The sequence below is a fragment of the Ornithodoros turicata genome, chromosome 4 (assembly GCF_037126465.1).
Source record: "Ornithodoros turicata isolate Travis chromosome 4, ASM3712646v1, whole genome shotgun sequence".
NCBI lineage: Eukaryota > Metazoa > Arthropoda > Arachnida > Ixodida > Argasidae > Ornithodoros > Ornithodoros turicata.
In genome coordinates this window covers 41,274,342-41,418,520 of record NC_088204.1, presented here as the reverse complement: position 1 = coordinate 41,418,520, position 144,179 = coordinate 41,274,342, and the positions used below count along the sequence as shown (strand labels likewise).

General features: G+C 45.7%; 3 protein-coding genes and 1 long non-coding RNA gene across 9 annotated transcripts; 3 read left to right on the top strand and 1 right to left on the bottom strand.

Moving 5' to 3' along the window:
- The first annotated feature begins 17,669 nt into the window (after nt 1–17,669).
- On the top strand, nt 17,670–19,077 carry LOC135393046 (uncharacterized). Its single transcript, XM_064623629.1, has 4 exons — nt 17,670–17,718; nt 17,797–17,954; nt 18,015–18,158; nt 18,703–19,077. Exons 2-4 carry the CDS (start codon nt 17,931–17,933, stop codon nt 18,952–18,954), a joined length of 420 nt encoding a protein of 139 aa, XP_064479699.1. The 5' UTR covers nt 17,670–17,718; nt 17,797–17,930; the 3' UTR covers nt 18,955–19,077.
- Nucleotides 19,078–58,729: 39,652 nt separating this feature from the next.
- On the top strand, nt 58,730–134,126 carry LOC135391454 (antizyme inhibitor 2-like). 2 transcript variants are annotated; one of them, XM_064621711.1, is made up of 11 exons: nt 58,730–58,865; nt 80,586–80,690; nt 112,870–113,027; nt 115,344–115,443; nt 118,878–119,101; nt 120,807–120,967; nt 127,179–127,344; nt 127,470–127,620; nt 128,410–128,513; nt 131,077–131,285; nt 133,511–134,126. In XM_064621711.1, the coding sequence occupies exons 3-11, from the start codon at nt 112,956–112,958 to the stop codon at nt 133,563–133,565; spliced, it is 1,242 nt and encodes a 413-aa protein (XP_064477781.1). In that variant the 5' UTR covers nt 58,730–58,865; nt 80,586–80,690; nt 112,870–112,955; the 3' UTR covers nt 133,566–134,126. The 2 variants fall into 2 exon arrangements, with proteins under 2 accessions (XP_064477781.1, XP_064477782.1); XM_064621712.1 differs by lacking the exons at nt 58,730–58,865; nt 80,586–80,690 and adding an exon at nt 98,167–98,260.
- On the bottom strand, nt 97,389–97,780 carry LOC135393045 (uncharacterized). Its single transcript, XR_010422402.1, has 3 exons — nt 97,706–97,780; nt 97,494–97,628; nt 97,389–97,421 (listed from the first exon to the last, which is right to left on the bottom strand). It is a non-coding gene; the product is annotated as an uncharacterized LOC135393045 (long non-coding RNA).
- Nucleotides 134,127–134,218: 92 nt separating the features above from the next.
- LOC135391453 (uncharacterized) lies at nt 134,219–142,364 on the top strand. 5 transcript variants are annotated; one of them, XM_064621709.1, is made up of 14 exons: nt 134,219–134,859; nt 134,917–135,037; nt 137,298–137,495; nt 137,575–137,790; nt 137,920–138,015; nt 138,117–138,206; nt 138,266–138,373; nt 138,460–138,546; nt 138,639–138,743; nt 138,808–138,951; nt 139,134–139,211; nt 139,293–139,510; nt 140,377–140,536; nt 141,188–142,364. In XM_064621709.1, exons 2-14 carry the CDS (start codon nt 134,941–134,943, stop codon nt 141,337–141,339), a joined length of 1,749 nt encoding a protein of 582 aa, XP_064477779.1. In that variant the 5' UTR covers nt 134,219–134,859; nt 134,917–134,940; the 3' UTR covers nt 141,340–142,364. The 5 variants fall into 5 exon arrangements, with proteins under 5 accessions (XP_064477779.1, XP_064477780.1, XP_064477776.1 ...); XM_064621706.1 differs by lacking the exon at nt 134,219–134,859 and adding an exon at nt 137,195–137,271 and having other exon boundaries at nt 134,950–137,134; nt 137,365–137,495; XM_064621710.1 differs by lacking the exon at nt 134,917–135,037.
- The last annotated feature ends 1,815 nt before the right edge of the window (nt 142,365–144,179 follow it).

Sequence of the window (144,179 nt, the reverse complement as noted above, 5' to 3'; positions counted from 1 at the left end):
TACCGTCGGTACTCTGAGCGGGGGGGTAGCTGTGATGACTGCCGCCGACGAAGCCGGTCAGCTGGCGCCGCCCACGCAGCGCGCCTGAGCGCGAGGCCGTGAAGAATAAATCATTCCTTCGCTTTTGGGCTCGCTGGTCGGACGTGTCTCTTCTACCTATAGCTGGGATAACTTCCCACTGATGAATGAAGATGAAAGATGGAGGTCACTGAAAAGGTTAGCCAGCTGTTGGACTCGAACCCACATCTTCTGGATTACCGGTCCAGGGCTCTACCAATTGAGCTAAGCTAAGACTTTTTTTTCACAACTTTTTATTGAGCCGTGTAGCCACTAACACAAAACACAATTCAATACAGAATGCACATATAAGAATGGTTGCTAACACACCTCCCCAGCGACTTCCAAGGGCGCGTCATCCGAAGGGACAAACCAACAACTCTCTCACTCATTCACCTTTCACTCTTACATTTCAGTGACTTCCGTCCTTCATCATTAATTTCTTAGGCACTTTGAGGCTTTGTATGTATTTGTCCTTTCTATGTGTTCCAGCCTCAGAACATCAATTTCTCATGCTCAAGCACATGAATATTCTACCTGCTACAGCAGTAGAGATGCTATATTTGAGGGTGAGGTCACCTAACAGTAGACCCTTCCTCAACCTCATTAATGTTAGCAGTATCTGATCTGTGATTGACAAACTAAATGACACTTCTGCCAGTGGCGAAATCGCATGAATCAAGGCGTCAAGAGTCTGTTTGGTTAGGCCAGTACAGAGTTTAAATTTGTTTACGGGTACAGTATCAAACACAGTGAAACTGGTTGGTGTTGATTTGCTGTCACTCTTTTTTTTCTTCTCACATCCGTGGTTGAAAGTCTTGCATAATGGTGGTCTGATTCTTCTGCCTCCCACTGGACGCTCTTATCACAAGTGGTAGAAAAAATTCTGGTAGCATTTGTAATATGGCCCTCGGCAACGGTTTGTCCTGTCGTCTCTTCCACTTCTTGAGGTGGCTCTCAAGAGAACATAAGGCTGTGATTGACTGTGGTGAACCCTTCACTGCGGGCAGATCTATTCAACAGATGGTGATGCACTGTCGCACTCTCCTCTGGCTGCTCTGTTGAACTTTCTCTGGCTGAGGTGTACGTGTCCTTCGCCCTTGTGGCTTTCCGGCGACCCTTCTGCTTTGGTGCCTGCATAAAAACACAAATATACCAGCCCTTGTGCAATATCACAGCAACGATGACATTTGGTGAGAATTTTAACAGTTAAAGATCAAACAGTGCTTCTTTTTCTGAGGGTGTCTCAGTCAGGCCTCCACAGCTCCCCGCCTTCACGGCTCTAAAAAAAAAAAAGGAAAGAAAAAGAAAAACCACGTCAAAACCACGTGTTATTACTGCGTCAGGCATCATCGCTAGTTCCAATCGACCGAAGGGGATTGCGCGCACCGCGATTGGTTGGCAAAATTTCGAAATAGCATTCTTTCGCGGGCACAGTTTGTCGGCACAGTTCCCTTAGAAGTCGGCCGAGGACGCACATTCCCCCTGAGCTTTAGTCGTGACGTTGCTCACCTCTGTGAGGCCGACAACAGCAAGCCCTTTCACCATCCACCACCGCCACCACCTTTCGCGGGTAGCCCGTCTGGCGGGCAGTTACGAGAAGGGAAGAGTGGCAGATGGCAGCGTCTCGGCGATGTCGGTTGTCAGCACCGTTGAAAGAGAAGTGTGTTCGTGGATTTCTTCCTGTATGAAAGTGACTCCCCGTATTTTGTGATATTTCCCGACACTAGTATCCCACGAACAATCTCTCCAGTTGAGAACTACAATATAGTGGTGTCTGAGGTGTGCCTGAGGAACACTTTTGAGCGCCGTCGCATTTTCAAATGCAGTGACAACGGATACAGGATTCGATGTCGGTGTGACATTTCCCGTTTCGTCGTAACCTTTGATGCAGAGCAATAAACGAAAGGAGATGCTCACTCCGGAACCGCATGTACTCATGTATGTCGCTCGCTTCTAGGAGTAGGCCGTGTGGTGTGTCTTTTGCAAGTCCGAACTTGGTTTGATTACAGTCTGTCAACGAACGCAACGCTTTGGTCTTTGTACGCCTGGTAAATATTTGTAGGAGACTCTTTAGTCAATACGATGCACCAAATAAACGTGTTTTACTCGATATTCGTTGATTTGAAATATGGAATAACGAGCGTCAAGCATGAAAATCAGTAGAAGTCGATGGTAGCCAGGACCGGCCGAAAGGCGAGCTAAACTGAGAGACTCCTGATTGGCCGAATGGTAGGCATCACCGCGCTTGTTCGTTGGTTGCACGCCCAGTGTTGCATGAATCATCTCAAACTACGGGCTCTACGTTGAGCTGTGGGGACCTGTCTCGGTCACCTTGCCATGTCGCCCTGTGCACATTACTGCATTGTGCCTCACAAGGCAAACCACTGCTATCGAGATCCACAAGTTTGTGCACAAGTGGCCTATATTACCCACGAGATTAGCTCGGTACCAGTACATCATAACAGGGCTGGGTATGATTTACCTTCTGTTGGTCTGCCATCCACAATGTGAACTGAACACACTTATATATATATATATAAAGAAGGGGGAAAAGCCATTGAAAAAAATAAGTAAATGATGCTAGACGTGTTTGAAATTCAAACTTACAGATTAAAATGGCTTCTATGGCTGCACGTAGAGAAACAGATACTCATTGAACGATGCGACAGCACCAGAGGACACGTGTTTCGCCGTGTTTGCGGCTTGTCGGCCCTGGGTAGCTGCGCATCGTTCGGGATTGGCAAACCAGGGGTCACTCAGCGAGCGATATACACCTGGGAGGGTGACTGAGCACTCTTCAATGCCACAGTGCAAGCCAATGAATTATAAAGAAGGGGGAAAAAGCCATTGAAAAAAATAAGTAAATGATGCTAGACGTGTTTGAAATTCAAACTTACAGATTAAATGGCTTCTATGGCTGCACGTAGAGAAACAGATACTCATTGAACGATGCGACAGCACCAGAGGACACGTGTTTCGCCGTGTTTGCGGCTCGTCGGCCCTGGGTAGCTGCGCATCGTTCGGGATTGGCAAACCAGGGGTCACTCACCGAGCGATATACACCTGGGAGGGTGACTGATCACTCTTCAATGCCACAGTGCAAGCCAGTGAATTATAAAGAAGGGGGGAAAAGCCATTGAAAAAAATAAGTAAATGATGCTAGACGTGTTTGAAATTCAAACTTACAGATTAAAATGGCTTCTATGGCTGCACGTAGAGAAACAGATACTCATTGAACGATGCGACAGCACCAGAGGACACGTGTTTCGCCGTGTTTGCGGCTTGTCGGCCCTGGGTAGCTGCGCATCGTTCGGGATTGGCAAACCAGGGGTCACTCAGCGAGCGATATACACCTGGGAGGGTGACTGAGCACTCTTCAATGCCACAGTGCAAGCCAATGAATTATAAAGAAGGGGGAAAAAGCCATTGAAAAAAATAAGTAAATGATGCTAGACGTGTTTGAAATTCAAACTTACAGATTAAAATGGCTTCTATGGCTGCACGTAGAGAAACAGATACTCATTGAACGATGCGACAGCACCAGAGGACACGTGTTTCGCCGTGTTTGCGGCTCGTCGGCCCTGGGTAGCTGCGCATCGTTCGGGATTGGCAAACCAGGGGTCACTCACCGAGCGATATACACCTGGGAGGGTGACTGAGCACTCTTCAATGCCACAGTGCAAGCCAGTGAATTATAAAGAAGGGGGGAAAAGCCATTGAAAAAAATAAGTAAATGATGCTAGACGTGTTTGAAATTCAAACTTACAGATTAAAATGGCTTCTATGGCTGCACGTAGAGAAACAGATACTCATTGAACGATGCGACAGCACCAGAGGACACGTGTTTCGCCGTGTTTGCGGCTTGTCGGCCCTGGGTAGCTGCGCATCGTTCGGGATTGGCAAACCAGGGGTCACTCAGCGAGCGATATACACCTGGGAGGGTGACTGAGCACTCTTCAATGCCACAGTGCAAGCCAATGAATTATAAAGAAGGGGGAAAAAGCCATTGAAAAAAATAAGTGAAGAAGTCGACTGGGAGTGCACGGTCAAACTGTAAACTAAACATATATATATATATATATATATATATATATATATAAAGGGAAAATAGCCGAAGCTCTGTAGCTGCGCGTTGAGCATATGTTTACAGTTTGACCGTGCACTCCCAGCCGAAAACAGCTGTTTCGTCCTATTTGGGACTCATCAGCCCGGCGTAGGGAAGGCGTATCAGTAGGGAAGGCGCATCAGTAGGCGCCCTACGCCGGGCTGATGAGTCCCAAATAGGACGAAACAGCTGTACTCGACTGGGAGTGCACGGTCAAACTGTAAACATAAATAAATATATATATATATATATATACAATACAGGCGAAACCACGTATATATTAGCGCGATCTAGTGCATCCGCATTTATGTGTCCGTATCAGGACTGTTATTAAGCTGCATGATAATAAATCTAGCTTCTTTGTTTGACGCAGTGTGGCGTACGTTTGGTCGCTGATAATAACTATAAAAACATTATTGCGGTACTCACCCTTGCCGATGACTTGGGATCGAAATCCTTTCGCTGCAGGTTTCCCAACCATTGCTTGCGAATCTCTTCTCTGGCAGGTCCACATGGAAACGTGTGTAGGGATAATGGACGCAAGCATGGGTAAAGATGAGTGTGGTGCGGGTATCCGCGCAAGTTGTTCTTCGCGGGTACACATTTACGTGTCGCCGCGGGTTGAGGGCAAGGTGCGGGTAGACCTGCACTGCTTCCGCCGATTACGCGGGTATACCCGCAATACCCCCAGGCACAAAACCAGCCTGTGGCCTCGGTGGCTCAGTCGGTAGCATGTTCGCCTTCTGATCCCGAGATCGCGGGTTCGAACCCAGCCGAAGGCGCAAACAACTTGGTGGCAGGGTACAAGTTGCTTAGACACGCCGTCTTCCACGTTGACGTTAAATATGGGGTGCCGTGTGGTGAGCTTACATCGCACGTTAAAGAACCCTCAGGTGGGCAAAAGCAATGCACAGACCGACCGCTGTGGCGTCGCTCATGATCTCAGTTTTCTCGCGACGTAAACCCCCAATTATCAAAGCCATGCCGTCGGCTTTTGGTGTACGACACGAGTTTCCGCGAACATTGTGCCCAACATATCTTCCAAGACGTTCCATGTCCAGTCCTACCGTGGGGTGCGAGATAATGACAGCTTCGTCATTTACAGGCAACCACGTTCTATGCTTACTCTTTGAGAGAGAGAAAGAAAGAGGGAGGGCGACAGTCCAGCTGATTATGAGACCCGGATAGTGCGATTCGGGATGGTTGATAGTGTGGGCAATAAAGAATGGGTAGGGTATCGTCCGTGGCGATGAAACTCCAAAATTCATCATCTCAAAATAAAGTCGATGAGTAGTATAGCAGTTATGAGAGTTAGGTCCTAGCAAAGGCCCCCCAGGCCCCTAGCAACGGCCATGCGCGTCTGCGTCGACTTCTTTCGCTATTTTTTCCCGCGCGCGGCCGGCGGCGCATGGGCGGAGGGTTGTCCGTGCTCTTACCGGTGGGCGGCGCGTGGCCGGAGGGCTGCGCGTGCGCTTACCCTTCCACATTTTTCAGCCTAGGCCGACTTCTTTCGCCATTTTTCCGCCTGGGCCGACTTCACTCGCAAATTTTTTCACGCTACAACAGGTGTGCAGTTGGCGGTTTACATGCAAGAATAGACATGCAAAGGATAGCCATACACAAAAATACAAGCGAAAATATATTTACTAAAGCCAATGCTGTAATGCCAATCCGTGAATGGGAAAATCTAGCCGCAAAACTTGAAGCAGAAGAAACACAATACAATACACGTAATAAAGAATATACTTATTGCAGGTAAGCTTTGAAGAGGTATCACACATCAAACACAATATTTTTTATTAATGATAATCATCATGCACACAAGTTTTCAATTATGCAGAATTAAAATGGAGTAGCACATTTAATCAAAGCAGTTATTCTTAATCATTGCAATAATGGAGCTTTAATTACAAGTTCTGATAGATGTACGTAATTTCAGGCACAATAGCTCAGTTGAATATTCCAACATGACACAAATTTAATTAATCAGATTCTTATGAAGTGATCGGTGACCGGCACGTTGCCGGAGGACCGTGCATTCATTTACCATGGCGTATTTTTCGACCTGGGCCGAGTTCTCTCGCAATTTTTCCGCCTGGGTCGACTTCGTTCGCAATTTTTTTAGGTGGTGCGTGAGTGGTTTACATGCAAGTAGGGACATGCACGCTGTCATCCCAGCCAGACAATGATACCGTCACACCTGTGTGGACTTCTTTGGCAATCTTTCCGCCTGGGCCGACTTCATTCACATTTTTTTTCGCTACAACAGCCGTGTGGTAGGCGGTTTACATGCAAGTAGGGACATGCAGTCTGGCAACCTTACCAAGCGACGGTGCCGTCACACCTGGGCCGACTTCATTCACATTTTTTCCGACATTGCCGACTTCATTCAAAATTTTTTCGCTACAACAGCTGCGCCGTGGGCGGTTTACATGCAAGTATAGACATGCAGGCTACCATCACACCTGGGCCAACTTCACAAGCATTTTTTTTCCTTACAACAGCCGCGCAGTGGGCGGTTTACGTGCAAGTATAGACATGTAATGGACCATCATACACAAAAGTACAAGATGAAGTATATTTATTAAAGCCAGTATAGTGGCAGGAATTACGTTGTGGCTCTGTCTGAAGGAGAAAAACCCAGCCAAGAAACATGAAACAGTAGAAACACAATACGATCCACATGATAAATAATATACTTACTTATTACAGGTATGATGCAATAGCATTGAAGAGGTATCACACATCAAACACAATATTTTGTATTAACGGTCATACATGCAAGTTTTCAATGAATCAGAATTAAAATTCATTGAGAAGCACAGTGATCACGTCTTTGCGGTTGGGGCTCTGCACAGAGCACTGCAGGTCATCCTCAGTGTAGTACTTTAGAGCCTCGGAAACATGCTCAGGCTTGAGCTTCTTCCCCTCATATGGATCAGGAACTGCCCTAACACAGCCCTTCCTTTTTAGGCTTCGCGACTTATCAATCATGTACTTCGTGGCTTCCGGTATGAGCCTGATGATGTCCCGCCTTGAAAGTGTATCAGGGATTAAAGTATACAGCCTGCACTACTCAAGGTGTGATATGCTTGCTGCGAGGGGTTTCTTGAGCTTGTCTGCCCACTCCCTGTTTCCTTCAGTGTTGCTCACATTCGTCGATGGCCCTGCACTGCCATAGATAGCACCGAGCTTGTCACCAACAGCCTCTGCGATTTCACGTTGTTTCCTTTCAGCATGGGACTTCCTCAGTCGAGGTCTCACGGCTGCTCTGGGCCTCAAAGGTGAAACGTCAATACTCCAATGCTTTCGTTCACCTGCTCTAGGACGTCGTCTTGAAAAATGATCGAACGATCTGACAAATCACTGCCCGCATCATTTGCCCTCGCCGAAATGAGCTCAGCGAAGTGCCGGAAGCAGTGTGTGCACAAATAGTCTCCATCATTCACACGAGCGCTCGAACTGAGAACTTTCCTCACGCGGACGCGTCCAAACTATGCACAGTTCTGCCGTACTTGCCGTGCGCTGCAACTCGTCTTTTTGTGCTTCCTGTGGTAGTCCGCGCAGAACACCCGGTGTAAGGTATGGGCTCTCTTCATGACTGCTGTGTGCAGCTAATTTGCGAAGCATTACGAGAAGGCGCGGAGTTCCAGCGTAACTGAATGCCACGACGCACAAGCTGCAGAGGGCTGTGATAATGCTACGGGTGCCTGAATGACGTTGTTCTGCCTTCGAGATGCCAGAAAGCCAGGAAAGGGTCGCTTTTGAAAGCCCCATACGACTTTTTTCTACCCAATGATCCAGCAAATTTCGTTATCAGCTCAGCGAGGCAAACCACATCTGCCCGAGCTGCTCTCATGACTGCACAGCTGGACAGGTAGGGGTAGTTCTAAGGTCGCTGGCAGTGCTTTGCCCTTCTCTGATCCACAAAAAAAAATTGCTGTTTTTTTTTTTTGGGGGGGGGAGGGGACGTGGAACAATCTCTGTAAGCAATATGAATGACGTACTGAGTGGGCGGATACCTGAAACGGACGTCTAAAGTTGACAGTTTCGCTGAACCATGGTTAAGATATTCGCCCCTGAGAGCTTTGTCGTCTAACAACCTGTTACATTCTTGATACGAGTAGAAAGAGGTTGTAATAACGAACATTATGATACGACATTGACTGTGTATTTCGAGCACAATATGGAAGCTAAGTTTAATATTCCAATATGACATAAATTTAATTAATCAATTTCTATTGAAGTGAACAGCGCAGACATAAGGCAATAATTCGAATCAACACGATCAACACATAGCATTAATATAGAACCAATCATCCAACATGTAGGGAAATAACAGCTACACCATATCAAAACGAGAAACAATTACCACATTTAATCAAAGAAGATATTCGTAATCAATATGATCATAAACAAAATTATAAGTTGTGTTATAAAAAGTCTAATATTCCTATACGTGAGAACCATCAGCGCAATAGCGGGAAGTTCTGATAGTTGTATGTAATTAACTGTAAACAGCGACCCTGAGAAAACCAGAGACCCTGGAAGACTATGGGACACGAACACAAGAGGAAATAAAATCTATACCACTACAAAGAAGATATTCTTAATCAAAACAACAGAGTAATCTATCATTCAGAAAATCAGAAGAAAAAATCAAACTCATCAGAAAATAGACATGTTAAAAATGAACTTTACCACATAGCACGCTCCTAGCCAACAAACAGAACTAATGATATATGCCCTGATTTGTTGAAGACGGGTGCCAATAGATGTATGGAAGACCACGGAACACGATCGACAAAGAATGACACGAACACACGAGGAAATAAAATCTATACCATTACAAAGAAGATATTCCTAATGAAAACAACAGAGTGATCTATCATTCAGAAAATCAGAAGAAAAAATCAAACTCATCAGAAAATAGACATGTTAAAAATGAACTTCACCACGTAGCACGCTCCTAGCCAGCAACCAGATCTAATGATATCTGCCCTGGGGGCTTAATCGCTTCATCGTCGTTACGGTCGTTACGAGCTAACGAGTGGCGGGAAATTCAAAAAGGTGGGCACGTGACACATTGCGCGTGACGTGTACCACGTCCTTCACGTATCGCGCGAAGAGCGCCGTGTACGTGTTTTATCACGTGCCCACCTTTTTAAATTTCCCGCCCGCCATTTTGAATTTCCCGCCACTCGTTAGCTTGTAACGACCGTAACGACGATGAAGCGATTAAGCCCCCTGATTTGTTGAAGACGGGTGCCGATAGATGTATGGAAGACCACAGAACACGAACGACAAGAGGAAATAAAATCTATCCCTATCGAAAATGTGTCTAAGAGACCTCTCAAAATTTCCTGAGAGGTCTGAGATGACCTTTCAAGAAATCTTGAAAGGTCTAGTAGGACCCTTTAGCACTTCTGAAGGGTCTGAGAGGACCTTTCAAGAAATCTTGAAACGTCTGGTAGGACCTTTCAGGCAAGACAGAGGGGTCTGAGAGGACCTTTTAGAGGAAATCTGGATGACGTTGTAGAATCACTTATGTAGCCCTGAGGGGTTTGGGGGGACCTCTCAGACAGCTATGCGGCAGTGTGTCGTGCAACACCTCCCAAAGCAAGTTGATACATGTTTTCCGAGCCGCAGGACATGCTACCTCGTCCGCTTTGGAAAATAGTTTGCAAGATTTCACATGTTTGTGCATTATTCCTCCAAGGAACACGTGCCCTGATAACCTAGTATTGCTGTCCCCCCTTGAAGCTATTGTTCTTGCAATCCATGCATTATTGCACTGCACCTAAGTGGAAGCGTTCCGGCGAGTCGCCAGCAGTCCGTTTTGAAACGTTGAAGTGTGAGGACGTCGGCAAGGATCTCAATTAATTAGCGTTTTGTCTTCGGGATTCTAACTGTTTTTGAGGTATGTAGACCATGTGTCAAATATGCTTTTGTGAGTGACGGGCATTGTGTTCACTTGACGCTTTTACCACTGTTCGCAGACACGCATTATGAGCACCGATATAGGAAGATTACAAAACCACATTAGGTTACCAACGGCGCTTTGTGCCAAACGGTATGTTATATATTTCGATGCCTGCGCACTGACTTACAATGACATTTTGAAATTGTATTTCTTAGATGAATCTCGTACGAAACGAGAGGTGGTGAGAACCCAAGGAGGTGAGAACGCAATCTCGCCAGTTGAAATACTGTTTGAATTTTGTTCAAAATTTCAACTGTTTGTTGAATACACATTTGAAATAACTGTTAGATAATCTGATAGCAGTGTGCATGCCTTGAGTGTATCTGTACAATCGAAGGAATTCAATATATGTGGAGTTTTCTGACATGTATTTGTCTGTATCTATCTCTGGTGTATCATAGCACTGTATGATTGTACCGCTCCGACGACGGGTGCACCGTATAGACGGCGAAATTGAATATTGATGTTCCAATGTCAGATCTGGGCATTAGCTTCTGAGAGGTCTTCTCAGCCTGAGAGGTCAGCCTGAGAGGACCCCTCAGTCCCATAACACATTAGAGCTGAGGGGACTTTTCACTAGGGATACCACTACAGAGAAGATATTCTTAATCAATATGATGACAGTCAAATTACATGTTGTATCATAAAAAGTCTAATATTCCTCTACGTGAGAACCATCATTGCAATAGCGTGAATATCTGTCATAACATTTCGAGCGCAATAGGAAATCTCAATTTCAAATTCCAACATTACTCAACTTTTAATTAATCCATTTCTTATTAAGTGAACAGCATAGACGTAAGGAAATAACGAGAAACAACACAATCAACAGCTACGATTAATAGAGAGCCAAACCTGCGCACCATGCAACACATAGAGAAATAATAGCTAATCAATCTATCAAAAGGCGAAATAGCACAGACTTAACGCTGAAGAACAGAGGAACACGCGGCGACACGTAAACAACAACAGAGGAAAATAATCTATCATTCATCATTCATTCATTCATCATATCATTCATCATAAAATCGACCAATATACAATTTCCATTCTAACAAACACTACGAACCTTGATGGAGGTATCCAAGACGTAGAAAATATGCACTGTTTTCATGTCGGTTTTCACTCTTTTCCTCAAAGCCGGGAGACTTTATGTCTCTATGTATGTGACCATAGCACCGCGCATGCTTTATCACTCAAAGGGTTAGGGGCTATATTACTTCGTCCAGCAAACGGGGCGCTCTAGAGGTCAGATAATAGAGTTCAAAGGCGATATATTTTACTGTGCAGCGCAAATAGATGTCGATATCACTCGCGGGGATCACTATCTTTTCGCATCCTTTCCTTGAAACGGAAATCTTTCGTCAAAGTGGTTGTCAAGTCGACTAAGTTTGTAGAGATGCGATATTGTTATTGAACATGTAGAGAAAGTCCAAATTATTAATTGGTAGCAACGATACTCAATCGAAAACGAGAAACAAATTTAATTACATCAATTTTTGTAATATCTTGCAACAGACATTTCTAATGAACCACACAGAAATATGAAATGTGAAATGCAACTCAGAGTTATGAGGCATTACCATCTTAGAGGTACTTACTTATGTCAATCGAGTGAACAATTGAAACAAATACAAGACAATAATTATTTCAGGCAGTAAGTTCACAACTCATAGATTATCAGTCGAGTGACCTTTCCTTTCTTTTTCTTAATAAACATATCCCCCCCCAGTCGAGTGAATACTTGAAACAAAATCAAAACAATAATTCTCACAACAGGTGGAGATTATAGCATTCTAAACCAGATAATAAAATTTTAATCAATAAAATAAACATAGATATGCTTTTAATTAAGTGTAGACGTGCACTTGAAAACAGAAGAGATAATTGCTCTACATTGAAAAGATGGACAGATTTTGTACTCGATACCATAAGTCATGGGAAGATGTGATAAAAAACTGCTTCGAAAAGGAGGAGCCGCGAAACGATTTCATTATCGCTGCATTTCACTACGTCCTAGACATGGTCGTATTCGGAGATATGGTACAAACTACAGAACTACAAAAAAAAAAAACAAGGAGAAATTCAATTTCTCCTTGTCTTTTTTTTCTTACAAGCAAACAAGCAAGCAAACTACAGAACTGAAGGTGCAAGAATTTATATGCCGAATCTACAATACTTATAAAAATATCTGCACATCAACGTCGGAAGGGCCACTAGGATTGATGGCGGTGTTTTTGATGTTTGCTAGCGAAGAATTGAAATACACTAGACCAGATGTAATTGTAATCATTGCAATGGGCATTGCGTTCATCAAGAAAGCAGTCGGATCAAATTATCATATACAAGCTGTCTATATCACACGATTCATTACGGATTTGTTGAAATTACACATATCTGAGATCGGAAGTACATAAAATCTTATCACATGATATGTTCCACTACCACGGCAACGCAGCTATTTTATTCTACCAGTCAGTGATGTCGAATGAACAGACGTTCAATATTGTTGTGCAAGGTCTGATGTATCATCACTTATTGAAACTCAACAAACATATCAATTGCGATGGACCACCGGACGATTTTCATCTAATGCTCTCTTGTACGTCATTCAAGAGTCTTCATACAAAGAAAGGAAACATCAATAAGAGACTGTGCAAGTTCATCGCGACAAAGTGCAAGTTGTTGAAGGAATACAAACAGGGCGACAACATATCGCCTGCGTTAATCAATGCTTGATTCAAGCTCCCAATAATCAGAATCAACTATTTAATGTCTTCGGAATTCACCAATGAAGACAACAAACGAAAACTTCAGAGTTTGAAATAGAACTGTAATTTATTGAAATAAACAAGTGTATAACTGAAACAATAAATGTAATCTTTGTCATCATTACAATGAATTCTACGCATCACATTGAAAAACACTGCATTTAGCATGGCTAGGCTGAGAACAGTGATCGCTAAGGAAACGAATATTTCACAATGTGTGTAAGAATTCTGATATGGAATCAGAGCTGACCACCAAATAGGTTTTACTCGACTACACTCTGTACAAGTTCAACACCCAAAGGATAGAATTGCCGGAGAAGGATCGGTCATTGAAATTCAGAGGCATGATACACCAGTCTATGATTACAAAAAAGCTAATCTTTTGTGAAAACTTATCATAGTTCACGAATTAAATTCTACAGTGCATGTATATTTCTCAATCAGTTGCACTATCCCAGACGAAGTAAAAGAAGAAAAGGCGTCTTTGACAAGCAACCCGATTGGAGTGCGGAATAAACAAATTAATATTTTCGTCAACACAGTTTCCCATTTGTATGACTGGATAGGAAAAATGAGCCGTCCAAGATAGGGCAAAACGGAAAATAAGGCAAGATAACTGATTGCGGCGGGATAAGTCAAAGCATTCGCGACACAGTGTCATCGACTTTTACAATCGCATTTGGGATTCAGTGCCTGCAAGATAATACGAAGCCTTCGCGAAAAGCGAATCTATTATCAAATGCCGCGATGCAAATGGCGGATTTTACAAGCATGATGTGCAGGCGAAGTCTACATTTCTAATCACGTAATCTTCCTAACACACGGCACACAAACATATATGAAATAATTTCCAAGTGGCAATCAGATTTTGGGGAAAACGAATCACACAATCGCCATCAGAAATGATTAACCAGTATACAATGAAGATGAATGTTATGCATAAACACAATGGAAGATATGTTATATTAATTATAATAAGCAGATCAGCGCAGGTCACACATAAACGTAGATCCAATTCACAAAATATACTCGAGATTTCCCGTAGCCGTACAGAAAAACTATCACATTATTTTAGTGTCATAGCATCCGGGCGCTACAAATGGAAAGGCCATACTTTAATTTTATTAGTCTTTAGCTCATAACGTTGTAAAACGCAAATTCCACACTAAAGATCATTTTCTTTTTTAATTTTCAAAGTCAAAACTGCACGCTATTTCTTGCATTTTTTTAAAGATGTAGGTAAAAAGTTGTGTATATACTCACACATACTATACCAGATATTTGATTGTGGCTTAAATGCTAAAAATTTATCGATTCACATTTAGGAGAAGTGCCGACTACCACACATCAGTAAGAGTTCAATTAAAATTTGAACATGTGTTGCGATTTATGATCAGTGTTGTAGAATGTGTAATTTCACAATACGCAAGCTTTAGCTCAATCACTTTGATGAGCACTCTTTCACGATGACAGAGAATTTATTCGAATGGATTGATATTTTCTTGTGATCATTGTGATGCGTAGAATTCATTATAATGATGACAAAGATTACATTTATTGTTTCAGTTTTACACTTGTTTATTTCAATAAATTTCAGTTCTATTTCAAACTCTGAAGTTTTCGTTTGTTGACTTCATTGATGAATTCCGAAGACATTAAATAGTTTATTCTGATTATTGGGCGCTTGAATCCAGCATTGATTAACGCAGGCGATATGTTGTCGCCGTGTTTGTATTGCTTCAACAACTTGCAATTTGTCGCGATGAACTTGCACAGTCTCTTATTGATGTTTCCTTTCTTTGTATGAAGACTCTTGAATGGCGTACAAGAGAGTATTAGATGAAAATCGTCCGGTGGTCCACCGCAATGTTTGTTGAGTTTCAATAAGTGATGATACATCAGACCTTGCACAAGAATATTGAACTTCTGTTCATTCGACATCACTGACTGGTAGAACAAAATAATTGCGTTGCGTGGTAGTGGAACATATTGTCACGAAGCGAAATGGGTCGGCGAGTCGTTGAATAAACAGCGAACGGTTTGTTAGACTACTTGGTAGCAAAACACAAGAGTGATAGCTCTCTGAACACAACTGAGTCCAAAGAATGAATGCTCCAGCGTGGAGCGCACAAGCATTTAAGCGTCGCGCCGAAACGTCTAGAAACAGCACGTGCGTTTGCCAGAGAGCAGGCGATGTGTCTGGAAGCTTCTTGCTTCTTCTTCAGCGTGCGCCGGGATGAGATGTACCGTTTCGTGCCTGCCCTGGAAATTTCGCGATGATGATTCGTGGCATTGCCCCCTCCGTAGACGGGGCATCGTCTCGATGCCGTTTCTTCTTCTTCTTCTTCTCTTTTTTTTTCATGTTGTTTCCTTCCAGCCAGTCTTCAGCGCTACCTGCTGTAGTACGGCTTGAGTCGAACGACGTGAACTATTTCAGTCCTCGGGGGTCTTCGAGAGGGAACGCTGCCCTCAGGCACCACTTCGTAATCCAGGTCTCCAATGCGTCGAAGTACTTTGTAGGGACCGAAGTACCGCTTCAGTAGCTTCTCGCTCAGGCCTCGTCGTCGATTCGGCGTCCAAACCCATACCAAGTCGCCTGGACTGAAGCGTACGTCTCGTCGGCGCAAATTGTATCTTCTTTCATCGACGCGTTGTTGTTGACCAATCCGTAGTCTGGCCAGCTGGCGGGCTTCTTCTGCTCGCTGTGTGAAGTCCAGAGCGTCGTTTTCCACATCACTGGGTTCGTGGGGCAGCATCGCGTCTAGCATAGTCGATGCGTCATGGCCGTGTGCAAGGCGGAACGGTGTGAATCCCGTTGTTTCCTGGACGGCCGTGTTATAGGCGAACGTGACGTAAGGCAGTATTTCGTCCCATGTCTTGTGCTCGACGTCGACATACATCGAAATCATGTCGGCAAGGGTTTTGTTTAGGCGTTCGGTGAGCCCGTTCGTCTGCGGATGGAACGCCGTTGTCCTCCGGTGAGCGCTGTGGCTGAGTCGAAGGATTTCTTGTGTTAGCCTGCTTGTAAATGCTGTTCCCCTATCGGTGATTAAGGCGGTTGGAGCTCCGTGCCGTAGTACGATGTTCTCGATGAAGAACTTCGCCACTTCTGTTGCTGTGCCCTGTGGAAGTGCCTTAGTCTCAGCATAGCGTGTCAGGTAGTCGGTGGCGACGATTATCCAACGATTTCCGGAAGACGAACGTGGGAAGGGCCCGAGTAGATCCATCCCAATCTGCTCGAACGGCGCCGACGGCGGTGCGATTGGCTGAAGGTACCCAGAAGGTCGTACTGGCGGCGTTTTTCGTCGTTGGCATTCCCGGCACGTCCTTACGTAGTGGTGTACGGTCTTGGCCAGTTTTGGCCAGTAGTACTTTTCCCTTATATGGGCCAGTGTCCGGCTGTATCCCAAATGACCTGATGACGGTTCGTCGTGGCAGGATTCAAGAATCTCGGTGCGCATGTCCCCAGGCACAACGAGAAGCCACGTAGCGCCTTGTGGTGCGTGGTTTTCTTTGTAGAGAACACCATTACGTAGGGAAAAACTTGGGAGTGATCTTCTGAAGATGGGGGGAACATTGTCGGCGCGGCCGTGCAGATAGTCGACGAGTGTCTTCAATTCGGGGTCGTTATACTGCTTGGTAGACATGGTAGTCGCGCTCATTAGACCGAGGAAGGCGTCGTCGTCCTCGAGGCCGTTGTCCTGTCGCTGGAGTGGTGCTCGGGACAGGCAGTCGGCGTCGTTGTGTTTTCTTCCTGACTTGTAAGTGACGGTTACGTCATACTCCTGTAATCGGAGGCTCCATCTCGCTAGGCGTCCTGAGGGTCCCTTAAACCAGCCAGCCAGCACAGAGAATGGTGGTCTGTTACCACCTTGAACGGCCGTCCGTACAGGTAGGGGCGCAACTTTGTGATGGCCCATATGAGTGCAAGGCACTATTTTTCGGTCGTCGAATAGTTCTTCTCTGCCTTGGTTAGCGTTCTGCTTGCGTAAGCGATGACACGTTCGACGCCGTCGTGAGTTGAACGAGCACGGCTCCCAGACCATCGTTGCTTGCGTCGGTGTGTATGTCTGTTTCGGCGTTTGGATCGAAGTGGGCAAGCAGGGGTGCGGTCTGTAGACGCGTCTTCAATTCATCAAACGCCTGTTGCTGGGCTTCACTCCAGATAAACGTAGATCCGTCCTTCGTGAGGGCATCCAGGGGTGACGCAATTCTTGAAAAGTTCGGAATGAACCGTCGGTAGTAGGCGCAAAGGCCAAGAAAGCTTCGAACGTCTTTCACGTTAGAAGGAACACGGTAATTTGCGATGGCCGCCGTCTTCTCGGGGTCGGGGCGTACGCCGTGGCTGCTCACGAGATGACCGAGAAATCTGAGTTCCTCGTAGCCGAATCGACACTTCTGAGGCTTCAACGCCAGCCCTGCAGTTCTGATAGCCTCGAGGACTTGCTTTAGCCGTTCAACATGTTCTTCGAATGTTCTTGCGAAGACGACAACATCGTCGAGGTACACCAGGCAGGTTTACCACTTCAACCCGGCGAGAACTGTATCCATAACACGCTGGAACGTCGCTGGTGCTGTGCAAAGGCCGAAAGGCATAACCTTGAATTCGTAAAGTCCATCCGGAGTGACGAAGGCAGTCTTCTCACGGCCCCGTTCGTCGACTTCAATTTGCCAGTACCCCGTCTTGAGGTCCATGGAAGAGAAAAATTTTGCGTTTTGAAGGCGATCGAGCTGACCAGCTGACCACGGTTTAGTACTGCTTTTCCAACCATTTTCAGGGAAGTGGACACAGATAGTCGGTGAGTGATGACACCTGATAATGGTTTTACACATTTGAGCCACAAGGGATCACACCCCCTTTCTAATCATTATTACAGGAGTCTTTGCATCATCAGGAAATGTGAAGGAAAATATCCTATCGAAGATCATTATTGATGCTATCCTACAGTGTGAGCAGGCAGGCCTGAAGGTTGACTATCTCTGTTGTGACGGGGCAGCCTGGAATCGGAGCATGTGGAAACGATTCGGCATTAAGGTACGTTTGCGTGATACTCTAGCGCGGCTCTGGAATTAACCTGGTGTTAATTCCTCGCAGGCTACATCCAGCGACATCAAGTGCTGCGCTCCTCACCCCGTCGACTTGAACAGGTTCCTTTATTTTGTGTCGGATTTCCCACACCTGCTCAAGTGTCTGCGAAACATGCTGCTCAAGTGTGGTTTTGATACACCACATGGAAGGGTATGCTCTTTTCTGTCTCCACAAAAGCTTAGGGTTCTCCCGACCATTATTACTTTGTCGCCATATGGAGTGAAGCATTGTTTTCATTCTCTGTTTTGGGCGCTTGGGTCTTGCACACAGGTAATTAAAGAGCACATCCAGGCTGCCTGGAAGGCCGATTCCAACGTTCTGACACTGAGGGCAATGCCTCATGTTTCACACTCAGTGCTATTCCCAAATGCATTTGAAAAGATGCGGGTAAACTTGGCTTTTCGCTTGTTCAGCGAAGAGGTGCTGCGGGGCCTTGCTCTGTACAGGCAAACTATTGAAAAACAGTATGGCAGCTGTGAAGCCACAGAGAACTTTATCAAGCGCGTTAACAGACTCATCAAGGTCATGACGTCAAGGTGCAGTAGTGATGCTCTGAGGTAAATTCCCATTGCAAATGAGATGTCCCAAGAAGGCTTGGCATTCAGGATCTTTTTCTTTATTATTATTGTCAACTTGCTTTCACTGCCATAGGAGCAATATACTAATAACCCTCTTTGTTTTCTTGTTTTCTTAGATTCCGCTCTTCGGAGGCAGCTTACATAGAGGAGTTCCTGAGCTTCTTGAACGTCTGGGAGCAACATGCAAAAAGTGGCGGGTTCCTGAGCAAGAGTACTGCGGAAGGACTGAGAGTCACCCTCAAGAGCACTACAAGCCTTCTGGAATACTTATCATCTCATGGCTATCGCTATCTGATGACCGCAAGACTCAGCCAGGACAGTTTGGAACGTGTTTTTGGCATAATCAGACAGACATTTGGACCGAATGATCATCCAACACCAACACAGTTTTTAGTAGCAACAAACTGTTTCAGTTTTTATAACTTGGCAAAATCTCCTGTTGGATGTGCAGTTTCAGAGGGGATTGTGTCATCCCTTCTAAGCACCGCAGAAGGAGCTTCATCAACTGGAGAGCTGGATGCTCTCATGGATGCCGGAGACTTGGACTGTGTGCAACAAAGGATGGACTCTGACCACATGTCCTGTGTTCAACAGAAGAGTGACTCGCGCTTGATATACTATGTTGCAGGGTATACAGCAAGGAAATCTCTTGCCACTCTTAACTGTGCGGAATGTTCCGCTTCTTGTTTGAGGGATTCTCCTGTAAGGGACCCCCTCCATCCTTCCAGCTTTACGCAAGCCATTGACCGTGGAGGCCTTTTATATGTTACGGAAAGGTTTTACAAACTCATCGAGTATCTCGAAGGGGCTTTCACTAATGTCTTTAGTTTGCATGAGCTAAACTCCGAGAGTGTACTGGATGTGCTCAATTGTATAAGGGGGCACATTCCAGCAGTGGGATGCGAGATTCATCAAGTGTCGCTAACTCAGAAAATAACGAAGTTCTATATCATAACGAGGCTGCACTTCTATGCAAAAGGTGTAAATCAAACGCGGAAGGAAAAGAGGGCAAGGCTGAGGTTATCTAAACAAAGCCGCCTTTTATAAGCTATCTTCTTTGTGCCCAGTGCTTTGCAATGTTCACTTGTAGTTGCTCTTCATGGATTTTAGTTTGTGAAGGTACACTTCCCGAGATTCATGTACATACGTTAGCATTCTTGCTCAGCTGTGATGCTTTTTTTATGGGTTTGCCTGACGAAGTGGAAGCGTTTTCAGAATAAAAGTACCTGTAGTATGACAATGTCTTTCTAGTGAATTTTTGGTGGCTAAAGACCTAAAATGCCATCTAATATAGCTTGACGACAAACTGAAAAGAAAAGGAACACCCGCGCTTTGAAACTGTGAGCAATGAAACTAACGTGATATCCTAATATGATTAATTTCAGTCAGTGGGAGTACATAATTCACGAAACAGACTATGCCATTTAAAATGGGATGTACAAACGCATTATAGTCCGTGTTCTCGTTTTATTCCAAACCCCACCCTGGTTTTCATGTACAGCGAAGCTGCTGCGAACTGGCATCGCTACTCCGTGCAGCGCCATCTGTCGGTTTCTTCCGGGGATAGCTCGCGCCGGCGCCCGCGAACGTCACACCAGGTACATATTCTAGCCACCATAGATACACTGAGCGGTGCCACTCCCCTTTGCACCGACTCAGCGAAACTTTTTCCTTTTTTTCGGAAGTCCAACTGTGCTCTAGCTGCCTTATAGCTCACATTTTGTTCTGTTTTTATTTTCAAGATTTCCTTTTCGTCCTGGAATTTTGGGCAACTTCTTGAGTAGGCAGGATGATTGCCGTGGCAGTTAATACAACAAAAACTGTTTTTGCAAGATTCTGGTGTGTGTTCCTTCCCGTCGCCGGCACACTTTGGGCAGACTAGGTGCCCACGACACACTTGCGAATGGTGCCCAAAACGCTGGCACTTGAAACATCTGCGCGGGTTGGGTATGTAGTGGCGCACAGGGCAGTTTACATAGCCTGCTTTCAACTCGGAGGGAAGACTGTGAAGTTGGAATGAAAGAACAAGATGTCTGGTGGGGATCTCTTTGTTGTCCCTACGAATAACAATCCGCTTTGCGCTCACGACACCCTGATCTCTCAAACCCTCTTCGATCTCCGATTCGGAGCACAAAAGTAGCTCATCACAGGAGATTACCCCCTTTACTGTATTCAAAGTGCGGTGTGCTGTCACTGAGATCGGGATCTCACCAACCAGCCTCATCGACAACAAACCCGAACTCTGCTGACTGGTCTCAACCTCGATCTGGATCTCTCCACTTCTCAACTTTTTGGCCTTGTATGTTTTTCCAATCACGTGTTCAAGAGATTTAGCGACAATGAAGGCGGATACCTTATCAAGTTACTTTGTTTCATCATCAGACTTCATTATCAGGATTTTTGGATACCATGGTTCTTTGTTTGTCTCAAAGAGATGCATGGCTTGAACCTCGTTGCGGCCCCTCTTTCGAGGCCGATCATGTCTTAAGGGGGGGAATTGATTGGAATCCATAAAAGATGGTTGTACATTCGGTGCAGATGGTGTGCCAGCCACCATCGACCCCAACAAGGGAACATGCTACGCATGCTAGCACTTGCCACTGCACGATACCCAAGTGCAGTTTCTAGGAGATAGAAAGAACTGCCCAAGGTTGACCCTAGCCGCCAAAGAAGGTGAAGGGAAGAAATGGAGAGCGAGAAGGAGAGAAAAGAGAAGGTGATGAAAAGAGAGATGGCAACTAGCTGAATAATCCTGGCCGGGCCTTCCAGGACCACCCGACTATGGGAAGCAGGGGCCAAAGCGGTGTGTTGTTTTCCCGGAGGGGCCCCGAAGGGTCCACGCACAGCTATACGGGGGGGTCTCCCTCCTGCGGCGACCCAACCGTTGGTGCAGGAGGGGGCTACTGCGGCTGCTGCCGGGCGATGGGGGCGCCAAGTTCCCGACGCCGGGCCCCGAACACCAAAACTACACCAGGCACATGTAGGTATCCCGAATGCGTGACACAGCAGCCACGAACACATCATTCACTTCCACTTACTATTTCGCGCGACCAACGTGACCACCCACGACGTAAACAATAAACGCGATAACACAGACGGCCTTGCAGATGGCGCGGTGGATCGTAGCCCGTAGCGGCGAAGTAGCTAAATGCTTTATTAACGTAGAAACTATGGAAGTGAGCGTCATTTTTAAAATGCCGTTTAGATGTAAGATCCTGTGCGTCAACTTTGTTCTCTATAAAATTAGCTCTCACGTGGTAAGGACTGACCAATCCCTGGGAACCCTGGACCGGAAACCGCCGCAACCCAAGTTTCTCTTTTTCGCCGTTTGTTGGCAGCACCGTCCATGTTCCGGCAATCTTCAAAATATTTGTACGTAAAAAATATGCCGAATTGGGAAGTAATGCTTTCTGTGTCTTATCAAACAATGATGTTGTGCACGACAGTGGGCAAAAATATGGGGGTTATTTTTCACTTTTCGGTCCCTTTAATAAATATATTTTCACTTGTACTTTTGTGTATGGCTATCCTTTGCATGTAAACAGCCTACTGCACACCTGTTGTAGCTGGAAAAAAATTATGATTGAAGTCGGGACAGATTGAAAAATGACGAAAGAAGTCGATCGAGGCTGAAAAATGTGAGCTGATAAGCGCGCACGCAGCCCTCCGGCCACGCGCCATCCACCGGTAAGCGCCTCCACACGAGCGCCGCACGCCGGGTGCGAAAAAAAATACGCGACCCAAGTCGGTCAAGGCTCAAAAATGTCGAAAGAAGTCGGCCCAGGTTGAAAAATGTGAGAGGGTAAGCGCGCACGCAGCCCTCCTCCCGCCGATAAGCACGTGGTCAACCCTCCACACACGCGCCGCGCGGGGAAAAATACGCGCAGGGCTCAGGGCAAGGGTGCCGTAGTTTCTCATCCCCTACCATACGACAGGGCCAATTACTACTGATACGTTGTCGCCGTATATGTATTTCTTCAGCAACTTGCACTTTGTTGCGACGAACTTGCACAATCTCTTATTGATGTTCCCTTTCTTTGTATGAAGATTCTTGAATGGCGTACAAGAGAGTATTAGATGAAAATCGTCCAGTGGTCCACCGCAATTGATATGTTCGTTGAGTTTCAACAAGTGATGATACATTAGACCTTGTACGACAATATTGAACTTCTGCTCATTCGACATCGTTGCAAGAACTGGTAGAAGAAATTAATTGTGTAGACGTTGTAGTGGAAAGTAATTTTTAAGGTAACCTTGTTATAATTTTCAGTAATCTGTTACTAGTAATCGATTACTTTTTCAGTAAAGTAGCTGCTGGCCTCCGACTCAGAAGCCTACAGTGTTGAAAAATAATAACAATAATACAAATAAAGGCTCAGCCAACATTCCGAAAACGGACGTCCCCATAATAGCATTCCACACATGTACCACTCTTATACCGCGACGTACAGGAGCAACAGTAAAATCGGTGACTGTATTGATAAATTGTGCAAGCTTAACATAACAACAGCAACAAAACGAAGCGGATGTTTCGATGTTGCTTTAAATGTGTACATAAATATGTAATAAACCCGTGTATGCGTTTTGTATGTTGCATTCAAAAGTAGTTGTGAATTTCACTTATCAAGTATGTTGGTGTCCCATTAGAATTTGCAACAAGAGCTGCATGGTTGCATTCACTGTAGGCTTGTTGGCTTTGCTATGGCCCACAATTTAAAAGTAACGGGAAAAGTAACGCGTTACATTTTTAATCGGTAACGTATTACATTTTCGATGAAGTAATTTGTAACGGTAAAGAATTACTTTTCGCGCAGTAGTAACAGTAATTGTAATCAATAACTTTTTTGGAGTAACGTGTACAACTCTGATCTTGAATTGGGTGTGTGTGTGTGGGGGGGGGGCGAGTTTATGGCCTTCAACTACATTGTGTGCCATGACCACAGGAGAATTCCCCTACTCCCTGCGGGCGTAACCTTGACGAAAGTGTAGTGGAACTTTAGGTTAGCGGCTTCCCTCTCGCACTTTATTGTTTGGATCTACTAGTGGCCCCTGAATGAAAAACACTGGTTTCTGTGGTGTATTCGCGGTGGTCGCTTCTGTATGCTGTTGACCCAACACTATTATTTGAAATGCCAGGCGGTTTCCCTCGCCTCTTTACCTCTCTCGTACGTCGTTTACGACTTAGCGTCGCATTCACCCCTGCACTCCGGTATAGGCTGGGCCACAGCAACACGGCGCTGTGTACAACTTGTGGTGTCCCAGCAGCAATCCGACACATTTTAGAAGACTGCAGCCAGTACGTATGCGAGCGACGGGCCTTTAAATGTCAACATGAAATGCTCGATCAGAGGCCATTTAACATCTGCAAAGTTCTCGGCCCATGGAGTAACCCTGGACATCAGTGCCGTGCACTTGGCGCTTTTCTTTCCTTTCTGAGGGCCACCGGCCTCCTTCACGAACTGTAGGGATTTCCTTCCCTCGTCATCCTCTCATATGAACCTCTTTGGAATGGGGTAGGGTCCTGCACTCAACGCAGGGAAACATCCCACATCATCATCATCCATTCATCTATGTTGTTGTTGTTGTTGTCGCGGGTAAGGCCTCATATCCTCCAAATGCTCATTTCCACCGACGTCCCAAATCAACCAAAAGCTTGTTTCACCCGAAAAAAATGTTTGGAGGTTCGGGGCTTTCGGTTGATCTGGGCCCGCGGGTGGCAGTGACCCATATCCCCAATTACCGAGAGAGGAGGAAGGGTGAGCGGTTCTTGGGTGTGCGGGAATCCAATGTAGGGTGATTCTACGTGAGATCAGGCAGGTTGGTCCCGACGACCTCTCGGACTTTTTTATACGCAATATATGCTGAAGCCTAGTTTATGGAAAGCATTCCAGGCCAATAATAAATTGAAAATTATTTGGGGAGTTTGCGTGAAAATAATTACGTGAAACGGCAATTTTGCGCAGTGGTATTTTCATCAACTTTTGAACGTTGTATCTCGGGGGCCATGAGGTGCAGAGGGAAATATTTTTGTCAGAGAATATATAGGCTGTCGTTAGTTGGCCGCCTACTTTCTACGGTCGCGGCTATGACAGATAATTTCCTAAAAATTATCAGTCACCCCATCTGCAGATTTTCTTGCTTTTTAGGAGCCTCAGTGCTCGTCTCTGTGCTATCGATACATAGTCAATGTCGTATCATAATGTTCGTTATTACAACCTCTTCTACTCGTATCAAGAATGTAACAGGTTGTTAGACGACAAAGCTCTCAGGGGCGAATATCTTAACCATGGTTCAGCGAAACTGTCAACTTTAGACGTCCGTTTCAGGTATCCGCCCACTCAGTACGTCATTCATATTGCTTACAGAGATTGTTCCACGTCCCCCCCCCAAAAAAAAAAACATCAATTTTTTTTTGTGGATCAGAGAAGGGCAAAGCACTGCCAGCGACCTTAGAACTACCCCTACCTGTCCAGCTGTGCAGCCATGAGAGCAGCTCGGGCAGATGTGGTTTGCCTCGCTGAGCTGATAACGAAATTTGCTGGATCATTGGGTAGAAAAAAGTCGTATGGGGCTTTGAAACGCGACCCTTTCCTGGCTTTCTGGCATCTCGAAGGCAGAACAACGTCATTCAGGCACCCGTAGCATTATCACAGCCCTCTGCAGCGTGGCATTCAGTTACGCTGGAACTCCGCGCCTTCTCTTAATGCTTCGCAAATTAGCTGCACACAGCAGTCATGAAGAGAGCCCATACCTTACACCGGGTGTTCTGCGCGGACTACCACAGGAAGCACAAAAAAACGAGTTGCAGCGCACGGCAAGTACGGCAGAACTGTGCATAGTTTGGACGCGTCCGCGTGAGGAAAGTTCTCAGTTCGAGCGCTCGTGTGAATGATGGAGACTATTTGTGCACACACTGCTTCCGGCACTTCGCTGAGCTCATTTCGGCGAGGGCAAATGATGCGGGCAGTGATTTGTCAGATCGTTCGGTCATTTTTCAAGACGACGTCCTAGAGCAGGTGAACGAAAGCATTGGAGTATTGACGTTTCACCTTTGAGGCCCAGAGCAGCCGTGAGACCTCGACTGAGGAAGTCCCATGCTGGAAGGAAACAACGTGAAATCGCAGAGGCTGTTGGTGACAAGCTCGGTGCTATCTATGGCAGTGCAGGGCCATCGACGAATGTGAGCGACACTGAAGGAAACAGGGAGTGGGCAGACAAGCTCAGGAAACCCCTCGCAGCAAGCACATCACACCATGAGTGGTGCAGGCTTATACTTTAATCCCTGATACACTTTCAAGGCGGGACAGTCATCAGCCTCATACCGAAAGCCACGAAGTACATGATTGATAAATCGCGAAGGCTAAAAAGGAAGGGCTGTGTTAGGGCAGTTCCTGATCCATATGAGGGGAAGAAGCTCAAGCCTGAGCATGTTTCCGAGGCTCTAAAGTACTACACTGAGGATGACCTGCAGTGCTCTGTGCAGAGCCCCAACCGCAAAGACGTGATCACTGTGCTTCTCAATGACAAGAAACATCTAGTGGCAAAACGGTGCATGGTCGGTCAGAGGGGCCTTCCCGATGTTGAAGGAAACTCACCCTGATGCCACGATTGGTATCTCAAAATTCTACGCGCTGCGGCTAAAGTGGGTATTGATCCTCACCACGAAGTGTGCGTTTGCATCTACTGGGCGAACTTTCGGCTTTGTGTGGCAGCAACGGAAAGCAACAGCTTGAGAGAAAAAGCGGGCAGTGACAGCCTTGAAGCACTGGGTCTGTGCCTCAACCCACAACAATCTTGTTTCCTTCAATCATGCAAAGAATGTCCAGGCGTTGACGCTATTACACTTGATGAGCTCAACATTCCAGAAGACGATGACATCACGGCTGCGATTTGGGAAGGAGGATGTCTCATACGAAAAGTGCTGGGGCCTTCACTCTTCTTAATTGAAATAAGAAAGTGGACAGCCATGCATATAACTCACAACTTCATCAGAACTGTGCAAAGTAGAGCCATCCACAATATTAAGAGCCACCTGCCCGAGAAGACTGTTGTGCTCCACTTCGATTTCACGGAGAACTGGACGGTTGTTCGTCCCGATGAAGTACAATCGTACCACTGGTCCAAAAAACAAGTTTCAATTTTCACATGTGTGATGACCTCAGCAGGACACGCACCACAGTGTATAGCTGTGGTCAGCGATGACTTAAGCCACGACTCTGCACACGCACTGTATGCAGCGAAAGCTGTGGAAGAGTGGCTCGACGAGAACCGTCCAATCTCAGCCAATATAATTTATGTGTCCGACAGGGCAGCTGCCCATTTCACGAACCCCTACCGCTTGTACGAGCTTTCCCATTCCAATTACTTGGCCACCACACGGGTGTTAACTGCAACGGGGCGTGGTAAGAGCGGTTGTGATGGCGTGGGGGGAGTTGTGAAGCACCACGCCACACTATACAATTTGCGAGCGATAGCTCGCGACACAATAAGAAACGCTTCACAGCTTGTTTCTTGTCTTTCCCCAAAGCTTTCAAATATCCACCTCATCCACCGACATCCAGCCGACATCACCTCAGAGTTCCGGGTGACAAAAGGAAATGAATGGACAACTGTCCGCGCCTTTCCAGGGATACAGTCGTCACATGTGTGGGAATCCAGACGGAACAAGGACGGTAACTGTGAAATCTTGGTCGCCAGGACGGCCGATAGTGTGCGCAAGAAGGTAGTGAAGCAGCCTTAAGTACCTGCTTTTCCACGCACGTCAGTGTTGGGCATCGTCTGCATTTTCGTTTAACTACCAGGTGTGTTTCAAGCTCAATAAATTGTTCTGGAAACTGTTTACCTTCCCATGTGCAACAACTATACAGGGTGTCCCACCGAAAAAGGGCCAGGGGCTAAAGAAAAAACAGAGTGCTCTACACAAATGGAACCAACTGTACGTGCTTGGCAGTTGTGTGGTCTATCCAAAAATATTTTTTTCATCGCCCCTTGTCAATTAATTAGCGGTAATTAATGTTCTAACTTTTTAATTATCGGTTTTATCTCTCAGATGTCAATGTGGAAGTTGTAGTACATGTCGAAAAAGACAGAACTGAAGTGGTTCGAGGTCGCTATTGCTTGTGGTTTCGTTTTTTCCCGGGTTTCAGATGCCGGGCGGACCGTAGATCGCTGCCCACAATCCGGCACACGCGCGCGACTATTCCAGCGCCCTCCGGCATACAATGACCTTGAGGTTAGCGCTTGGAGACCATCCTTGGGCCACGTCACACAAGAGGAAGATATTTCACCTGTTTCACGGCACATTTGTCAGAGTGCACTGCAATCGTCGCGCGCGGGCGCCGAATTATGGGGAGCGCTCTGTGGTGCGCGCGGTTTGTGAAACCAATTTTTAAACCCGGGAAAAAACGAAACCACAAGCCATAGCAACCTCGAACCACTTCAGTTGCGTCTTTTTCGACATATACTACAACTTCCTCATTGACATCTGAGAGCTAAAACCGATAATTAAAAAGTTAGAAAATTAATTAGCGCTAATTAATTGACAAGGGGCGATGAAAAAAATATTTTTGGATAGACCACACGACTGCCAAGCACGTACAGTTTGTTCCATTTGTGTAGAGCACTCCGGTTTTTCTTTAGCCCCTGGCCCTTTTTCGGTGGGACACCCTGTATAAGCATGTGCAAGCCACATCATGTTATACTCAGCCACATAAAGAGACCCTGCAGTGAATACGAAAGATTACCCCATGCTACAAAGTGATAAGCCGCATCTGCATGCGCTGTCCCTATGGGCATACAACTGGTGAGGAAGGGGTGATTCTAAGGTTGCTGGCTGTGCTTTGCTCTTCCCTGATCCACAAAAAAATTGATGTTTTTTCGGGACACGTGGAAGCAGTCTGAACAGCAGTATGAACAACGTACTGGGTGGGCGGATACCTGAAACTGACGTCCAAAGTTGACAGTTTCGCCAAATCATGGTTAAGCAATTCGCCCCTGAGAGCTTTATCGTCGAAGAACCTGTTGCATTCTTGATACGAGTAGAAAGAGGTTGTAATGACGAACATTATGATACCACATTCACTATGTATCGGTAACATAGAGACGAGCACTGAGGCGTCTAAAAAGCAGGAAAATCTGCAGATGGAGTGACTTTGAGAATTTTTAGGAAAGCATCTATCACAGCTGCGACCGTAGAAAGTACGCAGCCAACTAACCACAGCCTATATATTCTGTGACAAAAATATTTTCCCCCTGCGCCTCATGGCCCCAGAGATACAACGTCCAAAAGTTGATGGAAATACCACTGCGCAAAATTGCCGTATAACGACGCAAACTCCCCAAATAATTTTCACTTTTTTTTTGTCCTGGAAAGCTTTACATAAGCTAGGCTTCAACATATATTGCGTATAAAAAAATCCGGGAGGTCGTCGGGACAAACCTGCCTGATCTCACATGGAATCACCCTGTACTTCCTGCAACTGACTCAGAAGTGAAGTTTGCCAAGGAAAGGTATTATAGATGTCGATCGCGTTCAATAAGTGATCCGATCCGAATAGAGAGATATTTTCTATATGAGTGACTGGAGTCCAGGCACTGTGTAGGTCATGATAGTGAAAAACGAATAGTAACAAAGCGCCCACGGCACAGGTCCCGAAAAAGGTTACAAAAAGGACCTCCTCCTTTACTTTTCTTTAGTGCTTTCTGTTAATACAGTTCGGACGTTCAGAAAACACTCTATTAACCGTCTGAAACAACCCCTAGAAAAAGCTTGCAAGCCGTAAGAATGCATGAAACCAACATATCGTCCGAAGTGTCAATCTCCTCAGAAGGCGCTTGAGGTTTGTGTGTTTTCCGCCGTCCCGCTACATGTTCCAACCACAGGACATACCATTCCCACTATGTTCTTTTTCCGTGCCTCATGACGCGGACCTCGATGAGCTTCCGAAGATAGTGCCTCTCCCGTGAGCGAAGTGCATACGAAAAAATTCATTTTCGAAATATCTCTCTGTTCAGATCGCTTCTTGAACGCGATCTCATATGTACACACCGAGTGTCGTGTCATTTCTACCCACCCAAGATCAAGCTTCTTTAATATAGATTCCGTGCATTGGCTCTCATTTTTATGTCAGTTATACCTGTTACATCTCGTTGCTTCTTCTTCTTCTTCGTCTAACTGGATAGGGTCTGGAGCTATGTGGTCTCCCTGGTGGGCACCTGCGGCTCCATTTCTTTTGAGCTTCAGCGTAGTGTGATCTCGCGGAGATCCAGATGCTAGATCTCTAAGGAGAATTATTAAGCATGGAAACAAAAGAAGCTGTAGATGTCAGCGGACCGCATACATCACGTTACAGAACATTTCGAGCACCAGATGAGCAGCACCCAGGGACCCACGTGACGGCTAGGGTCACGTCTCACTTGACCCTCTTTCGTGAGGTGCAGGAAGCAAACCTCGAGGCAGACTTAAGTGGAACGCGACTTCGACCGCCGAATCGGGAGAAGAGCCACCCTAGCGGCGCTTAGGAGAAATACAGGGAAATAATGTTTCGACTGTCCTACTCATGGCGAATTCGGGTGGTCATTTTATGGCAGCCCTGCCTAGCGCTCGGAAATTGCTAGGTCGGCTCCCGAGCTGGATCACGTGACGTTGCCACCCGAATATGAGTGCCAGGGATCTAGCGGTTTTAGGATCAGGATCAGGCTCGCCTCATCCCTTTTGAATGAGCTGGGCAGAGTTCGTACACTTGGATCAAGCTAGGGGCATCGCAGTCGCCCGTCTTCGGGTTCCGTCTTCTGCTAAACTACGTGAACTTTGACGTGCAGGCCAATGAGGGCACACGTCACCGTTGCAGTGCGGATTTGACAGCACCGGATATAGGTGGGCAACCCGCTGCTCGATCGTTTCGAGACCGCTCGAAAAAAGTGCTATAGCTGGCAAATTCTGGGCGCTCGGAAAGCGCCACGCGAACATGCGAGATTGCTTTGTTTCGACCAAGCGAACATGACTGTTCGGGATCTGGAAAAAAAGTTGCCACGAAATGACCACCCGAATTCGCCATTATGCTGCGAGGGTGTCCGCCATGGCAAGAGTTGTGAACTCGGCATTACCATCAACTGTGGTTATCATCGCGACGTTTGTTCGGGTTTGAGGCGATTATGTAAAGGTGTATATGCTGACCGATATCACGCGGATGCGATGCTGTTATCTTATTAATACACAAAGGTGGACACCAAATCCAATGAATTTGCCCCTAGACTCCGTGCATCCTTATTTGTTCCATCACAAATTTGAAAATGCCCCACTGAGCGAACGCGACCACCTTCGCGTGTATCAGTGAGGTAAAGGGATCGCATCCGTGCGATATCAGCCGGCATACACCTTCACATAATCGCCGCAAACACAAACGAACATCGCAATGATAACCGCAGCTGAGGGTGATGCTGAGTCAATAGCTCATGGCAAGGCGGACACTGCAGCAGTAACAGTGGGACAGTCGAAACACTGTTTTTCCTTTATTTCTCGTAAGAGCCGCTATATAGGGTTGCTCTCTCCCCGACTTTAGCTCTGCCAGTTGAAGTGGCGTTCCAGTAAACTCTGCTTCGAGCTGTACATTGGATTCCCGCACACTTAGGAACTGCTCGTCCTTCCTGCTTTCCCTGTTAAACGGGAGAAGCGTGTCCTTTCAAGTGTCCCGCTTTCGGTGGTTCTGGTCGCTCGGATGAAAAGATCATTTGGGGGATATGTGTCACTGCCACCCGCGCGCCCAGATCAACCGAAAGCCCAGGAGCTCCGAATATTTTTTCGGAGGAAATGAGCTTTTGGTTGATTTGGAACGTCGGTGGAAATGGGCGTTTGGACGATATGAGCTGCTACCGTATTCGCGTTGCTTGTTTAAAAAATGTGTGTCTGAATCAATTAATGCTTTGACTTTGTTTCAGATGATCACTCGATTGATATTAATAAAAATATTCTATGAGTTGGGAAGGTATTTTTCAGTTGTGTCTGTTAATTTCCTGTGTAGAAAACTTTTACATTAATATGCATTTCAGATGTGTAAGTTTGTTTGTGGCTTCTGCGTGTAGAAATTACTGTTGCAAAGTTATCATAAAAAATGCTGTAATTAAATTTGTTTCTCGTTTTTGAATAAGTATTGTTTCTAACATTGAATAAACTTGACTTTCTCTCTTTGTTTCAGATGTTCAGTCCATTGATATTTTGTGAGTTGGGAATTATGTATGCATGATAGTTGTGTCTGCTGATTTCTCGATTGATTAACAATAATCTGAAATACCTTAAATTTGCAACGTTTCTCGTTTCGATTGAGTCTTGTTTCCGCTGATGATAGCATAATATTTCTCGCTTGCTTAGACAATGTTTGTCTAAAACCAATTTGCAGTGATATTGATGTCTGTTCTTAGATTTTTTTGTTTGTTTGCTACTGTTTGTTTTGACAAAATTCTTATTGTGTTCTTGAGAATCGAATAATGCTAACACCTATTTGCAATAGTTGATCAATAAAAAATTTCGCCTCTCTGCAAACTTGACCAGTCCTAACAATATTCCCCTTGGGAGGAAAGAATGTGAAAGAGAGAGTGAGAGTCCCCCACCCCATAGATTGCCGAAGGACGTGCGGTTTCTTCGCTTCGGGCTGCATAGAGAGAGGGAGTGTGTGTGTGACCCCCATCAGGCTCAAGTAGCAAAGATAGGTTAGGCCCCATATCCTTCAAATGCCCATTTCCACCGACGTCCCAAATCAACCAAAAGCTCATTTCATCCAAAAAACTGTTCCAAGGTTCTAGGCTTTCGGTTGATCTAGGCACGCGGGTGGCAGTGACCCATATCCCCCAAATGCTCTTTTCATCCAAGCGCCCAGAACCACCGAAAGCGGGATACTTGAAAGGACACGATTCTCTGTTTGTCAGGGAGAGGGAAGGGTGAGCGGTTCTTGGGTGTGCGGGAATCCAATCCTGCAACTGACTCAGAAGTAAAGTTTGCCAAGGAAAGGTATTATTGATGTGCATCGCGTTCAAGAAGTCATCCGATCCGAATAGAGATATATTTTCCATGTGAGTGACTGGGGTACAGCCACTGTGTAGGTCATCATAGTGGAAAGCGAATAGTAACAAAGCGCCCAGGGCACAGGTCTCAAAAAAGGTTACACTAGAGGACCTCCTCCTTTACTTTTCTTTTATGCTTCCTGTTAATACAGTTCAGACGTTCAGAAAACACGCTATTACCCGCTGAAACAACCCCTAGAAAGAGCTTGCAAACAGTACGAATGCATGTAACCAACATATCGTCTGAACTGTCTCCTCAGAAGGCGCATACCAACGTGAAGGATCGTGCATACCAATAAAATTCATTTTCGGAATATCTCTCTGTTCAGTTCTTGAACGCGATCTCATTTGTACACACCGGTGTCGTGTCGTCTCTATCCAACCAAGCTCAAGCTTCTTTAATATAGATTTCGTGCATCAGCTCTCATTTTTATATCAGTCATATATGTTACATCTCTAAGGGGAATTCTTAGTAAGCAGGGGAACAAAGGAAGGTGTGCCAGTGAACGGGTCTCATCATCACGCTGCAGAACATTTCGAGCACCGGATGAGCAGCAGCCACGGACCCACGGGACCCTCTCTAGTGAGTTGCAGGAAGTACAGTTCGAAGCAGAGTTTACTGGAACGCCACTTCGACCACCGAATCGGGAAGAGAGACACCCTAGCGGCGCTTAGGAGAAATAAAAGGAAATGATGTTTCCACTGTCCTACTTATGTCGAATTCGGGTGGTCATTATATGACAACAATGCCTAGCGCTCGGAAATTGCTAGGTCGGCTCCGGAGCTGGATCACGTGACAGTTGCTACCCGAATATGAGTGCCAGGGATCTAGCGGTTTTAGGATCAGGATCAGGCTCGCCTCATCCCTTTTGAATGAGCTGGGCAGAGTTCGTACACTTGGCTCAAGCTAGGGGCATCACAGTCGTCCGTCTTCTGGTTCCGTCGTCTGCTAAACTACGTGAACTTTGACGTGCGGGCCAATGAGGGCACTCGTCACCGTTGTAGTGCGGATTTGACAGCACCGGATATAGGTGGTCAACCCGCTGCTCGATCGTTTCGAGACCGAACGAAAAAAGTGCTAGTTGGCAAATTCCAGGCGCTCGGAAAGTGCCACACGAACATGAAAGATTGCTTGACTGCTCGGGATCTGGAAAAAAAAAAAAGTTGCCACGAAATGACCACCCAAATTCGCCATTATGCTGCGAGGATGTCCGCCTTGGCAAGAGTTGTTGACTCGGCATTACCCTCAACGGTGGTTATCACCGCGACGTTTGTTTGTGTTTGAGGCGATTATGTAAAGGTGTATGCTGGCCGATATCACGCGAATGTGATGCGTTATCTCATTGAAGCACGCAAAGGTGTACAGCAACTCCAATAATTTTTCAACTGGACTCCGTGCATCCCCATTTGTTTTATCACAAATCTGAAAATGCCCCACTGAGCGAACGCGACCACCTTCGCGTGTATCAATGAGGTAAAGGGATCGCATCCGTGCGATATCAGCCGGCATACACCTTCACATAATCGCTGCAAACACAAACGAACATCGCAATGATAACCACAGCTAAGGGCAATGCCGAGTCAACAGCCCATGGCAAGGCGGACACCCCCACAGCAACAGTGGGACAGTCAAAACACTATTTGCCTTTATTCCTCGTATGAGCCGCTAGGGTTGCTCTCTCCCCGACTTTAGCTCTGCCAGTTGAAGTGGCGTTCCAGTAAACTCTGCTTCGAGCTGTACATTGGATTCCCGCACACTTAGGAACTGCTCGTCCTTCCTCCTTTCCCTGTTAAATGGGGGAGCGTGTCCTTTGAAGTATACCGCTTTCGGTGGGCCTGGGTGCTCGAATGAAAAGAGCATTTTGGGGATATGGGTCACTGCCACCCGCGTGCGAGATCAACCGAAATCCCAGAACCTCCGAATATTTTTTCGGAGGAAAAAAGTCGGCGCAGACGCGCCTGGCCGTTGCTAGGGGCCTGGGAGGCCGTTGCTAGGAACTAACTCTCATAGCTGCTATACTACTTTGATGTTATTGTCACTCTTTGGCTAAGCGACGTACGGCAGTTCGCTCGACAACGTAAGCAAGTTTGGGACGAGACGTGGAAACATGGCATTGTCGGATGAATTCAAGATCCCGAAGCTCAGGCCAGAAAACCACCATATGGGTGAATTAGGGCCAGGGCAGCAGAAAGGCTGTTGGGAAGCTGTGGATCCAGGAAACGTCAGAATCGAAATGACGGATGACGACAGGAAGGCCAATAACGAGGCCCTCACGTTTCTGTTCTTGATAGTGGAGGACACCTATCTGGACGACAGCGAAGCCTGTGCGTCTGCATCTGTTTGGCTTTGATTCATTGCGAACATTTGGCCCAAAATACTTTCCAAGACGTTCCATATCCAGACCTTCCGTGGTGTGTGAGATGATGACAGCTTTGTCATTTACTGGCCCCGCGTTCGATGCTTACTCTTTGAGAGAGGGAGAGAAGGAGGTCACCATTTTTACAAAAATTAGTCACTGGAATATTTTCAGTCGCATTTCTGTCGTTGTTTCTCACTGCCTCTCTGCCGTCCAGGGTACGCAGTTTGTGCGAGAAGGAAGAGCAAATGAGTTCCTCGAACCTATTCGCTGAGCGAATGTCATGCCATTCTGCGTACTCGTCTCGCACTGAACAAATGACATTTATACGAATATCATTCTTTGGGAATGACATTCAGTTTCCCCCGTGTGACAGGGGTAAAGAGACCCCTAGAGTATGGTTCGGGAAAGTTGGTAGTGTGGGTAATGAAGAATGGGCTAGAGTATCATTCCTTTCGATGAAACTCACCATTCATCATCTCAAAATAAAGTTGTCGTTGTCACTCGTTGACTATGTTTGCCATCACTATTGTTACTACGCTTCGCGTTAGTAAGCTGGGAACCATGTCAACTGTCACCACAGCGTCTGACAGTTGGGAAAAGTGGCTGGCTAATGGACAGTGACCCTAGCATCAATAAAGCATTTCGTGCTGTGACGATCATGTGGCATAACTGAACCAGGCGTACGCATTGGGCTGCGGGTACTCGTGGGGATGTGCGGGTGCGAATGCGGGTTGCACCAATGACATTGCTGCGGATGCGGGTGCAAATGCGGGTCATGCTCTCGCGGGAGCGGTGCGGTTGCGGGTACGAATTTTTATACCCGCACTCATCTCTAAGCATGGGCAACCCATAAGTCGATTTGGTTCATGTTCCTTGCAAACAGATTCATTCCAAAGTCTAATGAGTCCATCACAATTGTTGCAGCCCACAACAGCACAAGTTTCCGGCTCGGAAAAAAAGACTCGCTCGAACTGATTGCCATAATCACAGCTGAGACGCGGACGCCCCACAGTACATGCGTCAATCGCTCAGTCAGCCGGGGTGAAGGCCACAAATGGCGGGCGCTTGCGTGGTGCCCTCTCTCGGCAGCAATGTGTACCGCCTCGGCAGCTCTGTACCAATCGCTCTTCCCATTGGGATGAATACTGGTGGCCGCCGTCCTTAATGAGTATTACTGACGATAACGTAACATTCCATATAACTAGTGATCAGTTAAACATCTGAGTACCGTATCAACGTTCGAAAGATCAAGGAAGAATTTGCTTCCGCGTGCGATATGCAAAGTTGTTCACGTGAGGAGTGCTGGCCGATGCGATATATTTTCCATACCGGTTCCGGAGCGTGAGAAAATGAACGCACAACGAACACGAAAATGAAGGAAAACACACACGAGAAAATGAAGGAACTCTGCAAACGGCAGTCCACAGGTGCACAGTTCCTGTTCACTACCACGGGGTGGCAGCACTAATGGCGGCGCCCATTGCGTGAATCGCGTTTTTATGTATACTGAAATACAATTTGTTGAGGCACGTTCGTTAAGTATAGTGGGGCGGAAAACGTTTGAAACGGTAACGGGAATGCGTTTTTGCAATTAACACGTACGCCTGCAACGAGTCAAAGATACCAGCTAAATTCCTAACATACTTCCCTGTCAAATACTGCATTTTTAACTCAAGTTATCGTCCATAATGCGATTACTTGCTGAGGGGAGCTGCGAAAAAACATAATGTTCCTTTCATGAATTAAAACCAGGGATTTGATTTGATTTGATTGTGAGTTTAATGGCGCAGCGACAACATTAAAACCAGGGAAGGGCAACGGACGTATTTTCGTTACCGTTTGCATTGTCGTTACTACTATATTTTCGTTTCCGTTATCCGTTTCTGATACCAGCTTTTCAATTTCGTTTCCGTTACTGTTTCCGGTAATGGAACGGCTGTTATAGAGCTGCGGGAGGACAGCCCGTCCGGCTCTCCCAGTAAAAAAAATGAATGGGCCCAGTTGGAAAATTCCGAATTGGTACCAACTGGTCGTGCTGAATTGGTTCCAGTTGTGTTTTCGGCTACCCATTGGTCTCATCCAATTGGATCCAATTGGCACCCCCATTGCAATTGACTGGCATACCAACATTTACCAATTGAAAACATACTGGCCTCCCAGCTCGATCCAATGGGTTCTAGCCAACCGAACCGTTTGGACCAGATGGTGCCAACTGGCCTCCCACTCGATCCAATGGGTTCATGCCAACCGAACCATTTGGACCAGTTTGCACCAACTGGCCTCCCAGGTCGATACAATGGGTTCCAGGTAACCAAACCATTTGCAGCAATTGGCACCAACTGGTCTCCTAGATCAATCAAGTGGGTTTTAGGCAGCCTTTTGGATGCAACGATTTGAAAGCTATTTGTGTCCTAATGGGGAATAACTGGCAACTCGTGATTTACCGACTGGTGCCTTCCTGGTCATCAAAATAAACCCAAATGGTAAGCTTATTGGGTAAACCCAACTCGAAACAAGTATTTATCGAATATGAGCCGACTGACAAAAAAGTGACTATGCAACTAACTGCTGTCCACACTTCGTTGTTGCCTCGACGAAGGAATAGTACAATGCACAAGCACACCGCTAGGAGATGGTGAAAAATAGATGTGAATTTATTATACTGCCTTTTTTGACTAGAGTTAATGACTGTATAGTAGCATATCGATGGAGAGCTGAACTGTGCCACCGGACATATCAATAGAGTGCTTCAGTGTCCCTTGAAGGCCTGAAACATATTCGGCAATTAGAGCTTGGGTCCATGATTGGTTGTCGAGCTGCCAACAAAGCATACTCTGCTGCTGTTACCCTCATATTCGGTAGTATTTACCTTTTTGTAGAGTATCACCTATTCCACTGGAGTGCTTCAGTGACCCTTGAAGCCCTGAAAGTATATACAAGCATGAACAGGACTCGCATATGTTCACTTGTACATCTGTAACATAGCTGTAGTCCTGTGCTGCCTTCATGTTCAGTAGTATCTACCTCCTGTAGGAAACGTTTTAGGCACTCTCATGTGCAAAGACTCTGTATGAAATCTAAATAGATTTGAGAGGAAAGTAAAGTTATTTCCACATTGTAAAATCATCAGTGTGGCCCGATGGTCATCTGTGGAACGTCTAAAATCCCAAGCGCTGGGCAAAAGACAGAAATAAGGACACGACGATTAATAAAACGCACGCACAAACACTCTGCCTGAATATGTGCCGTACCGGAACCTCGAAGCGTACACGCAAATGTATTTTCTGTTTGACTTTAGCGGAATAGTCAAATGTCACGTGCGGTGTGTCATTTTCATTTATGACACGCGACACAAACCGAAATCACACTCGGATGTCGGAACGCTTCGACTGGGTCGGATTTAGAAGTTATAACGACGAAATGACTGAAGCGAACATACCTCTATGAGTCCGGATCGCTGTGCGGTGGTAGCCGCAGCTGACGTCCGGGTCTGTCCTGTGGGTATAACCGTATAACGTCGACGACGGCGTGGATACTAAAGTTTACGAGCACGCGGTTAGTATTCAGGGGTAGTCATTTATCACGAACGCACTGAATTACGCGGCTGAGATGTCACCGCGTCTCTCGTGGCCGTTGGTCGCTCGCGGATTCAAAAATGCCAGTAGCAGCCCTGCAGCCAGCCGCTTTACACCACAGTTTCGTAAATGGCAGCGACCATGGCATATGAACAAGATCAAAATAAATTGCTTTTGCTGATATACGTCTAATTAACTATTTCGGTATTTTCAAGTACATTGTGTCTGCACTAGGTCAAGAATTGGTATCACGAAATGAACAAAAAAGGATGGCTGCAATATATCGGCTGGATATCACTTAGAACATGGCGGCCTTGGCGGCCGTTTTTTTTCTCTTCGGATGGTTGATTTTAATTGATGACGATGATCTGGGTGTTTTGTGATGCACAAACTAGTTTGTTTAATTATATTTTTTGAATCACCATCCCCGCGTATCGGCAACATGTATGGAACGTTTACGTGATGACAGTTTAAAATTTGAAAAATAATTGGGAGTGCCAGTTGGATTTCCAGTTCGCAATGGTGGTGTGTCCAATCTCGCAGGGGCCGAGAAGCCGCGTGAGGTCAGCCTCCATCTCGTGACCATGCGTGTAAAACCCTACCTACCGCCGACGCCATAATGTTACAACTGCCAGAGGCATGGAGACGTGGCAGCGTGCTGCACTCGAGAGAGGATTTGTGCAAACTGTGGAACGTACCACGACTCCTCCGATTGCACCCAGAACGTCCCCAGTATGTCAACTGCCAAGGCCAGCAACGACGATCGACTGCCCCAAACGTAAGCAGCAGAGGCGCATTGCCAGAGAACGCTCGCGCTCCAACAGCAGCTACCGGGAGGCCAAGGCCAAGATCTACAACGAAGAACGCCGCAGGCGCCGTATACGACGGAAGAGACGGCAGCGGGCAGGCTCTAGGCCCGCTGACCAGGCCCTAGCTGGAAGGTCACCTGTATGGAATGTGGGTGACTTTCCTCCTCTGCCTCATTTGGCCTCTCAAGACGCCCCCCAGACAGCACCGATCCCCAGCACCATGCCCACCCCAATAACGCCGTCTGAAGCCGGAAGCAGTCAGGCAACTTATAAGCCGAAGGTCCGCCGAGAGCCTCCGGCCCAAACAACGACCCACGACTCCGTCGATATGCAGATAGTGGTGGTTAAGCTGCTCTTTGCAGCTCTGAGGGCCATCATCACTGTATGCCCCGAATGCAAAGCACTCCCGGAAGTCCGATCGATCTTGCACTTAGGAAACTAACTGCTCCCACTCCTGTGTACCCGGCACGCTTCCTGAGCTGGAATCAACCTTGAGACATTCATCACTAGATACCTCCCCAGGCGCTGATCAGATCGCATACAAGGCCCTACGTAATCTTCCCTTGCGCGGACGCCACCTGCTTCTGCAAATCTACAATGATTCGTGGCGCACAGGGACGGTGCCTCCGGAGTAGAAATCCGCAATGGTTGTCCCTATCCTAACACCCAGGAAATCACCTCATGATATTGACTCCTTGAGGCCGATTGCCCTCACCAGCTGTTGTCGAAGACGATGGAGCGCATGATTCACTCACGGCTAAGCAGGTTTTTTGAAACCATGAGGTACTTTCCGGAGGTCATGGCGGAATTCCGGAAGGGCAGGTCATCCGTCGATAGCGTGATAGACATCGTCACCAGTGTCCAGCAAGCGCGGTCTGAGGGGCGGCTCACAGCAGCAGTTTCCCTAGACGTCATGAAAGCATACGACAGCGTTTTTAAAATATATATATAACACTTTTTCTAAGATGAAATCAATTGCAATATAGCATATGCTAAAGGGCACTCCCTAGCAGGGCATTAGCAAAGTCCAAAGGCAATGTCTCAATTAACTTTCGTTAATTAACTTTGTAATTATGAAAGCTACAAAGTTGTCCCAATGAGAACATCTGTTCCTTTCGGTCACCTGATATCGTAGCCGTTTTCAGAACAAAAATCCGTTCGATAGATCGCCCGCGAAAAATTCGTGAAGGAACGCCATTTTTTTCTTTATTTTGTTCATTGCGCTTCTTTGAAGACGCGTCTTTCTTTCACCCCCAATGTGCGAGGGAGAAAGAGCACACTATCGCCTCTCGCGTCCTGGAAAAAGATTAAAAGGAAACAGAAAATGCAACCCAAGATAAGGCCAGTTCCGATAGAGTCACCCGATACATTTGTTTTTGTTTTGTTTCCGCAAGTTAAAGCTCATCTTCGACGCATGAGGCGGCATGCTCCTTCCCCCTCTCCCGTGGGGATGAAGGAAATACGCGTCTTCTAAGAAGCGCAATGAACAAAATAAAGAAAAAAATGGCGTTCCTTCACGAATTTTTTGCGGGCGATCTATCGAACGGATTTTTGTTCTGAAAACGGCTACGATATCAGGTGACCGAAAGGAACAGATGTTCTCATTTGGGACAACTTTGTAGCTTTTATAATTAAAAAGTTAATTAATGAAAGTTAATTAAGACATTGCCTTTGGACTTTGCTAATGCCCTGCTAGGGAGTGCCCTTCAGTATATGCTATATTGCAATTGATTTCATCTTGGAAAAAGTGTTATATATATTTTTTAAACATCTGTTCACACTTAGCGTGGACACCCTGTATATTAAAGGTGTTCGCTTATTAGCTTAAAGGGACTATGAAATTTCCCGAACCCCTATACTTTTTTTCGCTGGAAACTGTTCTTCCCGCAGAGAAACTAATATGCCACAAATTTTTCCGGACGAGATCGCTCCACTCTGCGAGGAGCGCGCGCTGGAAATGTCTCTTCCGCGTTCCTCCTCTCCTGCGCATATTTCCCTGTCGATGGTGTAACCAGTGTAACTGTACGGACCGCACCTCGGTTCCCCGTTACGTCACCGGTGTTGCACAATGGCAAGTAATGCCGCGAGCTCGTGCTGTGGCTGCCGCCACTGCCGCCGCCCAATCGCACATACAAGGTCACAAGGTCTCTGGTCGCGTCTGAGGGTTGAAGTTGAAGCATTACGTTTTCTTGGTTGGAGGCGTTCGGATAACACGCTATAATGAACAGCTTTTTGCATGTGAATCGTTTGCTACAGTTGAACTGGCAAGTATGACATGTGAGCTGTACTTTGTTCATCGAATGTATTCGTCGTCTGATCTGCGGCCGTTCACAACAAGGAACTCACGCACCTCCGTGGCTTTGAAAGTTTTGCTGACGAGTTACGTGGGCCTCTAGCGATTCACCGCAACATGTATTGGTTGTATCGCCGTCACCAATGGAAAGTGTCTGGTGGTTGCGTGGCGTTGCAGTTATATTTACGTCAGTTGCAGTTATGTTTACATGTTAGCAATCTGACAACAAAGGAAGTGCGTTGTGAAGTGAGACTGTGATATTTGGAAGATGTCCCCTTTGTTGCTCGATTTGTTTGCACGAATCATCGTAAAAGACTGGGTGACCTAATGGTCTAATGTTTTGTTTTACTTTGTTTCAACTCATTACATTTACATGATTACTGTTATTATTCAAAGGAGCTTCGCGCCTTTAGGCGATTTTGATTTACTCCGCATTTATTGTTCTACAGGTGGCAGATTATGTTTCATGCAAGAATTTATTTACGTCACGTATTCTGTATTCAATGTTGAACACGTCGTAAATCTGAACATTTAGCGTTGCCAACCACCATGCCTGCAAAAACTCAGCTGTAGCGTATTCTGTAAGAGTATTCTGAAATCGTATTGACTTCTGATAAGTGTTTGTCGTTTAACAAATTTATTGCTCAACCAGGTTTTCAATACTGTGTAATACGTCCATAAGCCTAAGACTCGGGGACACAATCTCACGACACCAGTTCGCCTGCTTTGTTGCTCTCTTTTATTATTGTGTTACGTAAGCTTGAAGTCACAAGTTGTGTAACTGGAAAAAAGCAAAAAACCACAGTACTGACGTAGCGTGCCCAATATTTTGCAATTAGAAAAACGACAAGTAATTGGTACTATTTCAAGTTAACTGCATGTTGGTCTTCTGGCGGAAATCTGCTTTCTTTGTGAAAGAACTGTTCCATTTGCCACCGGGACAGAGTCCTCGCTATGCAGGCTCTCCAAAGGTGCGGGCGCACTTGTATGTGCGTCAAGGACGAGGACATCAGGGGCAAACACCTGAAATGTCGACATTTAGCTTAAATAGTACAATAACTAAGACCTAACATCTACACATACACATTATATGCTATGCATGCATACTTTTTATTTTTCATAGAACACAGGATATGTTCTATTTTACACTGTCACACAGCTCATCTAACATCTGTATTGGCACCAGTGTTACCAGCAAATAAGGGCTGAAGTAGCTGCACGGCCTTGCAGGATGCCCAGAGCAAGTTGAGTTCGTTAAACACAGCAGTACACCACTGGTATGATAATGGTTGGTAGGGTTATTTTTTGGTAATGTGAAACAAAGCGCGGAGAGGTGTAGCAGGAACAAAATCTCATGAGGACATAGTGTATCAAAGGTAGGTTCCTTTTATTTAGAGGTGACCTGCAGAGCACTTGCTGGAGTTGTCCTGGCATGTTACCCTGGTGAAAGACTTCAGCTGCCATGCACATGGGCCGCACTGATTTGAGAAAAGAAAATAACACAGTACACAACTGCAGTTCCGGTGAATGCAAATGATGTAATCTAACTGAGCAATGATTATAAGATAAGAAGTGTAAACAAGAAGACGTCCCCCTCAATACCACATTTGTGCATAGATATGATAAAGCAAACTGTAGATCAAATAACAAAAAAAAGGTTAAAAGAAAACTTGTGAACAATATACAGAGCCCGAATGGTAGACAAGACACTGCATTAAAGAGGAATCTGGAAAGAGGGTGCACAGCATTTGTCTGCTCTGAATAGTGGGTTACAATGATCATGCTGTCTCATCTAAGTGGTTTCAAGCTCCTGTAGCAGCACTAGCTGCACCACCATCGCCTTGGCCACATGACCCTTTTTCTGCCCTGCCACCTCGCGCTCGCGAGATGCGAGCTAGTTACTTCTTCTTCCTCTCGAGCGACCGGCCAGAACAGTCAATAAAATAGTCTGGTCCGACTTGACGCCTTTTGTCTCCTGGCCTCAGTCAACACGCGACAACTGGTGACCCGGACGTGATGGCCACTGGACCCCCTTCTGCTACTGGCCCTCTCCCAGGACCAGCAGGCCACTTTCCGCCAGTCCAGCAAGTCCCAGGACCACAGCAACAGAACCTTGCGGTGCCCGCTATTGCGGCGCCCCTGTTGCCCCCACTTCAAGTTTCCGCCGTCGCTCTCAAGCTGCCGACGTTTTGGGCCGCCGATCCCGTCGTATGCTTCGGCCAAGCCGAGGCGCAATTCGCCCTTCGTCGCATCAGTGACCAACTGACGAAGTTCTACCACGTCGTTGCCGCACTTTCCTCTACTGATGCTTCCGAGGTGCGCGACTTGGTTGCCTCCCCACCGACACAGTCACCATATGACGTGCTCAAGACTGAATTAATTCGCCGGACGTCTATGTGGGAGCAAAACCGATTCCAGCTCCTGCTGACCCCAGAACAACTCGGAGATCGCGCGCCTTCTGAGCTCTTACGGCGTATGCGCCAACTGCTCGGTGACCGTCCCGACAGCGCCGTTATCTACGATTCCCTGCTCCGCCAACTTTTCCTCCAGCGGTTGCCGGCCAATATCTGCATGGTTTTAGCCGCCGCTGGCGCCATGAGTCTGAACGACCTGGCCAACCTTGCCGACAAGGTCATGGAAATGGCACCACCGCAGATCGCAGCTGTTGCCTCGCACCCCCCTTTTCCGCCTACGGCTACTTGTTCCAGCTCGCCGCAGGCAGTGGACCTTTCGCAGCTCGTGGAACAGATCTCCAACCTGCAGCTGGAGGTTGCAGCCCTCCGCCGCTGCAGTCCTTCTCCGTCTTCACGCCGATCCCGCTTCGCGCATCGACGTTCCCCATCTCCAGCTGGAATTTGCTGGTATCATCGCCGTTTCCGCACCAAGGCTCGCAACTGCACACCACCATGCACCTTCCAGGGAAACCCCCGAGCCAGTCACTAGATATGGCGGCTGGTGACTCTGGCGCTCATCCTTCCCGCCTCTTCTTTGTTCTTGACAACAATTCCGGACTAAAGTTTCTTGTTGACACCGGCGCTGACGTCAGTGTGCTGCCGTCCTCTCTTTTTCGTTCACCACGCAAGCCAACGTCCCGCACCCTGCAAGCTGTTAATTCCACGCCGATTGCGACGTACGGAGAGCATTCCCTCACTCTCGACTTGGGCCTCCGCCGCTCCTTCGCATGGGTTTTCCTTGTGGCTGACTTGGAGTACCCTATTCTGGGAGCAGACTTTCTGAGCCATTTCGGTCTCATGGTGAACATAAAAAAAACGCTTGCTCTGGGATGCAGAAACCCGGTTTTGCGTAAACGGCATCCCCTGTCGCCATTCAGTGTGCAGTCGCGTCGCCCGCTTCAAGGCTGGAAACTGTCCATACTCCACCATCCTGCAGGAGTTCCCATCCCTTTTAAAGCCATGTAACACCGAGCGGCCCGTGATGTACACAGTGACTCACCACGTTGTCACTACAGGTCCTCCCGTGCATGCCCGTCCTCGTCGCCTGGCCCCCGAGCGCCTCGCCATTGCGAAAAAGGAATTCCAACACATGCTCCAGCTTGGAATCGTACTGCCTTCTTCCAGCAGTTGGTCATCAGCCTTGCACATGGTACCGAAGAAGACCGGAGATTGGAGGCCGTGCGGCGACTACAGAGCCCTTATAAGGTTACTGTGCCAGATCGCTATCCCATCCCGCATGTTCACGATTTCGCCTCCAATCTCCACGGCATGACCATGTTCTCCAAGGTCGATTTGGTAAAAGCTTACCATCACATTCCAGTAGAACCCTCCGACGTTTCCAAGACTGCCATCGTTACACCATTCGGCATGTTCGAATATCTCGGGATGCCCTTTGGTCTGCGAAACGCCGCCCAGACCTTCCAACGTTTTATGGATCAAGTGCTGCGCGGCCTTCCCTTTGCGTTTGCCTACATAGATGACATCCTCGTTGCCAGCGGGTCCCCCGAGGAGCACGAAGACCACCTTCGCGCGCTTTTCCAGCCTCACCTTCGCTGATGGGCTTCCGCTTCAGAATTTTCCACCTTCGTAGCCATCCCTTCATCAGCCCCGAGCTTGAAAGCTGTACACATGTTTTTGTTCGCCGGGATGCCGTTCGTAAGCCTCTTCAGCCTCATTTCAACGGCCCCTTTCAAGTTCTCCACCGATACGCCAAGTTCTACCGTGTACGCAAGGACAACATTTCCATCGATAGGCTGCAGCCCGACTTTTTTTTTTCCGACTCTTCGAACGAGAATGACGCACAGCATGACGATCGAGCAGCCCCCTCAGCCGCATCTCGATCTTTCCCACTGCGCCCAGCTTCAAGCAAGCACGTATCGTGGGATCTGCACCGCACTGTCCAGCCTGCAGCTTCAGCATCATCTTTCTCCAGGGGAGGGAGGATGATGTAGCAGCACTAGCTGCACCACCATCGCCTTGGCCACATGACCCTTTTTCTGCCCTGCCCACTGATCTCGATTGTAAAAGGCCTTTATACATAGAGATCAGTGGCCCTGCCACCTCGCGCTCGCGAAATGCGAGCTAGTTACTTCTTCTTCCTCTCGAGCGACCGGCCAGAACGGTCAATAAAATAGTCTGGTCCGACTTGACGCCTTTTGTCTCCTGGCCTCACTCAATACGCGACACTCCGCTGAGGAAGTCACCTGTGAATATGAAAACAGGTCAGTGAAGAGAAAAGAACGGATACGTATGTTCAACATATCACATAAATATTCTGTTGAAATATGGTTTCTAAGATCATGCTAAACGAAGTGTACTTTTATCAACAGTGCACCACATGAGTTTAGAGACTAGATTCGGTAACTTCTACTTTCTTTTTACTCTCTCTGTGCCGTAAGCGGCGGCAAGGTTCAGAGTCACGCAGATGAGAATTAACCCATTCACACAATCCTGAAATCTATGACAGTATTTGAACCACACGGGCTGAGATACCTTTGTGAGCTCCAATGACGAAAAATACTCACACCTTTGCGCCGTTTAGGTGGATGTTCTTTCCCAGGTGTGGACAGGTATTGTGATGGTGCTACACCTTGATTCAGACGACACTAAGCTCGTTATCCAGTACTTTGAAGAGGTTCAGCGTACGCTTCGTAAATTGGATCATGCAAATGTCCGCTACAAACACGAGCAGTTAGTCCATGGCACCGCATCGTCTTTCCATTCCGGCGGTCCGATTGCTTCGTGGCGTCAAAAGCTGTCCGTCTCGTCACTGATAAGCATGAAACATTGGATACCAGGCGAATATTGACGAATATTGGGGCAACCAACTATCCAACATCGTCTCGGCATGTCGACGAAAACCACAGGATGCGACGATCGCGCGAAAGCTGCCTTCATGGAGATTTCCACTCCCGATGAACGCATACGCCGGATCGTACGGCGCATGCTCCTGGCGGGATTCCTCGGCTCGGCAACAGGTCACGATGACGTGTTGCTGAGCCGGCCGTGGTCGCGTCAAGTTGCCCGCTGTGTCTCCGCTCGGCAGCTCGCCACGGCGCGGCGCCAGCTGTCCTCCCTTCGCCGCTCCGTTTAAATTAGCTCCCGAGAAATCCGTTCGCGCGACGAAGGTAAAATTTCGGTTCTAGACTCAGAAAAATGTCCTCTTTCGAACGAAACCAAGAAAAAATCGTTTCATAGTCCCTTTAAAGCTCAGCTCCGCCGATTTTCGACTGCGACAGAATGGAGCCATGCTTGGGCTGTGCGTTCGTTTCCGCACAGGGAGCATACATGTGAAAAATTTTCACCCATTTGTTTGTAGTTTTTAAGAAAACAATTTTTTAGATTTCCCTGGCACGGCGGTCCTGTGGTCGGCAAACCCTGACCAATCCCGGCTTCGTCCTGGCTTAGCCGCGCTCGTGGCTTGGCTAACGCCAAATCGTCGATGCGATGGCGGAGATCCATGGGCGAAGGTGAATGTTTTCGGTGTGTTCCGTGATAATTGCTGTCGTTAATAGCCTCAAAGATAGTTTTGCCGGTCTTCTTTAACAAGCCTTACAGGATGGCCTCGTTGTGCAACGACGGCCGTCGTGAGCGGACATTCTGTGCCCGCACTGTGCTTCATGCTACCAACAAGACCTAACACCTAACGTGTGACGTACTCGTACGCATTCTCAATAGCTTTGGCAGCGCACTATGCGCGGACTTGCTGCGCGTGCAGAAAGCACCACCAAAGCTATTGAGAACGAGAATGAGTACGTGCTCGAAGACGAAGTATTTCTTATAAGAAACGTGTTAAAACGGTGCGGTGGTCCCCGATAGCTCGTGACAGCTATTTCAGCACGATACAGCGGCCATGACGGAGTGTAAACACAAACTGGTTGCAAGGCAGAGCTGGCTAGGTGTGACTATCCAATCCGCGCAGTTCCAAGTATGACGTCACAAGTGGAACCGCCGCCCGGTAGTTTTTCTCAAATTTCTCACGAAGGAGTATGGAAATTTGGAAAGCAATGTGCGTTTATGAATGAAGTTGGGACCACGGTTCTGAATATCACAACGTCTTCATACTGTCGGAACAGCAGCGGAGCTGCACTTTAACATGATGTTATGTTATCAAAGTGACCGTTACAGGCGAGAGTATACATCAAATTACTAAACAAGAAATCACCGCAAGACTGGAACTTCAAACCCGGCATAATTCCTTAGTAATATTTGTCCGGCAAATGCGTTCCACAAGATATACATGAAAGATGTAGCGTCTAAGAACTCTTGGAAATATCTACTCTAGTTCTGTATCGCTGAACGGCTTTCGGATTACTTATGCACGTGGCGAGCGGGGGCAAACTTTAACAATGTATTTAAACAAGTACAATTTCGGTTTAGATACTTTACGCCTGTATGTGAGAGGTGTGTGATATTTCGTACCAGGTTACGCCGTATGAATTCAAAGGCAGATATCGATGTACAGCTGCATTGGAAGTTTCACAGCAAAGAGAGCCACACACGTAGAAAGTCTACACCACTAACACCCAAATTCGTCGGGCTGTGATATCCACACAAGTATGTGAGGCAGCCACGCGAAACGCCACGTGCTTTCGCGAACCAATGGGAATAACCGAGGCTTTCGCTCCTCTCGCGTGAAGCGTGATGCGGAAGTTTATTCCGAACTTATTCTAATGCACCTGTCACACGGGCCAATTTAGTGTTCTTTTCGTGGAGTGCACTCCAACCAAGCGAATGTTACTTTCACTATACGTGGTTGCTACACGGCTTAACAGTCACTTACAGGGAGACTTCGCAAGAATTCGAAAAAAAAAAAAAATAGGTGAGCATCATACAGGACATGAACCACCCCCTCGATACCGTCGATACCGGATGCAACTTTCGCATTCATTTTGCGCGAGTAATCAATTCGTAAATGATAACAATAGCAAACCGAAATGCGAAGAGCACAAAACAGAGCTCCCTACTACGGCGTTTCGTCCGGAGGAGGATACCGTGACGTCATCCAGCATTGTCGTCTGCTTCCAAGCGTGCATTCTTCGTCCCTTGCCGGATGCCGGATGATGTTACAGTGGGCAGCGCCGTGTATGCCAAAGGGAGTCTGGCCATTAGGAGGAGCCTAAAAAGAGGCTCGACCTGTCAATCAAACTTAGGCGCATTTCATTGGTTACCGTTTTTCATGGGGGCTGCCATGACACGAAATTTTCTCCAAGATGGAGGATGGTGCTTGGAACGGCGAAGCGGAGATTTCGTGACAAAGAATTTTCACGTGCTACTTTAATTTCATACTGTGAGTATATATCCTCATGTACGCATCTGCAAAATCAGCTTCAACTTTCGCTCCGCCATCATTATTTACGTGAAAATGGGATGTTTCGTTGCTAACGTTAGGCCTACTGAAGATCGTGATACCAGGGAAATGGCAAGAAGGACGACCCTTATACGTAGGATTTTGCAATATATAATTGCAATTTATTTATACGTACATCTTTGCTCCTTTTTGATTCGATCTACTTACATTACGTGATATAAAACTTCATACCGGCTGTCGTCTGCTACGAAGAAGCGGTTGTACTGCTATCCTGGCCAATCACTTCTGCCAGCAACCATTTGTGCAATTCTGAGCCTTCCCAACATGACTCTCTCCGTGCAAATGGCGTTGATAAATGTGGGCGCAAAGTCCGTTGTTTTGGTCTGTCACCGGTGGTATCCGCTTCAATCCGAATCAGTCGAGTTTCTCCAAAATGGTAGCGCCCAGTAAATAAGGGTGAGGTATAAGTACTGGATGGATGTAATAATAGACAACTGTATTTCGACCTGTGATTGGCTAGATACCTCAAAAAGTGGGTGGAGCCTCAGGTATAGGCAGGTCGCATTAATGGCCAGACTTCCTTTGGCATACACGGCACTGACAGTGGGTTGCTTTCAGCGCCCTCTCGCTTCACAGAGGCGAAGTGCTCGCTTAGTAATAAATTCGTTTGAGTAAGATGTGCGCAGTTTTGGACCGAGATATTTCGTACACATGTTCCTGACATCCCAAAGATTACTGATATACCACAACCTTTGTGGTGATTTTGTTGCGGAGTCCCACTTTAAGCGATGATGGCAATTAAGATAGATATCTTTTTTTTTATTATTCTACCCAAGATACATCTCAACTGTGAAGAATAGAAATGGAGGAGCCAGAGGGAAACACCCAGTTGAAGGCTCCTCCTTGAAATGTGCGTTCATCACAACAAGAGCACAAATCATAAATCATAATATTATGATACATGAAAATAATACAGTTCAGGAAACAAAACAACAACAACAACAACAAAATGGTGCGCTGTACATGACAGGAAACACAAGGATCTGGAACTGTTAATTAATAATACATTTTTTGCCTGTTTTCTAAAACATGAATAAGATTTTTTTTTTATTTCAGGCGGCAACAGGTTCCAATCACATACCCACGAAACAAAAACGATAGCCTGCCGTAATTTGTACTGATCCTTGGTAGATTCAACATTCCACTTGCTCCTGCCCTAGTACGCGAGCTTTAATTCAAATTGCAAATATTTATCTTAGGCAAAGTTAGATTAAGTTTTAAAATGCGATAAGTCAAACCTAGAACTCCAGACGTTACTATGTCCTGTACACTGAGAATATCAGTATCACGACATGAAACATGGAATAAATAGGGCAAACCAAAGATAATCCTGATGGCACGGTTTCGTAAGACTTCCAGGACACATAAGTAGATGGGTAGAAATCCAGCGAACCGGTAGAGATGTGGGAAGGGAGTTGCCTCAGGACAGAAGCCGCCGATATTTTGAACAGAGACTGTTCTTCTTCTGGGCACCGTCCTCATCATTGGCATGGTATTTAAAGGGTTAGGTGTGACGTGTTTAAAGGTCACACGTTTAAACACGTCACGTCTAACCCTTTAAATACCATGACAATAATGAGGACGGTGCCCAGAAGAAGAACAGTCTCTGTTCGAAATATCGGCGGCTTCTGTCCTGAGGCAACTCCCTTCCTACAGGACACGTAAGTGGGTTTTATAAGTGATACCCCACACAGTAGAGCAATATGAGAAATGGGAATGTATGAAAGCGTAATATAAATTAAGTAATATGGATGTTGGAAAACAATGACGGGATTTCACAAGGACACTAATGCCATATGAAACCCTCTGAGCAATATGTTTGATGTGCGACACGAAACATAAGTTTTTGTCAATTACAACACCTAAAAATATGGTTTCTTGGCAAAACTGCAATGAAGAACCTAATAGCTATAGTGATGTGGATGTAACTATATTCCGATTGGGAGAGTGAAAGATCATTGCCACTGTTTTACTGGCATTTAACTGTAATTTATTGCAACGGCACCAATAGTCCAATTTGTTATGTCAACTTGCATTTTTACTAATAGGTCAGAAATATCCTTGCCAGTTAATAGTAGGGTCGTGTCGTCAGCATACAAAGTGTGTGCGCATAAAGATCGTTGAATATCGTTGAATCGTAAAAATAATAGCGGACCCAAAATATACCCTTGGGACACTCCCATATTAAAAGTTGCTGGTAACGAGAAGATATCCTGGTATCTAGATCGATCCGCAAGGTAACTTCTAATTAAGTTAAACGCAGGGCCAACAATTCCGTAAGTATCTAATTTTGTAGTAGAATTTTGTGGTAAACACAGTTGAACGCATTGGAAAAGTCAACGAACAAGGAAAGAGCGATGCATCCTTGGTCAATCGATTGTTTTATACATTCAGTAAATGAGAGAAGAGCAATCTCCGTAGAATGCCCACTCCAAAAACCGAACTGGCTGGGGCACAAAATGTTAAAAATCTCAATGTAGCTCATTAAACGCCTATGTAATCATATTTCAATTATTTTACTTACAGCAGGAAGAATAGATATCGGCCTATAGATATTAATAGCTGAAGAATTGCCCTTTTTGTATACCGGCACAATGATAGCACGCTTAAGTGATCCGGGAAATTACCCACATTTGAACGCAAGATTTGGAGCCAGCGCATTGCTAAAGAAATCACTAAAAGCACCAGCAATATCAGAGGGGCTTTGCAAAACAGCGTTATTGTAAGTGATGTTATCAGTGCGTCTGTTAACGATGTCCCTGTTGAGAAATTTTTATACAAACTTCCATTTATCCTTTACACTTGCGCAGGACGACAATTGCGCTTCATAGTAACAATGTTTAGCATGATGAAGTGTCCGGGACAAGTGCTTAGAATAAAGCCGATATCTTTATGCAAGTGCAACATTAAAGGGCTGTCTGTTTAGTTTCCTCCTAAGATTATGTTTCTTTTTAATGCATTTCAAAATGCTAAGGGCAATCCAAGGAGAAATAGGGCTGACATATTTGTTTCGTGAGATGGGTATTACAGAGCTTGAACCAATGGCCGCACTAATGTTCTCAGAAAACATATCATACGCTTGGTTAACAGATGTGGAATTTAGGACTGGAGTCCAGTCCAAAAGACCTATACTCTGAACAAAATTATTGGCGTCAAAAGATACAGATCTAATGTGTTTCTCAGAATGGCTAAAAAATTGAGATTTAGTACAGCGCTAACGGGAAAGTGGTCCGAGATATCAACCTGGATGACCTCAGCATTAGATAAATTGCAGTTCCTTAACCAAATATGATCTAGCAACGTTGGTGGCTCAGACGTTACAAGAGTGCGTGTTTTTATTGGACAACCAAAACCATAACTTGCAAGACAGGTCGTAAAGGACAATGAAGGCAAACAATACTTATCAAGAATATTACTGTTAAAGTTGGGTAATTCCATTTGAAATCGACCAAGGTCCGCCGATGACATTTTTTGATTTGAGTGGAAAAAATATATGTTGGAGACGACCTTAAGTGAAAACGAAAGTAGGTTCCCGGAGCTTCGTAAAACTATTGAGAAAAGAGAAACATTATCAGGAAGGTATTATGGCGCACACCTAAAAAATTTACCACACTTTAACCTTATCAAAAAAGCTAAAAATCTAATCTAAATCTTCTTGTTAGACTTATCTATCGCCCCCCGCCCTTTGGTTCAGTTTATGAATTTTTGTCTACTATTGAACAGGTAATGCATCGTATCAGCTGTGAAAATAAATCTCTGGTCCTTACTGGCAACTGGGTAATTCCATTTTAAATCGACCAAGGTCCGCCGATGATATTTCTTGATTTGAGTGAAAAAAATATATGTTGGAGACGCCCTTAAGTGAAGACGAAAGTAGGTTCCCGGAGCTTCGTACGATCAACCAGTCCACAGATGGAGAGGGGGTAAGGTGGCGCCGTCTTCGCGACGTGATTTTTTCTCGCGACTTTGCAGCCTTACTGATGCCATTTCATTCGCGTCACAGCCCTCATAGTTAGCACGCATAAAGTCTGGGCGCTCTAGTATACCTATACGGAGTGAAAACGGTGTCACTTTAAAGGGACGCTGAAGAAAAAATGCCAAAATCAGCAGATATAACAAAAATTGCACATTTTTTAGCCCTCATAGCTCCTCAACGGCAGGTCAGATATCTGTAAATGAAGTATGCTTTTAATGCGCAATCTCCATCTATCGTTCAATATATAGAAAACTGTTCTAACCCGTTTCGTTGCCGAAAGAGATGTCAGTAAAGTTGGGTGAGAGCAGAAAATTGCCGATGTTTGGTATGGCATACCTCAGCCTCTGCAATACCTATTCCAATAATTTTGCGGTTACTGAAAGGTCAACGTATCCCCTAAACCCAGATTCAAAAAAATGTTGCACTATTTTAGTAGGGTGAACGCGGCGCATTTTTGTCTGTGCCCAGGTCTCGCCGTTGCGGCCTTGCACTCCGACTCCACTCTCGAATGGCACGCCGTCGCGCCTTTCCCATTTCAAAAAGCCTTCGGTCTCCCTGATGTTGCATTGATTCCCGCCTCTGGCACTTATTTGTGGACATGTCCACGTCGGCATTCTTATTTACGTGCAACCCTTTTATATGCCGTTGCGAGACCAACAGACGGCGTCTGTCCATTATGCCGCAGCGACTGAGAGTGGAAATACTGACTCGCGATGTGTAACTGAGTATAGCATCAACTTTTGAAACAGTTTTGTCAATACTGCACAAGGTGTGAATTTTTTAAAATTAAATTCTGTGCTGAGAAGCGCTACCAGCAGCTGATTGCTGGAGGTGTTGTCTTTACTACAGCCGCAAAACGAAGTAACAAAAAACTGTCCGTAAGTAACCGCAAAAATATTGGAATAAGTATTCCAGAGGCTGAAGAATGCCATACCAAACATCGGCAATTTTCTGCTCTCACCTAACTTTACTGACATCTCTTTCGGCAACGAAACGGGTTAGAGCAGTTTTCTATATATTGAACGATAGATGAAAGATTGCGCATTAAAAGCATACTTCATTCACAGATATCTGACCTGCCGTTGAGGAGCTATGAAGGCTAAAAATGTGCAATTTTTGTTATATCTGCTGATTTTGGCATTTTTTCTTCAGCGTCCCTTTAAAGTGACGCCGTTTTCATTCCTATAGGTATACTAGAGTGCCCAGACTTTACGCGTGCTAGCGATGAGGGCTGTGACGCGAATGAAATGGCACCAGTAAGGCTGCGAAGTCGCGAGAAAAAAATCACGTCGCGAAGACGGCGCCACCTTACCCCCATTCCATCTGTGGACTGGTTGATCGTACGAAGCTCCGGGAACCTACTTTCGTCTTCACTTAAGGGCGTCTCCAACATATATTTTTTTCACTCAAATCAAGAAATATCATCGGAGGACCTACGTCGATTTAAAATGGAATTACCCAGTTGCCAGTAAGGACCACAGATTTATTTTCACAGCTGATACGATGCATTACCTGTTCAATAGTAGACAAAAATTCATAAACTGGACCAAAGGGGGGGGATAGATAAGTCTAACAACAAGATTTACATTAGATTTTTAGCTTTTTAGATAATATTAAAGTGCGGTAAATTTTTTAGGTGTGCGACATAATACCTTCCTGATAATGTTTTTTTCTTTTCTCAATAGTTTTAACATGTACCACAAAGCCTGCCGTCGTGGCTACGCTCTCGGTTCGCCGAAGAGAAGTGAAGTGGGTTTGGGGAAGTAGCTATATCCTTCATATATCCAGAGTGTTTTTTCTGCAAAGTGTCGCTAAAGATGCCGTGTGACAGCACGCGAATGACGCCAAGTGCGAGTGTCACTCGTTGAAAGTTACACTAAATTAGTGCGTGCGACGGGTGTATAAATCGCAGACTACGACATTACAATTCTATTTACCCTCAAAACTGTGACATGTAGTACATTGTGCGGATGTGCAGTGAGTCACTTCTAGCAATATACCACAACCGTGTATGGTCGGAGTTGTCCGCAAACTGAGGTCACTCGTATTGTGTTGTGGAGCCCTCACCGCTAGCTATGTGTCATGGAGCTGCTACTTTTAACACAGGGTTGGGTCCACATGACATTGCAACCACGTACGCTTAGGTGTTTGATCGTTGTGGTTGAGTGACGGCTGTTTCCTGTCCGCTGCAATAGAGGGACCATGGTCTGCTACAGCAAGCATCTTTGAGTATAAGCAGGAGAAAGAAAACGCTAGCGTGGTGTTCAGATGTGTATAATGCGCCCAGGTGGAAAAGCTCGTCTGTGCGTCAAGGAAGTCAACGTCCAATTTGAAAAAGCACATCAAGGAATGTTTACTAACTTCTCGTTCCGGGCAAGCATAGTTCTTTTTGTAACAAACCTGTAGAGCTTTTTAGTGGTAGGCATGCTTTGTGCTTTATTTGCTGTAAGGGAAGAGAAAAAGATACGCGGGATATCGACCGAAGCGGCTGTTAGTAAATCTGTAAAGATGTTTTTTTTTTCCAAATTATAGCCAGACACATAACACAACAGACCTACGCGTCACCTCCATTGCACGTCGATTTATTATTTTTTATGCTTACTTGCGTAGCATACATGTCCAAACGTCTCGTTTGAAGTACGTCACCAAACATGCTGTTCCTTCCATTCCTAAAAAGTAGAACATGGAGTATCGCGTTACTTTTTACGGGTAACGATAGGGGTATTCCGCTAATTTTAGAAACGTGTAACGATATTGGGATTTCGTTACTTTTTGCTCAGATATACACTCTTAAACCCGTACCTTTTATTCTAACTTTTAGAAACATGTAACTTCTATATAGACGTAGATTCCGAGATTTCTTACAGGTTACACCACTGTAACGTATATTTAGAGGTTAAAAGCGACCAAAGTCATGTCTTTACAACACGAATAGAAGTTACATCTCGGAAAAAACAAAAACATCTTGTTGTAACTTATAAATGTACCCTCTACTCCGGCACTGTAACTTCTAAGCGAAATCTCCAACGATAATTTCTTTGTTAGTTTCTTATCGTTTGTTTTCCTTCTGTTTTGCAGCATAATGCCGCGTTTCAGCCGCCCATTCGAGACGACAGTTGCGAATCTACGCTGTTATTTTTTATCTGTTTCAGCGTCATCTATACGTCGACTGCATGTTATCAATGCTGTATGCACACAGATTATAAGTTCGCAGTCTGGAATACTGTTAGTATGTTTCTTCCTAAAGGGTGAAAAACCATTGTCAATGCCGCAACCACCAAGATTTCCGATTTCGCTGCGTAGCCGAGCCTGGTCTAGGTCTGTCCACACTGAGAGCGGTTTCCTTGAAACGCTTAACGCTCGTCGTCCGTCCGTTAACAAGTGTAATCTGTTTTAATCAGTGGTTTTCCTCGCGTTTATCATAGTATCGTCAGGAACAACGGAAAAGCTAGATGTCGCTAGCAAACAAGGATATTTTCGGTGTTCTCAGGGGAAACTGTAGTGAGTGCGAAGACTGCAAAGAATATATAACCCAAAACGAACGTCATCCACCGCAGCCCTAATTCACACACTTCATACACTCGGTAAGTGTACATTTTGTGCTAGGTACGTGCGTTATTTTGATAGCAAGAGCTCTTAGCGCATGTTTGTTGTGATTATGGCAAGCGTTTTGCGGTCCTGCATATGAACGCCACTTACGCTTGCTACTTTTCTGCTCTTACTTGGTCGCCAGGTCAATACACCGGCGTGCATTTTGCGAGCTGCGGATATATGCATCGAGATATATAATTCGCAGCTTCCTACTTGTTGTATTCTTACGATATCCTAAGACTCAATCGCGGAGTGAACGCCTTCCCGCATTTATGCTGCTCTCTCAGCGTACCTTGTGCTTTGTACGGATTTGAATGGTTCCGTAAATATTACTTTCATTGCCCAAACTTTTGTTCCCAGGATCCCACATGCAGGTTCACATACCGTCACCAGCGCAAAATGCAGTACCTCACAAGCTCGTCCCAGAGCGCCTCCAACGCTGATAACGCAGTAATGTAGTGTCTCCTGCGTTACTGTACTCTCATACTCCTCAAGGTTGTGTGCGTTTTATGTAATACTGTATTGCCCTTTGCGCTCGCCTCTGCAACACGAATGTGGAATAAATTTTTTTCTGCTGCAATTCTCCATTTCGTTGGGTCTGTTCAGCTTAGCAAATATAGGTCAGTTGTTTTGACTCGCTGGCTTCCTCGCACTTTTATGCATTGCTTCTCACTTAGAAGATAGTTCTTTTTTCCACATACCTTTGGTAAAGCGATCATGGTTTCTCCTCACATCAGAATCGCACTTGTGCACAATGTGTCACCTCTAGATAGACTTCTGTTTTTGTAATATACATATGTGCAAGATCGTATTTTGGTACCTTGGTGTGTTCTGTAAATGTCTGTCCATATCCCACGCACAGGGTGTTTGTTTTTATTCGCATCATAGCAGCGCTCATTTGACAGGTGGGTTGTGTTAATTTTCGCAAATTAACCCATCCGTAGTTACAAACATTTCCGACATTTCCTGACGCATGTGTTTGTAACTACGGATCGATTAATTAGCAAAAATTCACATAACCCACCTGCCAAATGAGCGCTACTTTGTTGCGAATAAAAATGAACATCCTGTATAAAAAGCCGCACGTTGGCGTAACCTTTACGGGCAGGTGCTGGATTGAAGGCCGTAACCTCTAATTAGTGGGTGTCTTTGTAACTTTTATAAAAGGTACTGCTCAGAGGGTACTTGGTAACTTCTGAAATAGAGGGTAAAATATTGCGAATTTTTACCCTTTACTAAAGGGTACCGAGTTAAGAGCGTAGCGCGTGCCGGTATTACGCTGCCTTTTTCGGGTAGCGGGTACAACACTGCTCTTGTGCTACGTATGCAGCAGACAGCCCGAGCGGTATGTTGTCTGACGAAATCCAGATTGTGTTAGAAGCGTTCACTAACTGGTCAGCTCCGGTTCTGTAACCACCCCTTTGTCTCCCTTCATTGTGTTTGGAAAGGAAGTACATATGTACTAAGCTCCTCGCATCCGACTACGTACTTGTTTGTGGATCCCGTGGTATACATCTTACTAGTTCGTTGGTCCCTGAGGTCTGATAGAAAGTAGCTCAAAGTACAACAGCCCTCCTCACGGCTCGAAGGGCATTCCTCGCAATCCGGGAGACTGGCGCGTGCTTCCAATCAGATAACCATATCCTGTAGAGTACCAGGCATTGTCCCGGTGTCGATCTTGACTCATTCTGCCTTTTTGACACAGCACTTTTTGTGGCCAGCGCAGTTGTAACAGTGCGACAGCTGTGATAAACTTACCTGCTCCTAGTCCTCAAAGATCACCAGGAAATGCTCAAGTAAGTATATCGTCGTGCAGTGCATACAAGAAAAAAAAAAGAACGCGTATTAACTGAGAACTGTTGCAATTACGCAACAGGTGCAATCGTAAGTTATATACCCCTGTTACACAGGCTAATTTAGTGTCATTTTCGTGAAGTGCATTCCTCCAAAGTGAATGTCACTCTCACTACGTGCTGCCTACACGGCTGAAGTAAGTGTCACTGGATGCTAACGAGAGTAATAACATATTTTTCGGTCAGCCGAAGAGAAGTGAAGTGAGTTTGGGGAACTCATTCAATTGTTTGCGCACTTTCTGCCGAACGTCACTAAAAGATGCCGTGCGACAGCGCAAGCATGACACTTGCACATACACTTGTAAATAAGTCCCCCTGACAGGAGTATTAACCTTCACAGACGCAATCGTTTCGATGCAACTATACCTCTCGTTTCAAGCAAGTAGAATTAACACACACAAGAAAATATGGATTTTAATGTAACGTGTCGGTTTTTAATGTAACGGTTTCAGGAACTATAATCCGAGTTTTGGCATCAAATACGGCCGAAGGACATAAAACTTTAACTGCGGACGTTGTTTTGCACGAGACCAATGTCGTCGTGGGACTGTATCTTGTTAGTTCTAGCTGCGGGTTCTTTACATACGTGACTGGCGGGAAACAGAATTCAATGATTGTAGTGCGCTGAGATTGCAGTGCCTGCTACAGAACCCATCAGATGAAAAAAATAATAGATACGATAATAATAATAATAATAATAATAATAATAATAATAATAATAATAATAATAATAATAATAATAATAATAATAACTAGTTCTCGGCGTCACTTAGGAGGAGGTGGCTGAGGTGAATCAATGAACTAATTTTACTATTCAACGTAGTCATGTAAAACAAAAAATAGGAAGTTTGGTCCTTCAAATAACGGGTCCCGTGCACGACATCAATGACGTCATCTTTGCTGGAAAACAGTGCGCCAGAGAGTTCTTTGGAGGGCGTCGTCAGGCGAGCATCGTGAACGTTTCACCACAGAAAAGCTCCAGTAGTAGAGGGCAGCCATCGGCAGAGAAGCATGGTATGGGGGGCGCATTGCCTTGATCGAACAGGGCCCCCTACCAGAGCGTACTGCGTTGTTCGGCATTGGTGACACCGTTGAACGTCCGCTAGTCTTGAAGCGTGCCCTAAGGTTGTCACCTGCACTCTTAAAAATGAACTTCACCGCATAGCACGCTCCTAGCCAACCATCACCTCGAATGATATCGTTATCTGCCCTGATTTGTTGAAAACGGAAGGCGTACGCCTTTTCTGTGACAATTATGAACAGCATAAGTGTCACAGAAAAGGCGTACGCCTCCCGTTTCCAACAAATCAGGACAGATAACGGTATCATCCGAGGTGATGGTTGGCTAGTTGCGTGCTATGCGGTGAAGGTCATTTTTAAGAGTGTGTCTGGATTTCACCCGAAGTGTTCGGGAATTCAAGGCTTGAGGACTATCTAGCTTCTAACAATCTTCGGTCACATGTTGGCAGTGCCACATAAGGCTGTTAATGAGACGCAACTCTATTAACCCCCCCCCCCCGAATTTTCTGTAATGGCCCCGTGATTTTGTTTCTGAGAAAAGTACTGTTCGGCGCCATTCCATATGCCGCCACGGTACCATCCATAGAAACCTTGGTCGTTTTCAGCGATTTTAAAAGCGACCTAGCCGCGTTTCGCCTGGTGAACAAAACGAGCCCCTGTTATACAGGACGTCGTCATAGCGTAAGCCACGTCACTTAACAAAGGTCACCAAGCTCCTACTACACCAAGCGGCTACTCTGGATACAGCGCCTCGTCGGCATACGCCGAACGAATTAGCTGACCCCGTCTGCGCTCTAGGAACAGGGGGGGGGGGGGGTCGAAGTAGCTTGCCGTTGTTGGCCGCACCCAAGTGAGCATCGTCACGACTACAGCCAAAAAGAAAAAAATGTGGGGAGAAGAGAGTTGACGATTTCAAAGTGAGGCATAGGCAGGATGAACGATTGTGATGGGGCAGAGGTGCACTGTGGATGAGAGGTACACTAGAGTGGTCTCTTCGCGAGACCAGTTTCTTGAAGAAAACGCACAAGGTGCGAGATTTTGTAAGTCGTTCTGCATAAGAACGTTCAGGTAAGAGAGCATCCGTCAGTATGCCGGGCCTAGAGTGGGAAAGGTCAGTTTCCCGCATAGTATGGTATGCGCGGCATTCTGTCAGGATATGTTCGATAGTTTCCGGATGAGGACAGTGACCGCAACTGGGATCATCCCTGGAGCCGGTCTTGAACATTTGCGAGTTCGTGAACGCAGATCCGGTGCGTAACCGATGGAGCATTGTCTGCATGAATCGGGGAAGGTCTTTCGTGGGAAGAGAGGGTCGATGATTTTGCATGATGTCCTGTATGCCACACTCTTAAAAATGAACTTCACCGCATAGCACGCTCCTAGTCAATCATAATGTCGAATGATATCGTTATCTGTCCTGATTTGTTGAAAACGGGAGGCGTACGCCTTTTTTGTGACAATTATGAACAGCATAAGTGTTACAAAAAGGCGTACGCCTCCCGTTTTCAACAAATCGGGGCAGATATTGATATCATTCCAGATGATGGTTGGCTAGGTGCGTGCTATGCGGTGAAGTTCATTTTTAAGAGTGCAGGATGACGCACTTCAACTATAGCTGTTTCACGGTCATGTGCCTGTCGGTGTCGGCCGGGACTGGTAAGGACAGAACAGAACAGAAGTTCACCCACATAGCACGCTGTGCGCCAACCATTGTCGCGAATGATAGGGTTGCCGCTTTTGATTAGGAGAGAGGGAAGCGTACGCCTTTTTGTGGCAATTGCCACAAAAAGGCGTACGCCCCTCTCTCCTCCAATCAGAAGCGATAACCCTATCATTCGAAGCAATGGTTTTCGCACAGCGTGCTATGCGGTGAAGTTATGTTTTTAGAGTGTGGAATTTGACGCCCACCGAAGCACGCACATGCGGAAACTCTACTTCAGCGTGTCTGACGCGAAACATGGGCTGGGTGTCAAGCGAAGCCGCATAATAAAAAGTGGGCGGTCGAACAATGAGGTTGCCAATATGACTGCTCCATAGAAGAGACTCCAACCTCATGCATTGAATGCACACGTCAGTATCACTGGAGCCGCCGTTTCGTCCGAACATTCTCATTCGCCAAGGCTTTTCCACCGTGTTGATTCCTGGCAAATTCCGGCCAGCTGTGTTGCATTCTCTGATTTCATTCATCAAGGTGCTCGGGCAGCACATGCCTATCTGTACATAAAGTAGAGTTTTTCGTCACTTTAGCGTAGACTAAGGCAACATCTCCATATTTTTCTTTTTCTAACCGCTCATTCAACTAGACACTGAAAAGATGATTGTTAAGATACCTTGCAGTTATTCTTGAATGGTGTCCTCTAATTCCTAGCTTTGGTTCCTGTACTCCTCACTGATGCTTATGCTTAGAGTGGTAGCAGGGCGTGCTGTGTAGTGGTCAAGCCATCATTCATGTTCAAACTAAATCCAGCAACAACAGCAAGCGGTTCGGTCTTGATTCGGTCCTTTATGCTTTATTATTTGATCTTTGAGTCTGTACGCCCGCTAAAAACCGTACGTACAGCTCAGGTCGACAACAAATTTTACCTAATGCACAGGGAGGTTTCGGTCCTGCTCGCTTTTATGCAGATTAGAGAACAGGATGGCAAGTTAGGGCAGAACGGCTGCAATGTATGTGGGTGCCTTCAATATCATATTTACAGTCCCTCAGCATACAGTCACACTGCAAATTCCGACAGTCACCACTAACAGGCAAGCTTTCTGTACATCGTTTCGTCGGCGCTTGTTACGCAGAGGAAACCGTGTTTATCTATCCATTGTCACACGCCAGAAGCTTATCTTAGCAAGGGGTCGTGCTATGCCAACTAGGTTGATGACGTGTAACACACGGATTGGACAATCCCACAGGTGTGTTGGCGTGATTCATGGGCAGCCTGTAGCGTGTTACTGCAATAGATTGCATCGACAGCAGGTGTTGCGGAAGACATGGACTTTTGTTCATCGTCTAGCGATATGCGTAGCAGTTGTTATGAGCCATAAAAGTTGCGGCGCGTGCCTCGTCGCGCCGTTGGGGATGTCTTCATTGACACCGTCGGTGGCGGACGTCCTGGATCGAGTAAATATTGATGACAAATCAACAGATAACACACGTCCGCCGCCGGACAGCACTTCTGACATTTCCGCTCCCGGGCTGACTGTGTCGCCATCTTCAAAGCCATTTCTATTTGAACTTCGATATAGTGACTGTCCCTACACAGCGAAGCCGTGTCCAGTACGATAGAGGGATAGAAGGTATAGGATGATGAATCGTAATAATATTGCGTGGGACGAACCTCATTTACTCCTACGTCATGAAAATGATTTTATCATGGTTTAAGAGGTTGATATATCAGACGGCTGCGAAGTTGAATAAAAGTAAAACAATAAAACGTGGGCGACAGGATACAGGAAAGTTAACAAAAACTAGTTTATTGAATGGGTAATTTAACACAAAGGTTATAATATGCTACGAAACGTTTAAAAGAACGCTCGACGTTTCGACAGTAGCGCTGTCTTCGTCAGCACAAAAATTGACTTTTGACAGAAGAGGACTTTCTGTCCTGACGGAGACAGTGCTACTGTCGAAACGTCGACCGTTCTTTTGAACGTTTCACAGCATATTATAATCTTTGTGTTAGATTGCCCATTAAATAAACCATTTTTTTGTTAACTTTCCTGTAATCTGTCGTCCACGTCTTATTTTTTACATATATATGTATATATGGTTATAAATTAGCCGGAGCTCTTTGGCTGTACGTATAGGATATGTTTGTAAGTGCTCAAACGTCGTCATGCTAGTACGCAGGCAGGCAACGTTTGAGCGGATGGCGTCAGAATGTCACGTAGCACGTGATTCCTCCTGTCAGGGTGCGCTAACACACAACTGAAAGCCCAGTGCAAAGCCAGTGAAGTATATACGGTTGAAAATTAGCCGGAGCTCTTTGGCTGCACGTATAGCATATGTTTCTAAGTGCTCAAACGTCGCCATGCCAGTACTCGACAGCTGTTTCGACTTGATTGAAAATGCTGTGAAATCACCCTACCTCTCATCCAAATGCGCCAATACGTCGTGCGTCGTGCGTCCCGTATATATTTATATATATATATATATATGGAAAAAATAGCCGGAGGCCGGAGCTCTTCGGCTGCACGCATAGCATATGTTTGTAAGTGCTCAAACGTCACCACGCCAGTACTGGACAGCTGTTTCGGAATCACGTGCCACGTGATCTTCAGACGCCATCCGCTCAAACGTTGCCTGCCTGCGTACTGCTGATGATGACCCAATAAGGCCGAAACAGCTGTCCAGTACTGGCGTGGCGACGTTTGAGCACTTACAAACACACACACGCACACACACACACATACACACACACTCCCGACTTGAGTGCACCAAAAGAGGGGCGCTTAGCTAACCCACCCATCGTCGTCTGTGTCAGGAGCAGGGAGGCCGCCACAGGTACTTCCCTGCCTGGACACAACGGCATCTGTGCAGGAGTGGAGGGAAGTTGGTGAATTCGCAGTGCACACGAAAGGTCACGACGTGTGTTGCTGTTGCCGGTGATGTTCTTCATGGGGACGGGGTTGAGGTTGGCCACAGGGGTGGCATCCAATATATCGCTCCGTAGTCGAAAGCGTGCTGGGCGAACGCAATGCATCCTGGTCGCACGTCACAGCAAACGTCAAGGCACACGTGACCTTAAAGATGGCGGCACCCGTGATCGGCGGCCAAACCGTTTGTAAACAATGCGATTATTGTTTCTGCATGACGTTTTGGATGTTTTTCGATCACGGTAATTATTTTTATCCGATAATCTCGCAGTAAAACGCGCAGTTTTACACATAAAGCCTCGTATTCTTGACAACTTCCAAAGATGTGATGACGACCGCGCGGTAAGACTTACCGGGCCGATGCGATGTACTTAAACTAAGGTGAAATGGGCTACCATGTTGCGGAAGAAGCACCGCATAGTTTACGCTGGCAAAATACGTCATCTCTTGGTGTTAAGACTGTGAAAATATGTCGGTAAGCGGTAAAACGACATGTAAACAAAGCCACATGACCTCAAAATGACGTTTTCTATGACGTGCGACCAGGACAAGATGGCAGTTTTGCCAAAAGCACCCGCTTGAGGGTAGTTACAACAATGGCGGGTTTGTGTCACCCCTGTGAGGTTGGCAGAGTGCGGAGAGGGGAGTGGCGGTGGCGGTGTGGCCCGCGTGCGGAGTCGGCTTCAGGAGGATGACGGCGGCCGTCGGCTCCTTAAAGGGGGTCCAGTGAAGGTGGCGATGTGCGCCATGCGTGATGATGAATGTGGCGATGAATGTGGCAGGCCGCCACACTGTATTCACCTCAACCGTGCATGAGGGCATGATCGAGGTGCCGCATCTGCATGAACGGCATTTGTGGAGAGATCAGTCGTTTACTCAGCAAGTCGAGTTCCGGCAAATCGGTCGGCGTGGGCGGATATACATAGCCGTGGCATGTTTCGAGTGCCGGAACCTTGCCGGCGAGCAGTGAACGTAGACACGTCGAGCAAGCGCGAAACGTGGTCAGGTCGGCGTCGGGTACGAGCTCTGTAATAGCTAGCTCCCACGTGTTGAGGCCCGACGCGAAGACGCGAAGCGAATGGTGGCTTCGAGGGGCGTCGGCAGAGAGCAGCTGCTACGTCTCGCGGTCGAAGAGACTCCTCGACAATATTCCTTTGGTCTGCTGTCCTTTTAGTATCTTCTCTGTTTCCCGCATGGAGTTTCCCCTCATTTCGACAGTTTTGCAGGTCATCACGTTCAACTTTTAATTATCGAAATGGTACAAGAGTCAGGGAATCAAGATAATGCGAAAAACCACTTTTGGGGCGTCGATATCCCTGTAGCGTCACGCTGCTCACCTTCGTTTGTTTACTCATCGCGGCGCCGGTACAGTAGCGAGGTTTGGAGTGAGTGGAAGTAGTAGAAGGTATTTAGCAGATTGGAAGGTATTTACGATAACTGTTCCGAAAATATGGTACGCCAAGTACCTGACTCCTTTGAAGTCGCTTGCATAACGTAGCTGATCTTTGACTTGAAATCTTCCTATTTGTTTTTGTTTGTTTCCCTGGAATGCTTCCGATTTGCTATAAGTCAGTTAATGAGTGCTGCTCTTTGATTCGCATGCCCCGCACGCAGCTCTATCTCGCGCCGTTTTTCCTTTCCACACCCTGTCGCTCTCTGTTTTCTTCCTCTCAGGCTCGAAGAGGAGAAAGTTTTTGTTCCACAGACACGGCGATCTCCTGAAACCTTCCCGTTAACAGCGGCCGCTGTAAAAAAGAAAAAAGAAATAGAGGAACATGGTTTGTCCTCTCCTGTGTGGACAGTTCACATTCATCAGAAGGGTTCAGATGATCTGCAGAAAGTCCTCCTTGGAACCCCTTGTGTGTTAAAAAAAAATCAGTGGTGTAAGCTAAAAAAGGCAAGGTAAAAAAAAGGCAAGATTAGGTAAAAGTGGTACAGTCGTGGTATAAAAAAATCATTTAGTGGTAAATGCGAGAGAAATGCGCTAGCATTAAGTGCCTTTTCCGGTCAAAACCCGATCCACGGTCTAACCTGACTTCCGGTTGTCCACCTTCGGTCTATGTACTTGCATTTAAACTATACTTTCTCGCTTTAATTGCTTTTAATTACTGGTACCTTTTACTCTTACTTACTTCAACTACGTCAATTCGACATCATTTACCTTCATTTAGATTTATCCTCTTCCCTTTACATGTCCACTTATACCTCTGCCTCGGTGAGGCTTCATCATCTCAAACACACACACGCACTTACATACAACTTTTTCCAATTTGACATTCTGACTTCTAATACTGACAACACGTTGTCAGTATGGGCAGTCAACATCCGAGTGAGCAACGGACAACCTGCCGTGCCCATTAAATACCAGCCGGGTCGCAGCCATTTGCGAGCGACACGTGGAGACCTTTCACTTTGTCAGCCATCGTATGTTCAAATCTGGATAAAGAATGATATCATTCAAAATGATTGCTGACTAGGAGCGTCTTATCCAATGATGTTCATATTTTGACTATATAAAAAATAAATTGTCCTAACGAACTTCTAACGTAAACTTCTAACTTATAGCGAATTTTTAATATGTTTCGAAATCGTCACCGTAATGTTTTCTGCTCATACAAATTTGTTTCATAAGTCAGCTGAAAAGAAAACGAAAGCCAATTTGGTAAAATTTTCAGGTAACGTCTCCTATTTATGTTTTGCGCACACCACCTGTCCATAGAGAATCACCGAACGAATGTTTACCAGACTATTTACGTTTTGTCATACTGGTATGACGGAAGACATGCCACATCTTTGGGTCACAGTCAGGCTTGTACGAGATGCTCGAAAAAGTACTTAAAGGGGCACTCCACAACAAAAACGCGTTGAAGAAACAGTCCGTATTTATATACCATTCATACCGTGTGATGTTTCAGTGGACATAATTTCTCATCCCCAGGTGACACAGATAATTAGAAAACGAATATTTTCCTTGGAGTGATTCAGCGCTCCAACACGGAAGAGCAGTGCGACGCCACGCAGGGTACACGAGGATGGAGAGGGAGCCTTCAGGAGTTTTGGTTTCGATTACACGTGACACCTCTCTCGCTTCCCCACTGGCGGAGACATCAGCTGTCAGAGCCTCGTGGGTTTCGGTCACGGTGGTTTCGGAATTTGTAGTGTCCGTTTCTACGCTATCTCTATTCCCTCTTTTCACGTAAAACATGGAATGCAGGTTCACGTGGTTGCAAATTATTGCATTTTACGTTTATCCGGAATAACTTTAGACAAAGTGCCGCAACTCCTTTAGGTCAACTTACCGAGTACCAAGAAAAATATAAGTGAGTACTAAATACTCAACCTTGAAAAGCCTTTAAAGGGACCATCTCAGGAAATTTTTTTTGAACTGGTACCAGTTCAACTGTGTTATCGAACAGCGACCACCCCGACAACACACTGTCATCCCAGGGATACCATGCATGAGCATCCAAGATATGCATATGATAGGCATCCAAGAGCATCATGCATGGACGGGGGTGACATCCCGAGGAGGGTGAATCTGATCCTCAATTAATCCTCAACATGTCATTTTGGCACTAATATAGCGTCTCCACGGTATCCTGAAAGCATTCACAGACGCTATGCGAGGACAAGTTTAGAACAGCGCCAGAGCACTTCTAGGATGAAACATTCTTTCTATTTTTCTTTTATTTTTTTATGTGCTGACGCATTCAATCGTATCAACGTTTTTTTTTTATTGCACATGCCCAGAAAACAGTTACATGCCGATTCGTTTCATATTCGTTAACTGCCGCAATAAAATCTGGCTGCTCATTCCTAGCGCATTCCATAGCGGAAAATAAGCGCAGCGGTTTAAAAAGGAAGCACAGAGAAATATAAAAGACATAGAAAAACCCACTCCGAAAGGTACTAGAATTCTCTTCCGAAGCGAAAACAGATACTATATGAAAGATGAAAGTCACTGAAAAGGTTAGCCAGCTGTAGGATTCGAACCCACATCGTCTGGATTACCGGTACAGGGTTCTACCAATTGAGCTAAGCTAACACGCCTTCTCAGCCACTTCCAGGGTGCGTCATCTGAAGGGACAAACCAGCCACACTCTCTCTCTCATCCTCTTTTCACTCTTACATTTTTCCTCACTCACACACACACACGTTCATACGACGGGATCGACGCAGGCGGCAACTGATGAACATGAAAGAACTGATGTTCTGAGGCTGGAACAACATAGAAGGAACAAATACTGGCTAACCTTTTCAGTGACTTTCATCTTTCATCGTTAATTTCTTAGGCAAATGGAGGCTTTGTATGTATTTCTCCCTTCTATGTTGTTCCAGCCTCAGAAAGATCAGGAAAAGATCTTCCCGGCACAGCACCGCAGGCGGTACTGCCCGACGACCCGAGAACATCAGTTCTTTCATGTTCAGATACTATATGTTGCTTGTTACGCGCCCCTCCGTTAAATGCGAGAGCCCCGCTCGCCTGCAACACAAAACGAATGGTGAGCTGTCCACGTTTCTTTCGATTACGCAAAGAAAAAACACGCCAAGCGAGGAATTGATTGAAGTATCAGCTCTGAATCATTGCAAAGTCTATGTTTCTTACTCCTTTTGTTTTGAGACATTCAGGTAGGACTTTTGAAAGTCAAAAGCAGTGCGGTAGAATCGTACATTTCTGTCCTTTCCACGAGAAATGCTCTATGTATCATAGACGGTCATCCTTTTCAGAGGGAGAGAATTTTACGCTGGACCACCCTTTGCTTCAGAAAAATGTCAATCCGGTCCAAGGATCGACCTAAAAACAAAACAAATGTATTCAGGGAGTCTGGGCAGGTAAACTAAACACAGTAATATTTCTTGTCCCGCTAGCTACCCACAGGGACAGGCACAGGACGTGCCTGAATGACTCTTCACGGACAGTCCTTGAGTGTCACCCTCAGGATGTTCTGGGGATACAGCTCGAAGGACGAGGGCACGATGACACTGAGGGGACATCCTGAGGACCGTGTGTGTTCTTGGGGTAGTTCAAGTGGAACCACTTCAACTGGTCCCAGCTCTGCTGGTACAAGTCGGGACAGGTGGTCCCTGTTCAGTAACACAGTTCACCCAGACCCAGTTGCAACCGGTCCCGGTTGAGACTTGGATCCGTTAGAAACCAGTTGCGACTGGGACCCGTTAGAAACCAGTTGAGACTGGGACCGGCCAGAAACCAGTTGATCAAACTGGTCCCTGTTCGACAACACAGTTCACCCAGTCCCAGTTGAACGGGTCTGGTTGCAACTGGGACTGGGTGAACTGTGTTATCAAACAGGGGCCAGTTTGATCAACTGGTACCATTTAACCCAACTTGTTTCTGGCCAGTCCCAGTCTCGACTGGGAATGGTTGCAAACGTCATCGTTGACCTAGGACCGGTTGAAGTGGCACTTGGAGTGGTCCCTGTTCGGACAGAGTTTAGCTGGTATCAGCCCAAGTGGTATGTACCCTGTCACCGTTTGCAGGATTGCTTTTCCCAACAAAGGCAGATCCAAGGAACTGCAATGCAAAACTGCATTTTATTTGTAGTCAAACATTACACACATTCTATAGTCAGTGACAACTTAAGTCATACAATTGGGACCACCCACTCATCCATGGAAGGCTCCTGCGATTGGCTACCAGCCTTTGCACGACTCTACCGCTTCGCGATGTACTACCCGGATCTCTCTCTCCCCCCAGTCCCCACTTGGCCGCGCAGCACTACATACGCGCGCGCGGAGCTATTCTTGTGCGGGGTCGTGGTCAAATGTATGACTTATGTTGTCATTGACTATAATGTTCATGTAGCGTAACTATAACGTAATTAAATTATAGCAATTGAGGAACTACAGAGTTAAATGGAATAGATAATATTTCGTGTTTGATTGGTGCCTTGCTTGACTGCCTTGTGGATCGTCGAACAGAGTATTTGAGATGCTAATAGCACACGATGGATCGATATTTTCCTTTGAGCCCCAGCAGCTTAAGGTTTCTGGAAAGTTGAAAAGGCACAAGTGAATATGCATTCAATTGTAACATGTAATTGTAGTGTGCTTGGACAGTCACTCAATTTCAGCAGTCGTGGCCCCGGGAAGCACGCGAATCTCTCGTCATTTCCGTTGTGCAGTTGCTGCGCATTTCAACTAAGAGATTCGCCGCCTTTCGGGGGCAATGAGCAGTGATGGCCACTAACTACTTCTACAGTAGTTTAACTATAACTGCTAACTACTTCGCGATGGAGTAGTTTAACTAGTAGTTCAGCTACTTTTCAGGGGAGGTAGTTAAAACTACTTCTTTAACTACTGCAATGTATTTTAACTACATCTCTAACTACTTAACGTTGTCCATCAACACAAATCCCATTCTATAGTGTTCTTGGACACCTAAATATGAATCAGAAGCAATGATAAAAGTGAAGATTTAGTACACATGCACGGCACAATTGCCCTGCACCTCCGTTCTCATCAAACAAGTAGCTCACGGTAAAGTCGGAAGCGCAATTGTGCCGTAAAGCTTGCGGCAAAATCGGAAGTAGTTGGCTCCTGCAATAACCTAACTACTGTAGTTAGCTACTCAAAATAGTAGTTTAACTAGTAGTTGCACACTACATTTCTGCAAGTAGTTGATAACTATACTTTTTAAGTACAATCAGGTAGTTTAAAGGGGCACAAAACAGGTCGACGAACATTCTCCAATTATTATGCCTACTGAAAGAACGTAGCTCACGATATCCAAATATTCTTTTGCTTCTAGCGAGCGTCGTTAATGCGAAACAATGCCATTCAAAGAGCATAATCCGCGCGAGCCTCTCCTTATCCTTAGAACCGGGTCACGTCACTATATTCCAGCGTATGGCAACGCCGAATTCTAGGCGCAGGAGGTGGGGGAGATTTGGCTCTCGTAGCCAATGACGGACCCCACCGAGACAAGCTTCAACTCGCGAGGGAACCGGTTACGGGAACATCGCGGTGACCTCGCGGAGCAATACAGCACAGAAAACATTGTGCGCACGTGAAATAGAATATTGAGGGTTTTTGGTACAGTTTGAACTGGCTACCTTAGTTTGGACAAGTGGGAATATGTTTAGAGTTGACCTCACTTCTCGATATTACAAAAAAAATTAATGTATAAGCACCCCGCATTCTAAATGGCTGATGATGCGCGACGTCAAAATGACGTGCCGCTATTGTCGCCAGGACATCGCAGGGCGGGGCGTGAGGGTGAAAGAGTGCAGTGAATATTCAGTCGGTTTGGAGCCATTATTTACTTTTTTGCGACAACATTTCGTTGAAAACGTTCACCGTCGGCAACGTATCACAATGTATTTAAAAAAAGTGCGCCTCGTATACCTGTTTATTGCCCCTTTAACTAGTAGTTTAACTACATGTAGTTAACTACTGGCCATCACTGGCAATGAGTCCTACTCTGGCGCCCTACGCTGGTTCGAGAACATCCGTGGTGTGAAAGATCTAAAACACGATAATGAACGAAAAAAAAAAAAAAAAAAAAGAGAATGAGAAAAGTTGCTGGTAACGTTAGCATGTTAGCATAAATCGGATAAATCGGATAAAACAGCATGCACTTGCAGATCCACGAATGTGACGCGGAACAAAGAGAAGATGTTCTAGTAGAAGTAATATTTCTAAATGGTGCACAAGGAGAGGGCACTTGAGCATAGTACTCACATTAAAGCGCTCTCCACAGTTGTAGTCGAGCTGTAATCTCATGACACCCGTCCGGCCGTAGTGAAGCTGCTGGTGGTCACTGTACTGTCGCACTGTCGCAACTTACAGACAAATCATTTAGATTATACGACCAACGTCTATGTCGCACATAACGCTAAGAACATCAGCAAAAATCTCTCTTCAGGCATGCTGCTAAGCAAGCGACCGGTACACATGCACCAAGGTATATATAGACAGGTAGCGAAATTCCCATAGGGCCCTGCATCTTCAGATGGCGCCATGATAGAGACTGTCAGCGCCATCCATCCTACTATTTTGTAAATAAATGACGTCAGATATGACGTCAGCAGCATGAATAATAAGCAGTGCATAATCAGCCATGGCGCGTTTGCATTCGCGTACTTCGTTTGCGTTGTATTCCCTTCCCCTTTTCCTAACCGAACAATACTAATCACCCAGGGCAGCAATACCAGACGAGAACAGAGAAAATTAAATCATATCAGGTTTAGTGACACATATCAGTTCTAAATACATAGAGTTATCACAGGTTTTGACAAAGTGTACGTGGTAACCACAAATAAACAGGAAGTTTCACTGAATGTCCATTCCTCATCTAGACCTAAACGTACACGTAGTGATCAGCCGTTTGTATTTCTTCAATGAGTGGTCATAATGGGCCCGTTGCAAAAAAAAAAAAAAAAAAAAAAAAGGAAAACATGGCATTGTTGGTGCACAGCTGATTCGTTAACACTCATCATGGCCGGTCTTGCCATGACTAAACCTCTGTTTCGCAGGACCAGCTACACGAGATGCATAGCACTCATCTGTTCACACGTGTTAATCTTGGTCTACAGCTTCGACATGTGAACGTTGCTTCCTGTTTAATCCAAAGAGTGTACGAACTCCGCATTACAGTACACGGGCACACGAGACGGTTACAAGAATGCACGGACCGTGGCCCTGTGGCACGGACAAACGAGCCTATTGCTGCACATGCGCAGTGGAGCAGGATACGGAAACGTACTCAGGTGGTAGACGATTTCGTATATGTGTGCTACTGGGGCAACTGATAGCTTTTCCTATACTTAAATTATGAATCAACTATTAGTATATACGAGACCCATGCGCACAGTCATGTGTCACAGTGGGCTTGTTTATCCGTGCATCTCTGTATCCGTACCGTGTGTCCGTACAGTGTAATGCCGAGTTTTTAGGTTAAACAGGAAGCAACGTTCATATCTCGGAGCTGTAGACCAAGATTAACACGTGTGAACAGATGAATACAATGCATCCCCTGTTGCTGGCCCGGCGACAAAAGAAAAGTTCGTCATGGCGCGACCGCGGCCATGATGGTGTGAGGTCTAGCAGGAATAAACTGTGCACCAGCAATGTCATTTTTTTTTGCAACGGACTCATTATGGCCACTCATTGAAGAAATGCAAACGTCTAATCACTACGTGTACATATAGCTCTAGGTGAGAAATGGACCTTAAGTAAACAGTCCTAATTTCTGTGTGGTCGTCACGATGCCCTTCTGTTTGGAGTTGTCAAAATCTGTGGTAACTGTATATATTTCGAATTGATATGTGTCATTAAACAGGATATGATTTATTTTTCTCTGTTCTCGTCTAGTATTGTTGCTCTGGATGATTAGTATGGTTCGGTCAGGAAAAGGGAAAGGGAATACAACGCAAACGAAGTGCGCAATGTACACTCCTAAAAATGAACTTCATCGCATAGCACGCTCCTAGCCAACCGTACAGCATAAGTGTCACAAAAAAGGCGTACGCCTCCCGTTTTCAACTAATCAGGGCAGATAACGATATCATTCGAGATGTTGGTTGGCTAGGAGCGTGCTGTGCGGTGAAGTTCATTTTTAAGAGTGTAGACGTGCCATGGCTAATTATGCACTGCTTATTATTCATACTGCTGACGTCATATCTGATGTCATTTATTTACAATCGTAGTAGTCCGCGCAACGGATGGATGCCGCTGACGGTCGCTATCATGTCGTCATTCTGAAGACGCAGAGGCCTATGGGAGTAATGCTACCTGTTTAGATATACCTTACTTCTTCTTCGTCAGAAAATGTCTCTGTCGGTGACATTTTCGAGCTGCTGCGTACCGAACATGGAGGAAGGAAACACAAGGAGCGGCTCTTCCCTCCAGACAAGCGTAGCCACCCTCTAGCGGTCGCTCGAGTCAAAATCGCCATTGCTTCCTGTCCACCACGTGATCCCCTCTAAAGTTTCGGTTTTGCAAGGCTTTATTTCTCGCGCTGCTCTCCGTATGATTTTGGTTTTTGAAAGTAATTTATTGTGAAAATGTGAGCACTGTCGTAGAAACGGCGTATGGTAATGTGTTCCTGTCCCGGCTGCGGCTCTCGTTGAACTGAAATCAACTCTGTCACGGGAATGCGTTTTGTTCGTAGGTACACGGTAACTTGCTTTAGTCGCCCGTGTGTGTTCGAGTCATTTTGAATTGTTCACTTGGGACCTCAAACTCTGCCGCAGATTCATTTCATATCTTCTGTTGTTGTACAAATCTGATTAATGGAACGGCATTCTTTACCACTTAGTCAAGAAAGGTACATACGTTGGAAGTAACCGTTACAACACGTGATGTTTCCGGTCCCGCGTACTCCTTTTGCGTTCTGCACACTGTGACTGGTCTTCTAATAGAACAGTAAACATTCGAACACACAGAAATGAAGTGCAAGCACGCGTTCAACATAATATTGCCATCTGAACTGCGACACAACTACAGCTCGCGTCGTCTGCTTTGCTGGAGCCATGCTGTCTGGAGGGTCACGTGAGCGGTCACGTGGTAGACAGGAGCATCCCAGAATGCACTGCGAGGCCGGCTACGCTCGTCCCGATAGAAAACTGTCGGAGGGGCCGCTCCTTGTGTTTCCTTCCTCCATGGTACCGAACGATTCCTAGACGCTGTGTGTGTCGTTAACCTCTTCCTCCATCACTGACAATTTGCCTTTCGTCATATTTCAACTGATTTCGACGGCAGATATACGGCGTCGTTGTGGTCCACACGGAAACCATAAACCCACTTGGTCCCACGGGGTGTGTCCTCCTCGTCGTTCACAGTTGGCTGAGAGGATTGGATGGCGATGACGTAAGCCCGCTTCGAAGGCATGTATCCGGCGTTCACAACCCGCTATTTTTGCCTGGTAACTGCGCCTCGTTGTAGTGAACACGGTTAAAAGTCGATGTGTGTGCGATAGTGAGGTATCACGAGAACGGTTTCCTGCAGAGTACGCATTATTCGCGAAAATCATTTCATGGTTCTTTCAAAGCAGCACTGACGTAACGCACAAAATAATTTTGTTTTTCGCTGTGGCGTATTCTGCAACAAATAAACTGAGCTCCTGTTAAAAAACGATAAGCGCAGGTGACCTACAGAGCGTGGCCTCTATTCCCCCACCTTTCAAACATCCTCGCCTCGTGAAAAGAGCGCATCGCTGAACGAGAGGACGTCGTGACGTAACATTATCCCGGACACATGATCCGTGACGTAGAGCGGCATAGTTGCAACATGTATAAGCATGTATAAGAAGAAAAAAAGAAAGATAAAAGGCTCGGGACCTTTTCCACGTCACGTCAGGATCGTGTCGGCCGCCCGCGGCTGCTTTCTGAGGCTGTTTTTGTGAATACGACTGCGCAGCTGTAATACTTTGCAGAGCGGAAATGTTTCGCATGGTGACTCCTGGTGCACAGCATGACAGATGATGCAAGGTTTCTAGCCATGTTAACCTCCTTATTCTTTTAAAGGTACCGTAAAGTCTCGCAGAGGTCTTAGAAAACATATCCATTCGATAGCCTAAGCCCTCAGTACTGTGACGCCACAATTTTTGTCATAACTGCGCTCATAGCTTTTAGAGAATTATAACTGAAAATAACCTGCAACACTGTGTCCAAGTTACCACGAAGGGGCAGTAATACTATTTTTTGTATTATAATAATAGTACATAATAGTACTGTATGAAAATGCATATTATAGTACTAATACAGTAGTATTTTTGAAATCGCGTATTATAACACATAATACTAATACTGATGATTATTATAATTGCAGTTTTTATGGCGCACGGGAAAATACCTATCCTTTTAAAACTTGCCTTTAGAAAACGCGAACGCACATGCAACATCTGTTTCGGTACGTAAATTTCCAGTGCTGGTACACAATAGGCGTCTAGCCGTCTACACACAATTTGACTTCAACAGCATTTTCTCAAAAAAAGAGTATTTAAGTGCTCGTCTGCTCTGTCTCAGCACCTGGCTTGCATAGGAAAGTCGTTCCACCAGAGAAGATGAACACAGGTTGCTGTTTAACCTTAAAAATACAGACTTCACTACGAACAGCCACGAGAAATACTGTTTAGGGTCGTGCGTCTTTCTATAGTGGGAAGAATGAGGCCTTCCGCCTCCTGTTTAAGTGGTTCAACCTACAGGTTAGATATGTTAACAAAAACCATAGCCTTCTTCAGATCTAAAAATGGCCTCATCCGTATGCTTTGTGACAACTTAGCCCCATGTATAGCAGTGGCAAAGCCGGAACAGTACATATATGTAATGACATGTATTTCGTTTGAAGGTCCAGGTTCCCTTTGGTATCAGTGCATATGCCAGAGTCGAGTGATACGGGGGCAATGTTTAGTATGAAGGTCAAGGGGTATTACTGTCTTATGCATAGTACTGTCTTATGAGTAATACATTAATACCAGCAATACACATTTTTGTGCATTAGAATACTAATAGAAATACTCTTTTCAATCCCGTATTATAATACGTAATACTAATACAAAATGTAGTGCAGTATTGTATTATATATTGCATTACAGTACTATATACAGTATTATATATGTTTATAAGTCCCAAACGTCGCCACACCAGCATTGGACAGCTGTTTCGGCCTTATTGGGCCTTCATCAGCAATGCGTAGGTGGGCGACGTTTGAGCGAGTGGCGTCGGAAGGTCACGTGGAACGTGATGTCCTCCCGTCAGGGTGAGTGACTCACCTCTGAAAGCCCAGTGCGAAGCCAGTAAAGTATTAAGTGAAGAAAAATAGCATAGGCTCTTTGGCTGCACGTTGAACATATGTTTATAAGTCCCAAACGTCGCCACACCAGCATTGGACAGCTGTTTCGGCCTTATTGGGCCTTCATCAGCAATGCGTAGGTGGGCGACGTTTGAGCGAGTGGCGTCGGAAGGTCACGTGGAACGTGATGTCCTCCCGTCAGGGTGAGTGACTCACCTCTGAAAGCCCAGTGCGAAGCCAGTAAAGTATTAAGTGAAGAAAAATAGCATAGGCTCTTTGGCTGCACGTTGAACATATGTTTATAAGTCCCAAACGTCGCCACACCAGCATTGGACAGCTGTTTCGGCCTTATTGGGCCTTCATCAGCAATGCGTAGGTGGGCGACGTTTGAGCGAGTGGCGTCGGAAGGTCACGTGGAACGTGATGTCCTCCCGTCAGGGTGAGTGACTCACCTCTGAAAGCCCAGTGCGAAGCCAGTAAAGTATTAAGTGAAGAAAAATAGCATAGGCTCTTTGGCTGCACGTTGAACATATGTTTATAAGTCCCAAACGTCGCCACGTCGCCACTTATAAACATATGTTCAACGTGCAGCCAAAGAGCCTATGCTATTTTTCTTCACTTAATACTTTACTGGCTTCGCACTGGGCTTTCAGAGGTGAGTCACTCACCCTGACGGGAGGACATCACGTTCCACGTGACCTTCCGACGCCACTCGCTCAAACGTCGCCCACCTACGCATTGCTGATGAAGGCCCAATAAGGCCGAAACAGCTGTCCAATGCTGGTGTGGCGACGTTTGGGACTTATAAACATATGTTCAACGTGCAGCCAAAGAGCCTATGCTATTTTTCTTCACTTAATACTTTACTGGCTTCGCACTGGGCTTTCAGAGGTGAGTCACTCACCCTGACGGGAGGACATCACGTTCCACGTGACCTTCCGACGCCACTCGCTCAAACGTCGCCCACCTACGCATTGCTGATGAAGGCCCAATAAGGCCGAAACAGCTGTCCAATGCTGGTGTGGCGACGTTTGGGACTTATAAACATATGTTCAACGTGCAGCCAAAGAGCCTATGCTATTTTTCTTCACTTAATACTTTACTGGCTTCGCACTGGGCTTTCAGAGGTGAGTCACTCACCCTGACGGGAGGACATCACGTTCCACGTGACCTTCCGACGCCACTCGCTCAAACGTCGCCCACCTACGCATTGCTGATGAAGGCCCAATAAGGCCGAAACAGCTGTCCAATGCTGGTGTGGCGACGTTTGGGACTTATAAACATATGTTCAACGTGCAGCCAAAGAGCCTATGCTATTTTTCTTCACTTAATACTTTACTGGCTTCGCACTGGGCTTTCAGAGGTGAGTCACTCACCCTGACGGGAGGACATCACGTTCCACGTGACCTTCCGACGCCACTCGCTCAAACGTCGCCCACCTACGCATTGCTGATGAAGGCCCAATAAGGCCGAAACAGCTGTCCAATGCTGGTGTGGCGACGTTTGGGACTTATAAACATATGTTCAACGTGCAGCCAAAGAGCCTATGCTATTTTTCTTCACTTAATACTTTACTGGCTTCGCACTGGGCTTTCAGAGGTGAGTCACTCACCCTGACGGGAGGACATCACGTTCCACGTGACCTTCCGACGCCACTCGCTCAAACGTCGCCCACCTACGCATTGCTGATGAAGGCCCAATAAGGCCGAAACAGCTGTCCAATGCTGGTGTGGCGACGTTTGGGACTTATAAACATATGTTCAACGTGCAGCCAAAGAGCCTATGCTATTTTTCTTCACTTAATACTTTACTGGCTTCGCACTGGGCTTTCAGAGGTGAGTCACTCACCCTGACGGGAGGACATCACGTTCCACGTGACCTTCCGACGCCACTCGCTCAAACGTCGCCCACCTACGCATTGCTGATGAAGGCCCAATAAGGCCGAAACAGCTGTCCAATGCTGGTGTGGCGACGTTTGGGACTTATAAACATATGTTCAACGTGCAGCCAAAGAGCCTATGCTATTTTTCTTCACTTAATACTTTACTGGCTTCGCACTGGGCTTTCAGAGGTGAGTCACTCACCCTGACGGGAGGACATCACGTTCCACGTGACCTTCCGACGCCACTCGCTCAAACGTCGCCCACCTACGCATTGCTGATGAAGGCCCAATAAGGCCGAAACAGCTGTCCAATGCTGGTGTGGCGACGTTTGGGACTTATAAACATATGTTCAACGTGCAGCCAAAGAGCCTATGCTATTTTTCTTCACTTAATACTTTACTGGCTTCGCACTGGGCTTTCAGAGGTGAGTCACTCACCCTGACGGGAGGACATCACGTTCCACGTGACCTTCCGACGCCACTCGCTCAAACGTCGCCCACCTACGCATTGCTGATGAAGGCCCAATAAGGCCGAAACAGCTGTCCAATGCTGGTGTGGCGACGTTTGGGACTTATAAACATATGTTCAACGTGCAGCCAAAGAGCCTATGCTATTTTTCTTCACTTAATACTTTACTGGCTTCGCACTGGGCTTTCAGAGGTGAGTCACTCACCCTGACGGGAGGACATCACGTTCCACGTGACCTTCCGACGCCACTCGCTCAAACGTCGCCCACCTACGCATTGCTGATGAAGGCCCAATAAGGCCGAAACAGCTGTCCAATGCTGGTGTGGCGACGTTTGGGACTTATAAACATATGTTCAACGTGCAGCCAAAGAGCCTATGCTATTTTTCTTCACTCAGTATTATATATATGAATTATACACAAATGAAAAATAACCGAAGCTCTGTAGCTGCACGTTGAACATATGTTTGTAATTTGATCGTGCACTCCCAGCCGAGGGCAGCTGTTTCGCTCTGCTTGGAACTCTTCAGCCCGGCGCAGGAAGTGACACGACATCACACATCGTGTCACTTCCCTGCGCCGGGCTGAAGTGCTCCAACTTACTTTTCCTATGTATATAAGGAAGTACCCTAGCAGTTTTAGTAATTAGTTCAAGTTACTTCCAAAAATGTTTAAGTTAGACAGTAAATACCGACCTTCACAAGTTTTTGCGCCCAATTCACGCCCAAAGTAGTCGGAAAGCGTTTCGTGCCACAAGAAAACAGAAGAAGAAAGAAAACGAAACACAACGCACATTTCCTTGCAAGGCGCTGAACATGCTGAACCTGTGCATTGCACGTGTGGTATCTTACAGCGTGTCAAGTAAAAACAGAAGTGTTGTTAGTGTATGTTCCGCATAAATATTTATTTATTTACTTACTTATATATATTTATATAAAAATTCTTTTGCCGCAGTGTATCAGCAGTGAAAAAAGTTTCCAGTTTCTTCCGTACACCTTCCGGGAGGACTGCTGCTCGGGGAAGACCTGGGACAACAGACTGTTGTCAGACACCTTGCAGGTATGAAGTAACACATTCAGAAAGCTGTAACATTTAGAGAAACAGAAGTATGCGTGAAAAGGAGTAGTGTCGTCAGGTTTTCACGCGAATTGTACGGTCAACGCCGTCTGTGTGCGTCACAACATTTAGCTGGCAACATCAGAGGCAGAAATGTATCACTGAGGTGTCTCCCTGAACGGTATCTAAGCGAAGAGACTATACTATAACTATACTCTAAATGTATACCACCTAGTAAAGGGTAAACATTTTGAAATCTCTACCCTCTATTTTAGAAGTTACCCTGTAACCTATGGGCGATACCCTCTATAAACGTTACACAGATCACCTATAAATAGAGCTTATTAAATCCTACCTGCCACACAGATGCAAAAGTTACAGTTTGGCCAGGCATGGCGTTCTCTAAGACGCCTGCCTCTTCACAGACACTCGACACAATAAATGATGCTGAAAATAAGCTCTGAGCAGTGCAGAACGCTTACTATATGCACAGATTCACATGCACAACAAAAGAAAGGAAGAAGTAATTGCAACTCGAAAATATTTATTATTTAATTGGCAGACCTCGCACTACATCAGAGGCAGGAGCACGAGGACGGCAGAATACAAACACTTCAGCTGTGGTGAACGACATTGAGTTTCAAGGAGGTATACGCTTTGCAGTCCTCAGGTTGTTGCAACTCCCTGAGTACGCCGAAAACGTTCCTATTCCTTTCCTATATCTGAGAATGACGCGTTAGCGACGCGACTATAGTAAATCAGAGGCAGATGAAGAAGTAAAACATAGGGATGAGAAAGGATTAAGCAAAGAAGAGACGTAACACGCACGTGTAACACAACTGTGTTGAACCGCGTTGAACAGACCAGAACAGATGCTACGATCAGTGCTGCTAGAGTGTCTAGAAAAAGGTAACTTTGGAAACTTTGTAGTGAACATACGGTAAACTACTCTGATAAAGTTCAATTACTTCAATCGTGTGCTTTCTTCAGACTTCTGAACACGATCCGCAGTTGATACAGAAGCAGAAACACAATAACGTAACGCACACTGATCCGAAACTCTCGTATTGAATGTGCGACTAGAACGAGAACAAGTAACCTTTGAGCAGTACCTTTTATAATGGTTGCTGTACAAAGAAAAAGAGAAAGAAACGAGGGAAATGCAAACGCGTAATTGGTTTAGAAGTTACAACGTCCCTACACCTTTGGTTTCGGCCGTTTCGGCGCATATCACTGGGCGACCCCATGACGAGACACGTGATGCGCCGTCGCCATTACAGTGGTGCGTCAGTCTGTTCGGATTGGCGTACGCAGGAGGCTCTACGGGTACTTTCTGCGCTGTGTTCGGATGCAATAACAGCAACAGACGAAATCATGACTGGAAGGAGAGCCTCTGCGATGTACACAGAGGCTTGAGGAAAGAAGACTGCCCTTGTTTGGTGCCTTTCAGCTTACATGGCTTTCCAAAGAACGACGAAACCCGTCGCAAATGGACTGCCGCTGTATCGTGCAAGGACTATGTACAGGGTCGGCCACACAGACATCTTTTGTATCCCTTGACGGCATTCCCACTGTGTGTGTGCCTGACTCAAATGATACGAAATATGGGCGTGTTGACGTGCCACACGATGTTCGTTGGACGTAGTCGGTATAAGGTAAACGCGAGCGAGTGCGCTTGAGACTCAACACGCGATCTGCGTGACAGTGACGTTCATTGATTGATTGACCGTATCGCCAAGCCGCCACGGATGATTAAAACAAAACACGCTTGTATACGTTGACACATACTAACCGATATGCACTGACATACAAGCCTCTCAGAATGACAGGGAACTCATGCTAAAGCAGCTGAAGCCACGAAGAGCCACGCACCGCCCCGACACAGCTGTAATTCCGATCGAGTAACGTCATGCACGATGTCTGCTCTCTATGAAAACTGCCGTATAAAGGGTACATTTATAAGTTACGACGATTGGATTTGGGTTGAACTCAGAAGTAGCTTCTATTGCTCCTACAATGTCAGGTTACATGTCGTTTTTAACCTAACCTAATCTAGGTAATCTTTTTAATCTAAATGGAGGTAGCGGACGTGTAACTTATATAACTTATATTACTATAACTTATAACTTATACTGATATTTTGAAATCTACGTCTATATAGAGGTTATACGTCACTAGAAGTTACAATAAACGGTACAGAGTTAAGAGTGTACTAATTCTCGAAATTGTAGTTTACTACTATTGCTACATTTGTGTGACTACCTTGTGACTACCACAGAGTATAGTTACAAGATTTCAACCTCGTGTTAACTACTTAACGTTTTGCACTTTGTTTCTAAGCCCACAAACAGCACCGAGACGCCATGGAACAGCATGGAGGATGCCACCTCATATTATTGTTTTCCAGGAATATTATCTACACTACAAACGAAGTTTGCTGTCCTGCATAACTGTCTAGTTATTTTGACTCACATCTGGACGATTCGTACTATTCTGCTGAAACATATAATCCCGCAAGATTAATTCTTCGAGTGTACTTAATACGAGTAGATTGGCACCCCTTCTGCGCTATTTGATCTGAGACTGTCATCCCGACTTTCCATTTGGAATTTGGCGTAGCACTATGTTTGTAAGCGGAAACAGGCGGTTGCGGGGTCAAACCTGTGAATACGCTTCATACACGGCGCACACGTTCCCAATTTATTATCCACAACCATGGGGGCATCCTAACGACGACTGCCTGTCATCATCTATCACGAGTACCAGTGAAGTTTCAAACGAGAGTCATTCTCTATTTTGGTCCTGGAGCCGCTATAAAAGGAAACTGCTTCATGACAGGAAGAACATAAGAGGTTTATTAGCGCTATCGACGACAATGAATACTGTGAATGGAATAAGTATAATTCGTTCTTCTTCGCCCGTCAAGGGTAAGCAACCTTTAAAAACATTGTTGGGCACAGTTTCCAATCAGTGTAATCAAATTGAATACTAGCTGGTTGGTTAGTTAGCTCATTAGAGTTTTAGTATATCGTACGCTATCGCCTTAGCGTGCGTAAGGGACAGCGTGGGTAATTCTGAACACTGCGCAAAGCTCTCTTTCTGATACATGCGTGTGCTGAAACACCAGCGCTATCCCTTACGTTCGGAAAGACGATAGCGAAACTCTCTCTTAAAGGAGCATTAAAGTGGTATCTAACATGGCCAAAAAGTGCTCTCATCTTGTAAAGCAGTATGTGAAAAACATTCCCACAAAATATTTCTGTCCAAAGTTGTTTCACCGCGGCGCATTTAATTTGCAAAATCGCCCACCCGCTCACTAAAGTCACCCACTCTAGTGTGACGTTTGTGGTAGAGAGCCCCCTCATTCGTTCGTAGGAAAAACCGTCTGTTACGAACATTGCAAGCCGTTTCTTGTTGACTTCTATTCGTCATATGATTTATATGACGTTTTCTGAAAAATGAAGCATATATGCAGCCCAAAAACATAAGATTGCGATCACAAGAGTTATATCCGTGGCTTCTGTGCAATCACAAAACTCACAGCAGAAGACAGAAAGCAAGCAATCAAGGCGCTATTGTGGCGCCACCTGTTAGCCACTGAACCAACTGTGCAGTGAAAACGGTCAGGCAGGCTGCGCACTGTCGGGAAGCACTGGGGTATCGCTGTACAACACACAGTTAGATTCGTGCAATTATCTTAGCCCTCAATTTTATCTTGCAAGCCAGCATTAGATCTGCTGTAATCTACACAGATTCTCTAAGCTCTCTACACGCCCTGCACAGTCTGCAGAGATCCAAGAATCTGTTGGTTAAGAGAGCGCGTTCCTTGGTAAGTAGGTTATAGCCTAACGTTTTGCTGGGTGCCCAGCCATGTGGATATCCCAGGAAACGAACAGGCAGATCGAGCTGCTTCAGCAGCCCTTATCTTAGACATCAGTCCACTTGACATGCCCTTTCACGACTTCGGACGGGTGCTAAAATGCGCCATTAACGCAAAATGGCAAGAATTCTGGGATTCACAAACACAGAACAAACGTCACCTAATAAATCCACACATCAGTCATCATACGCACACATTGGAACACCGCTTCTGTGATGTCCTGAGGCACAGACTCAGAATTGCACACACTTACCCATCACACGGCTTTCTACTTCGTGGGGAGGAGCCGCCACAGTGCACTCTCTGTGACGAGCCCATTTCTATTGTACATATTTTGATATCGTGTCCAAAACACGGACCTCATTGAAATCGTCACTTGACTGAGTGCTACAAGTACTTTTTACCTCTTCACCCAACTCTTCTACTGAGTGATGAGCCTTTTGTTCCTTTCGAAAACATTTTGAGTTTCTTTAGAGATATAGGAATGCTTAGGAACTTGTAACTTTTAGCTCATTTTTTTATATCCACCTCTATGTCTCGATTTGCTTCTCTCTCTTAATTCCATCATTTTTACTTTTACTTCTAAGTTGAGTCGTTTACAACCATAGTTTTTGGCGCTCTATGGTCTTAGTCGCTTTTGCGCCAAAAACCTCCAATTATCATCATCATCAGTTAGATTCGTGCTGCACCACTCGTTCTTCCCGTGGTGTCAGCGGTCCCAAAAAATCGAGGTCGTGTCGTTGACAGCCTTCATATCCTCTGTTTCGGGCCGGAGAACGTCTGGCGTCTTGTTGCTCACCTCGGTCATGTGATCCCAGGTCCAATGAGGAGCGTCCCTACCACTCACGTCACATAGTGACGAGCGTGGCGGCGCTCATCACGTGTCTATCGTGAACGCGAAGGAGGGTGTTTCGCTCTCGGGAGATTCGGGGGGCTATTGCAGGCATCCCTACGGCAGGCTATGGTTGCACTAATTGCGGGAAAACTGTTTTCGGTCGCCTAACATTTCATACCAACCAAAAACGGAAACAAAGTTGTGTGCCTCTAGACTGCTCCTTTAAAGTGCCCCTACGGTGGCACTTTAATAGTTGAGTATTGGTTGCGTATTGCGTAACCAACTTGGTTGAAGATTGCGTACTGGTTCATCCTCAATTCTTCTAAAAAAGTAACCAAGTTTCTAATCAATTAACTATACTGTGAGCGTATGCAGTCCCGCCACCCACCGCACCTTTACGGCGGCGCCGCTGTTTAACCAAGCCTCCTCGATCGCCGTCAGTGAGAATTGGGGACTCGGCAGTGTTGCGAACGGACGCACTGTCGTCCCAGTTAATAAACGCAGTAGTATTATCCGGGCCTCTTCATCCTTCGTCATCACTCTCATCATCACTCCTACGCCTCACAATAGAAACGAAGTTGCTGTTACAGTTACGGCTAGCAATGTGTAAGAGTTACGCAACACGAAACATCGTGATATGTGCAGCAATGAAATGCAAAGCGGCATAGAAAGTTGGGTTGTAGACAGTGTTGTATCGCTACTAAAACTAAGTAACAGAATACCGCTACCCGCTACTCCACAGAAAAGTAACGCAATACTAGCGTCGCTCAAAATTTGAAGAAGTAACGAGATACCGCAGCTAGCAAATAAAAGTAATGTAAATAGTATGCCGCTACTTATCCGCTACTGTACCCCTCGCTATGCAACACCATACCGCAGGCATCTCGTTGTCGAATGTGTCTAGAGACGGTACACTATTTAAATTCCCCCACGTGGCATGCAGTATAAAGCATCCCACTACCAACAGCCGATATATTTTATTTCACATTGATCTTACCTTGAGATGGTGCGCACTTAAGACATAATTTAATGCACATAGCGCATGCGTGCATTTTATAATTTCCCGTCAGAATGTTTGAAGCACAAGACCGTTTTTCTGCAGTGAGAGTATTTTGTCCGAGATATCCGCGCATCCCAACCTCAAACGCTTCCGTTTTCTTCCTGGTGACGGATTGATCAGTGTGACCAGACTTGTGCCCGTTACTCGAAAAAAGTAATTGATTACCGTTACCGTTACTTCTGTGGAAAATGTAATTGATTATCATTACCAATTACTCGACATCAAATGTAATTGAGTAACGAGTAGAAAAGTAACGCGTTACTTCGGTCGTTACTCTGCATTCACGCAAATTATAACCGTCTTTGTGTGCCTCAGGTAAAAAAGGAAAAAGGAAGAAAAGGTTCAACAGCGCAACAGATGAAATAACAAGACAAACAAAAACACGTAGGACAAAGAGATCTGTACGCTCGGGAAGACGTTGACCCGATTGTGGAAGAGCATTGGAACTTCCCCATGACTCACTAAACCTCCAAAGCTTCAGGTACCATCACACTGATGTAGGAAGAGATTAGGGAGAGAGACTCTGAAATTCCAGAGCGTTATTACAATGACCTCCGCTTGCTATAGTAGAACAGCCCAACAAAGGCTGATGGCACCACGGGCTTGTCTTGGGGCTGATCTGAAAGATAAGCTAATCTCTGCGGGAAAAGTAATCAATTACTGACTAATCGATTACTCAGAAAAGTAATTGGTTACTCGAAACGTTACTTTGACAGTAAAGTAACTGATTACTCGAAAAATTACTCAAAAAGGTAATTGATTACAAGTAACGCAATTACTAGTAACGCGTTACGCACAAGTCTGAGTGTGACCAAGTGGCGCCACTGCCATGATAAGCGACCCCACATTAAGTCATCAATAAGTGGCTATCATGAGGTGAAAACATAAAACATGGTGGCCCATTTCTCGTAAGTTTAAGTAGACCGCATCGGCACAATGTGTCATAATGCCAAGTCGTCGTCGCATCTTTGGAAATCGTCAAGAGTACGAGGCCTCATGTAGAAAACTGCGCGTTTAATGCGAGATTGTCGAATAAAAATAATTACCAGGGTCGAAAGACGTCCAAAACGGTGCACCAAAAATAAACCATGCTGGGAATGGTGTGTTTTTCTTTTTCACACTATAGAGTGGGAATTCAGACACTGGTCTGGTGTCCTGGTGTGCCCGTTCTGGTGTGCCAGGTTCTAGTGTGTCCCGTTCTGGTGTGTCCCGCTCCGATGTGGTCCCGCCTTTGTGTAGGTCATGTGAGTGCCAGAGAAATTAAAGACAACGTTTAGGCTTGATATATACAGGGTGTTTCAAAAAACGTGTCATTGGGACTTTATAAAAAAACGGGGCGACGGAAAAATACGAGGTAAAGGGCACTTGTGTGGCAACTGACTTTGTCATTTTGCAAAAATATTTTCATTTGATTTTAATTAAAATAAATTGAATTTCTTTAATTGAACTCCAAAATTTCCCAAGTCGACCTAACGTTTTTTTTACATAATTTGAGAGCCCGTAGCGAACTTAGTCAGATCCACCAAGAAATCCGCTCGATATTGCAAATGGAACTGCCCAAAAAAAGTCCCGAAGTTGAGGCTTCAGAGTTTCGGGTATTCAACAGCGCACCAAATCAGTCGGAAAAATGCGCGGAGGGCAGGACATGCTCCTGCCCCCATGAAGCTAGAACAGTTTATCGCCAGACCGGCGTGCAGCACAAGACGTGCAGGTAACAAGGCAGGTGACATTCCATCATACGTTGATAAGCGGCAAACAAAAATGATTCCGCCTCTTTTTTCCCGCCCTGTGTTTTTTCGACCTTCTATCTTTCATGGGGACAGGAGCATGTCCTCCTCTCCACGAATCTTTGCGTCTGATTTGGTGCGCCGTTGAATACCCGAAACTTTGAAGCATCAATTTCGGGACTTTTTTTGGGCAGTTCCATTTGCAATATCGAGCGCATTTCTTAGTGGATTTGACTAAGTTCGCTACGGACTCTCTAATTCAGTAAAAAAAAACGTTAAGTTGACTTAGGAAATTTTGGAGTTCAATTAAAGAAATTCAATTTATTTTAATTAAAATCAAATGAAAATATTTTTTCAAGGTTGCAAATTCAGTTGCCACACAAATGCCGTTTACCCCGTATTTTTCCATCGCCCCGTTTTTTTATAAAGTCCGAATGACACGTTTTTTGAAACACCCTGTATGTTTGGCGACTCAGCTGTTTATTCAGCTCTCCTGCACTCTTAGAAATGAACTTCACCGCATAGCACGCTCCTAGCCAACCATAATCTCGAATGATATCGTTATCTTCCCTGATTTGTTGAAAACGGTAGGCGTACGCCTTATTTGTGACAATTATGAACCGCATAAGTGTCACAAAAAAGGCTTACGCCTCCCGTTTTCAACAAATCAGGGAAGATAACAATATCATTCGAGATGATGGTTGGCTAGGAGCATGCTATGCGGTGAAGTGCATTTTTAAGAGTGTGTGTTACAGCGTTTGGCAAGTCGAGCAGCAGTTCGCGTCAGGGAAGGAACGGTGAGCGGGTTTCGCCGCCGCGAAAATAGCATCGCCACTGGCATTTCCCGCCAAATTCCGGCTCTATGCCTTTCATTGGCTCCGGTCCCTCACGTGATCTTTCTCGATCATGATTGGCTGAGTCTCGTTTAACCGGTGGATTCGCTCGCGTTCGTTTCCTCCGACCCGTTTGACCGTTGTGCAGCTGGCGTCTATGTGGGCAGACGATGATTTCGTTTCCTGGATTTGGAAGATGTTCAAGCCATAACCAAACGCCAGAATGAAAGGTAAGCAGACAAACGTTTGATGCATATGAGTGATCATACGTTTAATACCGCCGCCTAACAGTGTGCATAACCGAAGTACGTCTGGTCCTTTATTACATCACTTTCTGCCGGTCATGAGTCACGACCTGGTTCATGTGCTATCGATATCGGGTTACTAGTTGCGTTCTGTTCTGCTATTTGAATGTGTTTGATGTGCACTTGTGTGCATAAAAAGGAAAACAGTATGTATCGCTTACGCATGGCTCCCGGAATTTCGTCATTGGTCGACACATCGCTGCGCAACGGGCCTAAGGCCGATAGCATATCTTAAATAGCGCACTTAGCCAAATAACGTTGCCTGTATGTTTTACCATTTCTTTAACAGATTGTTTATTTTTTCCTTTCAGACACCGACAGCTGACACACGCCTTCTCAGCGACTTCCAGGGTGCGTCATCTGAAGGGACAAACCAGCCACTCTCTCTCACTCATCCTCCTTTCACTCTTACATTTTTGCTCACTCATACACACATTCATACGACGGGATCGACGCATGCGGCAACTGTTGAACATGAAGGAACTGATGTTCTGAGACTGGAACAACATAGAAGGGACAAATACATACAAAGCTTCAATTTGCCGAAGAAATTAACGATGGAAGATGAAAGTCACTGAAAAGCTGTAGGACTCGAACCCACATCTTCTGGATTGCCGGGCCAGGGCTCTACCAATTGAGTTGAGCTCTACCAAACAGTTGCCGCATGCGTCGATCCCGTCGTATGAATGTGTGTATGAGTGAGCAAAAATGTAAGGGCGAAAGGAGGATGAGTGAGAGAGAGTGGTTGATTTGTCCCTTCAGATGATGCACCCTGGAAGTCGCTGAGAAGGCGTGTTAGCTTAGCTCAATTGGTAGAGCCCTGGACCGGCAATCCAGAAGATATGGATTCGAGTCCTACAGCTGGCTAACCTTTTCAGTGACTTTCATCTTCCATCGTTAATTTCTTAGGCAAATTGAGGCTTTGTATGTATTTGTCCCTTCTATGTTGTTCCAGCCTCAGAACATCAGTTCCTTCATGTCCTACCTGTTCCTTGCCCCGCAATCCCTGAGCATGTAGCCCCTGTCACCTGAAATTCTACAGTTGTGCTAGGATGAAGAGGATTGCTATTCCACCTTATTACGTGCTCTGTGCGTAAAAATATCTACTTTCTCCAAACCGAATATGTCCCTTTCAAGATGGTGTAATATGATAGTCACGCACTATGTTGTTCTGAAGTATTGATTATTCTGCAATCATCGTCTACATTTACTTTCATTCCAATTTTGCTTCTTGTTTTTATGTTTACGCGCGTCAATAAATTTGTACATGTACATTTCTTCGTGTTCTGGGTTTTCATTTTTTAATAATAGTAACTCGGGGCATGTCTCGAGACAACTGTGATTATGAGCGACGCCCCAGTGGTTGGGTCTCTGGATTAATTTTGCCCACCTGAGGGTGCCGAAATCTCGGCACACCACATTTAACTTCCCTCGTGGAAGTAGGCGTGGCTGAGTAACTTGTACCTTTCCACCAAGTTTCCACCATCCTCCGCCGAGAATCAACCCGCGATCTTGGGATCAGCAGGCGGACACGCTACCGATTTTTCATTTTGTGCTTTCCGATAATGTTAGCAGATGATCCGGCGGAGCGTCGAGTGCGCAGTTCGATCAAGTCAGCGCGCGCCTTTTCCGACTCTGCTTTCGCCATTCGCTACCGATGATCACGTGGCCGAGGGGGGCGGAACTGTGGAAGCTACAGCTGCACCCCACTGCCACTGGTTCGCGTACAGTTCCAGTCCTGGTCTTCGATCTGTTGCGTCGCAGCTCAGAGGTCGTTTGCGACAGTGAAAGCCTGATGTTTTCCTCTGATATTTTTAAGATATGTAGTCTTCAGAGTGCCCACGGACTTCGCCATAATGCTTGAAAACTGCGAGAACAATTCTGTCATGAGTGTAAGACAAGCGAATCGAAGTTGCAATTGTCATATGTGATACTTTCCGACCGCCATTCTATAACAAATATATTCTCAAAGAACTAGAAATGCAACCACTATAGGGGGAATATGTTTATTGAGAAAAAATAAAGGAAAGGTCGGGACCATTATGCTCGTTCAGTGTGGATGTAAGAAAGACATAGTTTGCCTGTGTTTTGGGGGCTATTTGCTTGACGCCAGAGGTAGGCACATGCCGTGAAGGGCAAACAGAGCTGCACGAACTTGGCAGTTGGTTGAGGTCCTCACGTACAACCCGTACAGCCTTTCAAAACAACGAGAATGTCTTCTTGCACGCCAAGCCAAAACCGAAATGTCCGTTAGTTTCAACTACACAGACACCACAGCCCGCGGTTGCCGACTGCAGCTAGAGATATGCGCCGAGTGCTTTTTTTTTTTTTTTTTTTTCGGCGGCGGCGGCGTCGTCACGCCGATGCTGTCCTATGGGGGCGAGCCCGTGTCCTGTGAATTTGTGTTCTCTTCTCGAATGGGGACGCAATCGCACGGACACTTCAGAGCAGGAATATTTATCGGGACGGACATTTCAGAACGGGAGACGGTAGCAATATTTATTGTACCTTGCGCCAAAGAAGTATATCAGCACTGGATAAGCGTGCATTATGAAAGAAAACCAGAATACACAAACGAATATGAGAGAAGTAAAGCGCTTCACGAGGGTCATCGCCCAAAAGAACTTCAACAGGTCTTATCAAGTGCCGGTTTCACTGGACCCCTATGAAAATGGATTTTTCCTTTCTGCAAACTTCTTGTGTACTTCTTGTTTCCTGTCTTGACAGTGTGTTGACTTTGACTTCTTGTTGATCATGTCAACAGGAATTGCTATTGACATCATTTTGACAATCTCTTGAACTACCTTATGTGTACCTTCTGTGGACAAGGTATGTAGATGTCGTTGTTGACAGTTTATGGACTTTCTATACGCCTATGTAGCGAGTACTTATTTCAACCGTTTTTTTTTTCTACATAGATGGATTCCGTATTATTAATTACTGCACTCTTAAAAAAAGGATGTACTTCAACTCCTTTCCTTGCCACATATATAACACCCTTTTGGAGAGTACAATTACGCTCAAAAGGGTGTCTCCTCACTCCCTCAAGGGAGTAGCATAACACCTTCTCCCTGCCGGGGAGTAATATTACTCTCCTGTAGGGAGAATGGTGTTATGCTACTCTCTTGAGGGAGTGAGGAGACTCCCTTATGAGCGTAATTGTACTCTCCAAAAGGATGTTATATATGTGGCAAAAAAAGGAGTTAAAGTACACCCTTTTTTTAAGAATGTGCATTATCGGACAGTAATGTCCACAGAGGTCGACCTCAAGGGGGTACAGAGCATCCCATAAGGGGGGCGGTATATGTATATAGAGGCATGCTTGTGGCTCTATTCATTGGGAGACAAGCTGTACGGGTAATATCAGCAATTTCTGGGTGTGTTGAAAAAAAAACATGTGAGTTGTAGACCGCTCCTGGAAGGTGGAGAGGCCCGTGCTATCGGCTCTCTAAACAAAGCGGTATTTGGATCTGAACTTATAATTAAATGTAGCAGCTTGAACCCCACTTTGCCGCCTTTTAGCTAAATATTAAAACATGTATTTTCGATGACTTTGAGAAGACCGTTCTTCGTATTATTTATACTTCAGTTCAGTACACAATATATTTCCAACTTATACGACCACATGAGGATCATGCGCATGCGACAGGTTTGCTGCACATTTTGATTCTGCGCCTCCTTGCCTCGCCCTCGCCTCATCACGAAGGAGTAATCGCCATTAGCATTGTCGGAATGTCGTTGGAACGGTTGCAACATGTTTCAACTGTCTCAGGCTCTCAGCGTACGCTCGTCAATTACAGAACAGAGGATATGATTTTGCGTCGTAAGAGGTAAGCTGTGTAACAGAAGTGTGTCATCAAGCTTAACTTATATTCATACGATGACTGTTGCGCTGTAGGTTTTTGTTGTTCGTTTCGAGCAGCGGCTCGAGTCTTGCGTCCCGTCAGGTAAGTGTACAAGTATCAGTTCGTGGCCGGTGTTGGTTCTCCTAATTTCATTCTCGTTCTTGCAGGCCATGAAAGAACAAAGGAGGATATCATTTTGCGTCGTAAGGGGTAAGCTGTGTGATAGAAGTGCGTGATCAAGGTTCACTTGTATTAATACCATGACTGTTGGGCTGTAGGGTTTTGTATGTTTCGAGCGGCGGCTGCAGTTTTGCGTCCCGTCAGGTAAATGTACAAGTATCAGTTCGTGGCCGGTGTTGATTGTGAACGAAATTTGTTGTTGCTATGACCATTTTACTCGGTTTTACTCACTTGCGTTTGAACATTACTAATTTGCGATTGAACGCCCTATTCAGACAGATTTCTCTCCAGCGCTTCAGAGACGTCGCTTTCGCTAAAATTCAGTGAATTTTGAAGTCCACCGTTATCGTGGGTCGCCAGTAGAACTCGGTCCGCAACCGGTCATTGACTGTCTCTTGTGCGACGCGACACTGTGTGGCATAAAGCATGTGTACGTGTGGAACACTTCGCTACTGTGTGCGCGGGATGTTTTGTATGATTATGTCGACACTGGATACCACTTTCAAAGTATGCATTTTCGGAATAAAATAGATACATATATAGTTTTGCAGTACCTCATTTCGTGTATTTTATGCGTGTTGCGATTGAGTGAACAATACGACGGAGAAGTTCAACCTCGCTCAAGTCACGGAAAGTCCACAAAAAGTCTTCACATCATACGGGGATGGTGTTAATCGGGCTTCAGTAAATCATGTATATCTTCCTCGATTTAGAAGAATATACCGAGTGCCTCACGTAACGGTCGCCGAGCCTTTTAAAAAAGAACGAAGGTAGTTTCGTGAGTGACGACGACTCATTGACAGCTGAGTCACAACAAAGTCAACAGAGAAATTGAGATCACATATAACAAGACTTACACATGAAGGTCACACGAAATTTGCGTAAAGTATATGGAGAGTCTACAGAAAGACCTGTTACCTTCCTGCGAATCAACAAGACTTAAAGTCAACCAGACTTAAAGTTCCATAAATCAACATAAAATCAATATGTGAAGTAAACACAAGGCTAATAAAAAGTCTACTGAATGTCTGTGCTCTCTGTTGACTAAGTTCTGTAGAATGGAAACAAGAAGTCAACAGCCATTTTTGTAAGGGTAACAACATACTGTATAGCTAGACAAATCAGAGCAATGAGCGGCAACCATAGTAACCACTTTTAGTGGTAACCACACGTAACAGTATAGAGAGCTGATCCGTGGCTCTTTTGAGAAACGATACTAAATATACTTAAATATGCAAACGTAAGCAAACGATATGACATAAGGCGGCACGACGACGTTATCGAATAGCGTTTTTGAAGATGGATCAATATAAGTTGTCCAGAGTGAGTGGGTGAAGGCTGGCACGCTTCGCACGTATCATAAGTCCCGCAATTGAAAATACCTTCTCAGACGGGGTGTTTGTCGCCGGCACACACAAAACTTTTTTGGCGAGGTATGACAGCCATGGCAGTCGCGTTTGTGCTGAACTCCAGAAGTCCAGTACGCTCGTTGATCGTCCGCACTTTCCCGCTGGGGTTCTCACGAGTGCGTGGCACTCTTCGCAGATTCGATCAACTGGGATTCCTCTGATGAATGACGTTGCGCAAGAACAGCTAATGTGTCCTGTGTCGATGAACGCGGTTCGCTTCCGTCGGGAAGCCTGAGGCCTCCCACTTGCTTAGCCAAGAAATCTGCCTTACTCATTGCTTTTAGTTTTAGGTATTCGTCGACCAATTTCAGGTTCTGGAAGCGAGGGTCCTGAAGGGAAGCCGTGAATGAGCTACTGGAAAGCGGTAGTGGAACTTCGCGAGCATCGCCTGCTTCACTTGGCGCACGAAGGTGTTGTCATCTGTGTGTTGTGCCTTATCTTCCAGGCAGCTCTTCAGCTCGCTTCTAGTAGCGTATGTACGCCAGGGCACACCAAGCAGTCTGATGTGTACACCATATGACACACCACAGCAGTCTTGTGTGTACACCGGGAAACACTAGGAAACACCACACCATCGTGGTGGTTTTTTCAACTGTTGTTTACAAACGAATTTGCCTCCGATCACGAGCGAGGCCATCTTTAGGGTCACGTGTGCGTTGACGTTCGCTCTGACGTGCGACCAGGACCTGTCCGGAATGCATTGCGTTCGCCCAGTACGCTTTCGCCTATGGAGCAATACATTGGAGGCCACCCCTGTGACGATGACGCGCCATTACTCATTGGGAGAGCTCGCTGATTTCTTGCTTCCTGGGGGAGTGTACACCAAGTTTGTCGTCTCTAGGGGCGGGGGGTATATTTATTAGAACAAAGAAAAAAAGGGAGGAAAGGTCAGCCAAACGGCATGCTATTCCGCTAAGTAAAAAGGAACAGAAATGAAAGAATAAAATAAAGAAAGACAAAAGAAAATAATTAGGAAATAAACGGTGAAAAAATGATGAGATACCAACAAGAAGCGTTAAATTTCAGTCGTTTCTTGTTCAAACATTCTCGGAGACTGACGTCATGGAGTCTTCAATACTGGACGACCCATTTTTACCTGTTTTCACATTTTTCACTGTTGCTAAAAATTTCATGATCTGCTGTAGGAAGTCGCTCAAAAATCGCTAAACAGAGCAAAAAGTCGCTAAATTTAGCGACGAAATGCTAAAGTGGCAAAACTGCCTGCCTCCATAGCTGAAAACAGGCTGTGAAGGACAAACACAGAGGTTAATAGAACAGGGGTACCCTGAGCCCCTCTAAACAAAATGGTGACATACGTACTTGGGAATAAAAAAAGGCCAGTTGAGGACGGGAGGGAAAACTTTCCCATATACACATAAAGCTTTACATAGATAAAAAAAGTAGGAGGGAAATATAATGTACTGCTCGCGATACGGTTGCCTGAAATAGCCGATCAGTGGGTCCGCAGCCCGCGCTTCCTTAGTTGCCCTCCGAAATGCTGTGTGAATGTTGCATTTAAAGGTAGACCATATGGCGCACATACTAAAAAAAAAAAAAAAAAGGGTTTGCAACACCTGAAGATTTAGGATGGGATAAACAGATGGGCGCTAATTTCCGACAACCGTGCAGTACATGCGGTTCTTAGGAAAAAAACACAGGGTTAAGGTTGTTGATCAAGAGTGTTAATCAGGAGTGGATGGTTCGATGTACGATAAATAATGAAAAAAAGTATGCGGAGTGTAGAATGGGGGTGGTATATTGCATTCCGTTGAAATGCGGACGCGAATACATTGGGCAGAGTTTCCTGTGTCTGAATACAAGGTTGATAGAGCATCAACATTCTGTAAATGTGGGTGGAATGGTTCGCTGGTTGACCATTTGAAGTGTCTTCGGGGGTGCTTTGCCCAATTTGAGGAAACAAGAATTATTTGCAAAGGAAATTAGGAAATCCATGAAGCGACAGAAATTAAGAAGGCAGGAAACAAGTGCAAAAGTATGCCGTCAATTCAGTTATCAGACCGCGTTGAGGTGTTTCTAGAATTCAAAGGAAAAACGGTTGCTACGGGGGGGGAGGGGTAACTTTAGGTAGACGAGCAGTCTGCCTGCCTAGCTGGCAAGATGTTGCTCAGGGGGGTTGGAAAGGGAGGGAGGGGAAAGTGAGAACAGGTACATTATAGTTGCTGCTATGCAGCACGTGTTCCTGCAGTCGCCCTTGCGCGGGTAGACTACCTTGAAAAAGTCCAGAAGAGCTCTTTGGATGAGCATCCGACGATGGAGGTTGCCACGGGGATAGACAATCTCCACGAGTTCAGGCTTACCGGTAGGCTGCACAGCTTGCTGCAGCCTGCGTCTTGCATCCGATGGGGCTGGGCAATCCATAATAACGTGCTCCTGCGTTTCTGTTTCCCTACAGTGTGGGCATCCAGGGTTCGGGGTACGGTCGAGCTTTAAGACGTTGGCCCGTGTGTAGGCACTGCGAGAACGGATGCGGAGAAGGAGGGAAGCCTCGGCCCTGGAGAGGCCACCAGTAGCACAGAGTGGTGGTGCAGATCCGTCTCTCGTGGGCTTGTCAGGGTGCAGCATCCACACATACCCCCTAATTGATTTCGAGCAGCAGAAGTTGCTTGGGGGAGCATTGACTTTCGGCCTGGTTCTCGCAGCTGCTTTTGGCAGAGAGTCAGCGTGGTCATTGCCCGGTATGCCCTAGTGGGAAAGCATCAACTGAGTCTCACCTGGTGGACAATGGGCGTACGCATATCAATTTGTAGCGCGGAGATAACGTGGAGAATCACAACTGTTCAAGCAGCGTCGTCCGCGCGCCTTGCCCACATATCGTGCGACGTTGTCTCGTTCGATGCCATCTCTTCCTGTGATAAGTTTGACACAAATGAAGTATGAAATTAAAAAAAAGTACAGACACCCAGCGCAAGATGTGACAACTTACATTTGCTAGACCGTGCATGATGTGAGACCGTGAGATGCCAGAAGCCAGAGTGACCGTTAACGAAGCGAAAGAAAAGACGCTTTGCACAGGGAACCATGCACGTGCTCTCAGAAGGCAGGGCCCATATAATAATTGAAAAACAATATGCGTCAATATAGGCGTAAAGAGCTAATACTCCAACGCAGAGCTTCAGTTTATCCGTCAAGACGAAATCGTATGCGTCAGGATATAAGAGTAAATCATGTCATCCGTCCCATTTACGCATAAAACTCCGCCCTTTATGCTTACAGCGATCGCGTATACGGGTACTAGGAATAAAACAGCTTGACGGATACGGCGTCTGCGATTTTGTTGAACTTTACGCTTAGTAAGGGTAAGATTGGACGTAAGCGTAAATTTATTCGTTTCGTTTCTGAGAGTGTAGCGATACTGCACTGCCCCGCGATTCAAGCCGTACTATGTGCATGCGTGCCTCTCCTGCGAAGCAGCATCTTTCGTAGTGGTGTTTGATGCGAGAAATAGCGCCCCGTGAGTCCGTGATGATGACAATGTTGAGTAAGTTGCGGTCTTCTGCAGCCTTCAGCGCTTCCGTTATTGCTAGCAATTCCGCGTCTGTCGATGTTAGCTCCCCGAGTAGACTTTCTGCGCAGTTGAGCTTGAGCGAGGGGATGCAGTATGCGGTATAGCACTTATTCCTGCGTGTTTGTCTACACTGGCATCTGTGTAAATGTGCGTGGCTTGACCATGGTTGTTGTGGCGGCACTCCGCAGCGAGGCGTTGGACGACCGTGTCGGAAACTGACTTTTCTTCTTGACACCAGCTAAGCATAGTTCACCCCGAACTTCAGTGTATGTCCAGGGAGGTTCTTTGCGAGGCATTGCAGGGGGTGTGGGCACCACCTCTGTGAAGGTGCGGATAGTGGCCGCAAAGCGGGAGTGTGTGCGACTCCGTACCCTGGCGATGAGGGATTTACCAGCGACGGTCTTGTGGAGTCGCGTGATCTCCGTGAGGAGGTGTTGTGTGACCAACGGGAGAAGGGGCAGGGCTGGGGCCTCCGCGTACACAGCCTCGTTTCGTGCAAAGACTGGGATGCCGATGGCATTCCTTAATCCCTTTCTGTGGAGCTGCTCCAATACTTGTAGTGCGGATGCGCTTGGACAGGCGAATGGGAGTCCATAAAGTATCTTGGCGACGGTCGTGGCCCGGCGAATGGCTAGCACTGTGCGTTGTGGGCATCCAGATGTAGCGCCTCCCAGCCGTCGAACAAGGTTCTGTGACGACAGACACTTAGTTTTTATGTCGTTTGTGAGTGGCGCCCACGACTGTCCGTTGCTACGGATAGCGAGGAAAGCGACAGGGGGAAATACGTCACGGGAACCGAAATGATCGACTGGGGAGTGGCAACTTTGAGAAGAAGGCCGGACTTCAACATGATATCAACAGGATATAAGCGAAACTTGTGCAAAATAGAATTTCTTGGTTCGTCAGGCAGTGTTTTGTATTGACGTCCTTCTCAGCTCCCAGACACTGGGGGATTTGAGCGACTTTAAGATAAGAAAGAGGAAAGTACGAGATGATGTCCCCCGCTTTTTGAGCGGCATTATCTGATGTGTGCAAAGTGTTAGCTGTTTCATCACGAATGGGATCCATCAAGCCCTATATTCCTTGTCCGTCCTGGCAGTACTCATTCAAGGTGTGCCAACTTCCATTGCAATCTTTGGCAAGGGATAGTGAAATTAGAGAACCGAAGGTACGCGCACATTCCTGGCTGTCTGACCAGCCCACACCAATGTAGTATTTGATACAGCGACACCAAATCCCTTCATTGCTCGCATTATGAGAAGTGTTTATGTCAACATCGAAACAACCGGCGTTGTTTCGTTCGGCGTTGTGGATATGGGCTCTTTCCACTCCTATTTGAATCCGACGTCCGACGAAGAATGTCTAACCTAATAAGGCAATCCGAGCTCACAGTGAAACGACGTCACGCGCGACAGTTTGTGGAGACGGTGGTACTTTTTCTTTTATTAGGGGGCGTGTGTACCCGGCCTTTACTCGACAACCTGTGGAGATAATTTTACGGGACGTCGTAAAGGAGTGACAGCGCGTTTCTGTCCAGACGGAAGCGGTATAGATGACAGGAAGGACACGCTATTCTACAATGCCTACAGCCATTTGACGAAATAATGGCGTCGTCTGGACCTGAACCGTCCAAATCCGATTGACAAATAACGTAACTTGGGAACAAACGCTGACAACCACAACGGCGAGGGCGGAGGCCTCCCTGGCAGCGTTTGCTTGCATAGTAAAAATCTGAAGACAAGCGCACGTCCGTAGCTCGTCTTGCCTTAATCACATGGGGTGTGCCTTGTCCACTTATCGTCTAGTTTCATTTGTTTAGTGGAATCGAGTTGTATCGCTATCTGACGACAAAGCGGGGCGAGCAGAGCTGACCCTGCTCCACAAAAGAAAAATAGAGAAATACTGTTCTGCAGAGGCTATATGGTTAGTAGTCTCACACTTTGTGAACCGTGGTTCGGTTAACTAATTAGGCAGTCCCGACAGCATCATATAAGGACCACATAACCATACTTTCGTGACCAGTTTTTTTTAGCTATGAGAGTGTGGGGGAGCATGCAGGCGTCATCGTTTTAGGACAGTGCAAAGTTGTCGAAGATCATCGTAAAAGAGGGTTGTTGGCACCGGTATGATCCTCGATTCCAATATTTACTTCAAATTGGGTAATAGACAAGCGTAGATAAATGCACCACGAATAATGGAGCTCATACGGCTCTGACATCACAGCACGTGTCTCCGCCAGTGAGGCAGCGCGAGAGAGGTCATATGCTTACGACTACCAATGGCGGCGGCCGTAGACCTCGCGCCTCTCATGTCAGAGCTTCACGTGTACGTGTATTCAAGCGTTGCTGTATCTCACTAAGTACGACACGTAGGAAAATAATTATTTTTTCCTCAGCACTCTGGCGTACAGTACAATGATGTAATGAACCGGATCTGCCAAAGTGTCACAACCCCTTTCAATTCTCAGAAAACGCACAAGGAAGATCTCCCCCTGTTTGTAAACAAATGATGTCATAGCAGAGCCGTTTATGATGAGAGTTTGGCCATTCTGTGATCTTTTGCCGCCCGGAAATGGGGAGCCATAGTGACGTCGGAGCCGTCATCGCTCCGCCCACTTGACAGGGATGAAAGGCGAGCGGCGGCGGCGCGGGGGGATTTCAAGGCGGTAGCTCTGATCCAAAATGATGCCAGCGACCTTGGCACCGCCCATCGTGTGACGTTAAATGGCGAGCTTTGGGACAGGCTCCTCCCAATAACCAAACTCTCAAAATAAACGGCTGTGTGTCATGGTGTTCGACAGCGCCACCAATTTGGTAGAGTTGAACTACGCTTAAAGCTAGGGGACGAACAAGGTCGCGCCCGAAAGCCACAGTCTTGATGGGATTACGATGGTCTCTGAAACGGACGCGACCTTCCGTCCTGCTTTTCTTTCAACAGGTAGCAGCGAACAAGTGCCCATTCGTGGAATCCAGCCCTCCCCTTTCGATTTGTTTTGGTTTCAGTCTGTCTACCAACGTCATGATGACGTTTCTCGAGTAGAGATCAATTATAAAGCAAAAGTGGTAAAAGAATAGCAGCGTGGGATGTTGAGGAATTTCGTTTAAAAAACAGAAACGCGCGTCTTTAAAGAGGCAGTGTGGAGTCATCCTATCCGCGGCGCAGTAATATTTTGAGAGCTGACGAACTAGATCTCTTTTCCTTTGTAAGTTCAACATGACTGTAGACGATATTCATATCACCAGGTGGCTAAAACCAAGTAAGAACAAATGTCGTTGATCTCATACCTCTGGGGGGCATAGTTTCTTTTTTTTTTTTTAGTTCTTTGACACGTTTGCGAGGCCACCCTGCATGGATTCTTCACAAGTAATTATGATCTAGCGAAAAGTTAATAATCCAATTCGGAACGAGGGAGATTCAGTGTGAACTGTGCAGTTTAAGAGCTCGTTCCTGTGTCGGTAATTATTGATATACCTTCGCCTTCTGAGCGAAATGTTTAGATGTATCCATATTCTTCACGCCGACACACCCCTCGAATGCACAACGTAGTTTTGCCATCGTGAACACCAACATTTGCAAGACAACCACAAAACGCGGGCTTGCACTGCCTGCATAATTGTAATAATGTAAATAACATTATCTGTCAATAAAGTGACATTGACTTTGACCTTGAAAACAGCTATGCAGGTAACTGTCAAACTAAAAGCCGGGAAATACTGCTGTTATACTATGACGCCACACGGCGTCCGCCCCCAACTGCGGCTTTACTTTTCAGTGAATAGCAAGCTGCTCTCCCCATTCATCCTTCCATCGATTACTGCCAACAAGGTTTCATGGGACGGTATAATAACAGCGGGGCGATAAACAAGTTTTTTCGAAACTAACATCTAATGTGCAGAGGATTTCTCTACAGACGCATGGCCCGGATTCGCCACCGGCTGTGCTGTCTAAGGTTTTCCCTGGGTTTTCCGAAGACTTTCCGGCACAGTTCCCCTTGAAGTCGGCCCGGGACGCACACTAACCCCTCTGTCCCCCAGTCCTTCCTGCTTCTTCTGTCCACCTCTGTACGGCGCTCATAGCCACAGTTGCTTCGCGGCGCTAACACGGAATAAAAAAAAATAACAATAACTTCGCTTTGTGAAGCACAGTTAAGCGTTAAATTCAAGTTAAGGGACCGTTGATCCCGGTTCAAGTGTTAATAGGCGTTGGTGTAACCGGGCCATAGAGGTTCCAAGGAAGAAAAAAAAGGATGGCCATAACAGTGCAGTACAAAAACGCGTTTTGAGCGCACGTTCTTCCATAAACGGATGTTTTTCGTCTTCTTCCACAGAGCTTTTGTGGTTTATAAGAATATGCGCAATAATGTGTAAAACGGACATCCTGATTTATGCTGCAACATAAAAATTCGTAATCTAATTTACGTTAGCAAAGTAGCGGGAGGAGTTATCTGAAGCGCGTTAAGCACACACGAATATTCCTTGTCCGGCACAAAAGCAGGAAGCATCCTTCCTTATCGTTCACTGACTCGATGTTTGACGAAGCAGCTCGTTCAGTCCACTAGGATGATTCTACAATCGCCGCTATAGTTTTTCTGTTCAGAATATACGGAATATGCAGTGGCATATGCATCACATATACGAGGGTTGTTCAGAAAGTGACGCCCATATTTGTTCGCTACCTAGAACGAAAATTTACCGGGTACATGTAGGCAGTTTCACCTTCTTCCGACAGATATCACCACCGTAGTACTTCGTGAAGATGGTTTTTGTTTGTGACGAACATTTCAAACAACGAGCTGCATCATTCACCGAACCAAAGAATTATTTTATTTATTTATTTTTATTTATGCATACTATTAGCCCATAAGCTATAATAGGAGTGGTAGTAAGGAATACAAGGAGAAATAGACAATACATAGTACATAATAAATAGATAGATACACGAATATAATATGACCAAGGATCATGACTAACATGTCATGCAAGGAACCTATCTAACGCTGTCATAAAACTATTTACAGTAACACAATCAGTGACATATGCAGGTCACTTATTCCATTCCTTGATTGCTCTAGGGAAAAACGAGAATCTGAAACAGTCTGTGCGAAACTTGGTTTCCGAAAAGAGTGCATCGTGGGTGCGACGTAAACGGCGGCCAATATGAGGTACAGGGTACATTGTCTTGTCCACCCGTAACATGCCCTTTTCAATACAGTACAGGGTTTTCAAACTGTTCATGTGCAACCTCTTTGCAATAGAGGGAATGCCTGATACATTACGCAAAGATGACACCGAAGCCATGGAACAATACTCGTTATAAATAAAGTGTAGTACCTTATTTTGCAGTCTTTCTAGTTTGGACATGGGGAATTTGGTATGCGGACACCATACGGGGCTTACATACTCTATGATAGGCAATATCAAAGACTTGTATGCAATAGTCTTGGTCTCAGGTGTGCCGTATTTCACTGATCGTTTCGAAGCCCATAGGCATAGGCCCATAGCCCATAGGCCCAAACTAGGGGCATTGATCGTTTCAAAGTCCATAGTTCCTTAAACGCTTATTCAAGAACCATTTTTAGGTGAATGCTGTAAGTCATGGTAGATTCGATGTAAACACCGATGTATTTGTAATAACTGACACGTTCTAACACTGTCCCACGAATCGAATATTCGTATAAGTGCTTTTCCTTTCTATGGGTAACGTTCATCTTTACAGTTTTCGTTGCATTGAACGACATTTGCCAGTGTTCACACCAGTTTTCTATGTCAACGAGACACTTATTCAGTCTAATTTGGTCATCCACCGATTGCACTTCATATATCACTGTATCATCTGGAATAGCTTTATAGATATATCATGACTACACAGCTGACATGCGTCATTAACGTATAACAGAGATAGGAGAGGACCCAGACGGATCCTTGGGGAACGCCAGAGGGAACGCTCAGATTCGTCGTCAGATAGTTTTACATATTGCGAACGTCTCGTCAGGTACGCCTCAAGCTATGTTAAGATTTGTCTGTCAAACAGATGTTTTACCTTGTGCAAAAGTTTTGCATGAGACACCTTGTCGAATGTCTTAGAGAAATCTAAAAATATCAAATCCGTTTGGCCGCCATGATCAATAACTGATGACAGGTCACGAGTTAGTTCGATTAATTGAGACACTGCTGACAGACCTCTCCGGAAGCCATGTTGTGTAGAAGAAAGAATGTTGGTTTCCAGGAAAGACATAATGTGTGAGGCTAGAATATGCTCCAGTGTCTTACAACAAGTGCTCGTAAGCGAGACTGGGGCGGTAATTAGAGACCAGTCGCGTATCAGCCGATATGTGGACAGGAACAACACATGCAATTTTCCAATCAGATGGAATGATTTCAGTGAGAGCGACTTCTTAAAAATAATGCACAAGCACTCGATACCCACTCTCCATAGCGCTTGAGGAAGGTATTTGGAATGCTATCAGGTCCCGTAGACTTTCTGATATCAAGTTCTAGTAAAAGGTTGAAAACGCCATCCTCCGTTATATCGGGGGAACCGAGATAAGAAGTACACCTAGGGGCATTGGAAACCGGAAGCGTTCCGTTATCATTTGTAAATACGGAGAAGAAGTAGTTATTAAATGCTTTCGCAGCAGTGGTGGTGGGACCAACAGCTTCACCATTAATTAGAACAGACGTAATGCGGTTTTTATTTGGGACAATATATCGCCAGAAGGCTGTAGGGTTTGTGTTTACGAGGGTGGTGTTATAGAAACGAGCCTTGGCCTCCCTTAATTTGTTTCTGAGCTGTCTACTCAGGTCAGAGAATCGATCATTAACACTAGTTGAAAATTTTTTTTCCTTTGTCTTCTACACCTAGAGATACGTCTTTTCAATTGAATAATTTCACGACTTACCCACGGATTTACTTTACGTTTCCTGAGTACATTTTTCGGCACATGGGCGTCTAATATTGACATTACCTTCTGTTTGAAGCGGTAACCGCATACGACGATTTCTCGACGAAAAAATGGCCAACTTCCCCACCGGCATGACAACTCGACGGAAAAACGGCGGGATGAACCGCATGCACAGATTTCCACTGCGGCGGACGGTGGCATTCCTAGCGGGCGTTTCGTTAGTCCGTGTTAAATTTTGACTTCAAATTAACTGATAAATATTTTGCTACACATAGAAAAGTTATAGTGTTATAAAATATATATATATTTTATATGTTTTTATGTTATATATAGTTATAAATAGTTCTCGCGGTCAATGCATATTCTCGAAGCAAGCGCTACAAAAGCGCCCTCAGACAGCAGCGAGCGGACGACAGCATCCTTCCCACTTCCCACTTCCCAGGAGGAGGAGGAGTGTCGTTGGGAGGGACCCGAGAGGTCTGCCTGCCTGATTAGGCGGCATGTTTCTCGGGAAGGGAAAGGTGGTGGAGAGGAGGAGAGGAAAGGGTGAAGTGGAAGACCGAGCGGAATCCGCTCGGGGGGAGGATAGCTGCGTCCATGGGCCGACTTCAGGGGAACTGTGCCGGCATACGCCTATTACACATCTGAGGGAAACCCAGGAAAAACCCCAGACGGCACAGCCGGCCCGCGGATTCGAACCGCGGACCTCCCAGTCTCCAAGCGCACGCGTTACCGCTGCGCCACCGGAGCTGGTACTTCCCACTTCCCAGGTTAGCCATACGGGCATCCGAAATGCCCGACACTGGTCCGGCACATCCGCTCGTGGAACGACAGCGCGCAGAGCGGTCCTATTGGCTGCCGTCGAGCGGCCGCTTCCGCTCTTCGCCGAATTTTTCTGTCCACCGCTGTCGTCGAGAAATCGGTGAAGTTCCCATTGCTCGCGTCGGCTCACCGGAAAAACGGTGACGGTGGCCGTTTTTCCGTCGAGAATTCGTCGTATGCGGTTAGCGCTAAAAGCACACCCAGACATCATCAACAGAAACGGCTGGGGACATCGAATATTCAACAACGGGGTCATAGTCAAATGCCAATATGTCAATGATAGCAGTATCGTTTGCCCTACTGAATTGTAAGCTTTACGGTTCTCGGCATGATTTCTTTGTAATGGCCCTGTGGTTGATTTAAAGATAACCATGTCGTGATCAGAAATACCAGTTACAACCTCACAGCTACAACTATCAGCCCGAAATCTGTCATTTACGAAAACCAGGTCAAGTATAGACCGAGATCCTGCATGCGTTCGAGTAGGGTTCTTGACTAGTTGTAGGATATTATGAGAATAGGCAATATCAATTAAATAGTCTGAGGCAGTCTGACAGAGTGTACCACTGGAGAGGTTGTCCCAGTTTATGTTAGGCATATTGAAATCCCCAGTGAGCAAAATGTCACAGTGTGGCGGTAGGTAGCAGCACATGTAATCATTTATTTTACACAAGTAGTCAGCAGCTGCAGCCGGGGGGACGTACACAACACCAACAACAATAGAATCACCAGTTGATTGTACATGACACCAAACTGACTCGCAACACCTTCAATGACATCTTTGCGGGTATCATCGTATACAATCCTTCACAAAGAGAGCAACACCACCTCCTCGTGATACCCGGTCTTTGCGGAACACAATGTAATTTCAAGGAGTTATTTCACGATCATCAATGTCAGGTCTTAGCCATGTTTCCGTGACCGCAATAACATCACGGTTGTGCTCAAACAATACTCTCCAAGTGTTCCATTTTGTTTACAATGCTACGTGCGTTAACATTCACCAATGTAAAACCCTCATGACGACTTTGTCATGCAGGTATCGTTTGACGGGATGATTTAGAGCGCGTAATTGGGCCCTCACTGGCACTAGGCACAGAGACTGGTCTTAGCGGTTCCCAACTGTTAGTTTCGCTATTCCAGACGTATAGCACGCCATTCAGTAGCAACTTATCAAAAATCAGCTTAAGTTTGTCACCAGCAGTTCTTTCGTCTCGCGTACAATTCCACAGGTTTCTGCGGACCTCACGCACACGCATAGAAAAATCTTGGAATGCTAATGGAAATGCTCGTTCTCTTCAGATAGCGGCAGCACTTGAGGATTTCTACTTTATCTGAGAAGTCAAGCATTCCTAAAATAATATGTCGAGTTTTATTGGGCATCTTGGGTCCCAGCCTGTGAATCCGTTCTATGCCCTTAACCTGAACACCCAATCGATTGACAACAATATCGTTTGACACTTTAATGGAATCCGTTGTTTCATCAGCAGATTCCTCAACGCCGTAAACAATAAAGTTATTTCTCCGTGACCTATTTTCGAGGTCATCAATTGTGTTTGACATACACTGAACAGTTTTTTTCCAACAGTGTAATCCTTTCACAATCTTCAGTTATACTTTCCCCCAGAGAATCTAGTTTATCAATTCTATTTTCAAGGACACCGATTTGTGCACTGAGGTCTGCGAGAGATTTTCTAGCTTTTTTTGGTCCATTCTGATTACTTTAGTGTCACGATTTTGATTCTCCAGTATTTGTTCCAGAACGATGTCATTCTGTTATGTGATGTAGGTTCTGTTTTCAGAGTGTACAGCTGCAGCAGAGATGCTAAATCCAACTATGTAGGCTCTACTCCCTGTCTTAGGATCTGCCAGCTTCAAAACGCACTCAGCAATCCCTATTGGCTGGTGTTCGCTTCTCAAGAGTTGTTGTTGAATTCTTGGTGTCGGAGGAAGAAACTGTGTGTAACACTCAGAGAACTTGTCTCCTGTTTATTGAAGTAAAGTAGTGCAGTCGATAGCAGTACCGTTGAACATGGCGTAGAGCGAGTACAGAAAATGGAGCGACGGAGTTGCAGAATCGATCGCGCTGTAGGCATTGTGCCTCTGTGGTGACAAAGTAACGGTTCTGAGGCTGAAACACAACAGATGAACCCAACACAAGTCTTAGGCTGCGTCCACACGGACTAATTTTCTCCAACAACTCCAACCACCGTCTTATGACCAACTTGGAGACGCACCCGTTTCCGCATTCACACGTACCAGCTTGACAGCTCCAACCAGCGACTAATTTTGCGTGTGCCCATTCGAGGATAGGGCTATATTCTGTTAAGAAATGAACCCTGGTATGGATATTTGCTTGTACTTTTCTGCGAAAGGAACGTGTACAAGCTTCGTTGCTTATCAAACTGTTGATCGATGTCCTGTGGTGTCCAGAAAGGTGAAGAGAGCCTTGAGGGCATTCCCTGCATCACCTCCAGCAATGGAGTAAAGTATCGCCCCCGGCTATGAAACTCCCCAGCCATCATCCCGTAATAAAGTTGTTGTTGTTGTTGTTCAAACTGTTGACAACTCATAATTAGTTAATAGGAAGTGCGGAACATGTTAAATTTTGTTGTTATCGAGAATAGGCTTCCGCTCATTACAGATCACGTGCCAGTGCTGGCTGACTGGAACACTTTGCTGGAACGCCACCAACTTGCTGGAGTTGTCGGTCGGCGACCTATTCGGAGCAACTCGAGATGGTCGTAATCCGTGGTGTCGGCCGACTCGGACCAACTCCAAAGTTGGTCATAATTGGTGGAGAATGTTGGCGCCTAAGAACGACTCGGGTCTGCACGGTCTCTACGTTCATGGAGGAATTTTTCTGTTGCTTGGTTAGCATTGAAAGGAATTGACGCGTTAAGAAATAATTTCGCCAAATTTAGAGCGATGCTCACGAGGCGCTAAACGTCAAGATCGCCCTTCAGGATTGGGTTGCCTAAAAACAGAACCTACATCACATAACACATTATTCAGAATGATACTGTTCTTTTTCCTCATTTGTTGATAATCGGTAGTGTAGCATTTTTGTATCAGTTTGGTGCGTTCATACAAGAACACGTACACTTCCTAATTTAAAGAAATCTGGAAAGAGAACGATGTCATTCTGTCATGTGATGTAGGTTCTGTTTTCAGAGTGTACAGCTCCAGTAGAGATGCTAAATCCAACTATGTAGGCTCAACTCCCGGTCTGAGGATCTGCCAACTTCAACACGCACTCAGCATCCGTATGATTTCGCGAGAAGCGAACACCAGCCGGTGTTCGCTTCTCGCGAAATCATTTACTGCCGCCACGGCGAATGTGATGGTCGCTGCCTGGCGATCGGCTCAAACGTTTGTGGTGGTGGTGGTGGTGGTGATGGATGTACTACTATGTACAATGGAAGAGGAGTGAGGTCTGCCTGCTTAGACAAAGCGGCAAGTTTCACTCCTTCGTGAAAGGGGAAACGGGAAATAAAAGAGAAAGGATAGAATGAGCGTGAAATTAGAAGAAATTACAAATGAGAAACGTAGAGTGAAAGAAATTAGTAAGAAGGGAGGGAGAGAGAAGGAAAGCGAGACCCACAGAGCTGGCGAAAGCTGAGAGCGCATCTCGCGCTTTCCTACAGATGTGGGTGGGACCCCTCGGGTACAAGGTCTCGTCTAGAGAGCCACAGGGAAACATTTGTTGTTCCACTGGAAGGATCTAGCCAGTGCTTTCTGCACGCGCTACAATGTGGGAGCAGCACCATTTGTTTTTGCTTTTTGCTCACGCGTAAGTGATTTGCAGTAGGTGGCTCCCAGGTTGTAGAAGCCTACGAGCCTATCTACAAAAGAAAAAGTGAAAAGGAAAAAAAAAAAAAAAACACGAAGAAACTGATGAAGCTTCCAGCTAGACGTTTTGGGGAAATTCACCTTTCCTGCATACAACCGCTGAAATATATCGCCGGAAAAAGAACTCGGAATTGTTGAATATTTTACGGAGAAGATAATCGTATAAGTATTGCAACATTCGTGTCACGCTGTCCTATGTGTGGCAGCCGCCTACTACTATGTATCTATATAGAAACATGTGTGCGCAACGCTCAAATGAACTATGCACCAGAAGAGTTTGAGACTAATTCCGTAATTGTGGACTTTAGGACAGTAAAACTTTTTTTTATGATACATAAAGCAACGCCACGTTCATAGCAGCCGAAGAATATGAAGAGCTGTCAAATATGCAGAAGGCGATATCAATTTCATTCAGTGGACAGATTTTCATGGGCTACATGAAGTAGCGGGCCATAAATGAGTTTATCGCCGTGTCGGTTTTAGGTGACACTTTCATTGACGCTTTTGAAATGATCAGCCTCGCCAGAACGCGGGGCGTTCCGTTTTTGTGATAATCAACGCAACTGTGCAAGTGTCATAAAAACTGTAGCCTTTCGTTTTCAACAAATCATGGGAACAACCGGATGCCATTAGGGATGACGGTTGGCTAGGATTGTGTTATACGGTGAAGTTCTGTTCAAACGAACGTTCTGCCGAACGTCCCGTTAAAGCAAGAAACCTTATTCTCTTTCTGCAGAAGGCGGGTCATGCTCAACGACCCCTCTAACACTTTGCTCTCCCCGATGAATTCATGCACCCTCTCCGCACCTCCACCCTTCATCCTCCATCCATCCGTCTTTGTTTTCTTCTTTTCTATTATTATTATTTTTTTGCTATAGTCGTGACGACGCCCACTACGGCGAGCCGATCCTGCCATTACCCCCCCCCCCCCCCGAAATTTATTCGCCACAACTTGGGTTTAAGTTGTCATAGCACCTTTCACATGAATCTTTTTCATGTAAGAAGATTCTGATGGGGATCAATTAAAGAGGTCACTGGGGGAGAGCCGTAATCGCAACAACCGAGGTGGTTTACGTATAATCTGATTCGTCCGCGTCTAACAAAACAGAAATGTAGCTTCTCAAGTAGCTGTCCGGCTCGTTGCAGCCGCACAATTCTAAGGATGAAAAATAATGAATTAATTTTGCATAGCGATTTTCATGGGTATCCGATCAAGACACTAAATCAATAGTATAAAGTAATACAGAATACTGACTGTAGAGCTCATACGTGGTAACGTTTTGTTCCTTCAAAAACAGATGATAAATAAATACTTACAATTCTTTCTGCATTTCGGGCGTTCGAAACAACCATCGTCATTCCTTTTCTCTGACTCTCTTTCCATTCGGCAGTTATCACCGCCTTGTGACGATCGCGAAATTTATTATCAGCTTTCCTCCTGAACGACTGAGCACATATTATAATATATAAGACGTGAAGCCCACTCAAATGGATATGCTGTCGCTCTCTATACGGCATGTTAAATGGACCATGAAGAGATCCTCAAAACCTATTTACGCACATGGAAAGTATCCCTGGGTACTAGTACAATGACCACGTGGGGTACGAACCGATCATTGGTTAGAATAACGGAGATATTAAATAATAACCCTGGCTAGAAGGCGACCCGACCGCTACCGGCGCGATGGAGAAACTAGATGTGACGTCAGAAGCGGTCCCCACTGGCGCACTGGCTTAGTGCAAGTGACGTCAGACCGCATGTAGGGGGTGTGTCGGCCGGTTGCTCGCCTCTTTTTTTACCCGTGCACTGCTCCCGCGCTGAATGCAATATGGCGAAAATCGTATATATTTCGGATAAAAGTCACGCTTCTCCACAGACAGCTCCATTTTGGGGGGATCCCTTCATGGTAGTTGTAAGGGTCAGCTGGAGTGCGATAGTACACCATGAGGCAACTTGTTATTGTGGACTATAGCCACATTACTCTCATGAAAAATTCTGTTCATGTGCGTGGTGTGTTTGTGTTGTTCAAGTCGTGTTTACTTTCAGCTGGTGTCAATAGACTCAAACTATAGCTCCAACGAACCGGTTCAGATACGTTTGACTCGGCTCGATTTTTTTCTCTTTTTTTTCTGCCCAGTAACTGAAACTGAACCTACCTGATATGCTTGAACCCGAACCGAGGCCCTCCAAATAACGGTTACGATCCCCGTTTGTGACTATTAAATTGTCACACATCTATAGCTCGCACTATGCGAGATGTACAATACAGAATTATTCTTCTTGAGAGATGCTACTGATACAACAAAAACAACTTGATCCCACTGAGTACACATCTTCATGGACGTAGAATGCCTCCGTCCGTTCCGCTAACACACACTACGATTACCTGGTTTGATGGTGGTAGTAGTGACGAAACTTGCCCGACCTTGTTGTGCTCGCTCATGTGGACAGCGTCACCGGTGATTTACCCGGACCCCCCTGCATCCCCTAATCCCTAACACCCGAAAAACATTTTGTGAGGCTGCGCAATAATTTGTGAAAAGCATGATCATATACAGGAGTAGTCTGCCTGTTGTGACCCCCCACCCCTGTGGAGCCTCTCTCCGAAGGACGACATTCTCGGTAAAACACTGAGCGTCACGGCTGTAGCCATGAGCTGGGATCATATGATACCAGATGCTTAAATGATAACGGTCGAACGTTCCGACAGTTTACGTTCTAACGACACAACGGTGCGCGAATCCAGAACAAGACCTATTGTACGTTTATTGGGATTTGTCATTAGGACCAAGCTGCATAGCGTTTCCTTACACCTCTTGCGTGGCCGAAACATGCTTGTCATTCACAAACACACTGAACATGTTATTGTTCGCTGTCTCCACGTGTGTTTTATAGGATCATCCAGGAAGAAAATCGCCTTGAACCGGGGTCCGTCGGCAGGCCATAAACGGCGGTGATGCCGTCAGTTAGATGCATCGTAATTTTGTACTCTCTTTTCCCCGCCAGATAACAGAGGATAAGGAGAGCTCGTGCTACCACTCTCCCATTATAAAGTGAGCTGAGCTACCCACACGACCCAACAAGGCAACGCAATGTCTACGACACGTTTCAGCAACCTGTCCAGCAGCGACTTCGCCCGGGAAGTGATCAGAAGTACCAGTGAGGTACGTAGACCATCTCAAACAACAACGACTCTGTGATAATCAGCGTTCCCATTAGATTTGGATTCCTATTGTATCCCGGAAGATGACGTTTTATTACATAGTCTGAAACAGTTTAGATACAGATACCTGATGGCTCCCTGTTGTCTTAAACTTAAAAACACACACACACATAAAGAAGACATATATATGAAAACATCAAAAAAAAAATTACGAGTCAAATGCCAAAGCAGCCATGGAGATGTTTTCCGCTGTGAAGGGTAATCATGACACAGAAATTGTTTTACATGACTGAGACTCCGCCAGCTGCTTGGTCTATACATTTGTAAAATTCACACTGATGCGAGATTTCTGGCGAAACACCGCATGAAGGTTTCGTCTGAAAAACGTCATGGTCCTGGCGTCGTGTCTATTCTACGCAAGTGATATGCATTTGACCGAAGTAATTCGTAACTTACGTTATGAACTCATTCATTGAAGTAATTAAATAATCCACATCTTGCAGCTTTTTTTTTTTTTTGCACTCTGCCACAGTTTTCACTTGCACAGACATGTAAAAACAGGAGTGTCACAGCTGTAGTTGTCAACGTTAATTTCACAGCACTGAAATACATATCGAAATCAATATTTTCATTTTGGTGCTTGAATACAACTGAGATTCACGTTCAGGATGGGCGACATTATGGCAAAAACACGCATCAAAGAGCTGTCAATGTAAAGATGGTTCCTATCTACTTGTGTGAATGTGTTGATAAAGCTTTTAATGTAGTAAGTCGGGAAAGCACACGTCATGTTCTTGTCTACCTTGATCGAAATTCAGCAATGAATTACATGTTTCGTGCTTTCAGCCAGAATTTACAGTCCGCATTTCCGTATTGGTTGATTAGGAATAATTGTTAAACAGAACGATTGTAGGGGATCCTGTTTGGCAACGTGTTGTATTGGGAATGAACGGGACGACCTAGTCTCTGCTTACTGGTAGTGGGAAATCCAGATTACGCTTACGCCTTCAATATTAATGACAGGGAATTAGGGAGGACAGTTTGTTAACATGAGATGAGTTACGCTGTTTTGTATTGCTTCATTCACTCGTTATAGACTTAGTGTTAAGACCAAAATAATGCAAGGGTGAATACAGTTTGTCTGTTTGATCTGCGGTAGCCTGGCGTACCTTTCATTTCCGAAGGGGCGTATAGCCGCCGTTCCGAAGATATCTGTCGTAATAGAAAGTGTGGGAGGACTAAATTTAATTAACTGAATTATTTTGTCGGAAGCATGGTGAAAATCGCGACGGTTGGGGAAGCCCCACTGTTTTTATTTTCGTGAAACATTTCTGATGAAGGAGTGAAATAATGCACCGTAGAGGACAAGCCGGCTGGCGCGACGAGCACAAATTTTAGAACATCAATTGAGTCATCTCTTCACATAAAAACATTACATACCCTCGGAAACTATCGACCTCTTAGTATCAATACTAGTGTAATATTATCAGCAAGTATGGAGGAACCAGACGCACTAGTGCAGTATCGGGCCGACGTGGAAGAGGGTAATTTCTGTTATTCAACACCGAAAACCCGCTGCAGTGACTCGTTGAGGGAAGTGCCTCACTACGAGGGCAGCCGATATTTTGAACAGATAATGTTCTTCTAAGCGTGCCCAGCAGAACAGTCTCTGTTTATCGGCGGTTCTCGTCCCGAGGTAGTTCCCTTTTCATTGCCTCTCCGGTTCTGTGGATTTTCTACCCTTCTATGCATCAATGACCCGTCCGTTTAAACTTTTCATCAAGCAGCTGGAGTGATCTGTAGAGAAGTGAAACCACAGGCGAAAAACGAAATATCATTCGATGTAGCTGCCTTCTATGAAATGTCCCAGGACCACTGAACTTCATTACTGTTCATCAATTAATTATTCGAAGCAGTGGCAAATGCAAAGAAACGTTTTCTTCCGCAAAAACGCAAGCGTGGATTCTGCAAAATGTCCCGGGGAATTAAAAAGATAGCGATAACTGCCCATCATCGTATAGAGAACGTGTAGGTGTCATGTCCTTGAGAATAAGGCAATACAAGACACATACACAGCGCAGGCTGAAGTGTGTTTTCGAGTCGGTGTGCGTTGTGTATGTGTCATGTGTAGCCTCATGCTCAAGGAAATAACCTCTAGCGGAAGCTTACCCAAGCAAGCTTGCATACTTGTAAAGCAACGCCCTATTGTTATTATTACTTCTACTTTCACGCGTAAATATCATGTGTTTGCCGCCCAATAGATTTTTTACTTGCTCGCCGTGCCTGTTCTATCTCCACCGGCCTCTATCTTCCACAGGTCGAACTGGACAACCCATTCTATGTGCTGGACATTGATGACCTGTATGGCAAAGTGGAGCTGTGGCACAAGTCCCTTCCTCGTGTCAAGCCTTTTTACGGTAACCGGCAAAAACAGTATCTCAAGTGTGCAGCCCGTTTTTGCCAAACCCCGTGTAGGCCCGTACGTGGCCACATGACTTGCCACGTGAATCCCCAGGCTGTGTTTTATATTGTGCAATCATCACATTAACAATAGAAAAGTTAAAACATTTCAGAAAGCATTCAAACCATTCAATAAAGAGTTAGTATCATTTCGAAAGAAGTTTCGCCAAAAATGTACCGCTAGCTGTGACCCCTTGTGACATTTTACGAGCTGCTGAGTACCGAACGATCCATAGACGCTGTGTGTGTCGCACAATCTCTTCCTCCATTGCTGACAGTTTGCCTTTCGCCACATTTCAAGTGATTTCGACGGCAGATATACGACGTCGTTGTTATCCAAACCGAAACCATGCATCCACATGGTCCCGCGGGGTGTTTCCTCCTCGTCGTTCACAGTTGGCTGGGAGAATTGGATGGCGATGACGTAAGGCGGCTGCGCTGTCTGGGGTTTTTCCTGGGTTTTCCTCAGACGCTTTCAGACATATGTCGGCACAGTTCCCTTAGAAGTCGGCACAGGACGCACATTCCCCCAGGGCGTCAGTCGTGGCGTTGCCCACCTCTGTGAGACCGACAACGGCAAGCCCTCTCGCCATCACCACCACCACCACCCGCTTCGAAGGCATATATCCAGCGGTCACGCCCCGCTATTTTTGTCTGATAACTGCGCCCCCGTTCTACTGAATACGGTTAAAAGTCGATGTGTGTACGATAATGAGGGATCATGAGAACGGCTTCCTGCAGAGTACTCGGAATTCGCGAAAATCATTTCATGGTCCCATTAACAATGCAAAAATTAAAACATTTCAGAAAGCATTAAACATTTTCAATAAAAATTTAATATCATTTCAAAAGAAGTTTCGCCAAAAATTTACCGCTGGCGGTGACCCCATGTGGTAAAGATGCCGCTACTGCGGCCAGTTTTGATATTTTGCAACTCTTCTCGTTTTGGAAGCCTAACGTTTAATGCGCAAAGCTGCTTCTCACCGCCTGTCCGCATGGGGCACGTCCGAAAAGTACGAGGTCCGTCTTGGCATACCGCACACGGGAAGTGTCGCCATCTCAAAGGAACATGGAAGGGTTCGAAAAAAATGCAGCAGGGCCAAGCCATGGGATGCGCACAAAATGTACAAGTGCAGGGCGCAATCCTGATGCACAAGACATCTTTCAATCTTCTGTGTCAGAAAGGATGCTTCCTTCAGTTGCCTTAGGTTATTTAGTGACTCTAGGTTGCCTGTCTGCTACGTCATGTCATTCATCCAACAGTGAGGGCCTTCTTTTGATTTATTTGTTTTTGCACTTGCATTTGGCGCCGCCCGTTTTGCGCGTGAAGCGGAGAAGTCGACCGGTCCCGTCACTAGCAGATGATTCTCGGTAATGGGCCTTTCCAGAGTAAGCGTATGCGCATGCGCAGCCACCTGCAGGCGGCTGCCATGTTAGTTTCGGGGGAGATAATCGGATTCAAGGTTGCGTGGATGTTTGAGGCCGATACTTGACGACGCTTTGTAAGCACAACAATGCGCTGTCACTCTTTCCGCATTCTTTTTGCAATCTTCTCTCGCTACTTTCCCACGCGACGTGCCAGTCCGAAAAGCACCGCCATGTTTATTTGGGGGTAAAATACGACGTTCGCTACGCCGCTAGAGGCGACGCGAATATGGCAAATGGTCTATTCCCAGCAACCACTGAAAGGTCCTCGTCGGACCTGATGTCACAACACGCGAGGAGTAAGATCGCCGCCGGTGCACGCATTCTTGTAAAGTAACTCGTACTTCCCACAAGAAATATATTACGTGAAAAAACATATCGCCAAACGATCAGAAGGCCGAAAGTCAAAAGGCCGAAGAATCATAACGCCGAAAATCAGAACACCGAACAATCAGAAAGCACAAAATAAAAAGGTCAAAGAGGCAGGAAACCTAGGGTGAGCACCCCAGTGAATGACCACTGAAGGGGACTTCTTTTCATAGCATCATGAAAAAGATTTGTGGCTCTTGTATTACAAATCAAATAATGGAATGCATAACATTTGGTGCTCGGAAATAGACCGGCTAGAGAAAAGAGAAAGCAATAATCTATACCATGTTTACCACAAAAAGAAAGTGCCCCTGATGCCAAAGATGGTGACATTTGGTGACTCGAACGCGATTGCCACGATGTGCAATAAACACATACAATAACACAGGAAGGGAGTTGCCTCAGGACAGAAGCCGCCGATATTTCGAACAGTCTCTGTTCGAAATATCGGTGGCTTCTGTCGTGAGGCAACTCCCTTCCTACATCTCTACTGGTTCGCTGGATTTCTACCCATCTACATGCAATAACACAGTGGTTCATATGTCTACTTTTCCTTTTTGTTTTCCCCCAAGTGATCGAGAGTACGTTATTAACGCAAAGTTCGGTGAAATCATTCATTTGCTGTATTAAGTTTACCCTGCTTAAAATGTAGAGCCATGCAGACTTCGCGATGTGAGCTACGCAGTTCCTGCTACGGGCGCTTACGCGCTCATCGACAGATAATTTCAAAGTAGACGACACTGTATTCTGCATGTCGTCTGGAAACCGGAGCAAACCGAGCTGCTAGAAATGTGCGCTTGTAAATTAATGTATTGTTGTATGTATTATTGTAGCACCAATTGCTTAGAGTGAGCGTTCGAATACTCCACGCTATACGTGAAACACCACTATAGAATACGTCCAGCCAAGCAACAACTATACCTACAAGTATTTTTTCCCCTGGCTTGTACCGTTAAGGAACTGGAAGAACTTCCCGGCATCCATAGCATCTGTTGACACCGCCGAGTTTAGGAAGCCGCATTAGACATTGTTTTATGTTTGTTCCTCACGATTTTTTATGATTGTTGGTGTAGACCTCTTACAAAGATTTATTGTTGAATGTTTTATGTCGTCTCGTCAATTTATTTCCGTTATGTGGCACCCTTAGGGAGAGGGGTTTAACGCATAAATAAACAAATGCCCTGTTTGTAAACTATAACAGAATACGATTAAAGGCAAAATTTTGCACCCCTTTGCTCACCACTTTCACCAGGACATGACGGACAGCAGTGGAAGGTAATGGATGTCAGATTTCGTTGCACGTATGCAACGTTTGAGAATTCTTCGGAAATAGCCGAATCTCCAAACCGATAGAAGATCATTTCCACAGGGGAAGGTGGATACGTAAAGTTAAAATATGCCGAGGGCTTGGTTGCAGTTATGAGCACCTTTCCAATTTCACATTTAGCATTTAACTACTGTGGACGAAACGTGTCCAGGACCAGTGAATGAAGGCGATAAAGTTAGGATTCGTGCCTCTCCGAGACGATGTTCTGATACGATAAGATACGACGTTCGTGTGGTGGCTATATTACAGCATGTTTTTTGTTTTGTGCAGCGGTGAAATGCAACGACCATCCCACCGTGCTGAAGGTGCTAGAAAGCGCAGGCTTGGGTTTCGACTGCGCTAGCGTTGTAGAAATTGAAACAATGTTACGTCTTGGAGTGTCTCCTTCGCGCATAATCTACGCCCACCCTCAGAAGCACGTCTCCTCTGTTCAGCGTGCAAGGGACCTCGGAGTGGACCTCATGACCTTCGACAGTGCAGAGGAACTCAACAAGGTCATTCATTGCTTCTCATTCATTCAGTGAAAAATAACAGAAAAGTGTGTGAATACATATAGAAAACGCAAGATGAAGGGCTCGCGCTGTTTATGGTTCATTAACGTTTCATGTATACACGGCGGCACAGAGCGTCGCACATACAATAAAACAGAACAATGGGCTACTTTAGAACGCCAGAGCTGTTGTGGTTGGCTTGGGAGAATAAAATAATAATAAAAAATAATACATTAATTAATACCGCCACCAACAGTAACTGCTGTTCAACAGCAGTTACAACAGTACTTACAACAGTAAGAAAAGAAAAACTGAGTAACTCCTTAATTCTAGCTCGTGCAAAGTTGAAGGTCAGTTTTGAAGCCTTCTGTGGCCCCTCTTCTTTAGCGCTATTACGTTACGTTGGATATTCACAAAACTTGCAAAACATTTTCCAAGAGCTGGAGAACCATTTGCATTTCTTAACGTAAATTAGATAGGCTGAACGAACAATTCAATACAGCTGTATACGCTGCAAGCTTTCGAGTTTCTTTCTCTGGAAGTAACCACTGCGATGTAGGTTATGGTCCGGCGTACCATTTTTGGAATGTGCAGGGTATTTTTTCCCGCACCCCATTGTATGTACGACAATCTAGTAGCATATGCAATGTAGTTGAAGTTTGCGGTCTGTGTCTTGAGTTTTCTGTGACTACGGACGAATCTCATGTATACAAAAACAGAACTTGGCCACATATAGCGAACTGTGACTGAGAATGAGTAAGAATTACTATTTCCACTTGATGACCGTACGGAAAGCGTACGCCCCCTTCGGGCGCTTTGCATTTACCTATACACTGTGAGAACAGTAGTGGGGTCAACAAGCATTCACAATGATATGGTTTCGGTTTGTGATTGCTGAAAACGAGAGCCTTTACTGTAACACATCGCATACAGGGCAAAGTATTACCAAACTGGCGTATACGACCCCTCGTCCGGAGCAAGAAAGGGCAATATCACTCTGAATTCTGCTTGGCCTTAAGTATGTTATGCTGCTTTTAAGAGTATACGGTGTGTCATAAAAGCGCTTTCTCCTCAAATATAAAACGATAACGCTATCTATGAATGACCAGCAGATCTCCTTCCAAATAGGGGTAGGCCGCCGGCAGATTATCCGACAAAGAACAACGCCATCTTCCATATACCTCGATCAAACTTTCTTGAACGACGTACATTCAGCAGGTTCGTTGACATGACACCGTTCTCTTCCCTGATTTTTTTTTTTTTAATGGGAGGCATACATTTTTTTTTGTGACATTTATGCAGTATGTTAGCTGTCACCAGCTCGCGTGGTTCGGTGGTTAGTGTGCTGGCCATGTAACTTCAAGACTGGGAGGTGCTCGGGTTCGAATCCCGGTGCTGTCTGGGGTTTTCCTCAAACGCTTTCAGATGTATGTCAGCACAGTTCCCGTAGATGTCGGCCAAGGACGCACACTCCCCTAGGCCGTTAGTCGTGATGTTGTTCCACCTCTGGGAGGCCGATAACGGCGAGCCCTTTTACCGCCACCATGTTAGTTGTCATAACAAGGCGTACGCTTCCCACAATTCATGAGTGATTAGGGCATCTTTGAGTGCATTGGTTCGCATTCTGCGTGTTATGTGGTGAAGCTCTGCCTTAAGAGTACACACGTTTCTTGCCCTGTCACATATGCATAATTTTGATTTGTCACAGGTGAGCGAGCACTTCCCGAATGCTCGGTTGGTTCTTCGTCTTAAAGTGGACAACAAGAAAGCCTGGTTCGCAATGGGAGACAAGTTCGGCTGTAACCCAAGAGAGAGCTTCCAGCTGCTGCACATGGCCAAGGACCTCAACCTTTCTGTTGTCGGTATCTGGTATGTATAGTCATATTTGAAGATTAGAAAGTGAAGCAATCAGTTGGAGCTAAATTTTATGCGCTCTATTGAATTGGTTCCACTACGGCTCAGTCGTCGATTTACGAGTTCCGTCGCTTTGCGAACGCAATGCCCTCTGGAACAATAGAGTACCCCCTCTTAAAGGAGTACAGTGGGCCTTCCAAAAAATTTTCAGATTAAGACGTCTGATGAAAGTGTGTGTGTCATTTTACCGAAAGGCGCTAAAGTTTTTAATGTGTGAAATTTGTTTCCCAGAAAAAAACTCACATAAACATGGGTCCGCGCCTTCACCCTTAACTCACCACTCCGGGTATTTCGAGGAGGAGAAGGTACGATGCCACGTCAGCGATGACGTGATAAGGAGAACTCGTTCTGGTTCGCCAGTCAGTGGGGGTCAGCGCCTTGTCCCGTTGAGGCCGTAAACCAGTTTTGCCAGTTCTAACGGAGAATTGGGGATAGAAGGAGCGGCCGAATCATTACCGAGCCAGGAGAAAGGCTTTTTCAGAACCCCGAACAGCCGAGTAGAGATGACAACGGAGTAGCAGACAACATTTCTCTAGACCAATCAGCGAGCGTTCTCCTTATAGCGTCAGCGCGAGGTTCCAGGCAGATCACAGGCTGGTACTGCTCTTCACCACCGTTGCGCACGGTCGCTTTTTGCGGCGTACTTTAAATTGGATTTCTGCGATTATTATGACTCTGTGGTGTGAATTACTTCGCATGGTGCATCTTACTGGTCTACTTAACAGTTTTATAGGAAGAAAACAGGGTGTTAAAAATGACTTCTGTGCTACTTTAAAGGAGCATGGAAAGTGGGGAGAATTTTTTTTTTTCTTTGACAGCGTTCAAATGTGTCACCACTGTATTATGTTTTTACACCATAAATATACTGTCCTAGCGAACATATTACGCCCACGGCAGACGTTTTATCCCTCGCTCGCGCGATGCACTCCCCTTTTCTGTGGAGGCCACGTGACACGCCAGAGAACGTGCGTCACAATGTGACGAAGCACCTACATCCACTCAGAGGAGGGATCGCGGTGTGACGTCAGCCAGGATCGGTCATCGACACGGCGGAGGTCGGAGCGTCGTCTGCTGCGTACGTTTCTCGCAGTTTCTTCTGACAGACGCTTGTGCTCGGCAGCTCGGGTTGCGGTGCAGGTGCTTATTCTTTCTCCTCTTCTTGGAGGTTAAGTGACGTCAGCAAATGCCCATGGCTTGCTTTGCCGTTTGCATTGCTCGCTCGCGTCAGGTAGATTTAGCGACGGAGCAAGACATCGCTTCAGATAGATTCAGAAGTCAGCGCCAACGGATTTCACGACGCACGGTGGCGACTCGTAATCAGTCTCATTAAAATGTAGCCTGCATATTCTGTGTTCAGTGCCAGGTTGGACATCCTCGCGTTGAATCAAGGCAAGCCGCCTACTTCTTGCTGGCTCATTTGCAGGAACCTGACGCATCTGAAAGTCGCGCGTCCTTTTTGTTTTCGTTTGCGCAGCTTCGAACTCCACACGGCATTATTGCAGGCCTCCTCAATGAAGCACATACTTGTGTAACACACGTGCACGGGCAATTATACAGGCTCTATACTCTACCTTGATTAAATGGAACGAAAACGAGGGACGCATCAAAACGCAAAGAGCCACATTGAACACCGCCACATACGAGACGCCGATGCCGACGTACATGTGGTACGTACTCTCTTATCGTAGACGCACGCAATGATGATAAAAGAACCAGCGTAACATGCTATCGGTAAACGGATACCATTTTCAAAACGTGTATTTTTCTGTTTAATATCTTAGAATGAATAGCAGTGAACAAGTACACTCTTAGAAATGAACTTCACCGCAAAGCACGCTCCTAGCCAACCATAACCTCGAATGATATCGTTATCTGCCCCGATTTGTTGGAAACGGGAGGCGTACGCCTTTTTTGTGACAATTATGACAATTGCATAAGTGTCACAAAAAAGGCGTACGCCGTCCCGTTTTCAACAAATCAGGGGGTTAATCGTTTCACACGTTCAACTTAACGGCACGAGACAGCTGAACGAGTCGTTCAGGCTAACGAAACGAGCAACTTTATCGATGCTTTGCTGTGGTTAGAATCTGCGCTCCTCGTGAAGCTTCTTTAGCCGTGTTTACATGAATACGACACTAGCATATCGAATCGAGTCGAAACCGGAGAGAAGACGATACGCCACCGTTTACATGAATGCGCATCGAGCCCAGACCGGAGGTGGCGCCACGCCGTGTCATATCGGAAAGTTAGAGGCGCACTTCCGCAAATACTGCCGTTTCCGGTGTCCCGCTACCTTCGCACCGAACGCTGAAACGTCGAAAACGTAGCATCTACGCCCCATTTTCAAGCGTACTTCAGAATAAAATCTGCTCTACGGCTGCAAGCCCTGCTGCTTCTGTTAGTGTAGACCAACCTACATATCCAAAACGGAGCCTGGCTGCGAACTCCCTAATATCATCATCTTGTGATCCCGACTAGGAGTAGCAGACGACGCAACTAGCCCGCAGCCGAACGCCGCTTCCCATAATCCTCTCTTCTTGCCTTGATGCGCATCGTCTCTTTACATGCACAGTCTGAATGCGCACTCACCGTCTCGATCCACCTCTGTTTAGCGAATTGAATACGATACGCTCTCCTAGCGAATTGACGCGTTTACATGGGTGGATTCGATTCGACAACTGGATACGATACGCTAGTGTCGTATTCATGTAAACGCGGCTTTTGTGGTCATTTTGCGCGTTGCGAGCGCTCACGTGTTGTGATGTCACCGCCCTAAGCGAAGAGCAGTCTGGCAGCGAGGCTGCATCTTCCCAGACCAATAGGACTGTTTGACTTGTTCCGATAGCTCGCATTCTCGTGCTCTCACACATGCTCGTTGCGTTCCAATGTTCGTTCCCGTGCTCGTTCACCATCTTCTTTTTCTTTCCGTCTCAATATATGGCTCGCTAGTCGTGTGAAAATAATGAACAAACAGTACGTCACTGTAAGGATAATAGTCGAGCAATAGTAAAAAAATTGTAAATCATTTTCCTGCCCTGACGATGGTGTCGGGTGAGAATAGTCTTAAGTATGATACGAGAACTAGTGTGTGCTGAGTTCTAGGGCACATGGGAGTCCGAGACCAGAAAGGGAAGACGTAGTGGTATCAGAAGTATCAAAAGAAGAAAGAGGAGGAGGCTGCCCGCTCTCCTCAACGTATATACCTATTTCATTAACTTTATGTAAATTTTTCCTTCAAGCGTGGAAGTACAACGCGCAGCCTTACTGTCGGGCTTCATAAACAGTAGACTTAAAATAAATTCGCAGTGCAACGTTTTTCTAGTGAGCTTGAACAGAACGTTAGTGAACTGTTTTAATTCTGTGTTAGCACCGCGAACCAAGAGAATGTTATGGAACTATTCAAGACAATCGACCTCAGGAAATGTACAGAATCCTTTGCTCTTCACGTTCATTACAACATCAACACTACGTCCGCAAAGTAGTATTAAGGAGAACAATTCGAACACTACTATATGCATCCATTTCGCCTTTGTTATTCATCACAACACCCGTAGCTATCAAGACGGAGTGAAGTACATGGTCGCAAGTCCACACAAACGGTGCAGAGGTCGTTACGGATAACGAAACGAAGAAACTTATCGACGCCCTGCTGTGGCACAATCCCTCCTCCTCGTTTAGCTTCTTCGTTGAGGCTATCGTGCTCGTAACGAGCCGTTACGTGTTGTGATGTCACCGCCCTGAACAAACTACAGCTGCCAACGAGGCTGCAATCTTTTCGACCAATGAGGTTGTTTAATTTTGTTTGGATAGCTCGCATGGTATGTCTATGGTTTGTCTATGGCTCGTCGTTGTCACTTCTTCGTCTTCTTTCTCGTCTTCATCTGCATCTTCTCGGGAATATCTCACAGCCCTCATGTAACCACTGGTGTAAATACGATGAAAGGAGGAGCATGTCATTTTGTACACAGTCGTGGAGCAATGCATGTTCGTTTCTGCAGAAATTCCGCTTCTGAAAATCTCCAAATGAAGATGTTTCACACTTTAACGAGTGGGTAGACCCCGTGAGACTCGTTAGGCAAACGATCTCATTCGATCGTAACTGGACCGAGAGATTACGCCCCTGTCACTTTAACGAAAAGAGCGCGTCATACACCACGTGCTCGAGCTCCCGAGTGCCTCGCGCTTCGTTAGATCACGAGCCATGTAGGCGATGAAGCCTGTGAGCACGTGAACACATTCGTTAGGTAGACGACGCCGTCGGTCTTTACGCGAGCAAGAGATTAGGCCTTTGTCCCGTTAACGAAAAAAGCGCGTCACGTGAAACGAGTCACGTGTTCGTGTTAACGAGAGGTCCGCCCCTCGTTGGCTCGCGAGCGATGGAAGTGATTAAGCCCCCGGGCAGATAACGATATCGTTCGAGATTATGGTTAGCTAGGAGCATGCTATGCGGTGAAGTTCATTTTTAAGAGTGTATAGCACGTCGCTCTGCCTACAGCATACGAGTTTTTCGCAGCGAATGAGGAGCACCGCCGGTGTGACGTCACAGGACTGGAGGAGTGGCCTGGAGATCGTGTCCGGAAACCTCCCGCAGCGGCAGCGTTTTTTACAATTAAATTGCGTTTTAGTGGGACCTTATTGAGCCGAAATATTTTTCGTGTATGCTTTTCATGGGCCATTTCACGAAATACGAGCGGTTTTTATACAGCTTGAATACCCTTTCCATGCTCCTTTAATTCCAAACGTCGATTCATGAACTATTTTTCCTAGGAACGTTAACCTGTCATAAAGCACGAGTCGACTGCATGTGTAGGGTTCCGCGTTTTCGGTGTATCACATGGAATGATTTCGGTGTCACATTTTTAATGTTCGATTTTCCCCGATAAATCTGTTTTTTTCAGTTGATGGTGCGGGGCCTTAGTTGGTTTGCCTCTGACAATCGACGAATGCGTTCTGCGCGACACAGAGAACGGCGATTGTTTAAAGCCCTAAGAAACTCAGCACAAAATGATATCTGATTTAAGTGCGCCGCATAAGATATTCCTTCGGACGCGATGTTGACCATTTTTCTTAAAGGAACATTTCTTTGCAAAAACTTCTTGGCGCGGGTCGAAGGATGCCGCCTATATCGACAGTAACGCAAAAGGGTTCATTAGGCATTAGCAAAAGGCTTCGTTAATGCTGAGGTCGAGAGACCATAAGCGTTCACTCTTCGTTCATTCTCAAAAGGTGCGGAACGTAACGGGCGCGTCACCTCTAAAGCGTCCAGTGATCGTAGGTAGCATTTTGAGGAAACCAATGGAACGACCCCTTACCGCATTTGTTTCTCGAATGAACGTCCTGCGTAGGCACCTTCGGCTCGGCTCCAAAGCGCATTTGTACACCGGATACACCACGTGGGGGCAGAGGTGTGCGAAGCAGATAGCCATCGACACACTGATTCTTTCGCAGGGGCGGATTTCACTCGTTGCAAAACGCGCAGCAGGAAAAAACAAAAATGAATACATAATAACAGTGCAAATTAAAAATAAGGGGTCATCTCAGTGTTTCTGTAAGACAGAATAGCCGAAAAATTCCTCGCGTGTGCTTGCCGACATTTCGTTTTTTTTTTTTTCGATTTAAGTCGTATAACCCTACAGTCCAAATCGGGTAGGTAGCCACGTCACTGTGCACTTTTTTCCCGAGCTGATAACCAACTACCATTCCGAATGATATCATTCTGTGCCCTGTTCTGTGATCTGTTCAAAATGGGTGGAGTCGCCCATCTTGGACACATTATGCACGTCCAAGTTAGGCACCTCGTCCTCTTTTCAACAAACCAGGAGACATAATGGTATCATTCGGAATGGTAGTTGACCAGAAGCGTGGTACGCGGTGAATTTCTCTTTTTACAGTGCAGCCAATCCCGAAGGTCATCGTCACATTCTCTACCCTGATTCCTTGAAAACGGGAGACGTACACCTTCTTGTGGCCCATATGTAGTTATGTTAATTGTCATAAAAAGTCAGGAGCAACAACGATATAATTCTGTGGTTGGCCTTCAGGGTATTATCTGCGTGGTCAGGTTTCGTCGTCCACGGGCCGATACACGTTCTTGCCCATCCAAGTTCTAATGAGTTTACTTTCGAAAGGCAATTTTATCTAATGCCTGCCTTCCGCTCCTCCCAAGTTTCCATGTGGGTAGCAGCAACCAGGATCCTGACGCCTTCTCAGGAGCCATTGCCAATGCACGGAGAGCCTATGACCTGGCAACGTCATTGGGCTTCAATATTACTCTGCTCGACATCGGTGGAGGTTATCCTGGAGAGAAGGGTACCAAAGAAATATTCCTCAAGGTAAAATTGTTGAAGCAAAACGTAAACAATTATAGCTAAATGAAACTAAAACCGAAGCATTTGAATTAAAAGTAGCATTGCAGCGCAATGTCGCGTTACGTAAAATAAATGTTGTGTTACCGCAGACTGCTGACATCATCAGTGAAAACCTAGACCACTACTTTCCTCCGGAAATGGATATAGCTATCATAAGCGAGCCTGGCACATTCTTCGTGGCTTCAGCGTTCACCCTCTACGCCAAGGTCATCGGCAAACGAATCAATGAGGCCGAAAACAGTAAGTTACCCTGGCGGGCATCGTATTAATTGTGAAACAGAGGCGGCTGTCATGCGTGTCCGGCAGTACAAACATCACTCAAAATAGTATCCTGGTTTAGTTACACGGAACACGTATTTGGAAGAAGCTGAGGAGTGAAAAGAAACTCTGAGAATGACTTCAAAGTGAAAGCCTCACGCAGAACTATTGCTTATCCCCGATCACTGACGCCACGTTCAACGTATTCAAATGCAATGGACGAGCCTCACTTGAGAGCAACTTTACACTACACTCTTAAAAATGAACTTCACCACATAGCACGCTTCTAGCCAACAATCATCCCGAGTGACATCGTTCTCTCCCCTGATTTGTTGAAAACGGGAGGCGTACGCCTTTTTGTGACACTTATGTAGAAATGTTAATTGTCACAAAAAGGCGGACGCCTCCCGTTTTCAACAAATCAGGAGAGAGAACGACGTCACTCGGGATGGTGGTTGGCTAGGAGCGTGCTATGTGGTGAAGTTCATTTTTAAGACTATAGTCTTCGGCGTTTCGAACGCCGCAATGAAATGTCTGACATCCTGTTGAGGTTTTGTGTTGAACTGGAAGGAAGACGATGAATTCCATATAGGTAGTATGCGAACACCTAATTTGCAGGAAATGCAGTAGATGCATATTGTTCGACTTCCGTGTTTGTAGATATATTATACGTATATTTCTGAGCATAGGCGTGCACATTCACATCGTGCGAACACAAAGATGATAAAGGTTTTTCAGCTACAGCGTCCCGTGACCACTTCCTCTTTCCAGACACCAAGGCAAAGGAAATTATGTACTACATCAACGAGTCTGTTTACAAATCTTTCGTTGTCTCGCTCTTCAATGACGATCCGGTGGATCCACAACCACTGCTGGTAAGTGAAGCAGCCACCTCTCATTATTGGGATAATAAAGTTAATGTTTTTCCTTCGATTGGATGGATCAGCGACTTGTGTGCAACGACAGGTTGGCATCGAAATTTATTTCATCAGAATCAATTGATGATACAGCAACAACAAAACAGTGCTCATAAAACGAGTGCTGGGTGTTGAATATTTCAGTCTCACATAGGTTTTCTTCAATGCGGTTTTCTAGAAGGCTTTTGTTATGTGCATTCGAAGAAAAGCTGAATGCATAAAAGTTGTGTCTAGGCCCTGGGAGAACCCGGCCGCCACTGTTACAGGAATGAATGAATTTTATTTCCACTTTAAGTGTGGTGGGAGCCGTGAAAAAAAGTCGCAGTAACGACTGCGCGCGTACAGCGCGAGTTCGCCGCCCTGTTCAACTGACGTTGTAGTTTCCCGGCTAAGATAACTGCGAAAACTAGCGCGCAGTTCTAGTTCTAAAGCTGCGTTGCTCCTGTGTTAAAAAGCGGCAACAAATCAGAGGTCGGTAACTATCTTTGACATCGGTATGTTGCAAAATAATGGAACACATCCTGTGCAAGAGTATTGTCAATTTTCTGAATGAACACACGCTACTATAAAAGTACCAGCATGGCCTCCACAAGAAATGATCACTACAACGCAATCGTTGGAAACGGTGCACGATTTACGTGATGTGCTAAATGACAGAGGTGAAAGCGTTCGACACAGTTTCACACAGATCGTTGTTAGATAAATTACAATGGTATGGAATTAATATACGATTATAGATTGGGTACGATCATTTCTTTGTAATCAAAAACAGTACGTTGTTGTTAATGGCCACTCCTCCAGTGTTTGTGCAGTAAATTCAGGTGTACCACAAGGCTGTGTATTGGGACCGTTATTGCTCTTGTTTTATATTAATGACATCGCAGACAATGTCCCTTCTTCTACTCGAGTTAAACTGTTCGCAGATGACTGCATCATTTATAAACAAATTGACCAGACCGAATCAAATTGAGAAGATGACCAGGCACAACTAGCAAATGCAGTCCAAATGATTAATGAGTGGTGTAAGAAGTGGAAAATGAAACAAAATCCACAGATTGTTTGCGGGGTTAGCGCCGCGAAGCAACTGTGGCTATGAGCGACGTACAGACGTGGACAGATGGAGAGAGGACAGCAGGAAGGAGTGGGGGACAGGGGCGTTAGTATGCGTCCTGGGCCGACCTCAAAGGGAACTGTGCCGACATTCGTTTGGAAAGTCTTCGGGAAAACCCAGGGAAAACCTCGGACAGCACAGCCGGTGACGGGATTCCAATCCATGTCACCTCCCAGTCTCGTCGTGGAAAGCGATCATCCTAACCACTATGCCACGGGAGCTGGTGCACAGAAAAGCGTTGTATGCCACATAACTAACAAGACTTCACCACTTAAACATAAGTACTCCATTCAAAGCAACACAGTCCAAGAGGTGGAGTGCGTTAAATATTTGGCGGTAGTCATAACATCTGATTTACAATGGAAGAAACACATCTCTATTATTCTCATCACAGCGTATCAAAAATTAAGATTTTCAAAGGAAAGCTTCACAGTGCACTCTGGAACGTAAAGTTAATGGCATATACGCCAGTTATACTGCCATCATTGGAATGCGCTAGCCAGGTGTGGGACCCGCATAAGAAAACTGACGTCCGAGAACTAGAACGAGAACAGCGGATGGCTATTAGGTTTATTTATTTAACGTATGACAGAAGACAATCGGTCACGCAACTGCTACAAAATGCAAAAATAATAAAAGAACACTACAAAACCGTAGCAAGATAAATAGACTATACGCTTATTATATGTCGTATGATGGTCGACTACTACTGGTCGACTATGGTACTACGCCTTACATGAGAACACGTCCCGACAGGAATTTACGCACAACACATCCCAAACAGGGAGTTCCGATTCCCCTGCAAAATTTCATTCTTTGTCCGACTTCTTCCACAAACACTGGTAAACTGCTCTTTTGCCAGTGAGATATACAGCTTGCTATGTGAGTTGACTTAAGCTATGGGAATTTATATCAATACGTTTTAATTCTCTTTTTTATGGGACTCTGTTAAGCAGCTCAAGGTGTTGCTTCAAATTGTGATTTTTGTGGTATGTGCTGTATTGTTTCTTCTCCTGTAACAGCCCCGCAACACTGTTATCCTACTGCTACTGTTAATCCCTGGGTTAACAGTACGAATAAATAAAATCAGTGAATCAATAAATAAAACAACGACAAATTTACGAATAGGTACAATAAATCGTCCGCTATAGTCACAGTGGCATATGAGTGCACCATCGTTTATGGGGACTGAATTTGCATGAAATGTATCTTTGAAATAACGGATGTGCGCCTTTCTCATAAGCTTAATATAATTATTTCATAAGCCCACGAACGAACCTCTCATATCCCTGAAGACGATTAGTGCAGTGCATTTATCTTGTGTTGATTTGTTGTGGTGTTGTTGTCTACGCCAATATCTGCGAACCCGAGGGCGGATAACTCTAACGGGGATGTCTTTGTCTGGTACAGGAGAACGATGCCACTAAGGAACAAAGCATCATCTGGGGCATTACATGCGACGGCTTGGACAAAATCAAAGGCTCTTGCATGCTGCCGGAATTGAGTGTCGGAGACTGGCTCATGTTCGAGAGTATGGGTGCCTACACTATTACCCTTAACACGCCTTTCAATGGGTTCCCAAGTGCTGACGTCCTCTACAGAGCGTCAAAGATGACAGAGTAAGTTTGTGGCGACGTTGGTGTAGAACTCAGGTCATGTCAATCCTTACCTCAGGTCCCCACAGATACATTGTTTCAGTACTGTACTACATATGGTATGCATGTGCACGCGTGCACATCGTGTATAGTCAACGCACAATTTGCATTTACGTATAACTTCCACGCAGTATCGTAAGGAAAGGGGATGTGAACCGCCGTGATGTCGAATAGTGTACTGTTTTTTCACCGCAATTACATGTTTCTTAGAAGAAAGAAAGAAGAAAAAAAAACAATAACAAGGGTGAAATCTAATTATCCATTTGAGAACCAGTGGAAATCTCTTTGGTAACAGTAGCTTTGTTAATTAACGCTGAGTTTCTTTAGAACTACCAGAATGCAGCGGAAGGGCCACGTGCACGCGAATGTTAAAATATACGCCATATGCATCGTGGCGAACCGGCTCGACGTTTGTGTCGAAGAAGGCGATCATTGCGAAGTTTGTGTTATGTACTTGTTTCGACAGTCCAACGGGAACGAAATGACATTTCTCGTGAACGTAAGGGAACATAACTACTCTGAGGTTCATAACCACCTAACACACAAAATGACAAGCGCAAGCTTGAATGTTCGACGGCTCCCATATTCCGATATTTAATTTCTTGTGCACGACATTGGCTTGGTGCCTCCGATTCACCTTGCACGACCGGTTCCTTCGAAGGCACAGCGGGGATTGTTCCTGAGGGTTGGTACCGTCCCCCACAGCTCCCACAGTTTGAGATAATTCAGGCAACACTGGGCACGCTACCAACGGTGGTGATGGTGCTCGAAAAGCCTGCCGTAGTCGGCCATGCTCACGTGGGCAACGTTACGACTATCGTAGGGGGGACCGTGCGTCCTGGGCAGACTTCACAAGAAGCTATGCCGACATTTGTCTTTAATCCCCGTCTGAGGAAAACTCAGGGAAAACACCCAGACAGCATAGCCGGCGCATGGATTCGAACCCGGATCACCTCCCAGTCTCCTCGTGGAAAAGAAAAGAAAGCTGTGATGCGTAGTCTAGCCAGGCGGCCAATCAGGAATCTCCCCAATCAGCTGGCCTTTCGTCCGGTCCTGTCTACCATCCGCTTCTAATGGTTTTCGTGGCTGGCGCCCATTATTCGATATTCCAGAAAAGCTATGGCAAAGTTTGGTCCAAATACACATTCACTAGATAACCCGTACCGACCCAAAAGCCACATATTAACTGTGCGTGCAGAGCTCATTGCGTTGCATTCGTTGACACAATGTAACCAAACCATGTTGAACTTTGCAAAACACACACACCGTCTATTCTTAGACGGAAGCGAGGCTCACATGAGTGCGTGCAGTTTCGAGCATCTTCTTTCGTTGCCTGCATCAAAGGTTACGAAGAAACGGAATGTACGGAATGCTATTTTCGTTGTCACTATCACTGTCGTGGCGCTCGAAAGTGTTGCTCAGGCTTCAGCTCACCGCAGCATTCCAGTTCCGAAGTTGATAAACTGTCCGTGGGATGACATTTCTGTCGGGAACCCCCCCCCCCCCCCCCCACTACAACACGCACAAGGTCACTCTAAAAAATGAACAAGTACGAGAACGCACTTCTCTTTTAACACAATACGGTGCTGTCAACAGACATCGCCGGGACGCTGTGACGGTGCTCGCAGGTGCCTGGTGCCCACGATATAGTGCTACGTTCGAAACTTTGTCAACGGACTGGAGCACGAAACGCCCTTCGGCCAATGGATATCGCTGATGATTCCACAATGCGGTAAAAGCACGTGGTTATGACATGGTAATTTTTTCAGTGTTGCGGAGACTGAATCTGTGGAGGCCTAGCTGGTTTGTACGACCAGGTTAAGGGGACTCTGGGAGAGGAGGCTGCAGCTACTTTTTTGTCTCTATGCCCAAACCCATGCGAATAGCGCATGCTCACGACGCGCCCCTTGACCCTCTTTATTTTCAACCCCAAATACTTTATTCTGCCGGGTGCTGTTCCCTAGGCAATACCGGTGCTATCTGCGTTCATTTCGTATTTTGTTTCTGTTGAGTTCGTTTAGCATGCTACCTACAGATACAGCCCGGAAATCATATTTATTCTTGTTCTTAATTGCTTACTGAATTTCGTGCACAGGGTACGCTGTCGCTTTGTGCTGTGTATTGTCCTTACCATACAATAATAAAGTTCATGCAAGTCGTTCAACTAACATTTGTTGTTCTTTCTACAGGGAGGATCTCCGGAAACGGGAATTGCTAATCGAAATCGTGGATTGTGCCTCATAACAGAGTGGCAGTAAATTAGCTGCAACAAGGATATGATTTGTACCGTTTGAGTTCAGATTGTGAGAGCGCCGTCTTACAGACTGCTGCTGTTCGCTCGATATGAGCGAAAATATATAAGTGTTCGCGAAATAAAAAAGGGGATCAACGCAACAGGAGCTCAACGCGCTCATCTTTTCGGAACATCATGGCGAGACGGGTATTCTGTAGAAGTAACGCTAGAATGTACTCCAGCTTCGCGAGATACGAAGTGAGAAAACATTGCATTGCTGTTTCGAAGACGTTGAATTTCGTCTCCACCGTATATGAACGAGGCAGGAAGTTAGAATATCACAGGGGCGTTAACAGCAGTTGCTGTCAGCGATAAAAGATGTGAATCAGTTTGCAAGGTACACAGAACTTGCAAGCGCATGTGTGTTTAGTGCCTTACAGGATGTACTCAGTGTGGAGAGTAATACAATGTATTCTGTAGGCATTAGGTACGCCAACAAGGACGCAAATCTTGTAACCAAATGAAAATGTATTTATTTTCAGTGATCAATAAACATACCCTTTTAAGTGCAATGCATCGTCGGAATTTATTCTCTCGCTTGACCGATGTGTAAAACATATAGGAGTCGCAGAAGCGTTGTCATGTATGTAGATGAAGAAACAGCAGACAAAAAGGAAGTAACCCCAGAAAACACATAGTGATCCCGGGGACGTCCGAATTGTTGCCCAACGTCCGTCGTCCCACATTGCCAGTCCCTGGGAGGAACCGCGGACGTTTTCCTCGGATTTGCTTCTAAAAGCCGCCGGAGATCCGCCGTCGGAAGAGCGGGGGACACAAAAAGTAAAACCGAAATTATATTTGACGGACCGTCGTCCCACAATGCCAGTCCCTGGGAGGAACCGCGGACGCTTTCGTCAGATATGCTTCTAAAATTCGCCGGAGATCCGCCGTCGGAGGAGCGGGGGGGGACACAAAAAGTGAAACCGAAACGACAGGCTACGAGACACGTACAGACCGCCATCTGGTTGAGCGGGAACGCGCAGAAAGCGTGCGAATTGCTTCCTCTCAAAATATTTGGGTGCCAAACATCCATTATGTGAGTTATTTGTCATATGTTTTTGTTGTTACAAAGACCTTTATGGACATAAGCACCATCAGCACATTTGGGTACGAAACTATTCCCTGACCAAAACGACCAACCAAAAACCAGCCACCGGTCGAGGCGGGAAACCAGCCGTGAATGGCGTCCACATGTTGTCGTTGGCATCTTGAAGGTGATATTTTTAGCGAGGATGAGCGAAAAAGGTAAGTTTTGTGGTTTAAACGTCACGATCACACGCAATTTGATGCCGTATGTTTTAGATCGGCGCCACGGGACCTGTATATATGCCGGTTGAGATTTCTGTCGGGCTGCAGACAGACTGTCGGTTGCCATTCACTGGCGAAAGAAGAGTTTTAAGTTCGGTGCATTCTGTTCAGACTGGTTAGTATGTCAAAGTGGAGTAAATCTACGTTGCGTAGACATGTGCGGCAGTGTGTAGAGAACAGTTTGTCGATGTGTAATGCAGCCAACGAAAGCCCAGGAGCACCACCGGCTCCCACTGCCGGCTCTCCTCGTGATGTTCCGCAACAGTCATTCCGTATGGTCGAGGCGAACACCACTCATGATTTACCTACGGAGATGGCAGCTCACGATTTATCTTCGGAGATGGTTTCTAATCGCCTCTACACGTATCAACTTCAATCGGTAGAGGAGGCCAACGAACGAACTATATCATCTGAAAGACATACACCCATTTCAGAACAACCTTGCACTATTATTGAGGGTTCCAACAGTGACAGTACAGAGGACGCATTTAATGAAATCCTTCGGGCGTGGGCTTTGCATTCGAGTGTGACTCATACCGATCTTTCTTCGTTACTGAGGGTATTGCGAACTCATCCCTCTCTGTCTTCCCTGCCCGCCTGCGCAAGAACGTTACTCCGAACTCCTCGAAGTGCGACCGGCGTGCAGGAAATGGGGAATGGGAAATACTGCCACTTTGGACTCGCTTCTGGCCTGCAGTACGAGTTAGAAGGGCTACAAAATGTCCCAGACACCATTTGCATAAATATAAACGTTGATGGGCTGCCCCTCGCCAAAAGTTCAACAGATCAGTTCTGGCCCATTTTGTGCCTCGTCACAAACTGTGGACAAAGTACGCCTTTCCCTGTCGGTGTCTTCTTCGGAAAATCCAAGAACCTATGTGCAAACACGTTTTTGAGGCCATTTGTTTCAGAGCTTAGTGAAATACTCGCGAATGGAGTGGCGGTCAGTGCAAAAACAGTGGCAGTTAAGCTGGATGCAATAGTGTGCGATGCACCTGCCAAAGCATACATTCTTGGCATCAAGGGTCACAACGCGTATGCAAGCTGCACAAAATGCGTAACACAAGGGGAGTACCAGCAGGGTCGTGTTTGCTTTCCGCAGCTGGATGCTGATGCAATGACAGACGAACGTTTTCGCTGTGGCACCTTTGAGCAGCACCATGTCAGTGAGACTATTTTAAAGGAACTGCCTATAGATATGGTACGACAGGTGCCTTTAGACTACATGCATCTCGTGTGTCTAGGTGTGGTCCACAAGCTCCTGACTTTGTGGTTCAAGGGTGACAGATCGTATCGACTTGGGAGAAGCACCAAGGACCGGATCTCCCTCGAGCTTCTGAGAGTGGAACCTTACGTGTGCTCGGACTTCTCCAGGAAGCCTCGTACTCTCACTGAATTAGACAGGTGGAAGGCCACAGAATATAGAACGCTGTTGCTCTACACTGGCCCCCTTGTGTTGTTGTCCAGAATACCAAGCCACCTCTATGCAAACTTCATGGTGCTGCATACTGCGGTCACCATTTTGTGCAGCCGCAGTCTTACTGAGCAATATGCAAACTATGCACACCAACTTCTTGTACTTTTTGTTCAGGTGTTCACGACACTGTATGGACCGCACATGGTTTCCCACAATGTTCACAACCTCATTCACCTAACCAGTGATGTCCGTGAGCATGGCCCTCTCGATAAGTGGAGTGCATTTCCATTTGAAAACTATATGCAGACGCTGAAATCTATCATCAGGAAACCAGATCGTCCGCTTGAACAGCTTCACAATCGTACAATGGAACGTCGAAAGCTGCCAAAACAGCACAAGCATACCAGTCTGGATGTGAAATGTTCCATCATCCACACAGGAGGTCCACTTCCTTTGAACTGCAGTGGGTCCCAATACAAAAAGGTTGTGGTACCAGGAAGGTTCACCCTGCGCACACAAAAGAGGGACAACACATGTGTGCTGCAGGACGGATCAATAGTTCGTATTGAGAACCTCGTGTGTACTGATAACTCAGGCGAGGTCCTTGTCATTGGAAGAAAGTTCGTGAACCCTGGTGACCTCTACGTTTATCCCTGTAGGTCATCGAAGTTTGGAATACACTCCTGCCGCACATTGTCATCCTTGGGTTGCTGGCCATTATCCCGTGTTGCCCTAAAATGCATTCGATTGCCGTTCAGGGACCGCTTCGCTGTCTTCCCTCTTATCCATACCAATGTGAGCTAAGGTTTGAAGATTCAAGCTTGTAAATAATGACTTGTTATTTAATATGTACAGGACCACTCATGTTCCGAATCGTTTCCTCCTCATCCATGCTCACGTGAACTGTGTTTGAAGCCACTGCTTTGTACAAAGTATGTTGATTTTTATTTTTGCATAGGGTCATTCCCATTTCGAATTATTAAGTTTCCTGAAGAAGGCAGTGCCATCGCACTTGTACATGCCAGTTGGAAACGTGACGGGAAATGCGCATGGCCAAATGAGAAAAACCCGAGGCGCCTCGAGCAGATGGTCTTGAGAGGTGCGGAACCCCAGCCTGACTGGCAGCTGCATGACTGCATTGAAGTTGCGAAATTTGGTATGATACTGCTAATCTGCCTTTGTGATGTTGCAGTCTCGGGTTACAGCTAACTAATTAATTTTCTTTTTTTTTCAAGACACCTATAAGGAAGCACGAATAAAGCTGCGGTGTGCTGAAGATACATCTGATATCTGCAGTGACCGCGAGTACGGCCGAGGAAAAAGGAAGAAGAAGCGCAAAGTATGGTCTGATGAATCCCACGAGGTCAGCAGTTTCTCAGATGACGACGATGGCAATTACCAGACATCCGTTCTCCCGCGACCACCGACACCGCCTGAGACAGCATTTCTTGGTTCGCACTGATGAGCACATTTTCCTGCAACATATAGTTATTTTTTTAAACCTTTTCTAAAGATGGCTGTCAGATCTCCCAATGTAGATTATATGTTCACATCTCCTAACCCAAAATTCAAAATTATAGGTTTATACCCCATGTCAACACCAACAGCTGAACCGGTTCTTCAAAGCTACGTACAGGTCGCTAATTGTGGCAGAGGCTCCTATGAGCAGTTGCAAGGTAGTTGACTTTCTGTCGGTCGACTTAAACAGATGGTATTGCACCTATGGGCCCCATAAAAAGTTGCAATGGTGTCACACCTTGCTCTTGCTATATTTCAGCCTGTCCATCGCTTGTTGGCGGTTCCGCACGTCCCAGGCCCTCATCTCAGCCACAGCCTTCACGTCTGCCTGCCTCCTCGCAACACCAGGGTGAGTAACAAATAGACTGCAATTTCAAAGGTGTGTAAAAGCCACGAGGTGCCCTAAAGTACGCAGTGGACAACCACCAAGCTCTACCTCGCACGCACATGAAACATCGCATCACGAACTCTCAACATCCCAGCAATGGCCGTCTACCAGTTTGCCGGCACGTTGCGGTGGGTAACAGTACACAGCATACTCAATGCAGTGCAAAATTATTGCTTCTGGATTTCATGACGTGTATACTATGTGCAACCACCAGGCTCAACATCAGGTCCGTCCACACAGCAGCATGAATTCTCGTCATCGCAACCATGGTTGCCGCGCCCACCTTCATTGCAGCATCAGGGTGCGTACAGGCAACAACATGCCCAAAACAATAGAAAGTCGATATCCAAGAAGGTACTGGGTTTCATGACACACGCCATATTAAACCACCAGGCTCTATACTGACCTTGCCCTCAGAAGGACCTGAAGCACTGCAACATGAACCTTCGTCAGCTGAGCCATGGCATCTGCACACTGGCGGTACAACCCAGCATCAAGGTAAATGACGGCTGCAGTGGGCAGCTTGTTCTTCAGTTACAATGCTATTTTTATATGGAACAAGGTAATGGCTTCCATGGTGGGTGCGAAAGACAGCCACTAAGTGCCACAAGTGGCCCACCATTGCACTGTTGTGAAACGCCACCGCAGACATTGTTGCAAGCTCAGTCATGGGACCCTTCTCCTCGTGGGGCTTCTGAGGACCAAGGTATTTGGACCTGGGGTATTCTCATAAAACTAAAGTGGCACTCCTTATCTCGTGTTGAGTTGTGATTGGCCAATCGTTGCCAAGTCACCAATCACAGCTCAGCACGGCATAAAGAGCCTCACTTTAGTTTGACGTCAATGCGGCCCTTGGACTGCTTTGGCAATTACGCTGCTTTCCACTAGGTGTCAGGGGCCAAAACACGAAGCACCCACGAGCAGCAGATCGCACATCAAGCCACGCGTACCAGAACTTAAGCTCAGGTAATGTAGGCATTGCCTGTTATACTGCTCAATTGAGCTGCCATCTTTCTGCATTTGCTTCATGAATCTACTATTTTGTAGGATACTGTCAGGAAACACTAACACTTCTGCACACCATAAGGCTAGTGCAGCAAAAGCAAAGTGAGCAGTTGCTGGTCATTATCAGCAAGCTGAACAGCAGCACCACTGTTGATCAACTGTCGACTGCAAGCTGCTTCGATGAGCAGATTAAAACTACAGAGGAGCTCATGGCCTTCGAAGAGGAGCTAAAGAACAACCCTGAGAAAAGAAACCAACTTGTAAGTTTGACATGTCTTGTTAATTTGTCTACGTAACAGATATTGGCATTCGTACAACTTGCAGTGATTTAGGTCGAGGAGAAATCCAGCCATCCGCTAGACCACAAAATGAGAGAAAGCCTTAGTGGAAAGCCGCCGATATTTCAGACAGGGGCTGTTCTTCTGGGCCCCGAAGAGGAACAGTCTTAGTAACGAAATATTGGCGGCTCTCCACTGAGGCTTTCTCTGAGTTTGCAGTGATTTAGTATGTCTAGTTCCCATGTCTAGAAATGTGCACTTGGACACTGAATTCAGTGTCTCTGTGGCAGGTTAAAGCAGCAGCATATAAAAAATGGGGGCTTTCTTCAATGCCAGCGGTGTGCTCACACAACATAGTAAATAATTTTTGCTGTTGTTATCATTCATAATATAAATCATCCTCACTGTAGTTGTGGCACTTCCTGACCTTTGTTGCTTTTGAGCCACAAAGCTTACAATCACAACACAGTGAGTTGTCACCAGGTCAGTTGCACTGTGAGTCGTGCAGCTGTTGTGGAAGCTGTTGCCATCGTGGAGAATATCTCAAGCACAGTATTTCGTAAGCTTGTTTCAAAAGCAGTGCTATAAATGCACTAATGCTCACGTTGTGTTCACTTTCGCAAATTTTGCGATAGTAAAAAAAATTGTGAAAAATGGTACTCGCGAACAAATGCGTTCCGTACGTCTTAACTGGCAACCTGCTCCCGAAGTCGCGAAACCATGCCCTTGACACGTCAGGTGGGACACCATTGATCTACGTTGGTTAGTGCCACTGATATGCTTTTTATTTACATTTCATGATTCCATTACTTCTCTTCCAAATGTTCTGACAGTGGGCTTCTTTGCAGAAGCTCTTTATGAAATTCATAGGAGGCTCTGATGTAGGAGAGAAAACAAGCAGGATCTTGTCAAAATTGCTGTCGATCAACGTGGGCAAGGATTTCAGCCTCCATGGTACGAAAGGGAAACGAAAATTCACTGACCTCCAGATATGGAAGCTGATGTGCGGTACGTACTATCTCAGCAGCTTTCTTTTAATGTGGCCTTTAATTCGCTGATGTGTCATTCAAATTCTGGTATTGCATTTCTATCAGACGCAAACTTCATTTTTTGTTCAACTTAAACCAAGGCGATATACCGCTTGCATGAATTCCAGCAATTACCCAATTACTGTGGATGTGACGAGGGTACAGATTTCGACACCAATGTCCATGTATAAGTGTGGCGGCGAGGTGACAACAAGTACTGTGAACCAAAACATGTGGACCTAGATAAGCTGCCTAAATTTTCTCACCCACCGCAAAAAAAATTGTTAAATTTTCCCCACCTCACATAACCTCAAAAACTTTTTGAAAATTTCCTTCATCTCATCTCAACAGTTTTAAAAAATAATTTCCTCACCTCAAGCATCACCAGAAAAGTTGGCCTTCACCTCAGATATCTTAAGGTGAGGGGTGATGGAATCCTCATGCTCATTTGCCCTCAGAGGGCGCTCACCTCTGGTCATTGGTATCATGCAGGCGCAAGGAAGGCCATAACCTTTCCATGACAGCTTTTAAATGTTGCAAACTATTTATACTTCAAGAACATGAACTGTATCCTATATGACTTATGACCTGTGATACATGACCTTTAGCATATGACATGTTTTATTATCAGGTTGCTTGGTGCCAGTGAACCAACAGCAAGCTGAAAAGGAAGGTACTATGAAAAACGTAGAAAAAGCTGCACAGTCATGGTTGCGTCATGCCCCTGATACCTACAAAAAGCAACAAGCCAAAGCAAGTGGAGAAAGTGCCAGTCAGCAGTAAACATGTTGCGGGCACCACATTCAGCATACAGACATTGAGCCAGTCTCATCCGTGCCTTCCATGACGTTAACATATGCTCACGCTGAGTGTATGTTTGTGTGTGTTTGAACTGTATTCTTACCTGTTGACCTATTTTACATTGTTGTTTGTGAGGTGTATAGCTGACAACATTGTGTGTAACTGCGAACTTCCTCTGCAGCACAGAAATGCAACTGATCTACCTAACACAAAATGCGGTGCTTGTGGGTACACGGGAGCTCCTACACCAAACAAAAATTACCGTACTTTCTAAATATTGTAATGTCTTGTTAGTGTCATGTTTCTTTTTTATGCTCACTCTTACTAGTCACATTTGCACTTTCATGCCACCATATGTGCCTTGAACTCGTTTATTTTATGCAGATGCATCACAAGACAACGACTTTTTATATTGATACAACTTGGGATGCAGTTTAGGTGCCCTGTGCGCCCAGTTGTGTTTTCTTACCTAGTCAGTTCTTTCGGTTCTTCATGTTAGAGGAATATGTACTAGAATGCCGTCCTCTGTACTTCATTTACTATTCATACAACATTGAATAAGTATGTCTTTGAGCAACAACACATGCTCAATTTATATTGGTTAAATACCACATACTGTGATACCAATGTAAGTGACACAAATGCATGCACTGTTAGGCTTTTTGTCCAGCTTATGCAACGAATGAGAGGTTTTTATTACAGCTAGTTGAATTCAGTTTTCTGAGTTCAGAAGTCCTGCCAAGTGAATTCTACGTTTTATTCACCAGTATTGCAACGCCACTACACATTTGTCGAAAGTACTTAACGTTCCGTAACAGTTTATTAAAGTGCCTGTGTAAACAAAAAATAGCCCGCCTCACCATGTGTAGATCACTTCATTGTACAGTGTCGCTTTATTAGTTGCAGGGTATGCTACGCATGGTTTCAGTTTTGTAAGCATGCCGATCATGAACACTTGCTTTTATGGAATCATACAGTGTATTTTCAATGTAAGCTGAATACGTCACAAGCAAAACAACAAAATAATAGATGACATTACCTTTAGAGTGTTTGTGTTCCAAGCATGCAGTACTTTTATGTTGGATACAGTGGTACAGAAAACAGAAATAACAAAAATAGCACCAATTGTTTCACCACTCTGTTTGCAAAGCTCTTCATGGAGAGTGATAAAATGAACCCCGATGCTGTTTTTGTTGTATATGGAAGAAACAGATACAACATAAAGGTACCACATGTTTCTAACGCAAACACTCTAAAGGTAACGTCAGGTATTATTTTCTTGCTTTCTATGCAAGGTATTCAGTTTCTATTGAAAATATAAGATTCGTTAAAAGCTAATAATCATGATCTACATGCGTACAAGGTCTAAACCATGCGTAGTAGTAACTGGAGTACAGAACAGCTGATTTAGCAAGCAACAAGCCAGGTATGCAACATCCGAAATAAAGCCACCGTTCATCCCGAGAGTATCCCAACGAAGCATCCCTTGGACTTCCGAAAGCACATTTTCGGAGGTTCACTCGGAGCATGTAGGGGATGGGCAAGGGACGAAGTCATGCAGTCCCAGGGACAGCCGCATGATCCGAAGGCGGCAGTCCCACGGGCGTCCGCGGGACTGGTGTGTGTTATCTGGGACCCTTGGCCCCGTCCTGCACACAAACCAGTAAGCTGTCACTGCCGCTCTCCTCCGTTGCCTCACAGCCTCAGGACTCATGAACTGCATGACATTTTGCCACGTTGTTATAGCTTTGCTATGTGACTTTGTCACGAGCTTAGTTTTTACATTTTTTTCTCGGCCTTCTTCCTTTGCGTTTTTTTTTTATTTTGTTTTCTCTCATACACCCCCTTCCTTGGTAAACGAACCGTACATACAGGGTGTCCCAGAAAACGTGTAATTGAATTATAATAAAAAAACTACACCACGTAGGGTCATGTGGTCAATGACATTTGTTCTTACTGGGTTTTTGCCACCTCCTCATGTGAATGTCGTGTAACGTAAGTTTAATTATGTAAATTTTTGCGAGGTTAAGTCGGAAATTTGCCTAGTAAAGGTCACTTTTTTACCCACCAACGTGAAGAGCGTGTCTAATTTAGTCAAATTAATGATAATTGACAGGGATATTCAGGAGCTATCCCACCGGAAAAAATAGCCGACCATCATGCTCTACGGAGGTCGCACAGAATAGCGCACGATGAATTTTTCAGCGCAATCTTTGTCAGTCCGACAAAAGGAGGTTGGAAACCCAGCCCTCCCCGACATCGCAGAGAGAGATAAAACAGGCACAGTAGTATATAGTCAGCTCAAGAAGCCGGCAAGTCACACAGTCATCTGGACGCCATTAATTAGCAATTAGAGCAATTTGGAACCCCCCACATTAATTAGGATCATTCAGGGAGTCATTACACTAATTGGGGACCATCTAAGACATGTCCAGACCACTGTGTGAGTTGCCGGCTACTTGAGCTGATAAAAAATAAAAAATAGATAGAAATAGAGTGGAGAGAAGGAGTTTAGTTGAAGATCAACGACGACATCTTGAAGAAAGCGGTCCGGAACGGCCGCTGACCGTCGCTGGGCAACGGAGCACAGAGGCAGGTTGCAAAGCATCTCAGCTATAACCACCAGTTCCGGACATCCTGTGACGTCAGCGGTGACGTCATCATGGCATGTCTGGGCAAGTTAGGACAGCTCTGGACATGCAAGGAGAAAAACACTCGTAATACAGAGGCTGGGAAAGCAATAGTAAATATGCAAACCATCAATAGCTAACAAGAAAATAGAATTAGTTACACAACAAATGATCCCACCACAACAGGAGCGC

Excerpts from the sequence above, each read along its gene's own strand:
- LOC135393046 (XM_064623629.1), top strand. The coding sequence starts at position 17,931 with ATGTGGAAACGATTCGGCATTAAG. Across the intron at positions 17,955-18,014 it reads GGAAACGATTCGGCATTAAG|GCTACATCCAGCGACATCAA; the intron begins GTACGTTTGCGT and ends AATTCCTCGCAG. Across the intron at positions 18,159-18,702 it reads TTGATACACCACATGGAAGG|ATTCCGCTCTTCGGAGGCAG; the intron begins GTATGCTCTTTT and ends TTGTTTTCTTAG.
- LOC135391454 (XM_064621711.1), top strand. The coding sequence starts at position 112,956 with ATGTCTACGACACGTTTCAGCAACCTGTCCAGCAGCGACTTCGCCCGG. Across the intron at positions 120,968-127,178 it reads CTTTCTGTTGTCGGTATCTG|TTTCCATGTGGGTAGCAGCA; the intron begins GTATGTATAGTC and ends GCTCCTCCCAAG. Across the intron at positions 127,621-128,409 it reads AATCAATGAGGCCGAAAACA|ACACCAAGGCAAAGGAAATT; the intron begins GTAAGTTACCCT and ends TCCTCTTTCCAG.
- LOC135391453 (XM_064621705.1), top strand. The coding sequence starts at position 135,044 with ATGTCAAAGTGGAGTAAATCTACGTTGCGTAGACATGTGCGGCAGTGT. Across the intron at positions 137,791-137,919 it reads GCCTGAGACAGCATTTCTTG|GTTTATACCCCATGTCAACA; the intron begins GTTCGCACTGAT and ends TCAAAATTATAG. Across the intron at positions 138,547-138,638 it reads ACCTTCATTGCAGCATCAGG|GCTCTATACTGACCTTGCCC; the intron begins GTGCGTACAGGC and ends TTAAACCACCAG.